The sequence below is a fragment of the Canis lupus genome, chromosome 1 (genome assembly GCF_048164855.1).
Source record: "Canis lupus baileyi chromosome 1, mCanLup2.hap1, whole genome shotgun sequence".
NCBI lineage: Eukaryota > Metazoa > Chordata > Mammalia > Carnivora > Canidae > Canis > Canis lupus.
The window spans coordinates 112,014,329-112,147,121 of NC_132838.1; the positions used below are offsets into that span (position 1 = coordinate 112,014,329).

Below are 132,793 nucleotides of genomic sequence, written 5' to 3' on the forward strand. Positions count from 1 at the left end.
TGTGTGTATCTCGTTTGGATGCATGCTTTGTGCCTTCTTTAGATCTTTGATCCACTCTCTCCTGGCCTCAGGCATAAGAGAACGGAGATTTTGTTCGTGTGTGTGTGTGGTGGCGGAGTAGCGGGGAGGAGCGTAACTTCAGAAATCCCGTGTAGAGGACCCCGTAGCGGTACGCTCCAGGGTCCCTGCAAAAAAAAATCACTCAGGTTTGGGTCTTCTAGTGTTCTAAAGGCTTCAATTTGGGCGGTGACTGCGTCGTCCAATGAGAAGGGCGAATTTCTTTTAGGAGCCAATCCCGGAGCCCGCTCCTGTTGCCAGGCGCCGAGAAAGCAGAGAGTGAACGTCACCGGGAGGCGGGGCTAGAGCGCGGTGAGGGCCTAGGAGAGGCGGGGCCTAGGGGGAAAGCCCGTTGCTAGGATACCAAGCGCCTCGCTCCGGAGAAGCGCGAACTGGGCTTGCGCGGCGGCGACGGGAGCGCCGGCGCGCCGCGGTTTGAAAGGCCCGAGCCCTGTGCGCTTGCGCACTCCAGCCCGCGCGGGGAGCGCTCCCCCCTCGACGCCCCCCAAGCTCGGACCTTCTTTTATCTCTGGCGCCAGGCGAAGCCCGAGACGTTGACATGCCGGAGATCCGTCTCCGCCATGTGGTGTCCTGCAGTAGCCAGGACTCGGTGAGGAACTGGCGTGGGGGGGAGGCTGGAAGACGTAAGGGAATCCGTGCGGGGGCGCTACAGGAACTTTGGGAGTGTGAAAGGGAACTTCACGGAAGTCCATGGCGGGTCGTGGGGGTTGGGGGGGGTTCCAGGAGGCTATCGGGGAATTCTGGGAGAGATAGGGGAGCTTCTGGACAGGAAAGGAGGAACTGGGGAGCATCCCGGGTGTTCCAGAGGACTCGAGGCAGGGTGTGGTGGGACTAACGGGGAATTTTAAATCTGGGGGAGCGCGGACGGCTCCGGAGGACTCAAAGGAATAACCGGAGAGCCGAGGACCGAGCTCGCTTCCCTGTACCCTTACTTTCCCTTTTCCACTCTTATCTCCAGACCCACTGTGCCGAAAACCTTCTCAAGGCGGACACTTACAGAAAATGGCGAGCAGCCAAGGCAGGCGAGAAGACCATCTCTGTGGTGCTCCAGGTGATCCTGCCCTCCCCCCGTCTGCTTCCTAAGGGGAGTCTGGAGACTCAGGGTCCAGTCACACTGCTCTTGAGCCAGCTGCCAGTGGGTTAGGACACTTTTCCCTTCTGGGCTTCAGCTTTCTTCCCTGGAGAATGGGCCGTGTGATGGCTATGCCCCTTAGCAGAGGACAAGGGTGGCCCAAGGACTAGGCCAGGATGACCTTAGGAATCAATGTATGAAAAAAAAAAAGGAATCAACGTATGGCCCCTGGGTAGGTTGCTTCTGAAGTCAGTGGGCACAGGGCTGGAAGGGGTCTCTTGGAAGATCATGGAAACCAATCAATCCCATTTTAAAGATGGGAAGACTGAAGCAGAGTGGAGTGCAGGGGTGAAGTGGCCAGTCTCCGTCCGTTCAGGAATGCTTGCCGGGTTCTTCTGAGTGCTCTCACCCAGTCTTATCCCAGCACTGTGAAGGTGGAGGGAGGCTGGGAGGAGAAGGTGGTTTGACCCCATATGGTATGGAATTCGACGGGCTGTTCCTGTCAGGGATAAGAAACGGGTGGGAGGAGAGAGCTAAGCTAAGCGTTTGAAGCATCTGCTCTGTGCTGGGTACTGGCCTGGGTGTTTCATCTTCATGATCTCTTTTCACAAGTGTGGTGTGACAGAGGGGCCCCTGTCACCGTCAGTCAATGGCTTGCAGGACTCAGACCCACATTGGTGCTGTGAACCACTTTGTCACACTGCTTTGTGTTCACACACTGGCTTTCTTGATCTTGGTTCTATTCCTTACTTCTGAACGGAGGGGTGTTTGGGGAGGGATGTTGCAGGGCAAGGCTCACATGATTGTGTCGAACACATTCTCAATCTCTCTCTTGCCCAGTGGTTCTGAAAAAATTTGGAGTCACAGAGCCCTTTTAGAATTGGAAGCTGAGGATTCTCTCCCCAGGAAAAATACACAGACCTATAAAACTTTCTGATTTTAGAAATTTGAACATCTCCTCAGTCCCTAACATAGTAATAATAACGAGAGCTGACATTGATTTAACGTTACAACTGCCAGTTACAGTTTGGAACACCTCATGTGGATCAACTCATTGAATCTATAAAAACCCATGACCTAAGTCTAATAGTACCTCCATTTTAGAGATGAGGAAACGGAGTCCCAGAGAGGTTATGCCACTTGTCCAAGAGCCAGTGTTTTAAACTGAGGGTGGTACAAAAAAAAATACACACACACACACACACACACACACACTGAAGGAGGTACAGGTTGTTCATGATTTAGTCTTGGGACCTGAATTCAAGTCCCCATCTCTCTGTCTTACTCATTCTGTGACCTCAGGCACATTTTTTCATTTCTTTAAACCTGTTTTTTCACCTGTCCATTGGGAATAATGAGATCTAAGCCAAGGGTTATTGTGAAAATGTGGTGACATAATGTCTGCAGAAGTGCTCTGTCAACACGTAGATGTTTGTGTAAAGGGAGGGATTCATGTGTTTATTACCAGGTGATGATTCTGCTGGGCTCTCTTAGGGATCAGGTGACCCCAGGAGGATCACATTCCATTCTCTACCCCAGTGGCAGTGAGAGCAGAGAGACCCGAGGCAGGAGAGACATGACACGGGGTTGAGGGAACCAGAGGGGCCAGAGCGAGCACAGGATTCTCTTGGCTGGGGAGACTGAGGGAGATATTGCAGCTGTCACTGAAATGGGAAACCCAGAGAAGGGGCAGCTTGAGAAGCTGACACCTTCAGTTGGGGTGTCCAGGTGTGCTGTGACTTTGGGACCTCTGAGGTCCACGTGGCAGTTAGGAATCAGAACCTGACCTGGATGGAGACAGACAAGTGGAAGTTGTCAGCACAAGGGCAGGACCGACAGAGTCTGGAGTGAATGGATTCTTAGGTTCCTTCATTCACTGAGTAATTATTTAGGAAGCACCTTCTCTAGGCCAGGCGCTGTTTCAGGTCCTGTGGACAGCACAAGACAAAAATACGTCAGTCCTGTGGAGCTTTCATGTTAGGAGGGAAAGACTGACAAACCAGTAAGTAAAGCACCAGATAGATGGTGAGTGCTGTGGAGGAAAATGAAACCATTAAGAGGAAAGGGGAATACTGCGGCTGGGGGAGGAGGCAGTAGCAAGAAGTTTTGCTTTTTTTTTTTTTTTTTTTTTTAAAGATTTTATTCATTCATTTGAGAGAGAGAGAGACTAAGACCACTAATGGAGGAGAAAGGCAGAGAGAGGGAGAAGCAGACTCCCCACTGAGCAGGGAGCCCGACACAAGGCTTGATCGCAGGACCCCGGGATCACGACCTGAGCCAAAGGCAGATGCTCAACTGACTGAGTCACCCAGGCGCCCTAAGGATTTGCCTTTAATATTGATCCAGGAAGGCCTCCCTGAGCGGGTGATGTTGAGCACAGGGAGCTTTGTAAATATCTGGGGAGGAAACAGACTGTGAGGCGCCTGCATGCTGGAGGAACAGCAGGGAGGCTGGTTTGGGTCCAGTGGAGTTATCCAGGGTGGGGAGAGGTAGGAGATGAGCTAATGGAACGGGGGCGTGGAAGGCCCCCAAAACACTGAAGGCCTGAAAGCCACTCTGACGACTTGCGCTTTTACTCTGGATGAGCTGGGAGCCCCTGAAGGGCTCCAAGCAAAGGAGGAACAGGTGTAGGCTTAGCTTCTCACAAAATCCTGCTTTCCTTATGGCAAATAAAGTGCAGGGAGCAAGCACAGAGGCAAGGCGACCTCATGGTGGCTGTTAATTTCTCCCATGTGAGAGACACTGGGGGCAGTCTGATTGCATTTGGCTATTGCCAGTGTGCAGGGTCCAGTTCCTGGTCCAGATCCACCAAATGCTAATTCTGATTCTTGTCAAGTGAGCAGAAAGGCAGACATTTCCAGATCCCAGTGCATGTGGATTAATCTGGGGGGTGTTCTCCTACCCTTCATTGTTTTCCTCCCAAGTATATTATGCAACATCTGGATTGCCACACAGGGTTCATCCCTCTGCTCTCGTGACAGCCACACACACCTTTTTTTGCTGGCAGTAGCTGATGGAGGCTCCATGGATAACCCATCGCTGTGCCAGGAAGAGTTCCAGCCCCTTGGCTAACCACTCCCGGGCTGGAGGGTGTGGCTGGGACACGATCCAGGTAGCTCTGGTGGCCGAGTGACGTGTGCCCTTTAGAAGAAATGCTTAAGCTTAACAGCAAGGTGGTGCACGTTTTGTGGTGGTTTCTCAGCAGTTCTGTAACCACTCAGTTTGCCCTCATGACATTTTAAATTGTCTTTCCCTTATTTGATGTGTAGCAGGTGTACAGCGGCCCCCCAGACCCCATGCACTCCTTCCTGCCACTGCCCCCCCCACCAGGTAACCACCGCTCTGATTTTCAGTAGCACAGATTTCGTTTTGCCTGGTTTTGAATTTTACGTAGACAGAAGCATCCGATATAGACATCCGTGTCTGGCTACTTTGCTCCATGTTGGTGGGTGTAGCTGGAGATGGTTCGTTCTCATTTCTGTAGAGTACTCCCCGGCTAAAGAACACCATTGCAGTTTTATTAGTTCTTTGAATGAGTATTGCATGTATATGGTGCAAAGTTTAAAAGGCACTAAAGGATTTATGCCTGCCTTTCCCACTTGCTTCCATAGGCAGCTACTGTTAGCAGTTTCTCACGTGGCCCTCCGGGGTCACTGAACACACATAACCATGTTTGTCCACCTCTTTTACCAAGTACACAGCATATGCACTATTCTGCTTGTTTTCTTTAAATTAAGCTAGATGGTGGAGATCTACTGGCACTGGGTAGAGTTTGACCTTATTCCTTTGAATGGTGCATAACCCTGCATTTCCTGGACATGGAACAAATTTTTTTTTTTTTTTTAACACAGAAGGTCTCTCAGGAACTTTGTGGGCCTTACCAGCCCCATTTGTTTTTCTTTCATGAGTTAGGTCTTCCTGAGAAAGGTGCACGTGAACCTGGCCACAGATGACCAGCATCTCGTGCTCAAGCCTGCCTCCTGTCTGCTGAAACTGAACACTCACTCTTTTTTTTTAAAAGTAGGCTCTATGTCCAGCCTGGAGCCCATTGGAGGGCTTGAACTCACGACCCTGAGCTCAAGACCTGAGCTTGAGCTCAAGACCTAAGCTCAAGACTTGGACGCTTCACTGACTGAGGCCAGTTGGGACCCCCCCTAATTTTTTTTTTTTTTTTTGAGAGAAAACTCACAGAACTTGAAATTCACCATTTCAGCCACTTAAAGTGTACAGTCCAGTGGGGTTTGGCATATTGATGGTGTTCTGCAGTCACTGCCATTAATCAAGCACATTTTCATTGCCCAAAAGAAACCCCACCACCATTCGACAGTCACTCCCTATTCCCCTCTCTCCTGCTCCCCAAGCTTCCCTAGCAGCCACTGATCCACTTTTTGTCCCTGTAGATTGGTCTCTTCTGGGCCTTTCACACAAACAGGATCATATACTGTGGCCTTTGTGTCTGGTTTCTCTCACCGAGCATACTTTCGAGGTTCCTACGTGTTGTGTGTGTTGGCACTTTCTGTTCCATCCTGTGGGGATGCCATACAATGTGGGTCCATTCATAAATTGATGGACGTTTGGGCCATTTCCATGTATGAACACTTTGGTCGGAAATTCTTTATCAAAAAGAAGAAATATAAGGGAATACATGTGCATGTTTGAAATAGAAGTAGTTAATATATGCAAAAAAAAAAAAAGATCATTCACTTAGGATACATACTGAGCCTTGTGCTTGTGGGAGAGGTAGAGATTGTTGAGTTTTACCTCAAGGGTTGGAATAAGGGAGTTGAAAAGGAGTGCTGGGCTATAGGCGGGCAACTGGGTCGGGTTTTTCTCCCAGGCATTAGCCGCATGTGTCATGAACTATTTCTTTAACCTGTCTGAGCTTGTTTCCCCATCTGTAACACCGGAGACTGACAGACTCTTCCTTCTAAGGTGGTTGTGAGGTGAGGATTCAGTGATGTCCGGCCCATGAAGAGCTTAGCCAACTGTGATAGACAGAATAATGGCCTCTAAAAGATATCCACATCCTGACCCCTAGAACCTGGGAATATGTCACTGTAAAGTGGCATAGGGGACTTTATGGATGTGATGAAGTTAAGGCTCTCGAAGGGGTGAGATTGTGGGTTATTTGGGGGACAAGAGGGAGCCCAGTGTCATCTCAAGGTCCTTATTTTTTTTTTTTTTTTTTTTTATCTCAAGGTCCTTATAAGTGAAAGGAGGGGGGCAGGAGAACCAGAGAAGTAGATGTGAAGATGGAAACAGAGGCCAGAGTGATACCCTCACTGGGTTTGGAGGCAGAGGAAGGGGCCACAGGCTGAGAAATGCATGTGGCTTCTAGAAGCTGGAAATGAGGCAAGGAAACAGATTGTCCCCTAGGACCTCCAGAAGGAATGCAGCCCCGCTAACCCCTGGATTGAAGCCTTGTGAGACCAAATTTCAGGCTTTTGACCTCCATTATCTATAAGAGGCATTGTTTTGAGGCAGAAGTTTCTGGTAATCTGTTACAGCAGCAGTAGGAAACAGATATACCAAGCCCCTGACACATAGTGAGAATCTGAAAGTGTTGGCCTTGATGATTCCTTTGTGACATATGGGGACACTGAGGCAAGTGGCTCACCAAAGCCACTTGATCAGGAAGGGCAGAGCTTGAGTTACAACTTAGGAGACGTTTGTTCCTTCAGCAAATGGTTACTAAGCACTTCCCATCCATCTGTCTGTCCATCCATCTGTCCATCACGAATGCATTGAAGGCCTTCTGTGGGAATAGTATCAGCTGACATTTATGGAGTGTTTGCTCTGGGGCAGGCACTATCCAAGGGGCTTCATATGTATCCCTTATTTGAATCTTCACAACGACTCAGTGAGTTAGAAGCTGTTACTGTGCCCATTTTATGGATTAGGAAACAGGCAGAAGGAGTGAAATGAAACTCTTTGCTCCAGCATCACAGACTAAGTATGCAGAGCTAGGAAGGATCAGACACCATGCTTGGTGTTTGGGACACAGTGGAAAATGACTTAGATATTGTCTCTGCCCTCATGGAGCTTAAAAGTCTGGTGGAGGAAACAGATGCTAGGCAAATGCAAATTAAAAGTGTAGTTACAAAAAAAAAAAAGTGTAGTTACATAACATTAAGTGGTGATACTGAAGAAAAATAAGAGTGGTCTAGGCAAGGGGAATGGCAGGTGCAAAGGCGCTGTGGTGGGCAGGAGCTGGCCTGTTCCTGGGACAGAAGGAAGGCTGAAGTGGCTGGAGGAGAGCCATCAAGTGTGGCAGGAGGCTGAGAAGTCATGCTAGGATTTCTTGTGTACCTGGGCAGCACCGCACACCACCCCAGGGCTCAGCCGTGGAGGCAGGGGAAGCACCAGGAGGCCAACTTGCCTGAGCTGTGGGAAGCCCCTTCCCTCAGCACCGCCTATTTCTCTAGCGTACGTGTGATGTGGTGGAGGAGCACGCGTGGACTCCAGCCAACCTGCCTGGGCTCTGGGCCCGACTCTGCCACTCACCAGCTGTGCGACCTTGGGGGAGTTACATAACCGCTTCCTGCCTCCGTTTGCTCATGTGTTAAGTGGAGATAATAATAGCCCCTGCATGGCAGAGCCGTTGTGAGGAGAGGAGATGCAAGTATTACATGTCTGGTGCAACGTGAGCACTTAGATGTTTGCTGCAAGTGTTATTGTGGTGATTTTATTCTGAGTCATCTCAGCGCCTCTCAGGAGGAGGGTTATTAGGACAGCCCACCCATTCCACGCAAAAGGGAACCATCGCTCAGAAGTTGCATGCCACCCAGGCTTGCACAGCTTGGAAATGGCAAGGCTGGACTTGAACCTCACCCCAAGTCCAGGCTCCTAACTCCCATGTAAGGATGTCCCTGTTTGTGGCGGTGTGTAGGCAAAATCTGGGCGACCTCTTGCCGTTGGAGGGTGATAGGCAGACTGGAGCTTCAGATGATCTGGGGAGTGGTGGACTAGGTACCTTTGAGTGTTGTAATAACTTATCCTTCTAGGAACCAAAGAGAAGAGACTCGGACTAACTGCCATTAGTTAACTAACATTCTTAATGAAGAAGCGTTCCTAACTGCCTTCTGCCCCCAGTTAAAGGCTTTCTGTGCCTTCAACTGTCAAGACGGGAATGGCAGGACCTTTGCAGGGAACCTTCCTCCAGAGAGATAGCTCTCTTCTTCCTTCAAAAAGTAATTATGGAGCATTGACTGACAATGCCTCCTGGCTGACAGGGGCACAGTGCCCTACTACATGCTGTACAGTGTGGCCATAGTATTCATGTGTATATTCCTGGACTTGGTGATTATCCCCATTTTACAGATAAGGATACCGAGGCTCCAAGAGATTGGCTGATAAGGCCATTTAGTTACTGCATTTTGCAGCTGGGATTCAAACCCAGAAATCAGTGATGAGCAAACCCACACCAGGCCCCTATCCTGAGGGAGCTTCCTCAGAGTCCTGTGTGATTAGAGGGTAGAGGCGACAGATGTGCCATTTGTGCACATGATTATTTGAATGAAGTTAGAACCCTGGCAGGTACTATCAGGGTGCACTCCATGGTGGCAGGTACCGTGCCAATCTGGCAGAGTCTGAAGGAGTTGGGGCTCCATAAGCTAGTGTGGGAGCTTAGGCATACATTCGGTGAAGATTTCTGAGCTCCATTCTGGGCCATGCCCTGTGCTACATGCAGGAGATACAGTGGCACCCCTCACCCTGGCTCCCACTGTCAGAGTTGACATTGCAAGGAGACATGGCAGCCCAGATGGGGGTCATCACTCTCCCGAGGTCCCACAGTGAGGCCAGGGACAGAGCAGGCACTTACAGTGGGCTTTCCTCCTCCCACAGTTGGAGAAGGAAGAACAGATCCACAGTGTGGACATCGGCAATGACGGCTCGGCCTTCGTGGAGGTGCTGGTGGGCAGCTCGGCCGGAGGGGCAGGGGAGCAAGACTATGAGGTAAGCAGGGCTTTGTGATGGGCCCCATACTGATCCCTACCCCAGGTGCCCCCATCACTGCTTCCTCCCTGGGGTCTCGGCTGGGGTGGAGGCAAGTCACACAACCCTGTGCCCTCTAGAGGTACAGACACAGGTGATAAACTGCATACCAGGGCAGAGACCCACATTTGCATGGGGGCCAGGGGCAGGGGCATGAATAACCAGATGCACTTGTTTGGTCTAAGAGGCCATCACTGCTTGAGAGCAAAACTGCTTGTCTCTGGTCCCAGGGGTTCTCACAGATGTCCTGGCAAATTGAGATTCTGCATTGTTTGGGATGCCTCTGCTAGTCACTTCATATGTGACAGATGCTTATAAGAGAAGGATTGCCTTTTGCTCCATTACAGACATTTTATTTATTTTTGTAAAGGTTTTATTTATTTGAGAGAGAGAGAGAGCAGGGGGAAGGGCAGAGAGGGAGGGAGAAGCAGGCTTCCCACTGAGCAGGGAGCCTGACTCAGGTTTGATCCCGGGTCCCTGGGATCATGACTTGAGCTGAAGGTAGACACTTAACTGATTGAGCCCCCCAGGCACCCCTATTTTATTTTATTTTATTTTTGAAGATTTATTTATTTGAGAAAGGGAGAGAGAAACAGTGTGAGCATGAAGGGTAGGGAACAGAGGGAAAGGGAGTATCTTCAGCAGATTCCCTGCTAAGTGTGGAGCCTGACTTGGGCTCGATCCCAGGACCCTGAAACTATGACCTGAACCAAAATCAAGAGTCAGCCACTTAACTGACTGAGCCACCCAAGCCCTAGGTGCCCCACTCTGTTACAAATATTTTAAAAGTTGGCACAATCCTTTTCTTATTAGTTGAATTCATTAGAACTGGGAGAGATCATAGTTAGCCAGCTGGCTAATCCACAAAATGTTTTGGGGTAGAAGTAAACCTACTTGAAAAAACAAGTTTACAATTTTAAATAGTAAACCAGTTTTCTACAAGATGAGTTTTTTTCCTTGCTGTGAGAAGTTGTTTTTAATTGAAGTATATTTTGCATACGATAAAATGCACAGATACTAATGTACAGCTCAAGGGCTTTTAACTACCGTAGGCACCTGTGTAACCGCCCCCCAGGTCAAGACATGGAGCATTGCCAGCATCCTCAGGAAGTCCCTCGCACCCCCATCCTCCGACCCTTGCCGGCTCTGGCAGCCTCTAGTCTCTCTGTCACTACAGACTAGCTTTGCCTATCTTAGAATTTCATATAAGTAGAATTTTACAGTAGGTACTCTTTTTTGTGTCTGGCTTTTCTCATTCACTGTCCTGGGTGGGTTTTGTGTGTGTGTGTGTGTGTGTGTGTGTGTGATGTCAGCCAAGTATCATTCACCTTAGGCAGAGACCACAATTTGTTTATCCATCCTCCATCTCATCTCCTAGATGGGCATCTAGGCTGTTGCCACTTTTTGACAATTACAAATAAAGCTACTGTGAACATTTTTGTACAGACCTCTGCACAGAGATCTCTTTTGGGTAAATACCTAAGAGTACATGTAGGGTAGATGTACGTTTTAATCTCATTAGACACTGGAAATTTTCCAAAGCGGTGCCATTTTACGTTCCTGTCAGCAGAAGCTGAGAGTTCTAGTTGCTTCGTATCCTTACCTATACCTGATGTTACCAGTCATTTTAATTTGTTAAATTTCAGCCATTCAGATGTGGTGGTATTATGACTAAGTTGTGTTTCCTGACAAGTAATGACATTGTGTAACCTTTCACATACTTACTAGCCATTCATTTTATCTTTTTTTATGAAGTGTCTCTTCAGGTATTTTGCTTGTTTTTTATTGGATTGTTTGTCTTTTTGTCATGGATGTTAATCATGGGTTTGTTTGTTTTTTTTTTTTTTTTTCAGATTCATGTGTTGCAGATTTTTCCCCTAGTCTATGACTTGCCTTTTGGCTATCTTTAAAAAAAATTTTTTTTAAATTAAAGTATAATTACCATACAGTGTTATACTAGTTACAGGTGTGCAATGTAATGATTCAGCACTTCCATACATCACTCAGTGCTCTTCACGGTCAATGTACTTACCTTTCCATTGTCTTAACAGTGCCTCATGATGAATTGATGAAGTCCAATCAGTCATGGTTTTAAGCTTCTTCCTTTCTTTCTCCTTCCCTTCCTCCCCACCCTCTCTCTCATTCTTTTCTTTTTTTTTTTTTTTGAGTGCCTTTTGCATCCTATGAGGTATATTTGCCTGTCTCAAAGTAATAGTATAATCCCTGTATTGATTTATTACAATTCTAGAGGTCAGAAGTCCAAAATCAGTGTCAGTGGGCTAAAATCTTAGTATTAGCAGGGCTAGGTTCCTTCTAGAGGCCCAAGGGGAGGATCCATTTCCCTACCTACTGCAACTTCTAGAGGCTGCCTGCATTTCTTGGCCTGTGGCCCCTTCCATCTTCGAAGGCAGTGATCACAGTACTCTAACATCTGCTTCCATCCTCGCTTCTCTTCTCTCCTGCCTCGCTCTTTCTATTAAAGACCCTTGTGATGACACTGGGCCCACCTGGATAACTCAGTGTTATATCCTCATCTCAAAATACCTGATCACATCTACAAAGTCCACAGGTGCACATGGACCTTTTTGGGGCACCATGATTCTGCCTACCTCCATCTTCTGTGTTTTCTTCTAGAAGCTTTATAATTTTAGATTTTACATTTATATCTGATTCATCTCAAATGAATTTTTGTATATTGAGTGAAGTAGAGGAAAAGGTCATTTTTTTTTTTTTTTTTTTTTGTTCTTATTGTTGCTGTTGTTGTTGAAAATTCTCTAAAAAAAGATTTCCCTGGGGTGCCTGGCTGGCTCTGTTGGTGGAGCATGCAATTCTTGATCTCAGGGTTATGAGTTTGGCCTTACACTGGGTGTAGAGATTACCTAAAAATAAAATCTTTAAAAAAATTTTTTTTTCTTTTTTCCAACTGAATTGTTTTGATTCTTTTATTGCAAATTAATTGAGCATATATGTGTAGGTTTATTTCTTTGCTTTCTATTCTGTTTCATCAACAGGTATGTTTATCTTTGTGCCAATACCATATTGTCTTAATAGGAAATATTGAGGGATGCCTGGGTGGCTCCATCTCATGATCCCAGGGTCCTAGGATTGAGTCCCACATTGGGCTCTTTGGTCAGTGGGGAGCCTGCTTCTCTCTCTGCTTGCCACTCTCCCTGACTGTGAATGCTCCCTCTCTTTCTGTCTCTGACAAATAAAATATTTTTGAAAAATAGTAAATATTGGGATCCCTGGGTGGCGCAGCAGTTTGGCGCCTGCCTTTGGCCCAGGGTGTGATCCTGGAGACCCGGGATCGAATCCCACGTCGGGCTCCCGGTGCATGGAGCCTGCTTCTCCCTCTGCCTGTGTCTCTGCCTCTCTCTCTCTCACTGTGTGCCTATCATAAATAAATAAAAAATTAAAAAAAATAGTAAATATTGGGATACCTGGGTGGCTCAGCGGTTGAGCGTCTTTGGCTCAGGGCATGATCCTGAGGTCCCGAAATCGAGTCCCACATCAGGCTTCCTCCATGGAGCCTGCTTCTCCCTCTGCCTATGTCTCTGCCTCTCTCTCTCTCTCTCTCTGTATTTCTCATGAATAAATAAATAATATCTTTAAAAAAATAGTAAATATTGAAATCAGATTGTGGTGGACTTCCAGCTTTGGTCTTCAAGAGAATCTATTCTAGATTCTTAGCATTTATTTCCATGTAAATTTTAAAACCAGCTTATGAATAACTTCATTTATTCCAGACTTAGGAAAAGTTGCAAAAGTAGTACAGAGGATTCCCTTATAATCTTTATGTACATCCCCCAAATGTTTGTTTGTTTTTACATCCCCCAAATGTTAACACAGGTGTACTTTTTTTTTTTTTACTGAACTGAAAGTAAATTGCATATGTGATTTTGTGTTATCTATTCCTGATAAATACAGTGGATATTTCCTAGAAAGAGAGATACTCTCTTACTTAACCTCAGTACAATTAATCAAAATTAGGAAATTAACCTTGATGTAGTACTGTGTCATCTGATCTCAGACATTATTCAGATTTTCTTCATTATTTCAATGATGTTCTTAATAGCAAAAGAAAATTCAGAATCAATGTATTGTGTTGATTTGTTGTGTCTGCTTGGTTTCCTTTTTCTGGGAACAATTCTTGTGACTTTCTTGGTATTTTATGCCATTGACATTTTAGAAGAGTAGAGGTCAGTGACTCTGTAAAATATCACTTATTGTACAAAATGTCTCATGTTTCCTGATAATTAAATTTAGGCCATACACCTTTGGCCAGAACACCACACAAGCGATGTTGTATTTTTCTCAGTACATTGGATCATGGAACACATGCTACTGACTCTATGACTGATGATGTTAACTTGGTTCATTTTGTAAAGGCAGTGCAGGCCAGATTCGTTCAATATAAAATTATTGTTTTGCCCCGTGTAATGAATAAGTATTGTGGGGAAATACTTGGAGACTATATAAATAACTCATCTATCCACAAACTTGTTTTAACATCTGTTATTGATTCTTGCCTAAATTTTAAATAAAATATTTTATTTACTTATTCATGAGATGCAGAGACCTAGGCAGCGGGTGAAGCAGGTTCCCCATGAGGAGCCCATTGTAGGCCTTGATCCCAAGACCTCAGGATCATGACCTGAGCCAAAGGCAGATGCTCTACTACTGAGCCACCCAGGTGCCCCAATTCTTGCCTAAATTATTGATGCTATTTGAATGATATATATATTTTTTAAAGATTTATTTATTTAAGGGGAGGGCAGAGGAAGAGGGAGAGAGAATCTCAAGTAGATCCACACCGAGCAGAGCCTGACACAGGGCTCGATCTCAGGACCCTGAGATCTTGAGCTGAACTAAAACCAAGAGTTAAATGCTTAACTAACTGCACGGGCACCCAGGTGCCCTTGAATGATGTTTTTGTTTTGTTTTGTTTTGTTTTGTTTTAATTTTTAAATTTTATTTCCCAGTTGTTGATAGCATGAAAAAAAATACAAGTGATAATTGTATATTGCCTTGTATCTTGTGACCTTGCTAAATTTAGTTATTCTTGTAGGAAAATGCCATGGGATTTGTGTAGATCCTTTGGAATATATTTTTTTAAGACTTTATTTATTTATTCATGATAGACAGAGAGAGAGAGAGGCAGAGACACAGGCAGAGAGAGATGCAGGCTCCATGCCGGGATCCCAACGCGGGACTCAATCCCGGGACTCCAGGATCGCGCCCTGGGCCAAAGGCAGGCGCCAAACCGCTGAGCCACCCAGGGATTCCCCCTTGGGCAGTTACATTGTATGTGAATAAAGACAGTTTTCTTTTTCTTTATAATCTTTATGCTTTTTTTTTTCTTTTTCTGGTTTTATCACACTGACTAGTATCTCTAGTGTTGTGTCAAACAGAGGTGATGAGAGCAGACATCCTTGTCTTGTTCCTGATCTTACTGGCAAAGCATTGAGTCTTCACCATGAAATACAATGTCAGCTGGAGATTTGTTTATAGATGTGTGTTGTCAGGTTGAGGATATTCTTCTCTAGATTACTTGATGGAGAGCTTTTTTTCGTGAATGTGTTTGGAACTTTATCAGTTGCTTTTTCTGATCTGTGAGACACATTTTCACAGATGAAGTTTTCCTTTGGCAAACATTCTAAAGGTTATATAAAGTGCAAAAACGTAAATCGAAGCACATGAAATTTTGAAGAGTTAATTTGAACAAACAATTCATATTGGGGGCCCACACTGAAAATGATTAGGGGTGCTCTGTGGGCAGACTAGGACAGAGCTTTTTATAGAGAAGATGCCAAAGGAAGCCAAAGACATGATTTAATTGGCTGGAGTTTAAACAGTTGCCTCATTTGGGAAGTCTAGTTATTTTGCTGTTAAGTTGTTCTTGAATTTCATTTTCTCAGACTTGAGAAATTTAGTTGGCTGTTTATGATTCATTGTGTTTGCATTTCATTTTCTGACTCTGGTGTAGATTTGGGTTTATTTACAGAGGCTCCCTAAGCACTAGAGTCACCTAGTCTAAACCCTGCTTGTTAGCTGTTTTAACAAAGTCAGCAGTCTTTGAGACTATTAAAAAAAGTTCTCTGTTCTTCTTGGCAAACAGATTTGGATTAAAATTCTATTTATAACGATGGAAACTGAGTAAGTGCCTTTTTAGTTAAAGTTTTATCATATCTCTGGGCACCTCAGTGGCTTGGTCAGTGAAGCATCTGCCTTCGGCACAAGTCATGATCTCAGAATCTCAGGATGGAGCCCCACATCAGGCTCACTGCTGAGCAGGGAGTCTGCCTCTCCTTGTGACCCTCATCCCTCTCCCTTTTTTTTTTTTTTAAGATTTTATTTATTTGTTCATGACAGACACACAGAGAGGGAGAGAAAGAGGCAGAGACACAGGCAGAGGGAGAAGCAGGCTCCACGCAAGGAGCCCGACGTGGGACTTGATCCTGGGTCTCCAGGATCCAGCTCTGGGCTGAAGGCGGCGCTAAACCACTGAGCCACCCAGGCTGCCCCCTCATCCCTCTCCTGCTCTTTTGTTTACTCTTTCTCAAATAAATAAAATCTTAAAAAAAAAAAGAATTAGCAACTAATATTGAACCCAAGAGGCAAGAAGACTAAGGTGTGGTGAAGAAGTAATGCAGGGAGCAGGTGCCACCCCAGGGGCTGGGGGAACAAAAGGACATGGAATTATTGAAATGTTTAGAAGCTTGGAAGCGGGGTTCTGCAGAGCTGAAACTCAAACCTGGAGAAGCTGGCGCTGGAATCCCTGAGAGGGGCCAGGTGAAACCAGCTCTGCAGATATTAAGACACTGAAACCAGATTCCTCTGCTGTCCTGGGGTGGGGCTCTGCAGGAGCCCAAACACACCAGGAGTGATGCTCCCAGAGCTGCAAGGAGATGGTGGGGCAACAGTCCTTCCTTTTGCCTCTCAGCCTCTCTGTAGCTCCTCCTACTGGCAGGGCCTGAAAAGGAGCAGCTGGAGAAGCTGACATGTCCCCAACCAGTGTCTCAGCGCTGAGCCCCAAGAGAATCACTTATAACAGGTGCAGCTCTCCTGGATCTCTGGATTCTGCTCTCTCCTTTCTGGCCTCTGATAATTCCTCTACTTTCCATGCGCTCAACCGTGCATTTGCAAAAGGTATTTGAGTATTATGCCAGTCGTCGTGACAATTCTCTGCTCGGAGAGTTCTTTAGGTTGTGTAGCTGGCTCTATGGCCAGATATAGAAGACCCTTTGAAAGAATTCAGAGACTGTTTGTTTAGACCCGGAAGTTGCAGGATCTTTCTGGGGCCTGTGTCAGGGAGAAGCTGACTGGAGGTGCAGAAGCAGGGGAAGAAAAAGGCGTTGGGGCAGGGCAGCCTGGGTGGCTCAGCGGTTTAGTGTTGTCTTCAGCCCAGGGCGTGATCCTGGAGACCCAGGATCGAGTCCCACGTCAAGCTCCCTACATGGAGCCTGCTTCCCCCTCTGCCTGTGTCTCTGCCTCTCTCTCTCTCTGTGTGCGTGTGTGTCTCTCATGAATAAATAAATGAAATCTTTAAAAGAAAAAAAAGAAAGAAAGAAAGAAGAAGGCGTTGGGGCAGGTGGAGGTGCAGTCTCGATCCGGTGACTCCCTAGACCCTAATAGGGCCCCTGCTTTTTTCCCGGCACCTAGCAAGTATCATTTCAATCAGCCAGCCCTGCTTCTTCTTCTGTGTTCCTTTTCCCAGGTGCTGCTGGTCACTTCATCTTTTATGTCCCCTTCTGAGAGCCGCAGTGGCTCCAACCCCAACCGTGTTCGCATTTTCGGGCCAGATAAGTTGGTCCGGGCAGCAGCTGAGAAGCGCTGGGACCGTGTCAAAATCGTTTGCAGCCAGCCCTATAGCAAGGTATCTGGGGCGGGAGCTGGGGGTGTAGAGTCCTCAGTTGGCATGGAGAGAGGTGAGGGGCCAGTGTTGAGTCCCAGAGGGCTGGGAGGACGGGGCAGCTGGTCCCCAGGGGGCTTGTGAGGAGGCTGGCTTCCAGAGGTCTCTGAAGTAGGATTGCAATCCTTCCTGTAGGTGACACTTCATTTTCTAGAGGATGTCTGGGAAAGGTGAACTGCAGGATCTCAGAGGGGAATGGGAGAAGGGGGCAGCTGACCTGGCAGAGGAATAGTCTAACAGTTACCACCATGGGATCTGGAATCAGACGCTGGGTCCCCCACTTCTTAGCTGTGTGACCTTGGGCAAGTGCCTTAACCTTTCTGGCCTCAGTTTCCCGATCCTTACAGGGTTGCTGTGAGGTAGGAATGCTAAGCTGTGGTAACGACAAGACTCAAGTATGTCATGATACTCCCACACAGTGGAGGTAGACTTCTTACCAGCAGACCTGTCTTGGGGAGTATTTGGCTGGTCATCCAGGGACCTAGGCTCCTCAAGATCATGGCTCTGCGTCCAGCCCAAAGAGTGGAAAAGAGTCTGGAGCATTTCTGTGTTCCAGAAGTGGCATATAGTGCTCCCTCCCATTCTGTAGTCAGGAATTCGGGCATGCAGGAGAGGATTCTCTTGGACACCCAGCAGCCTTGGCCATTTGCCATGAGGCTAACAGAGCTAGTGCACATAAAGGGCTTACAGCCGAGTCCAGCCCAGAGTTAGGGCTTGCTAGCGGCTAGATGTTATTGTTGTCATCAGTGTTCTCCGGGCACCTCCCTAGACATGTGTGTCCATTAGAGGGAAAGAGCTAGAAAGGGGTCTTCCCAAGTGAAAGGGGCTTGGAGCCAGGCTCTGTCCTTAGCCAGGCTTTATGACCCCCACCTCTCTTTCCCAGGATTCCCCCTATGGCCTGAGTTTTATACGGTTTCACAGCGCCCCAGACAAAGAGGAGGTAGAGGCCTCACCCCAGGTAAGCTCTACCCACCCACCCCCAGAGTCTTCTTCCTACTACTTCACCCCCACCTGCCAACAGCCACTCACTGTGCTGACCTTGTGAGACCTTAGAAAGTGACCAAGCTTGGCCAGTTCCGTGTGAAGGAGGAGGATGAGGGTGCCAACTCCCTGAGACCTGGGGCCCTCTTCTTCAGCCGGATCAATAAGACCTCCCCAGGTGAGTGTGGAAGCTTGGGTCGTCAGTCTAGGGTTGGAACCACAACGTGGGTCTGAGGAAGGAAGAGCCTAGGGACTCCCGGGTGGGAGGGAGGAGGCGGCTGGGGGTCTGGACCCCTGGATCACTCACTACTGGGCTTTGGGAACAACACTCTCTCCCATGGGTAGGAGCGAAGGGTCTCAGGGCCTAGATCACCCAGATCCGCTTTCTCCCTCTGTAGCTGCAGCCACTGACCCAGCAGGACCTAGCTATGCAGCTGCTACACTGCAGGCCTCTAGTGCCACCTCTTCACCCTCTGCAGCCTCCAGGGCAGTAGGCAGCACTTCCAAGGTGAGATTGTCACCTGGTTGGGTGGAAAGGGAGGAGAGAGTTGAGAGGCCTCAACTCATCCTAACCCCTCAGCCTCAAGAGTCCCCCAAAAGGAAGAGAAAGTTAGATTTGAACCAAGAAGAAAGGAAGACGCCCAGCAAACCATCAGCCCAGCCCTCACCACCTGCCATCAAGAGACCCAAACGTGAGCACTGGCTTCCTTGTTCTTGTAGGGGTCTGTGCTCTTATGTCCTGGGGAGGAGGCCCAGCTGGGGGCCTGGACTCCTGGGTCTGAGGGAGGAGGAGCTGGGGTTTAGTCCCACTAGCACTAAGTGAATCCACTCTTTGGCTTCCCCAGCGCCAGCTCCCACCCGCACCCCAGCCACCCCAGTCCCTGCCCCAGCACGAGGCACAGTGCCAGGGAAGACCCGAGAAGGCGCCGAGCCCAGGGGACCACGAGCTGGCCCGCAGGAGCTGGGGAAGATCCTTCAGGGTGTGGTGGTGGTGCTGAGTGGCTTCCAGAACCCCTTCCGCTCAGAGCTCCGGGACAAGGCCCTAGAGCTGGGGGCCAAGTATCGGCCAGACTGGACTCCAGACAGCACCCATCTCATGTAGGCTTGTGCCCTCCTCCCCATTGTGCCCCCTGGTGCTTCTCTGTCTCCCTCTGGCTCCTCCATCTTGCTCTCTCTCTCCCTGACTGCCTGTCTACCGTCTGTCTCTTTTTTTTTTTTTCTTAAGATTTTATTTATTCATGAGAAACACAGAGAGGGGGAGAGAGAGAGAGGCAGAGACACAGGCAGAGGGAGAAGCAGGCTCCATGCAGGGAGCCTGATGTGGGACTCTATCCCGGGTCTCCAGGATCACGCCCTGGGCCAAAGTCGGCGCTAAACCGCTGAGCCACCGTGGCTGCCCTGTCTCTATCTCTTTGGTCCTATCATCTGCTTCTTATTCTGATTCCTGCATCTTTCCCTTGGTCTCCTAACATCTTTTTCTGTTTCTCTCATATCCATCTCTTTCTCTCTCTCTCTCATTCTTCTCTCTTCCCCCATCCTCATCTCTTGTCCCTTGCGCCCCTCCCCCACCCACCACCGCAGACCACACCTGACTGACCACACCCTCCCTTCTGCTGCCCCACCAGCTGTGCCTTTGCCAACACCCCCAAGTACAGCCAGGTCCTAGGCCTTGGAGGCCGCATTGTGCGGAAAGAGTGGGTGCTGGACTGTCACCGAATGCGGCGACGACTGCCCTCCCGGAGGTGAGGCCTCACCACATTCATGCACTTCATACGGATATGTGTGTGCACCTGCTGACCCTGCTCCTTGTCCCCACACTGGGCAGCGCCGGGGATCTGGAGAGTGGTTAGACCAGGGCCTGCCAGTGGGGAACACAGGCGGGCTCCTCCAGCGTCAGCAGGCTTCTGAGAGGCAGGGCAGGGGCTGCACGGCTGCTGAGGAGGAGGGAGGACTTTCCCAGGGTCTCAGGGCTCTGTGAAGTCTGCTTAGGGAGACTGAGAAGCATGGCAGGCTGGAGAAATTGCTGCAAAAGGCGCATGTGCCTAGCATGTGGGAAATCCCATGTAAGCATCAGCTGTTCTTGTTGTGATAGAGCTAGGGACCCCTTCTCCTGGAGTGTCAGCCACTTAAGGTCCCATGCCATGAATATAGTGTCAAGGTCTTTAAAAACATATTTGCTTTTGAGGATTTTCCCTTGACTGATAGGTATTCTCCTAATGAGAAACTGCTTTTGATTCTCAAAGGGGAAAATTATTTCTGGGTTGTTGTTGTTTTTTTCCTTTCTGAAATGGGGCATTTCTTTCCCAAGAGGGCGGGGAAGCAAGCCAGTGAGGCCCATGTCTCTGCTGTGGGTGGCTGTGGTGACTGATGGGTTCAGTGGGGCCCTTCCAAACCTGGAAGCCAGGGCATCCTGAATGATTAGTAAATGCCATTTGCTGTGGCTTCCTGAGCACTGGCCCCCACGCCCACCCCATATCCTCTGGAGGACACGATATGCCGTTTGTCTGAGGCCTGATTCCTCCTCCTAGGTACCTCATGGCAGGACCAAGCTCCAGCAGTGAGGATGAGGGGGGCTCTCACAGCGGCAGCAGCGGGGATGAGGCCCCCAAGCTTCCCCAAAAGGTCCTATGCCCCCTGCCATGGTGGGGAAGGTGCAGTGGGAGGAAGACATGGGTCTGTTGTGGAACCCCAGACTCTCCATCCTTGTCTTCAGCAAGAACACATACTCATACCCATGCTGCCTTCCCTTCTCAGCGCCCCCAGACCAAAACTAAGCTGCCTCAGGCAGCAGGACCCAGCTCACCCCAGAGACCCAAAACCCCAGAAGAGACCAAACCAGCCTCACCAGGGCCCCAGGAAGATACGGACAGTGAGGGGGAGCAGTCAGGTCAGAACCTAAGGGAGGAGGGGTTGGGGGCCTGGACTCTTGGGTCTGAGGGAGGGAAGGGGTTTTAGGTCTTAAGCCTGAGAGAAGAGGGGGCTGGGGACCTGGACTGCTGGGTTCTTGGAGAAGAGAGGGATGAGATCCTTCAGATCTGAAGGGAGGAGAAGGGGCTGGGGCCTGGACTCCTGCATCTGAGGGAGAAGATGGCTGGAAACCCAGACTCCTGTATCTAAGGGAGGTAGGGCTGGATCCCAGACAGTGGACCTAGGGGAGGGGAGGCTGAAGTCCCAGATAACTGGATCTGGAGGGCAGTTGAGGTTGAGGCCTGGCATGCCTGCATCTGTGCTTGGGCGAGAGACCAAGAAGGAAGGTTACCAAACACGTGCCCTTCATTGACCAAGCTTCCACTTGCAGAAGAACAGGGCAATGGGGCAGAAGATTCTGGGGATACCGAGGATGAGCTGAGAAGGTAAGGTGGGGCTGGGGGTGTCGAGGTAGTCCCAGACTTGGGTGGAGGGGGATCTGGTCTGCATGCTCTTCCCCCACGCCCTGTTGTCTCTCCCAGGGTGGCTGAGCAGAGGGAACAGAAGCAGCCCCCTGACCAGGGGGAAAATGGTGAGGACCCGTATGCAGGATCCACAGACGAGAACACAGACCACGAGGGTCCCCCAGAGTCTCCTGACCTGCCAGTTCCCGAGCTCCCAGGTAGGAAATCCCTCCCTGCCTCCTTACATGGGATCTGCCTTTCTCAGTTCTCAGCTGTGACTCCCACCACCCAACCCTTGGATTGAGGCTGCTTCCCATGACTTGTGATTTGTCTCCCCACCTCCTTCCCCCATAATCCCTGCCTCTGCTACCTTTTTGTTGTCTTAGGAAGCAGACACCCTCTTATGACTTCCCTCTCTGTTCCCCCTCCTGACTTCCTGCTGTGACCGCCTCCATCACAGCCCAGGGCTGGGCATGACCCCCTCTGGCTTTCTACTCAAGTGCCAATGGTGCCTCCTTCACCTGCCTCTCGGGTTCAGGTCTGTCAGCATGGGAGGTCACCCAGGCACACAGGTGACATGGGCATGGGTCTCTTGGGGCCTCAGTGGTGATGGCATTGCTATTTGTCCTCCTAACATGAGTGCAGGGGGCATGGGACAGGCAGGGGTGAGAACCTTGGCCAACAGAGAATGGAGGGAGGAGCTAGGCAGCCAGGGTCTGCACAGAGGTGAGGGTCAGTGGCAACTGGAAGAGGCTATTTCTATACGGTTCCCTGTGGGTCTGATGGGCAGGAAAGTACTTTGATCCTCCAAAGCCCCAAAAGTGTCATCCGCAGATTGATGATTTGGAGAACTATGTTAAGATGGAACAAAGAACAGAGGTGTCCTGAAGGTCAGAGCCGGGGAAGGCACTGGCTGGTAGAGGACTGTGACAGCCAGGGTGAGCAAGTGACAGGCTCTAAGGCTGTGAACTGGGCCACATGAGCTAGGTGCCACCAGCCCATCTGTGATGTACCTCATGGAAGAAACACATAGCAGTAATAGTCATTTTGTCTCTCACCATGAAAGCAAAGCAAAACAAAACAAAACTCCAGTTCCCAGAAAAGTTCTATGGGCCTGGCTGAGAATCACCGTTTGTGACAAATGTCTCTGCCAGGGCATGAATGAACAGGCCTCCCAGCCACTATACTGGCCTCCTTCGGGTCTTGCCTTCAAGTGCTCTGTGGCTCCTGGCTGGTGCTTTGAAACTCCAGGCGCCTCACACTTGGCACCTCCACCATCTTTCCTGCAGACTTCTTCCAGGGCAAACACTTCTTCTTGTACGGAGAATTCCCTGGGGACGAGCGGCGGAAGCTCAGGCGATATGTCACAGCCTTCAATGGGTCAGTCTCCAGGGGTGGGGGCGAGGGCAGAGAGGGATTATGCTAAGTTGTGGGAAGGAAGGCGCTTGGGAAGATGGAGAAGGGGTACAGCCTGCTGGATGGGCACAGGCTCTGCTTGCTCTGCTGGGCCCCCCGGGATGTATAACTTTCCCTCTCTTCCTCTTCTCTACAATGAGGCCCCCTCTTCCCGCTCACCTTCTGAAAGGATTAGCAGTAGTGGGAGCCCTTGGTATTGTGGCTGTGGCAAGGCTGGCTCGGGGAGAGTGGGGGCCCACAGGGTAGCCCGTAGGGAATGGAGGTGAGGATGAAGGGAAGACAGCCTTGGAGAATGGTTGAGGAGTCGGATGTCAGGAGAAGAGACACTGACTCTCTGCCTCCTGCCAGGGAACTTGAGGACTATATGAGTGACCGGGTCCAGTTTGTGATCACTGCACAAGAGTGGGACCCCAGTTTTGAGGAGGTGAGCTCCAGAGGGGTGGGGAAAGGGACACCCAGCCCGCCCTTGTGTCACCTCCACCATCACCTCACTCACATGTTCCTGTATTCACCCCTCCCCACCCTGCAGGCCCTGATGGACAACCCCTCCTTGGTGTTTGTCCGGCCCCGATGGATCTACAGTTGCAACGAGAAGCAGAAGTTACTTCCCCACCAGCTTTATGGGGTGGTGCCCCAGGCCTAGAGTATGTGCTTGCATGCACTTGCACATGCTTGAGCGCGCGCGCACACACAAGATGAGCTCAATAAAGGTGATCTGGTTTGGAGTAGCTGCCCCTCTTACTCAGAAATCTCCTGAACCTCCTAGAGGGCCCCAGATTGTTGTCATAAGTTTGGTTTTTGCTTCCCTTCTGAGGGTCAGGTGTCTTGGCTGCCTTAAGACCCCTGCCCTGGGGTCCTAGAAAGAATGAGGGGCTCTCTTTCAGGGGTTAGATAGGGAAGGAGCTCTTTGTCACTTCTCCCTGGCAACTTACCCCTGTAGTGGCAGGTGGCCGGGAATTGGGATTCTAACCCATTGAGCCCATTCCTAGGTCTTGTTTGTCCCTTTCTGAGTCCTGGGCTGGAGGCCTAGATGCTCGTGAGGTGTGCTTCCCAGCTCCCCCGGGGCCAGGGATATCTCCCTTTTTTTCAGGGCTTTCAGAAGTGGTTGTGGAACTGTCCCCAGCATGGTAGAACAGGGGGAAGGGGCATTTGAGCCCCCTCAAGCCTCCACCACATTTAAGTTGGGAACTGGGCAAGTGTTAGAGAAGTGGACGGAAGGTAGGATGGAGTTCTAGGCAGGGGCCGGGGCATGGGCAAAGGCCTGGCTCCCTGGGGTCAGTTGCTTAAGAGGCTTTAGGGGCAGATCTGTCTGGAAGGATGGACATAGTCTTTGCAGCTTTGCTAACATGGTAGCCTGTGGACCTGGGTAACTATAAATGAACTGCAATGAAATGAAGGGGAAATTTTACTCTGTTGATGACACTGGCTACCCTGCAGGTGTTCTGTGGCTGCTGTAATAGAGAGCACAGATAGAGTACATTTGCTTCACTATAGAAGCAAAAGGACAGGGCTGTCCCGAAGGGCTGTGAACACCAGGTTGAGAAGCGTGGATGTTATCCTGGAGCTGGGAAGGTCAGGAAGGGGTTGGAACAGTCAGATCTCAATAACAAATGACCATAAACTTAGTGTCTTAAGCCCACGGAAACTTACAACTTTCCAGGTCTGGATGTCTCACATCCAAAATGGGTCTACGGGGCTAAAATTCAGGGTGTAGGCAGGGCTGTGTTCCTTTGGAGGCTCTGGGGGAAATCTGCTTTCTTGTCTTTTCCCCTTGTCTTCTGTATTCTTTTTTTTTTTTTTTTTTTAAAGATTTTTTTAATTGTTTATTTAAATACACAGAGAGGAGAGAGAGGCAGAGACACAGGCAGAGGGAGAAGCAGACTCCATGCAGGGAACCTGATGTGGGACTCGATCCCGGGTCTCCAGGATCACGCCCTGGACTGAAGGCGGTGCTAAACCGCTGAGCCACCTGGGCTGCCCCTCTTTTTTTTTTTTTTTTTTTTTTTAAATACTTTATTCATTTATTCATGAGAGAGAGAGGGAGAGAGGCAGGGACACAGGCAGAGGGAGAAGCAGGCTCTATGCAGGGAGCCGGACATGGGACTTGATCCTGGGTCTCCAGGATTATGCCCTGGGCTGAAGGCAGGCGCCAAACTGCTGAGCCACCCAGGAATCCCCCTGTCTTCTGTATTCTCTGAATATACTTCTGTATTCAAAGCCAACAGTGGCCAGTGGAGTCTTTCTCATACCAAAGCACTCGGACAGACTCTCTTGTCCTCTCCTTCCACTTGTAAAGATACTTGTGTTTACATTGAGCTCACCTGGATAATCTAGGATAATCTCCCTGTTTTTTAAAAAAAATTATTTTTTTAAAGATTTTATTTATTCATGAGAATACACAGAGAGGAGAGAGAGAGAGAGAGGCAGAGACACAGTCAGAGGGACAAGCAGGCTCCATGCAGGGAGCCCAACGCGGGACTCGATCCAGGGTCTCCAGGATCACGCCCTGGACTGAAGGTGGTACTAAGCCTCCGAGCCACCTGGGCTGCCCAATCTCCCCGTTTTAAAGTCAGATTAGTAACTTTGATTCCTTTGACCATAATTCTTTGCCACATAGCATGTTCACGGGTTCCAGGGATCAGCATGTGGACGTCTTTGGGAGGCCGTTATTCTGCCTATGGCGCCCACCATGTGTGAGACAGTGTAACTGCAGTGTGGAAAACACACACCCTACTCTCATGAGGCAGACATTCTGCCCAAGGGGGGGAAATCGAGTGTGTCCTGCAGCATTGAGCATTGATAAACACGTGAGAGCAGGTAACGCAGGGGCAGTGTTTACAGAGCATGGGATAGGGTGGCATGGTTCAGATGGGGTCAGCAGGGAACGTATCTCAGAGGACTGACTCCTCTGCAAGGACTTGGGAGAAGTAAGGGAGAGTCTGGGGAAGCCATTCCAGGCCAAGAAAAAGCAAGTGCAAAGGCCTTCATGCAGGAGCTGGCTTGACCCGGACAAGGCACAGCAGGAGGTTGGGTGTCAGAGACTCAGGATCCACCCTGACTCAGCACTGGCCTGAGGTTTGGGTGCAGGCAAATCCCGTCTTTCCTGGCCTATTTCCCTATCTGTACGACGACTGGACCAGATCGACATGTCTCAAAATGCATCGATGGTAGTGTAGTTGCTGCAGAGGAAATCTTCCAGGACAGCTCTGTATATAAACCTTGATAGAAGCTGCATTTCCAGGTATGGAGGGACTTCAGTCCTCACTCTCGCCCACCCGTTCCCCAAGGCCTTGCCCAGTGGACTGAGTCTAGCTACCAGCTGGTCTAGTGGCCTGCTAATTTGCATTTGCGTGCTCGGTTCCACCTCTGATGCTGGCTACTTCCACAAACCATTTTCATCCCATCCACACATTACTGATCTCAACTAAAACTCTACCTTCTCAAAAAGTTTTTTTCTAACCCTCTATATAACGTGTGCCGAGTATATACTCTTATTATAGCTCTTGTGATAGTTGTAACTTGATTTGTTTATGGTCAAATGTACCAGTCTTTTCCCCTATGATGTATATTTCTTGTGTCTTGAGGATTCTTTCTGTGCCTCTGAGGTTACCAAGGTATTCTCCTTTATTATTTTCATTTATTTTGTTTTTCAAATTTAGATCTTAAATCACCAGAAGCTTATTTTTGTGTGTGGTAGGAGATCAGGATCTATATGTTTTCCTATTGCTACTGTAACAGACTATCCCAAGCTTAGTGACCTTAAACAATACAAATTTATTTGCTTATAGTTCTGTGCATCAGTAGTCCAACATCAGTCTCAGTGGGCTAAAATCATGGTGTCTGCAAGGCTGTGTCCCTTCCAGGGGGATCCATTTTCTTACGTATTCCAGTCACTAAAGGCTGCCTGCATCCCTTGAATCATGGCCCTGATCCCTCCAGTGTCTGCTTCCATTGTCACATCTCCTCTGACTCTTCTGCTTCCCTGTCTCCAATATGAGAATCCTTGTGATTTTATCGGCCCCCTGGGATAATCAAGATAATCTCCCAGCTCAAGATAAGATCCTTAATCAAGAATCTGCAAAGTCCCTTCTGCCATGTGTAAACTAACATACTCCATCTCTGGGGATTAGGACTTGGACCTCTTGGGGGGGGGGGGGACCATTATTCTGCCTCCAAAGGGCCCCACTTAATGTTTTTTCCAGATCTCTCAGTTCATTCACAGATGAGCCTGTCCTTTCCCCATTGCCCTACAGCAGAGATTTGCAAACTACTTGCCAAAGGCAGAATCAAGATCACCTGCCATTTTTGTCATTTTACTGGACCAGAGCCGTACTCATTCATTTATGTATCATAATGTGTGTGGCTGCTTTTGTACTCCAGGAGCTGAGTTGGGTAGTTGTGGCAGACACTATGGCCTACAAAACCTAAATATGTATATACTATCAGGACCTTTCCAGAAAAAGTGTGTCAACCCCTGGTCTCATCAGGACCTCCTGTCGGGACCTCCTGTAAGCACAGGTCTGTTTCTGAGCTCTTTTTCTCTTCCACTTGCCTGTTTCCAAGCCAACACCAGAGATGTCATTACTATGACTTTGACAGAATTCTTGGTACCTGGGGGTAGGGGTGGAGGGCAAGGCTCCCTCTTCTACTTTGAACTTCAAGATTGACTTGGCTTCTTTACATTTTTTCTTTCTGCCACTACTTGATTAGCACCCACTTCCCTCGCTGGACCAGGCCTGTTTTGTTCGCTGTGTGCCTACCACCGAGGGCAGGGCCCAGCACACTGTAAGTGCTTAACACACGTCTGAAGAATAAAGAGCAGTCCAATGTTAGTTCAGGAGTAACCAGCCAGAGATGATGCTTGTGCCCTTACAACGGCCTTCTAGCATTCCCATGTTTTAGATAAGGCATCTGAGTCCAGAGAAGTGACAAAACTTGTTCAGGGTCCCCCCGCTCCTAAGTAGTGGGTCAGGGCTGGCTCCAAAGCTTGAGCTTTAAAAAAAATGTTTATGCTATTGGCAGTATGTGGGGCACCTGGGTGGCTCAGTCAGGTGTCTGCCTTCAGCTGAGATCATGATCCCAGGGTCCTGGGATCGAGTCCCACATCGGGCTCCCTGCTCACTGGGGAGCCTGCTTCTCCCCCTTTCTCTATGTATTCACTCTCTCAAATAAAATCTTTGTAAAAAACACAAAAATATTGGCAGTATGCCCTTTGTTCTTTTATCATTCAGTATATTTAGGGAAACATTCCACATCTGTACAAATACAGCTTTTTTTCCCCTATAGCAGTATAGTCCATTCTGTGGCTATGTTATAATTCATTAGCTGATCCCCTATTGACGGTCACTTGGGTTGTTTCTCAACATCCTTATGCCTTTCTCAGTGCTTGAGCTTATCTATAGGATAAGTTATTAGGTGTGGAATAGTTTAAACAAGGATGTGAGCATTTTAAATTTTTTATGGACAAGTGGCCAAAATGGAGGCACCAATTTAGCTTACAATAGGAGAGACCCTGTTTCCCCACATTCCTCAGCAACCAACGATACTAGCAGACTTTTGACTCTTGCCTTATAAGTAGGAGGGGAAAAGTAAGTTTGCTTTCAAGCCTCGGCTCAAAGCCCATGGTTTGAGCCCCAGCGCTCTCTATAGGTGACACCTTACCCTCCCCCTCAAACAGGTGAGCAGAGTTCCTCAGCCTTGTAAGTTGGAGCCCAGTGTAGATAGAGCCAGTCTCCCTGCCAGCTATCTGGAAGAGGCAAGTCCATACAGCCAGCTTAAAAATGCCACCTTTTTTTATTGACCCAAGCTGGCAGCAGAGGGGGCCATGAGCCAAGGGGAGGACTCACTCTCGCTCCCCCTGGCTTTCAGCCTGGTGGTGGCTGCGCTGGTGAAGGAGCAGGAGTCGTCTTTGGCCAAAGGCCTGGTCGCAGCTGGAGCAGCGATGCCGGGCTGTGGCCTGGCTGCCTGGTGCTGTCGGGGGATCATGACAGAGGCGGTGGGCGGCCAGTTTGGAGGGGAATGAAAAAGCCTTGGGGCAGTGAGGGCAAGGATAGGGGCGGGCTTCGGTGGCATGGTGCGTGTGGCGGTGGGCTGCAAGCTTGGAGGGGTAGCAGAAAGACTTGGGGCAGTCGGGGCATGGGTAGGGGCGGGCAGGTGCGTGGGTCCAGAGGTGGGCTGCCAGCTTGGAGCGGTGGCCAAAGGCCTTTGGGCAGTGTGGGCAGGGGTGTGGGCGGGCGCCACTGTGCGTGAGGCGGTGGGCTGCCAGCTTGGAGGGGTAGGAGAAGGCCTTGGGGCAGTCGGGGCACGGGTGGGGGCGGGCGCCGCCGTGGGCCAGCCGGTGCGTGGCCAGCTTGGACGGGTACGAGAAGGCCTTGTCACAGTCGGGGCAGCGGTGTGGGCGCTGGGGCGGGGGCCGCCGTCGGGGTCGGGAAGGCGCCGCCGCGGTCGTGGCAGGCCCCGGAACCGACTGGCTGGGCTTCTGCGGCGAGCCCTGGAGCGGAGCTACAAGACAGGAGGGCTGGTGGACTCCAGGCATCAGCCAACACCCTGAATCTAGGCCAGGCTTCCCTTCCTCCACCCCAAACTCCTCGGGGACTGGATCTGGACACCTCAAGAATCATGGGATTCCTCAAATGACAGGTCTCTATTCCCCACCTTCTGCCATGCATCATCCTAAAGGGTTCCAAAGGGTTACCTGGCTGGAACCCCAAAGCTACTATGGTGTCCATTTCTAGTATATTCCCAAGTGACCACTCTGAAATTCTGCATATCAAACGCCCTGACCCTTAAATTTCTGAGCCCTAAAATCACTGAAGTTCCCCAAAGCCAATAGTAGGATTCTCTATGTGTTGGTGGAGTATCCCTGAGATTGCCTCAAAATGTGATTTCTTTAGCCCCATTTCCTGTAGAATGCCCCCCCTACCCACAGGCGGGACCGCTCTCACCTCCTCCCTTGGTTACTGGTTCCTTGCCAGCGGGACTAGGATCGGTGTCCCCAGCCGCGGACTCTGCATCTCGTTCCAGCATCTTGCTTGCTGGCCCAGGAACCCAGAGGGAGGTGGGCGATGCCGGTGAGTACAAGGCTGATGGGGATAGGGCTGTAGGGCCGAAAATCGGGCCAGTTAGGGAGCAAGGTCTTTTTAAGTCTGGAAGCCAAAGGCGAAGGGCGGAGCCTAAGAGCACAGCGGGCGGGGTTTATGCAAACTGACCCTAAGCTCCTCAAACGCGGGGTGGGCGCCCTCGAGCGGAGTGGGCGGGGCCTCTACCACTTCAACTCTGGGGCCGCCCTGAGCCCCGAGCTCGCGTGGCCTCTCCCTGGAGTGGGCGGGACCTCCCCCACCGGACCCTCCCAGCCGCGGAAGGGAAGACGGGCAAGGGCGGGGCTATACACACAGGACTCAAAGCGACTCTGACCCAGGGGAGGGGCCTTCGAGCGGAGTGGGTGGGCCTTTTGCAACTCAGTCCCAGGGGAGGAGCCTGAGCTCAGTGGGCGGGACTTCACCTCGGAGAGGTAGCTTTACCCGAGTCTTGGTTTAGTCTCAGTCCATTGACGCCGCGTGAAGTGCTTCCTTCTTGTTGCTAAATTTCATCCCCAGCGTGGAGGGTAGAGGGAAGACCTAAAGGGAGATGCAGAAAGAACGTGGCGTGTCTTGCGATCCAGAGACACCCCCCCCCAATGGATTTCTCCCTCGGGGTCCCAAGCGTCCGGGCCTCAATGCACGCCTCCGAATCATGGCATTCGGGTACCAATGCACCCTACCAAGGCTCAGGCACCAATGCAACCCCTCCGGAACCTATGCATCAGGACGCCAATCGATTCTTTTCCGGGAGACCCTGGCGTCCAGCCCCCCCCAATCCACTTCCCGAAGACCCGAGGCGACGAGGCCTCGGACCCGTGCCCGCCTCACCTGCGGAAGGCCCCTCCCCGGGGGCGGGGCTCCGGGCCCCTCCCGCAGCGGCCGCTGCAGCTGCTGCTGCGCTGCCCTCCGACGCGGCAAAGCTGCACCGCCCGGCGCGTGCCCAGCGACGGGAGGGGAGGGAGCGCGCGCGAGCCGCTCGGCCAAGCCTCATTTCCAGCCCCTCCTCCCACGCGGGAGTCGGCGGGGGCGTCAGCGCGCATGCGCAGTCGCGGCCAGCAGAGGCTGCTGCGGGGGAGAAGGGATGGAGGAGCGGGGGGGTGCGCCAGGCAGGCGAGTTGGTGAGCAAGCGCGGAGCTACCAGAAGGGCCGTTGGAAAGTACACTGCGGCTGGCGGGGCCTACGGTGGCTGACTGGAGTCAAGCACGTACAGGACCTAACTCGGGGAAACTTAGAGATCACGGAGACAGCGCCCAGCATGCGCCCCGTCCTTGTCTGTGCCCCTGCTCCCTTTCGAGAATTCCTTCGGCAGCTTGAGTTCCCTCTCCGGAGCGAGTTTCAAGAGCTTGCTGCCCGTCACCCCTCAGAGCGTTTGCAGAGAAGTCAGGCCAGGTCTTGGGGAGAAGGCGGGCGGAACGCCAGGCTGAGAGCGAGCTGACGCCCAATAAAAAACATGCTATTTGCATAGCGCCCCGGCACCCTTCGCCATTGGCTGATTCGAGGATCCTAGCGCCTCCCACCCCGATGCTGCGGCTCCCGGGTGGAGACGCGAGGGGGGCGGCGGTTCCCGAAGGCTGCCTGCTGGGGTTCCTGGGAGGGCCGGAGCTCCTGGTACCTGGTCCAGGGTGGCACGCTTGGCACCCTGCCCCCGGGCTGTGACGCGTACTCTTCCGCCCAGCACGGGAGTGCCCGTGAAGTGCCCATAAAAATGCCCTGCATGGGTGGGTCTTCAGTCTGATAACCCACAAAGTCTGGCGAGTCCTGGGAGCCTTGGGAGTTAGACGGTGGGGTTATGGGAGCTCTGGAGCCAGACTGCCTGGTTGGCTCGGCCACTTTCTAGCTGTGTAATCTTGGTCAAGTCCCTTCACCTTCCTGGGTTGTTCGGATAAAATTCAATAATCTAAAGTTTAGAATAATGCCTACAGTGCTCAGTACAGATTCCCAATATTCTTGTTTTTATTGTGCATTTAACTAGGCCATGATGGGATCAAGGTTGTCCCAGAACAGCAAGTGCAGAGAGAGCTTAAGGTGGGAAGGAGCTTGCTGTGTGCAGGGGCTCTTTCCTACCTCGATCCTCCAAACTAACCTTCCTTCCAGTGCTGCTACATCCCATGGTCCATCCTACTACTTCAGGGATTTCCCTCTGTCTCCCCAAGGCCATTCCTCCATCAAATTGCTTGTCTGACTCCCCTGTGTGATCTCCTTTCAAATAGTAACACTGCAGATGGCCTCCCTGATTCACCCTGGCTCATGGAGCCCCATTCCCTCCATTCCTCTGTTGTCACATCTCCCTTGTATGCATGTAACACTGTGTACCTATCTTCTACAATGTACGCTCTGTTAAGGTGAACAGCCTATGTTGTATATCACTCTGTCCAGAACACAGCTTAGCACATGGCAGATGTCCAATAACTCTGTATCAAATACATGCTGGAAAGATTCAACAGCCAGAAGCTCTCTGTGATGGGAAGATAGAATGATGTAGAACTTGAGGCCAATGAGTTAGAGGCCTAGCTGAGTGGAAAACCAGAGGAGGGTTTTGAATAGGGGAAGTGACCTGGTGCCTGGGTGGCTCAGTGGGTTAAGCATCTGCTTTCAGCTCAGGTCATGATCCCAGGGTCCTGGGATTGAGCCCCATATTGGGCTCCCTACTCAATGGGGCTTCTGCTTTTCCCTCTCCCTCTGCCACTCCCCCGGCTTGTGTTCTCTTTGTCAAGTAAATTAAAAATAAAATAAATATGGGCAGTGATGAACTAATATAGGTTTTTTTAAAGATTTTATTTATTTCTTCATGAGAGATACACAGAGAAAGAGGCAGAGACATAGGCAGAGGAAGGAGAAGCAGGCTCCATGCAGGGATCCCGATGTGGGACTTGATCCTGGAACTCCGGGATCATGCCCTGAGCCAAAGGCAGAGGCTCAACCACTGAGCCACCAGTCCCTAGTTTAGGTGTTTATATACTTTTAAAAAAATATTTTATTTATTTATTCATGAGAGACACAAAGAGAGGCAGGGACATAGAGGGAGAAGCAGACTCCCTGTGGGTAGCTTGATGCAAGACTCAATCCCAGGACCCCGGGATCACGACCTGAGCCAAAGGCAGATGCTTAACCACTGAGCCAACAGGTGCCCCTCATATACTTAAAAAGAAATTTTTTTTTTAAGTTTTGGAAAATTTCAAACATAGCCAAAAGAAGAGGAAGGGAAAGAGCATAATCAACCCCCACAAGCCCATAACCGAGGTTCATCATGACCAATCTTGTTCCACCATCCCCTTGTCCCTTAAGGCCCTTGAAGCAAATCCCACACATTTCATCCAGAAACACTTAGTCTGTCTCTAAAAACTAAGGACTCTATTTTTTGTCTTGTAAACACAACCAAAACATCATCACCAAACTTTCAAACTTTATAGAGTAGTTTTTTCACGTTATTACATTTCTCCCATGATCCCACATATATCGTTTTCCCTTTCCAGGACAATGTTTTCTTTCAAACATACAAGTTAGAGGAAACAGAATTGTTCTCCGCATGAATAAAACAAGTGGCACCAGCATTAACAATTTTCTACTCATGGTCGATGTTTCATTTCTTCCACCCATGCCTCCTGGGTGATTTCAAAGCTATGTGCCAGACATCATATCCCATAAGTATCTTGTTATTACACTCAGTATGTCTGCATCATGATCTAAAGGAGAGCCACATGCTGTGTTTATTTTCTGTGATTCTTCAGTCTCTGTCATTGACATTTTAAAAGGTTCACTCTGGTTGCTGCATAAAATAGATCTTAGGGAGGCAGGATAGAAGCCAGAAGCCCAGTGAAGTAGATGGCTGGTATATATTAATTACCGTATTAATTACCAGCACTTATTTAGCACTTTTTATATACCTGAAACTGGCTTAAGGGCTTTGTAGACATTCTTTCATTTCATCCTGATAGCAACTTTTTAAAAAAATTTTTATTTATTTATGAGAGTCACACAGAGAGAGAGAGAGAGAGAGAGAGAGAGAGAGAGGCAGAAACATAGGCAGAGGGAGAAGCAGGCTCCATGCACCAGGAGCCCGACATGGGATTCGATCTGGGGTATCCAGGATCGCGCCCTGGGCCAAAGGCAGGCGCCAAACCGCTGCGCCACCCAGGGACCCCTGATAGCAACTTTTTAAGAGGAGGCACTACCATTATCCCCGCTGTACAGAAGAGGAAAATGAGGCATAAGGCGGAAGGTCACTTATTCAAGATCACACAGCTTGGAGGTAGCAGGGTCAGGGTTTGAACTCCTGCAGTCATGCAATTTGCATTCATGCTTTGCTGCCCCTTGACTGAGGCTGAGAGCCTGATGGTGGAGAAGTGCCCTGATTGGAGGGGTTCACTTAAATAGGGCCTAGTGAAGAAGTGAGAGGAGGAAGGAGTCGAGGCTGGTGAGGACACCAGCTCCTGTGGAGAGCTTGCTCTGCACCATGTGCTCTCTCAGACTCTTTACATGTCTGAACTTATTAGATCTTCACAATGAGGGAGGAGCTATTTTCAAGTTCATCTTACAGAGAAGTAAGCTAAAGCCCAGAAGAGGGTAAGTTTTGAGCCCAAGAGCTGGGAATGGTGGTGCTCAGGTTTCTACCTCTTAGGACATCTCACAGCTGACTCAGAAGGTGTGCCTGCTTTCAAGGGACTGGTAAACTGTCTAGCAGGTCTAGCAGTCCTGCCAAAACAAGAAGAATGGGCCTCAGGGGTGAGGAGGTCTCGTTTGGGGGACCTTCACAGTAAAGAATGCATGAAGATCCCTGTTTTCCTGTTTCCTCTTCCCCTGAGCTCCTGGCAATCCTTGAACCTCCCTTTATTTCAGCCCCAGTGTCTGCACTATTCTCCTCAACGAACCAGACAGGACTCACCTCTGGGTCCCCAGCCTCACCCAGCTTGGCCTGGGCACACAGGAGCCCTCACATGAGGAATAAATGAGCAAAATTTTCTCCTCGACTTTGAATTTCCTTTCTGCCTATTTCTCTCTTATCTGAGAGATTCTCTCCCTCTTTCTGCTCATTCCTCCTGGCTCTAATGTCCCACCATCTCTTCCCACCTTTCATACTTGTCTAGGATTTCCAAGTGTATCTTTCTGACCATATTTCTTTGATGGACAGCCCGTTTCAACTCTTTATCTCTCTGTGAATCTCGGAAAGTCTTTCCAGGTGTCTCTTCTTGGTATTTCGGGGTCCAATTTTCTCTCAAGTCTCTGAGCACCTCCCTGGTCTCTGAGTGCCTTTCTGGGTCTCTCTCCTGATAAAAACCACTAGGAATACACTAGAAGGCCGGCTATCGGTGCATTGGAGCCTCTTGCTGGGTTTTCATTTTTCTCCCTGTCTGTGCTTCTGCCAGCGTCTCTCCGTGGCCTTCTGAGCCTTGTGAGTGTCTCCCTGTCCGCCGGTTCCCGGGTCGCGCAGTCGTCTGGGTCTCTGTTCTCTCCGCAAGATCGCCTGGAGCCCCCAGCGCGCGCGGCCCCTTTAAGGCTGGCCCCGCCCCGCCCCGCCAGCAGCCCCGCCCCCGCCCCGCCCGGGTCAGCCCGGGGGCACCCGGCTTCGGGAGGCGCTCGGAACTCCGCTCAGTCCCCACCCGGCCGCGGGCGCGATGGCGGGGGCTACTCTGAGGGTCGCCGGGCGGCAGCTCAGCCAGCGCAGCGGCTCTGGAGTCCCCATCCTCCTACGGCAGGTGCGCCCACCGCGGGACCGCTGGGCGCCGGGCGTCGGGCAGCGACTGGGGCGGGACTCCCGGGTCCTTGAAAGGGGAGAGATCTGGGATCCCCTGGGCCTGGGGCAGGACTTCCCCTTACGGAAGAGGTTGCTGGAGATCCTGATTTGGGGGGGGTATGTGAAAGTGGGGACTGTTTCAGAGGGAGTAAGGTGCAGGGGCCGCAGACTCCTGACACAGGTGGGCAAAGAAGGGGCTGGGTTTTCTGCTTCTGGATCTTTACGTGGCTTGGGCTCTTGGGTCCCCCGTGAGCTGAAATCTGGTTCTGCCCTCTCACCTGTCCCACCTGCCTCCTCCCCAGATGTTTGAGCCCAAGAGCTGCACCTACACGTACCTCTTGGGTGACAGAGAGTCCCGTGAGGCCATCCTGATCGACCCGGTTCTGGAGACAGCGCCTCGGGATGCGCAGCTGGTCAAGGAACTGGGGCTGCGGCTGCTGTATGCTGGTCAGTGTGGAGGCCAAACCCCTGGGTCTGAGGGAGGAGGGGGCTGGGAAGCCTCCGTCCTCCCGGGGCCCTCCTGGACCTGGCCCTCCTCTCTCTCCCAGTGAATACCCACTGCCATGCGGACCACATTACGGGCTCAGGGCTGCTCCGGTCCCTACTTCCCGGCTGCCAGTCTGTCATCTCCCGCCTTAGTGGGGCCCAGGCTGACTTGCACATCGAGGATGGAGACTCCATCCACTTCGGGCGCTTCGTGAGTTGGATGGGGTCCCCCCAGAGGGTGGTGGCCTGGACTTCTTGGACTCAAGGGAAATGAGGGGCTTGGGGGCAGGGGGTGCGGGGGCCCTAAGCCCTGGGGTAGGAGGGAACTCTGGCCTGGGTTCCTGATCCCTGAGTTTGTGTCTGGGAGGAGGGCACCATAAACCCAGGTAGGGCACTGGAGCAAGAGGTTCTGGACAGGTGTGTCTCTGGCCAAGCCCCTTAAGTCAACAGCATTTGTAGTTTCCTACAGCCTTGGGGCAGCTCCTTTGGCCTGGGATCTCCATAAAAGTTGATTGAGGGCTAGAATTCTGAGGCCAGGGCTGAGGGAGTGACCCAGCTTTGTCTTCTAGAGCCACAGTTCGAGGAAGGAGCATCTCGTTGCCCAGGGCCAGGACTAGGGTGAGGTGAGCCAGGCGCCTAGGGCACAACGTTTAAGGAGGCGCTCACTCTCAGGGTCATGCAAGGGCAGGGTCAGCACCTTGGGGCCAGCGCCTCCTTAAATGTTCTCCCTTTAGTGCCCGCTTGCCTCACCCTCAGCCCTAGCTGTTGCCTCACACAGGAAGGTTCTGAAGGTTCCTATCTCCTCTCCTGTCTTTGTCACAGGCAAGGTCAGCAGGTTTCTAGCCAGGATTTCAACCCAGAGCAGTAGATTGGGGTGGAGAGGGCACTGGGGTGGAGTTGTCCTCAGAGGGAGGAGAAACAGGTAGCCAGGCTTTTTTTTTCTGATCGGACTTGCTAAAGCTACAGAGTCTGGCTGACTTGGGAACAGAATGGGCAAGTGACATAGGGTAAGACTTGACCTCTAGGTTAGGGGATTTGGGGACAGTTTATCTGAGTCAGAGCTTTTAGAGATGAGAGCTGTATGTGGGATCAGAGGGTTTGAACCACAATGGTTGCAGCCTCTTCATTTCAAGCTCTTTCCTGGAAGCCGGTAAAAAAGTGCATTGTACCCTTCTGTACACCGTGGGTAATTGTGAAGTGCTAGCAAGCATTTCTTGAGTTGAGAAGGCCTAGAAGAGTGAAGAATGATTGGGGTTTCCTGTCAAGATAAGTCCTTTGTTTAGATCAAATAAGTGATGTTTTGAAGGAATGAATGTCGAAGGGTTTAGTTGTAGTAGATTTAGCTTCAGTGTCTGTTTTTTTTTTCCAAACAACTTAAATGATATCATTTACAAGCCATCCGGTTCATCCATTTGGAGTGTACCATTCGGTGACTTATTATATTCAGAGTTGAGCCCATCCGTCCAACCCCACAATCATTTTTGGAATATTTTCGTTGCTTCCAAAAGAAACCCCACGCTCCTAGCTGACATCCTAGCCCCCTCCGCTCTCCCTCCAACAGCCTTAGGCCACAGCAAATCTACTTTCTGTCTCTACGGGTTTATTCTGGGCATTTAATAAAAATGGAATCATATATTATGTGGTGTTTTGTGACTGGCTTGTCCCTGATCATAAGAGTTCAAAATTCCTCCATGTTGTAGTGTGTGTCAGTGCTTCATGCCTTCCTATGGCTGAGTAATATTCTATTGTGTGAATATACCTTATTCATTCATGCATTCATCTATCGGTTGATAGACATTTCCATTGCTTCCATTTTTTGGCTATTATGAATAATGCCGCTATAAATATTCATGTACAAATTTTTGTGTGTCTGTTTGCATTTCTCTTATATATGTGTGTGGGGGTGGGTGGGTTGCTAGATCAATAATAATTCTATGTCTAGCAGTTAGAGGAACTGAGGTGCCTGGGTGGCTCAGTTGGTTAAGTGTCAGACTCTTGATTTCAGCTCAAGTCTTGATCTCAGGGTCATGAGTTCAAGCCCCATGTTGGGGTTCATGGTGGATGTGGAGCCTACTTAAAAAACAGTTGGAAGGAGGCTTCTGGATGGCTCAGTTGGTTAAGCATCTGCCTTTGGCCCAGGTCATGATCCCAGAGCCCTGTGGCCAAGCCCTGTGTGGGGCTCCTTCCTCAGCAGGAAGTCTGCTTCTCACTCCGCCCTTCCCCTTGCTCAGCTCTCTTTCAAGTAAATAAATAAAATCTTAAAAAAAAAAAAAAACAGTTGGAGGAATTGACCGACTGTTATCAAAAGTGGTTGCACCATTTTATGTTTCCAAGGGCAGCATATGAAAGTCCTAGTTTCTAGGCACCTGAGTGGCTCAGTAGGTTAAGTGGTGAACTCTTGATTTAGGCTTGAGTTGTGGTCTCAGAATCCTGGGATCTAGCCCTGCATCAGGCCCTGCGTTCAACCAGGAATTGTGTTCAGCAGGGAATTGGCTTCAGGATTTTCTCTCTCCCTCTGCCCCTCCCCCCTTAAAGTAAATAAATCTTTAAAAAAAAGTCCCAGTTTCTCCACATCCTTGCCAACATGTGTTAGCATCTGTCTTTATGATTATTCGGTATTCGTGTGGTTTTCATCTGAGTTCTTTTTTTTTTTTAAGATTTTATTTATTTATTCATGAGAGACACATACACACACACAAAGGCAGAGACAAAGGCAGAGGGAGAAGCAGGCCCCATGCAGGGAGCCCCATGTGTGACTAGATCCCCAGGATCACACCCTGGGCTGAAGGCGGTGCTAAACCACTGTGCCACCCGGGCTGCCCTCATCTGAGTTCTTTATAAGCCTTTAGAAATGGTCACATTTCTTCCCCCCCAGTTAAAAAATTTCCATTTTAACATGCATTTTATGTAATAGAAAGTGCACATATTGTACATGAGCAGCTAGGTAAATTTTTACCTATGTTTACACTTGAGTATTTGCCTCTGAGATCCAGATACAGAGCATACTCATCACCCGAAAAGGGCTTCCTTGTCCCTCTTCCTGACCATTGACAGCTCCATCAAGAAACTGTCTTCTGACATTTATTTTTTAAGTTTTCTTTTTTTCCCCTTATGATAAGAACTTTTAATATTTGCAATCTTAGCAACTTTTTTTTTTTTTAAAGTAGGTTCCATGCCCACTGTGGGGCTTGAACCCACAACCCTGGCATCAAGAGTCACATGCTCTACCGACTGAGCCAGCCAGGCGCCCCTCTTCTGACTTATTTAATCATAGATTAGTTCTATGTGTTCCGGACCTTATAAACAGGACTCATACAACATGTGCTCTTTTGTGTTCTGGCTTCTTTCTCTCCACATAATGTTGTATATAGTTGTAGTTCTTTCCTTCTGTTGCTATATAGCAGGGATTCTGTAAAGGACCAGACAGTAAATATTTTCACTTTTGCAGGCCATATGGTCTCTGTTGCAACTACTCAACTCTGTTGGTGTGAAAGCAGTTATAGACAATGCATAAATGAATAAGCATGGCTGTGCTCCAATAAAACTTTAGTTCTGGCCTCTGAAATTTTAATTTCAGTAATTCTCATGTGTTACCAAATACCATTCTCATTTGATTTTTTTTTTCAACCATTTTTGAAAAAGTGTAAAAATCATTCTTAGCCCTCAGGCCATACAAAAGCAGACGACAGACCAAATTTGATGTACCAGCCTTAGTTTGCCAACCCCTGATGCAGAGCATTTTATTGTGTGAATTTATGACACTTTGTCCATTCTCCTTGTGATAGTTGATTCCAGCTTGGGGCTATTCATGAATAATGCTGCTGTAAGAGCATTTGTTTATGTGAATTTATGAAAATTTATCCATTTGCCTTTTGATGGTTGATTCCAGTTTTGGGCTATTGTGAGCAATGCTGGTATGAAGGTTCTTATGCAAGTCTCCTCGTGGACATTACTCTCAATTCCAAGGAATGGACTTTCTGAGTCATAGGACTGACCTCTGCTTAACTTTAGTAGAAATTGCCAGTTTTTTTTAGCTGGTTGTGTTTTACATTCACAGTGGGCCAAATTTGGATGGTTTCATTGTAGAATGAATTTTCTGTTTTAATGAGCAATGAGATTTGAACGTTTTAGTTCCCATGAGGGATGGCAGATTCGGAAAGTTAGTCTTGCCTGTTGAATATGTTAATTTAAAGTGCTGCCAGATACTGAAACCCCAGATCCCACTTTAGAGATTCTGATTTAATTGTTTGGGGCATACACAGGGAATCAATCTATTTTAAAATCCCACAGGTGGGACCCTGGCTGGCTCAGTCAGTGGAGCATGTGGCTCTTGATCTCAAGGTTGTAAGTTCAAGCCCCACATTGGGTGTAGAGATTACTTAAAAGTGAAAATCTTCAAAAAATAAAATAAAAGCTCATAGATGATTCTCATGTGGTCTAGGTGGGAATTTCAGTGCTTCCTTCCATTTAGAACTCATTATTTTTTCCAAAAGGTTATTTGAAAGAGAGAGCATAGGGGGAGGGGCAGAGAGAGAGGGAGACAAGCAGACTCCCTGAGCAGGGAGTCTGATGGGGTGCGGGTGGGGCTGGATCCCAGGACCCTGATATCATGACCTGAGTGGAAATCAAGAGTCAGCTGCTTGGGGCGCCTGCATGGCTCAGTCGGTTGAGCGTCTACTGTCTGCCTTGGGCTCTGGTTGTGATCTGCTCTGCAGTGAGCCAGCTTCTCCCTCTCTCTCTGCCTGCCACTCCCCCTACTTGTGCTTACCCTCTCTCTCTGTCAAATAAAGAAATAAAATCTTAAAAAAAAGAGTCTGCTGCTTAACCAACTGAGCCACCCAGGTGCCCCTGGAACTAATTATTTGAAATGTGGAATAAATCTTCCCCCTTGCAACATTTTATCAAAAATCTCAAGCATACAGAAAAGTTGAAAAAGATTTTTTAAAATATTTAATTTATTTATTCATGAGAGACACACAGAGAGAGGCAGAGACATAGGCAGAGGGAGAAGGAGGGTCCCTGTGGGGACCCTGATGTGGGACTCGATCCCAGGACCCCAGGATCACTACCTGAGCCAAAGGCAGATGCTCAACCACTGAACCACCCAGGAGTCCCAAAAAGTTGAAAAAAATTGACAGCAAACATCATATCCATCTGTTACCTATCTTATTTTTTTGATGCCCCTTTGAATCATAGACATCAGTATACTGTCCCGTAAACGTTAGGACAACTAATGTTTTCTTTCACCAAAAGAAAGGAAGATTTGGCTGACAACGGAGGTTCAGAGTATTTAGCCTCAGTGGAAAAAAGACATTTGGGATTTTTGAGTATAAATTGCACAGAAACAGTGGCCCAGGGTTTTATACCAAGATTAGGTGCTTTTGAACTTGACCAAATGGAAAAGAAGGCCCCAGCCTGCTTGCCACCAGGGGGCAGTGTGGGCCGTGGGAACTGCAGGGCGGGGGAGCTTGCGCGGATCCCTTTGGGTGCAGGTGTGGCTGTGAGGTATTGAAGACGGCGTCGCTGCACCTGGAAACAGGTGAGGGGAGAGCTGTTGAGCAGTGTCACATATGTGAAGCACCACGAAGGGGAAAAGGAATTTGTTGGAAGAATGTGGGGCTAGGCAGGCTGCACAAAATCCCTGTAGAATATTCTGCTGCTGAGAAGATGATCCAACTAGTTTCAGGAATGATGGAGGCTGCCCGAGGTCCAGATGTTAGGTGCTCCCCCACAAGCTTTTATTAATATTCTAATACCTATAGTGAATTGAAATAATAGTACAGTTAGTACCCTTCGCCTAAAGTTCACCAGTTGGTGACACTGGTTTTTATTGGGTGTGTGTGTGTGTTAGATTTTATTTATTTATTCATGAGAGACATAGAGAGAGAGAGGGGCAGAGACACAGGCAGAGGGAGAAGCAGGCTCCATGCAGGGAGCCCGACGTGGGACTCGATCCCGGGACCCCAGGATCACACCCTGAGCCGAAGGCAGACGTCCAACCGCTGAGCCACCCAGGGATCCTGAGACTTTCTTTTTTAAAACACAAGAATATCCAAGTACTCTATCAGCTGTCAGAGCAATGACATCATCACCAGTCACGGGGCTTTCGGGAAAACACCCCTGAACTCTGACCTGACTGAAGAATGAGAGTAAGAAGGGGGGAAGGGCTCTTCCTACTATCATGAAAATAGATTTCACCTTGGAGGCCCTCAGGGTTCCTTCAACTGCACTTTGAGAACAATTCTTTTACAAAATCTCCATCACAGAAGATACATGATACTTCTGAAATAATTCTTAAATCCAGTCTGAGTTCAAATAGTGCCAGGTGCCCAGGAATCATTTTTATGGCGGTTAAGAGCCAGAACTCACTCGAGGTTCATGCATGCCATTCAGCTGTTCTATTTAGTCTCTAAATCAAGAATGGTTTCTTTTCTTTTTTTTTCTTTTTTTTTTTTAAGATTTATTTATTTATTCATTCAGAGAGAGGCAGAGACACAGGCAGAGGGAGAAGCAGGCTCCATGCAGGGAGCCCAACGTGGGACTCGATCCCAGGTCTCCAGGATCGCACCCCGGGCCGCAGGCGGCGCCAAACCGCTGCGCCACCGGGGCTGCCCAAGAATGGTTTCATACCCTTTCTGTGCCCTGACATTGACTTTTGAAGTTTCCACCCTGTTGTCTTGTAGAATGTTCCACTTCTGGGTGTGTCTGGTTGTTTCCTCATGGTGCCATTCAATGTATTCTTCTCTTTGCTATCAACAAGAAGTAAATTGTAAATATCAAATATCACTGCAGGCAGCAGGGAGTGGTGGGGCCTGTGGCAAATGTTAGGGTGCATGTTCTGTTTATAGGGGACACCCACTATACAATTATTTTTTTTTTCCCATTGCACAATTCAAGTTGATTAGTCATGTTTAGGAATGTAGTCTGGGGGATTCCTGGGTGGCTCAGCGATTTAGCGCCTGCCTTCGGCCCAGGGCGTGATCCTGGAGTCCTGGGATCGAGTTCTGCATTGGGGTCCCCACAGGGAACCAGCTTCTCCCTCTGCCTATTTCTCTGTCTCTCTCTGTGTCTCTCATGAATAAATAAATAAAATCCTTTTCTTTTTTTTTTTTTTTTAAGGAATGTAGTCTGTCGGGGTGCCTGGCTGGCTCAGTTGGAGGAGTGTGGGACTCTTGATCTTGGGGGTCATGGCTTGAGCCTCATGTTGGGTGTAGAGATTACTTAAATAAATAAGCTTTAAAAAAAAAAGGAATGTAGTCTGTCCCCTGCGAAGCCTTTTATTTTTTGAGAACCCAAATATCTTTTATTAAACAGATATTATAGAGATTTGCAAAAACATTAAAAGTGCTACTCTTTTTTACTACTTTTTGTTGCAGTTTTGGAAAAAAATATTTTTCACAAGAATGTTATTCACAGTGATGTATAGTGAATAAATGTGCTATTGGTTTTTTTTTTTACTGAAATAACTTATTTTTTATTTTTATTTTATTTTTTTAATAATAAATTTATTTTTTATTGGTGTTCAATTTGCCTGAAATAACTTATTTTTAAATTTAAATTCAGTTAATTAACACATTGTATTACTGGTTTTAGAGGTAGAGGTCAGTGATTCATCAGTCTTATATAACCCAGTGCTCATTACATCATGCTCCCTACTTAATGTCCATCACCCAGTTACTCCATTTCCCTATCCACCTCCCTTCCAGCAACCCTGTTGGTTTCCTATGATTAAGAGTCTCTGATGGTTTGTTTCCTCTGATTTCATCTTGTTTTATTTTTCCCTCTCTTCCCCTATGATCCTCTGTTTTGTTTCTTAAATTCCACATGAGTGAGATCATATGGTAATTGTCTTTCCCCGATTGACTTATTTCACTTAGCATATTAACCTCTAGTTGCATCCACGTTGTTGCAAATGGCAAGATTTCATTTGTATGATGACTGAGTAGTATTCTAGTGTGTGTGTGTGTGTGTGTGTGTGTGTGTATACACCATATCTTCTTTATCCATTCATCTATCGATGGATATCTGGGCTCTTTCCATAGTTTGGCCCATGTGGACACTGCTGCTATGAACATTGGGGTGCAGGTGTCCCATCATTTCACTACATCTGTATCTTTGGGGTAAATACCCAGTAGTGCAGTTGCTGGGTCATAGGGAAGCTCTATTTGTAACTTCTTGAGGAACCTCCACACTTTTCCAGAGTGGTTGTACCAGTTTCATTCCCACCAGAAGTGCAAGAGGGTTCCTCTTTCTCTGCATCCTCACCAACATCTGTTATTCCCTGACTTGTTAAACTTGTTCATTTTAGCCATTTTCACTGGTGTTGGGTAGTAACTCATTATAGTTTTAATTTGTATTTCCCTGATGTCAAGTGATGTGGAGCATTTTTTCATGTGTCTGTTGGCCATTTGTATGTCTTTGGAGAAATCTTCGTTCATGTCTTCTGCCCATTTCTTGATTGGATTATCTGTTCTTTGGGTGTTGAGTTTAATAAGTTCTTTATAGATCTTGGATACTAGCCCTTTATCTGATAGGTCATTTACAAATATCTTCTCCCATTCTGTTGGTTGTCTTTTGGTTTTGTTGACTGTTTGCTGTACAAAAGCTTCCTATCTTGATGAAGTCCCAATAGTTCATCTTTGCCTTTGGAGACGTGTCTAGTAAGAAGTTGCTGCGGCCAAGGTCACAAAGGTTGCAACCTATGTTCTCCTCTAGAATTTTGATGGATTCCTGTCTCACACTTAGGTCTTTCATTCATTTTGAGTCTAGTTTTTGTGTATCGTGTGAGGAAAAGGTCCAGTTTCGTTCTTCTGCATGTGGCTGTCCAATTTTCCCAACACTGCTTGTTGAAGAGACTGACTTTTTTCCATTGGATATTCTTTCTTGCTTTGTTGAAGGTTAGTTGACCATAGATTTGAGGGTCCATTTCTGTGTAGTCTATTCTGTTCCACTGATTTCTGTGTCTATTTTTGTGTCAGTACCATACTGTCTTGATGATCACAGCTGTGTAGTACAGCTTGAAGTCTGAAATTGTGATGCCTCCAGGTTTGATTTTCTTTTTCAACATTCTTTTGGCTATTTGAGGTCCTTTTTGGTTCCATACCAATTTTAGAATTATTTGCCCCAACTCTGTGAAATAAGTTCATGGTATTTTGATAGAGATTGCACTGAATGTATAGATTGGTCTAGGTAGCATAGACATTTTAACAATATCTGTTCTTCTAGTCCATGAGAATGGAATGTTTTCCATTTCTTTGTGTCTTCCTCAATTTCTTTCATGAGTGTTCCATAGTTTTCTGAGTACAGATCCTTTGCCTCTTTGGTTAGATTTATTCCAAAGTATCTTATGGTTCAGGGTGCAATTGCAAATGGGATTGACTCCTTACTTTCTCTTTCTTCAGTATCATTTATAGTGTATAGAGATGCAACTGATTTCTGTGCATTGACTTTATATCCTGTCACTTGGCTGAATACCTGTATGAGTTCTAGCAATTTGGGGGTAGAGTCTATTGGGTTTTCTATATACAGTATCATGTCATCTGCAAAGAGTGACAGTTTGACTTCTTCTTTGCCAATTTGGATGCCTTTTATTTCTTTTTGTTGTCTGATTGCTGAGGCTAGGAATTCTTGTACCGTGCTGAACAACAGTGATGGGAGCGGGCATCCCTGTCATGGACCGGACCTTAGGGGGAAAACTCTCAGTTTTTCCCCATTGAGAATAATATTTGCTGTGGGCTTTTTATAGATGGTTTTTATGATATTGAGGTATGTTCTCTCTATCCCTACACTGTGAAGAGTTTTAATCAAGAAAGGATGCTGTACTTTGTCAAATACTTTTTCTGCATCTTTGAGAGGATTGTATGGTTCTTATCCTTTCTTTTATTAATGTATGTATCCCACTGATTGATTTGTGAATGCTGAACCACGCTTGCAGCCCAGGAATAAATCCCACTTGGTCGTGGTGAATAATCCTTTTAATGCACTGTTGGGTCCTATTGGCTAGTATCTTGGTGAGAATTGTGGCATACATGTTCATCAGGGATATTGGTCTGTGATTATCTCATTTGATGGGATCTTTGCCTGGTTGTGGGATCCAGGTAATGCTGGCCTCATAGAACGAGTTTGGAAGTTTTCCTTCCATTTCTATTTTTTGAAACAACTTCAGAGGAATTCTTCTTTAAATATCTGGCGGAACTCCCCTGGGAAGCCATCCAGCCCTGGACTCTTTTTGTTGGGGGATTTTTTATTACTGCTTCAGTTTCCTTGCTGGTTATGGGTCTGGTCTGTTTAGGTTTTCTATTTCTTCCTGTTTCCGTTTTGGTAGTTTATACATCTCTAGGAATGCATCCATTTCTTCCAGATTGCCTAATTTGTTGGCATATAGTTGCTTATAATATGTCCTTACAATTGTTTGTATTTCTTCAGTGTTGATCGTGACCTTTCCTCTTTCATTCATGATTTTATATATTTGAGTCCTTTCTCTTTTCTTTTTAATAAGTCTGGCCATGGGTTTATCAATCTTATTAATTTTTTTGAAGAGCCAGCTCTTAGTTTCATTGATCTGTTCTATTGCTCTGTTGGTTTCTTTTTCATTGATTTCGGCTCTGATCATTATTGTTTCTCTTCTCCTGCTGGATTTAGGCTTTGTTTGCTATTCTTTCTCCAACTCCTTTAGGAGTAAGGTCAGGTTGTGTTTTTGTGATCCTTCTTGTTTCTTGAGAAAGGCTTGTATTGAAATGTACTTCCCTCTTAGGACCATCTTTGCTGCATCCCAAAGGTTTTAAACAGTTGTGTTTTCATTTTCCTTTGTATCCATGAATTTTTAAAAAATATTTTATTTATTTATTCATTAGAGACACACACAGAGAGAGAGAATGAGAGAGAGAGAGACAGAGACACAGGCAGAGGGAGAAGCAAGTTTCCATGAATTTTTAAATTCTTCCTTAGTTTTCTGGTTGACCAATTCATTCTTTAGTAGAATGCTCTTTAGCCTCCATGTATTTGAGTTCTTTCCAGATTTCCTCTTGTGACTGAGTTCCAGTTTCAAAGCATTGTAGTCCAAAAATATGCAGGGAATAATTTCAGTCTTTTGGTACCAGTTGAGACCTATTTGTGACCCAGTATGCGATCTATTCTAGAGAAGGCTCCATGTGCATTCGAGAAGAATATGTATTCTGTTGCTTTAGATGGAATGTTCTGAATATATTGGTGAAGTCCATCTGGTCCAGTGTGTCATTCAAAGCCCTTGTTTCCTTGTTGATCTTCTCCTTAAATTATCTGTCCATTGCAGTGAGTGGGTGTTAAAGTCCCCTACTATTATTGTATTATTATCAATGTATTTCTTTAATTTGGTTATTAACTGGCTTATATAAATGGCTGCTCCCATATTAGGGGCATAGATATTTAAAATTGTTAGATCTTCTTGTTGGATAGACCCCTTAATTATGATATTCTGTCCTTCCTCATCTCTTATTATAGTCTTTGGTTTTAAAATCCAATTTGTCTGATACAAGGATTGCCAACCTAGCTTTCTTTTGATGTCAATTAACATGATAAGTGGTTTCTCACCCCCTCACTTTAAATCTGGAGGTGTCTTTGGGTCTAAACTGAGTCTCCTCCAGATGGCATATGGTTGGATCTTGCTTTTTTATCTAATCTGATACCTTGTGTCTTCTGATTGAGGCAATTGGCCCATTTGCATTCTGAGTAACTATTAATAGATATGAATTTAGTGCCATTTTATTACCTGTAAAGTCACCATTACTGTACATTGTCTCTGTTGCTTTCTGGTCTATGCTACTTTTGGGCTCTCTCTTTGCTTTGAGGACCCCTTTTTAATATTTCTTGTAGGTCTGCTTTCAGTTTCTGTTTGTCCTGGAAGCTTTATTCTCTCTCCTTCTATTTTGAATGCCATCCTTACTGGATAAAGTATTCTTGGCTGCATATTTTTCTCACTTAGCACCTGAATATTTCTGGCCTGCCAGGTCTCTGTGGATAGGTTTGTGCCAGCCTAATGTATCCTTGCTGGATAAAGTATTCTTGGCTGCATATTTTTCTTACTTAGCACCCTGAATATTTCTGGCCTGCCAGGTCTCTGGGGATAGGTCAGTGCCAGCCTAATGTTTCCACTCTTGTAGGTAGGTTACCAAGAGGTTACCCCTTGTCCTGAGCTGCTTTCAGGATTTTCTCGTCTCTGAGATTTGCTAGTTTCATTATTCTATATTAGGGTGTTGACCTATTTTTATTGATTTTGAGCGAGATTTTATTGATTCTCTGTGCCTCCTAGACTTGGATGCCTGTTTCCTTCCACAGATTGGGGAAGTTCTCCACTATAATTTGCTCCGGTGTACTTGCTGCCTCTCTCTCTCTTTCCTCTTCTTCTGGAATCCCAATTATTCTAATATTGTTTTGCTTTACGGTATCACTTATCTCTCAAATTCTCCCCTTTTGATTAAGTAGTGTTTATCTCTCTTTTTCTCAGCTTCTTTATTCTCCATCATTTTGTCTTCTATATCACTAATTCTCTGTTCTGCCTCATTTATCCGAGCAGTTAGAGCCTCTGTTTTTGATTGCATCTCATTAATAGCCTTTTAGATTTTGACTTGATTAGATTTTAGTTCTTTTATTTCTCTAGAAAGGGATTCTCTAGTGTCTTCTATGTATGTTTCAAGCCCAGATAGTATCTTTATAATCATTATTCTGAACTATTGTTCTGGTATCTTAATTATGTCCATACTGATTATTAGGTCTCTAGCAGTCAGTACTGCCTCTTCTTCTCTTTTTTGAGGTTTTTCCATCTTGTCATTCTGTCCAGAGAAGAAGGGCTGAATGAGAAAACAAAATACTAAAATGGCAACAACAACCCCAGAGAAATACACACTAAACAAATCAGAAGAGATTTTCCCAAAACTGGAAAAATTTTTTTTTTAAAAGAGAATATAACCAGACAGATAAATAGAATAGAGCAATATACCGGATCCTGTGTCCATTTGTTAGAAAACTAGATTCCAAAATTATAACAAAAGAAAAACTTCGGATGCCTGGGTGGCAGTGGTTGAGCGTCTGCCTTTGGCTCAGGGTGTGATCCTGGAGTCCTGGGATCGAGTCCCACCATCAGGCTCCCTGTATGGAGCTTGCTTCTCCCTCTGCCTGTGTCTCTGCCTCTCTCTTTCTGTGTCTCTTATGAATAAATAAATAATATCTTAGAAAGAAAAAGAAAGAAAAAAAACTTATGTATGTACAAAGAATTAAATACAATGAAAGGATAGAGTTTAACTGTAAAAATGAAAACTAAAAGACAAAAAAAAAGGAATATAAATAGACAGGTGAACAGAACATAGCAATACACTATATCCTGAGTGTGTTTTGGTCAGCTTGTTAGAAGAAACTACATCTCAAAGTTCTAAGGAAAGGAAAACATACATGTACAAAGATAAAATTAAATACATTGAAAGGATAGAATGTAAAGGTGAAAATTTAAAAAGCCTTTAATAAAACAAAAAAAAAGAAAAAAAGAAAAGCAAATATGATCAGACAAATGAAGAGAACAGAGACACACACTAGATTCCAGGTGTATTTTGGTCTGTTAGAAGAAACTGCACCCCAAAATTGCAAAGAAAGAAAAACTTATACATATACAAAAATAAAACTAAATACAAAGAGACGATAGAATGTAACTATAAACATGGAAATTAGAAAAGTTTTTAAAAAGTTGCTAAAATAAGAAATTGGTTGAAAAAGGAAAGAGAAAAAACTTAAAAAGGAAGGGCTAAAGAATCGTGGAAGAAAAAAACTGAATTCTATATACTATATTGCCTAGCACTGGAGTTTTGCAGTTGTCAGTGATCAGAGACTTGGTCTTGGCTGGATGTGCCTGCCGATCTTCTGGAGGAGGGGTCTGCTGTGTTGATTCTCAAGTGTCCCCCACCTGAGGGGGGACAGCCCTTGCCAGGGGGCCAGGCTGGATTGCTCTATATGACTTTTGTTCCCTGAAGACTTTCACCTCCACTTTAGAGGATGAGAGTGACAATAGCAGCCTCCCAGTCTCCAGCCTGGGAGCCCAAAGTATGGGGCCCTACTCCTCATTGCACCCCCAGGGAGAAGCAGTCCATCGCTCCTGTCTCCCTGGTTCCCACTGCACTCCGAGCTCACTCAGCCTGTGTCCAAGCCTTTCTATCTCAGGTCTGGGACCCACGTTTGGAGTCCTCAAACCTTGCAGACTCCTCAGCTCTCATGCTTCTCCCTGTGGAGGAAGGAGGGGTCTCACTGGTTCTGGCCACTGCTCAGAGAATGATCACACTGCCTCAGCCCCGGTTTGGGGTTTATGGCCACTGGGAGCTGAATGCCCTCTCCTGGGCTCACTGATTGCAGCTGGTTTCCCTGCTCTGATGCCTAGGAACTCTGCTGCCCTCTGACTCCCCTGGTCTTCCTGTGACCCGAGGATCCTGAGACCACACTGGCTCACCTAGGATTCACCCCTGCTTCGTGGCCTAAACCCCTTTCAGGCAGGCAGGTCCCTCACCTGAGCAGACTTCTAAACGTTCTGATTTTGCACTCTGCTGCTCTATCCCTTTCTGGCAGCCAGCTGATGGAGGCTTCTCCTCCCCATGATTTATCTCCTCATGTATCACCTTGGATTCACTTCTCCACACCTCCTACCTTACAGAAAGTGCTCGCTTTTCTATTTGCAGCGTCACAGCTATTCTTTTCTTAGATCTCCTGAGTTCGCAGGTGCTCAGGATGATTTCATAGCTATCTAGCTGAGCTTCTGGGACCAGACGAAACTGAGGTCTCCTACTCCTCCACCATCTTGGACTCTCCCCTTTTCAAGCCTTTTTTTCTTTTTTAATAGAAGCTTCAAATACACATTTTTTAGAAATCTTCCACTTTTTAATGGTAGACTATAAATTCAGCTTTCTCATAAATCCCGGGTGGGCCAAACAAAACATTTCTCTGGCTGAGTCTGCCCCTGGGGCCTCCACTGTGTCTTCTCTGACAAACAGATCTCATTAAACTTTCATAACCACATAGTGGAATCAGAAATATTTTTCCAAAAAAAATAAATATTTTTCCCATTTTACAAAGAAGGAGGTATAGAGGGATCCCTGGGTGGCGCAGCGGGTTAGCGCCTGCCTTTGGCCCAGGGCGGGATCCTGGAGACCCGGGATCGAATCCCACATCGGGCTCTCGGTGCATGGAGCCTGCTTCTCCCTCTGCCTGTGTCTCTGCCTCTCTCTCTCTCTCTCTCTCTGTGACTATCATAAATAAATAAAAATTAAAAAAAATAAAAATAAAAATAAAAAAAAAAAGAAGGAGGTATAGAGAGGAAAAGTGACTTGTCCGGAAATGACACTGAAAGAGTGGCCCAGTTGGAATTTTTTTAAAAGATGTATTTGTTTATTTGAGAGAGAGAGAGAGAGAGAAAGAATTGGGGGGTGGGGCAGAGGGAGAAGGAGAGAAAGTTCTAAGCAGACTCTGAGTGGAGCCCTACAACGGGCTCCATCCCATGACCCATGAGATCATGACCTGAGCCAAAACCAAGAGTTGAATACCTACTGACTATGCCACCCAAGTGCCCCTCTGAGTGTGGATTTTAACCCAGGAAGCCTTGTGGTTCCACTAGATCAGTGTTTTTTTTTTTTTTATAAACTTCAAAACATCATTATTATGTTACTTTGATTATATAGTGATTATTGTGTGCCAGGCATTTTTTAAGCTTTACATATACAAAGCAACTTAATGTTTATAATAGTCCTACGAGGTGGGGACAGTTATTATCCTCATTTTACAAGGGAGCAGAGAAGCTCAGAGACAGAGAGGTGAAGTGACTTGTCCAGAGCCACACAACTAGTAATAAATAGCAGAGCCAAATTTAGAACCCATGTCACCTGGCTCCAGAGGCTGTTTTTTTTTTTTTTTTTGGACTTTATTTATTTATTCGTGAGAGACATAGGCCGAGGGAGAAGCAGGCTCCCTGTAGGGAGTCTGACATGGGACTTGATCCCAAGACCGCAGCCTCGACCTGAGCCAAAGGCGGCGAGTCAACCCCTGAGCTCCCCCGCCCCAGGCACTCCCCTGAGGCTGTTCTTAATTACTAGTCCATGCACTCTCACCAAGAGATAGATATCTTACACCTGGATTCATAACTGAAAGCTCCACTTCATGAAATACCACTTCCCCTTACTGGGTACTAGGCACCCTGAGATTTCCCACTTCATTGCATTTCTCTCCACACCACTCCATTCTGTTCCATCCCACACTTCTCTGCTCTTCTGTGTCTAGCATGCTTTATTTTACTTTTGTTTTATCTGTGACATCCATCCATATTTTCACATATAGTTTGCTCACTCTTATTCTCATGCTGTGCTTCAGTTTCTTCATCTGTGGAATGGTACCTACCCCATAATGATGTGCGAGGACTGGATGAGTTCAGTCATGTCGAGACTTAGAAGAGAGCCTGGCACAGGAGAAAGGGTCAGTCAATGTCAGGGCTCTTGGGAAGGAGTAGGCCTGACTGACGAGAGAGGGTAGGGTTGTACCTAGCAGAGAGAATTGCTTGGGCCAAAAGGTATGGAAAAACCTGATGCTTTCTGGTAGTGACCCTGAGTTTCAGAGTAGCTTGGTGTGTTGAGGAAAGGAAAGAAGATGTTATTAGACATTGGGCTGGGAAGATACCAGAACAGCAGCATTTCAGAAGTCAAGTTGAGAGCCAGAACTCTGCCCTGGGGACAGCAGGAGCCAAGGATGGGTCTTGAGCAGAGAGGAGCAAGTTTGAATCTGGGCAGTAGAAACCCGCCTCAGGGCCATGTGGGAGATGGATGGAGGCTGGAAGGCCAGGGGGGGAGGCTGGTGGTTGGTCCTAGCCGGAGAAGATGAGGCCCAATATGGGCAGGACTGTGGGAGGTACATAGCAGGGGATAGAGTCTAGATATTCCAGAGAAGGGAAAGGTCATATAAACAGATCCTCAGCAAAGCCACTTGCCACACAGACTCAGTCACCAAGGGCCTAGGGAATCTTGATCCATGTGGCAAGCAGGATATTGTTCAATTGATATTAAAATTTGGTCCAATATAGGGTGCCTGGGTGGCTCAGTCAGTAAAGCATCTGCCTTCAGCTCAAGTCATGATCCGAGGGCCCTGGGATGGAGTCCCATGTCAGGTTCCCTGCTTACTGGGGAGTCTGCTTCTCCCCTCTCCTTTCTCTCACACTCTCTATCTCAAACAAACAAACAAACAAATAATCTTTAAATTTTTGTCTAATTTATACACATACACAATTACATATACCATATGTATACTTTAACTGTACCATATATGCCATATATATACTGTCTAACTGTACTGGTTGTTTATAGCTGATGTTTTTCTGATTGGTCAATACCCATCGCTACAACTGTGATTAACTATTTTGAATTTGACTCTTGAATATCCATCCACAATGTTTAGTTCAAAAGACACCTATGCTTTTTTGCTTAAAAAAATTCAGAGAATATGAAAACAGACAAAATAATGAAAGATCATCCCTCTACCACCAAAAGGTTATGTTGATTTGGGTAGGTAGGGTTGTGATTTTTCCCAGATTTTGCAAGATCTGTGATTTTGCTTTGCATTTGTTTTGCATTGCCCATATATCCTATTGTGTATGAGTTAAAGGTGTCTGACTGAAAGCAACTAAAAAAATCCATATAGTGGCTTAAATAATTGGAAGTTCAATTTTTTCTTGTAACAGGGACTCTGGAGGAAGGCAGTCCTTCTCTTTGATTTGGCAGCATTTTCATTTGGGGGATTCTTTTTCATGGTTGCAAGGTGGTTGCTGCAGCTGCGGCCATCACACCTTTGTCTAGAACCAGATAAAGTGGGAAGGGGAGGTGCACACTGATGCCCTGAACCAAACTGGAGACCCATGAGTGAGGAAGAGCAGAATGGATGCTGGGTGTGGACACAGGATCTGCACCTGGTGTCCTTCTATAATCAGCAGATGACTGACCTGGACCAGGATGCTAGTTAGTGGGAGGAGTGCTGTGTGAGTGGGAACTAATCTTATAAGTGGTTGTTAGAGCTGAGGATAACAATTTTTTTTTTTTTCCTGACAATTGCTTGCCTAAACTGAGTGTAGGGATTTAGATAATGAGGATTTCCTGGATAGGCATTTTTGCCCATGTGTCAGAAGTTCTTAACTACAGAATGTTAGCAGAAGTTTTGAGGGGTCAGAAAGAGTCTGCATTTGGGTTCTTGGTAAACCCTGCAAACTTGCCCCCTACAATGGGTACACTGAATCTTACCCACATCCCAGGAAATGTAAGGGCTTGCATCAAACACACTGAGCAACTCTGACAGCTGCCAATCGGATAGGTGAAAAATAAGGGTTTTAAATTTAAATCTCTCTCTTTTTATCCCTAAAAAGGAGAGCAGGGGATCCCTGGGTGGCGCAGCGGTTTGGCGCCTGCCTTTGGCCCAGGGCGCGATCCTGGAGACCCGGGATCGAATCCCACATCGGGCTCCCGGTGCATGGAGCCTGCTTCTCCCTCGGCCTATATCTCTGCCTCTCTCTCTCTCTCTCTCTGTGACTATCATAAATAAATAAAAATTGAAAAAAAATATTTTTTTTAAATTTTATTTTATTTTTTATTTATTTATGATAGTCACACAGAATGAGAGAGAGAGAGAGTCAGAGACACAGGCAGAGGGAGAAGCAGGCTCCATGCACCGGGAGCCCGACGTGGGATTCGATCCCGGGTCTCCAGGATCGCGCCCTGGGCCAAAGGCAGGCGCTAAACCGCTGCGCCACCCAGGGATCCCGAAAAAAAAAATATTTAAAAAAAAGGAGAGCAGACGTTTCAGATGGTTTTTTGACTATTTACTTCCTCTTCCTGGTTTTTTTCTTTCGTGCATTTTTCTTTTGGGAGTTCTTATTGATGCTTAGGAGCTGTTTATATATGATGGTTTTTCATACTTTATAATACTTTCTTATACGTGCTAATACTGTCTCTGAGTTTTTTGTCCTTTTTTAAAGATTTTATTTATTTATTTGAGAGAGAGTGCATGAGAGAGCACAAGCAGGGGAGAGGGGCATAGGGAGAGAGAGAAGCGACTCCTCCCTGAGCAAGGAGCCCAGCTAGAGGCTTAATCCCTGGACATCTAGGACCTGAGCTGAATGAGCTTCCCAGGTGCCCCTGAGTTTTGTTTTTTTTTTTTTTTCTTTTAACTCTTGTTTTGTTCTTTTCTATAATAAAGTTAAACTATGTGGTCATCTCTGCCACTGCTTTTCCTTATGTCTTCTGAATTTAATATCATGCTTATAAAAACCTTTCCTACTTCAAGATTATATATATATATATATATATATATATATATATATATATATATAAAGATTATATACATATATTTCCTTATACATGTATAAGATTATATTCTTATATGTTTTTATCTTATATAAAGGTTTTATCTTATCTTTTTCTTATTGATTTGAAGATCTGTTTGTATATGAAGTATAGTGACTACCATGTGGTGTATATGTTATAAATATATTTTGCTGGCTTGTTGGTTCCCTTTCAATTTTGTTTCTGGTGTTGTTGTGTTCAGAAACTTCAGATTTATTTAAAGTCAAACCACTGATCTTTTTTGTAATGATTTGCAACTTTCGGGATCACATTTGAATGTTCTTCCCTAACCAGAGATCATATATTCATTTGTATTTTTGTTGTTGTCACAGTTTTATGGTTTTATTTTCTTGCTTTAAATGTTTAATTTACTGGGAGTTTATCCTGGTGTGTGGTTTGAGTCTGGGAATCGAACTTAATTTTTTAACAATAACAACAAAAAAACTATGTTAGCTAGATGTGATCCTGGGGTAGGATGGGGACTTCTGGGGACAGTTTCACTGTGAGGCCAGAGCCCCTGGCTTATTGGTAATTGTCTGTATTCTCCTTCCCCACCAGGCCTTGGAGACCCGGGCCAGCCCCGGCCACACCCCAGGCTGTGTCACCTTTGTTCTGAATGATCACAGCATGGCCTTCACTGGAGATGCCCTGCTCATCCGAGGGTGTGGGCGGACGGACTTCCAGCAAGGTTACAGGCCCATTCCCCTAACCTGAGATCTTAGTACAGTTATGTGTGTGCCAGGGTTTTAAGTATCTGTTGCAAGAATGAATGAATGGACATTAGATTTTTAGGGAGTTAGGATTAGATGGAAGAAGTTCAGCTGCTGGAGTGAAGGAGAGTTAGATTCAAGGGTTAGCTATTGCCAGACAGATTCAGCAGTTTACCTTGTCAGGGGACAGTTAGATGCAAGGGTGGATTAGTTATCTATGGCTCTGAAACAAATCACCCCAGAACTTAATGACTTAAGACAATGATTAACATTATCTCACATAGTTTCTGACAGTCAGGACTCTGGGAGCAGCCTAGCTGGGAGGTTCTGGCTTAGCGTCTCTCATGGGGGTGTAGTCACATTAAAGCCTGGGCTGTGGTCATCTGAAGGTTTGACTGGGGTCTGAGGGTCTGCTTCCAAGGCCCCTCACTCACATAGCTGGCAAGCTGGCTCTGATTGTTGGTAAGAGGCTTCAGTTCCTCACCACATGGACTCCCCATGAGGCTATTTTGTCTTCATGACATGGCAGCTGGGTTCTCCCAGAGGGAATGTTCAGAACAACACAGACAAGACTAATTTTTTTTTAATGACCTAGTCTAGAAGCCAAATGCTGTCATTCCTTTTTTTAAAAACAATTATTTATTCATGAGAGACACAGAGAGAGAAGCAGAGACACAATCAGAGGGAGAACCAGGTTCCCTGCAGGGAGCCCAATGTGGAACTCGATCCCAGAACCCCAGGATCACGACCTGAGCCAAAGGCAGACGCTCAACCACTGAGCCATCTAGGTGCCCCAAAACTCTTGTCATTTCTGCAATATCCTATTTATTAGTTGCAAGCCACTTAGTCCAGACCACTGTCAGGAGGAGAGGTGTCACATTTTCAACAGAAAAATGTCAGTGAATTTGTAGGCATATATTTTTTAAATTTTATTAAAATTTTATTTTCATGTGGAATTCTTCATGAATTTGCATGTCATCCTTGTGCAGGGGCCATGCTAATCTCTGTATCATTCTAATTTTAGTATAGGTTTTTATTTTTATTTTTTAAAAGCTATTATTTTTTAAAGACTATATTTTTCATTTTTATTTTTTAAGAGATTTTATTTATTCATGAGAGACACAGAGAGAGGCAGAGACATAGGCAGAGGGAGAACCAGGCTCCCTGTGGGGAGCCCGATGTGGGACTCGATCCCAGGACCCGAGATCGCGCCGGAGCTGAAAGCAGATGCTCAACCCCTGAGCCACTCAAGTGTCCCCCAAGATTATATATATATATATATATGTAAAATTTTATTTATTTATGATAGTCACACACACAGAGAGAGAGGCAGAGAGAGAAGCAGGCTCCATGCACCGGGAGCCCGATGTGGGATTCGATCCCGGGTCTCCAGGATCCTGCCCTAGGCCAAAGGCAGGCGCTAAACCGCTGCGCCACCCAGGGATCCCAGATTATATATTTTTTAAAGTAACCTCTACACCCATTGTGGGACTCTAACTTATGACCCTGAGATCAGAGGTGTGTGTGCCACCAACTGAGCCAGCTGGGTACCCCTATGGATATTTTTTTAAAAAGATTTCCCTCTGTGGCCTCAGGTCTTCAGTTTCTTACCTTCTAGTCCAGCCTCCCTGCCCAGAACCCTTTCTTGGCATCCCCAGGCTTAGGGCACAACTCCTTGGTACTTCAGGATCTCATCCCAGCCTTATTTACTGCTATAGTGAATTTCTTACCATTCCCCAATTCTTTACATATGCTGTTCCATCAGCTCAGAACGCCCCTTCCCTCTCTTTCTGTGCCTAGACAAAGGGGTACTGGCTGAAGATGAGGGAGAGACTCTAGCTACTGTGATTTCATCCTCCCACCCTTTTCTTGAGGGAAGGGTCTAGAAAGCTTCTGTCTTGTTGATTGACTCACCACTGAGTTTTCCCTCCCCAGGCTGTGCTAAGACTTTGTACCACTCGGTCCATGAAAAGATCTTCACGCTTCCAGGAGACTGTCTGATCTACCCTGCTCATGATTACCGCGGTGAGGGCTTCCTTGAGGAGGTGTGGGACGTACATAACTTCACATTTGAAGGGGAGGGAGTACCAAACTGCTGTAGTCTTTGTGGGCATGGGGGCTACAATTCCCAGAAATTTCACTGGCCGAAAAGATCAAGTGTTTAGGTATGCTGAGTGTGGATGGAGAAACAAGACTAGAATTCCCAAGGGTATGTGTATTCCAGGGACTTCCTTACAGAGCTTAGGGATGTGGGAAACTACATTTCCCAGAGTGCCAATGGAGGCGAGCCAGCGATCTCCACGACATTCTGGGAAGAGCCTGTGAGTCCCAGCCCCGAGATGCACCCTAAGCCTTCTGGGAAATGTAGTCCTAGGAGGCCCCAGGCACTTGCCGGGTTGACGTCCCTCCCCTCCCTTGGCCACTAGGGCTCACAGTGTCCACTGTAGAGGAGGAGCGGACTTTGAACCCGCGGCTCACCCTCAGCTGTGAGGAGTTTGTCAAGGTCATGGACAACCTGAACTTGCCAAAGCCTCAGCAGATAGGTAAGCAGTTGGGGGCCCGGAACTCCTGGGTCTGAGGGAGGAGGGGGCTTAGGGCCAGAACTCTAGTTTCCCAAAGAAGAAAGGCTCCTAAGATTTGTGGGTCTTCAGTGGGACATCAGGGGGTGTGCTGGGGACCCTTTAGTTTCAACTTTTTTTTTTTCCTTTCAGACTTTGCTGTTCCAGCTAACATGCTCTGTGGGATCCAGACTCCCCCTTCCTGACCTGGCTTTGTCAGGTGCCTGTTTCCATTAAGAATGCACTAGGTGGGGTACAGAGAGAGGTGCCATCGCCAAGCCTCTCTTCTTCCCCTCCCTCACCAGCTCCTGAGCTTCATAAATAAATAAATAAAAATTATTTTTTGCTCTTAATCTTACTTCCATCTGTGTGGGGGTGGAGGGAGCAGTTGGTTTTCTGGTCTGAGGTGTATGGTCTGAAGAGGCCAGGGAGGAAAGCAGGGTGAAGATTCAGGGTGCTGGGAAGGAGGAAAGGTTCCAACTCACAAGACCAGAAACAAACATATCTGGGGCAGAGGTTCTCACATCCTTGGATTAGAATACCATCTTGAGGGGTGCCTGGGTGGCTTAGTGGTTGAGTGTCTGCCTTTGGCTGGGGGTGTGACCCTGGGGTCCTGGGATTGAATCCTGCACTGAGCTTCCCACAGGGAGCCTGCTTCTCCCTCTGCCTCTGTCTCTGCGTCTCTAATGAATAAATAAATAAAATCTTAAAAAACAAAACACCATCTTGAGTTTGTGCCACTTGCACCCGTATGACCCAGGATAAGGTGCTCCAAGTCTCAGTTCCCTCACCTGTGCAATGGCAATAATACTAATAACAGGGTGTTGTGATGATCCAATGAGTCCACATGTATGAGGTGCCTGGCACACTGCCTGCGTGACAGGCGTCATATCAGTGGTGACTATTACTGTTACTATCATTTGCAGTGATCTTCCAGGCACTTCCCGGCTGCATCAGAGTGACAGTATGCCCAGTTGTCAAGAACATGGACTTTCTAGAGAACAAATCTAGCCTTAAGATGAATAACATGTTCAGGCTTCCAGGCACATTTATCCCCCTAAGCCTCAGTTTCCCCAACTGTAAAATAAAGCTGATAGTACCTTTCTCATTAGGCTACTGTAAGGATAAAATTAACGTGTATACAGTGTTGAGCACAGCTCCTGATATCCAATGACCCCTTCTCACATGCCAGTTATTTTCCTGTTTTTGCCCAGAGAGGAAAGGGTCTGGTTGAGACCTTTAACTTCTGCCCTCCACCCCATAGCAGGGTGGGGCGGGGGTCACACTTCCCCTGTCTCTGGGCGGGTCTCTGACTCAGTTCAGGGCACCCCCTCCCCTTGCCCAGCTCCCCAAACCGGTCAGAGCCCTTCTAAAGGGCTCATTAGAGGGGAGAGGTCCCTATCTCCGTTCCCCCTTCCTTTCATGATTCCCGGGGTCTGGGCATTAGGGAGGCGCTTATACATAGGTGACCAAGACACCTAGCCCTCCAGGGGGCATGAACGGGGCGGGGGGGGTGGTGCTGGAGGGAGAGTGGAGGGTCGCGATGCTGGGTTTTCCGAGGGTGGGGCTGGTGGGGCTGGTGGGGCCGGGATGGCCGGATGCCGCGGCCGCGGGCGGGGCAAACTGGTCGCTCCCTCCTCCCTCGGGAGCAGTTGGACCTGTTGTCCCCCCCTCCACTTCCGGGCTGCTGGGGAGGGGGACAGAGCAGCTTCTCTCTCCTGCCTCTTCCCCAGCCACCTGTCCCGTAGACAGAACAGGCTGCGCCCCGAGCGCAGAGGGAAACACGCCGAATCCTGAGCAGGTGAGGGGGCCGGGGCTGCGGGGAAGGAGGGGGCTGGAGACGGCCTTCTGGGCTCCCTCGGGGAGAAGGGAGGCTGGAGTTTGGGAATCTAGCCCCCGGGAGGAGCAGAGGACGCAGACTCTTGGTTAGTTCGGGGAGAGAAAGTAGGAGCCCAGACTCCTGGATCTCTGAGTGCGACGGCGTGGGCGCTGATCCCCCCGCAGTGGAGTCGGGGCCAAGTCTACCAGGCTCGGGAAAGGAGGGTGCGGGATCCCGGACGCCGGAGTCCGGGAGGGAGGAGATGCGATCGCTCTGGAGTGCTCCAAGGGATTCGCTGGGGGTTGCTGGGAGGGTACAGGGCTGGACACCTGGGTGGGAGGGGAAAGGCCAGTAGGGGGCGTGCTAAGACCCCGACTCAAATTCCGATCCGGCCTTCGGGGGTGTGGCGCCCTGGGAACCACCGAACCCCGCCCCTAGAAACTCCAGGCCACGCCCCCGGGGCGCTCAGTTGCAGCCTTTGATCTCTTAGGCCCCGCCTCCTAGAGCTCTTTCCCAGCGCTGGCGGATCGGGAGTTGCTCGGGCCTCGTGGGCCGCACCCCCACGCTGCCAGGCCACGCCCCCGGAAACTCGGGGGCCCGCCCACTCCGCCGGAGCGCCCAGCGGCCATGGGGACGCCGAGCGGCCCGGAGGAGGGGGGCCAGCCGCCTCCGGTCTCGGAGGGCGACGCGGAGGCCCGGCCCCAAGGGGCTGCACAGCCTCACGTGCACCCCGAGGACCCCCACGAGCCGGAGGCGCCCGCGGCCCCGGAGGAGCCCCAGCCAGTGAAGGAGCTTCCGAGCGGCCGAGGAGCTGAGCAGCAGGCTGAGGAAGAGGAAGAAGTGGGAGAAGGCAGCAGCACGGAGAGCAGCCGCGACGCGGTGAGGGAGCTGGAGGGCGAAGGAGGGGTCACGGGCCCAGAGGGAAAGGCAGGGGCCAGCCGTGACAGACACAGAGGGACAGGTATAGAGAGCCGGGAGAGACACCTGGACACAGGGAGACCGAGAGACAAGGACCCAAGAGAGACAGAGACACAGAGAGATGGGGATAGGGACACAGACAGGGACCCAGAAACAAAGGACAGAGATGCTCGAAGGGAAATACTCTGAAAGGGAGAGACCTGGAGACTCGGAGACAGATACGGAGTCGGAGAGACAAAACCCAGAGAAACGGGGGGAAGACTCAGAGCGACCTGGGGAGACAGGGAGAGAGACCCAGGTCCACCGGGACGCGATGTCAAGAGAATGGGACCTGGGTAGCGAAAACGGGATCTTCCTGGAGTCGGCTGCGTACCCCGTCCCGAACTGCAGGCCCCTGGGTCTCCTCTCGGCCGGGTGGGGGGCTCCCGCGCCTGCACCCTCCCCCACTCGAGTAAACGGGCGTGGCGGCCGACTGGGGCTGACCAGACCCCCAGCCCCGGAGTGCTGGGGGAACCGACCTGCCTCGCGACGGCAGAGACCGGGCCTCTCCTCTTGACCACGCCCCCTCCACCCTCAGGGGGAGGCTCCGCCCCCGGCACGGACCCCGGCCACGCCCCCCGCATCCTCCCCGCCCGGGGAGGGGGTGCGGGGGGCCGCACGGCGGCTTCGAGAGCAGCAGCTCGAGGCGCTGACCCGCGTGGCCCTGATGGAGCAGCGAGTGAAGGAGCTGCAGCGCCAGAGGAAGGAGCTGAGGATCGAGGTGAGCCTGCGGACCTCGTGGGCAGTCTGGCCCCGGCTCAAGGGGAGCCCTCAAGGCCGAGCTCCCGACCCCGCCCTGCCTCCCGCGGAATCCGACCCTTAGGCCTCCAGCCCTATCCTCCCTCGGAATCCGGGAGCTCAGACCCCCAGGCACACCCCACGTGGACCCAGGAGTCTGAGTCCCCAGCCTCCTCCTTCCTCGGACCCAGGCCTCTGGGCCTCAGCGCCTACATCCTCCCCACAGATGGAGGTGGAAGTGGCCCTTCTGCGGGGCGAGCTGGCTGGGGAGCGGGTGGCTGCCCGGCGCGAGGAGGAGCAGCTCCGGGAGCTGCTGGGACAGCAGGTGGACACGGAGCAGGGCAGCCACGAGCAGCGGGAACAGGTCAGTGTGTCCTGCCGGATCTTCACCATCAGTGTCCTTCCTTGTCCGACGGATATTCCTGGTGGTGCCCTTGGGACTTGAGCCCCATTCCCCAAAGGGATACTGGGGCTGGGGGTGGGGGGTGGGTAGATGCTCCTTGTTTTCCTCCTCCCTCCCGGACCATGATTCTGAGGCCTGACACATTGGGGTCTCTTCCTTTGCCCCCTCTCTGTGCTCTTTGAATGTCATATTGTGAAAAATGTCAAACCCACAGAGTAGTCAGGTGGGTGGCCATGTGGTATGCTCGCCAGCTTCAGCGGTAATTGATCTTCCATTCTTGTTTCATGTCCCTCCATTTGCTTCCCCATCCCCAGTTTTGTTTTGTTTTAAGATTTTATTTATTTATCTATTTATTTGACAGAGCCATGAGTGGGAGAGGGAGAAGCAGGCTCCCCATTGAGCAGGGAGCCCCACGCTGGGCTCTATCCCAGGACCCCGAGATCCTGACCTGAGCTGAGGGCAGACACTCAGCCAACGGAGACACCCAGGCGCCCCCTGCCCCCCAACCCCAGTTTTAAAAGCCAATCTGAGACCTGGTATTGTCTGTAAATTCTTTGAGAATCAATTCATTCATAAGGTGTGATAATGATATGGTGATAGTGTTTTTAAAAACAGGCGCACAGCTCTGGACACCTCCCTCTTTCCAGCCCCAAACCTGCTGTCAGATAACATGCCCAGTTCTTTCAGCTCCCTGACTCTCTCTCTAGTCCTGTTGCCCCAGGATAAGGGCTCCTCAGCCTGGTTGGCCAAACCAGACAGGAGCTCACCGTCCCTGCCTTTCCACTGTCACCTCCTCCCTCTGTGCTCCTCGTGGCTACCGCCCCACCACATCTTCCTCTCTGACCAGGCTTTACCCCTGAAACTTCCTATGCTTTTCAACTACTATGCATCTGTGCTGCACTGTGCCCTCAGCCTCAAGTGCCCTTCCAGCTCCTTCTCTCTCCCCAGGTCTAATTGTTCCCTGATTTTTGAGGCTTATCTTAAAATCCTCACCTCCAGGAAGCCTTGGATCATCCCGGTACACATTGCTCCTCACTTTTGGTTTCCGTAGTCTCTGTTTTCTTTTCTTTTCTTTAAGATTTTTATGTATGTATGTGTGTATGTATTTATTTATTTGAGACACACAGAGAGAGGCAGAGACATAGGCAGAGGGAAAAGCAGGCTCTCTCTGGGGAGCCCAGTGCAGGATTCGATCCCAGGATCCCAGGGTCATGACCTGAGCCAACGGCAGATGCTCAACCACTGAGTCACCCAGGTGCCCCAGTCAGTGTTTCACTGTCCTGATTGTCCCAGCCTGTACAAGAGTGAACTAGATGGGGGCGCCTGGAAGGCTCAGTGGTTGAGTGTCTGCCTTTGGCTCAGGTCATGATCCCAGGGTCCTGGGATTGAACCCTGCATTGGGATCCCTGCTCGGTGGGATATCCCTGTCCCTCTTCCCCCTGCACTTGTAGTCTCTCACTCCCTCCCTCTCTCAAATAAGTAAAATCTTAAAAAAATAAAAATAAAATCTTAAAAAGAAAAAAAGAGTGAACCAGACAGACAGACAGGGAGTCCCTGTACTCTTGGAGCGCTCACCCAGGCTGGGTCTCACGATCCGGGTAGCCTGGCCCATGCCGGCCTCTGTTCTCTTCCTGTGTCCAGACTGAGGCTGGGAACCTGGGTGTCCTTTCAGGAGCAGAGGCAGCTGATCCAGGAGCGGGATCGTGTGGAGGGTCTTCGGCAGAGACTCCAGGAGGCCCAGGGGCAGCTTGACTCACAGCCGGAGGACCAGCGTGAGCGGCTTCTGCAGGGAGTGCAGGAGGTGAGGGCCCTCCGCATCCTCTCAGGGACCTGGTAACCAGGCCCCTCTTCCCTCCTTGACCAGGACTCCTGGTCCTGGCCCACCTACCTGCCCTGGGTCCCGGGGGGCGGTCCAGACCTCTCCAGGTCCTGCAATCCCACCCACAGATGAGGGAACAGCTGGATGCGGCCCAGCGTGCATATGAGGACCTGGAGTTCCAGCAGTTGGAGCAGGAGAGCCGGCGGGAGGAGGAGGACCAGGACAGCCCTGGGGCCCGGGCAGGAGACCCCAAGGTCCGGGAGCTCCAGGCCAGTGTGGCACAGCACAGGGTGAGTCAGGCTGGGCCACCCCTTCCTCCCTCGCCTCTGCCCTCTGACTCCTCCATTCCAGGTCTGGCCCTTGCCCTGCCCTCATTTCCCACCTGCGTCACGGTCTTCAGAAGAGTTTATGACAGTCATGGACATTTATGGAGCGTTTACAATGTGCTGGGCATGGTCCTAAATGTTTCATGAGTCTTTACTCATCGAGTCCTTACGAGAATCAGAGGGGGCCAATCTGACTCTCCCCCCCCAGACTTTATGAATAAAGAAACTGAAGGTCAAGATGCTCAAGTAACCTTTCCCAGGGCCACTCAGTTTGTAGAGGATAGAGCTGGGATCTGAACCCCTCGATTGGGACGAGTGGCTCCTTTTCCCACCCCCATTTCTGGACTTTCTCTTTGTCACTCTTTTTTTTTTTTGTCACTCTCTCTTCTCCCTCTGTCTGTCTTGTCTGTGCCTTGTCTCCTCTCTTACCTCTTCTTCTGGGGGGCGGTCTTGGTCCTTTGTTTTTGTCTCTATTCTGATTGGACTCTCTGTCCTCCACAACTCTCTCTGGGTCTTCTCTGCCTCTCTCCATCTCTGTCTGAGCATCAGATCCTCCATCCCCTCCAACTCACCCCAGGTTTCTCCTGGATCCCCAAAAGGGAAGAAAGGTGCCAGGAGAACATAACTCTGAGCCCCCAACCCCCACTCCTGCCTGGGCACCCAGGTCCCCGGGTCTCTGTTATGGGGTCCAGCATACCCCAGGCTCTCGAGGAGGACTTGGCTCTAGGGGAGCCAACTGGAAACCCGGGGGCTGCTGAGTAACCAGGGCCCCGGGCTGTGCCCTGCAGCGCCGGATCCAGGTCTTAGAGGAGCAGCTCAAGTCTCTGGGGGAGCAGATGGCAGCTGAGAGCAGGGGGCTGAGCCAGAAGAAGGAGGAGGCCCTTCAGGCCCTGACACAGGTACGTGCTCCAAGGAGACCTGTCCAACTGTCCCTCTGGGGCCTCTCATCACCACTCAGCACCCCAGGATGTCTCCTGGCATCAGAGAAGGCGGCTGGGATGGCCCATTCCGATGCTGCAAGGTGCCAGCCAGTGATAACTTGCTCCTCTATTAGGAGCGGAACCGACTGCTCGAGCTTAATTGCCTTCAGAGAACCCCGGGCAGGAACTTTTCTGAGTCCAGCCAGGCCCTCACTAAGGTATGGGGATTTCCTGTGCCTCTCAGCCCCTCCTCCTCAGACCCAGGAGACCATCCCCCAAACTCTTCTTCCTCCCTCAGGAGTCCGGGCCCCCAGACCCCTTCTCCCTTGGGGTTCACAATTCCCTACCCTTAAACCCTTTTATCTTTGGGTCCCAGGAATTCAGGCCCCCAGTCCCTCCTCCTCAGGGAACCTGTAGTCTCTCCCACGGTCCTTGCTTCCTAAGATCCCAGGCCAGCTCTCTTGTGACCTTGAGCCTTTGTTTTTCCATCTGAGGAGTAGGTTGACACTGGAGACAAGGGCCAGATCTTCTGGGAACTGGTGGGTCCTCTGGGATCATTCCAGCTCCCATTAACCTTCAACCCCTCTCCCAAAGCTCCTGATCACCCAGAAGACAGACCGCCAGTTGCTGGTGTACCAGGACCCCACCGCCCACACTGCCTCCACCACTTCCTCCTGCCTCTTCTCTGTTCACAGCTCCCTGCAGGTACCTTCCCCCACTGCCTCTGGTCCCCCATGTGACTTTCTCTCTGTCACTGCATCTCCAGAACTTTCCCTGTGGCTTTCTCCACCATGGGAGACTGGGGGAGAGGAAAGGATGAACGAGGGGTATTTTGATTTTTTGTTAGGCTCAGGCTTTACTTACTGATTCTCTTTCTTCTTCCTGACACCCCACCACTTCCCTGACAGAATGGGACTGGGTACATCCAGGAGTAAATTTCAAAAGCAGCCAAATAGGGCGTGTTGATAAGAAGGCACCCTCTTTCCACCCCACTGGCCCACAGCCCCATCCCCAGCAATGCTTTCTTGGGTACCCCTCCTTCTAGATCTCCTTAAAACCGGGGCTCCCCATTTATTAACGGCATACGACATTCATTGTTACTAACTCTTTCAAATGAAACCGAGTAGAGAGCATCAGAGTGCTGTGCAGGAGGCAGAGGCTGAATGCTAGGTGAAGAGTTTTGTTTTAGTTGTGTGGACGCACAACTAAGCACTTAGAAATTGGTAGTTGGTAGCTTTTTTTTTTTAAGATTTTATTTATTTGAGAGAGAGAGAGATAGCGACAGAGATAGAGAGAACACGAGCTGGGAGGAGAGGGAGAAGCAGGCTCCCCACTGAGCAGAGAGTCTGATGTGGGGCTTGATCCCAGGTCCCTGAGATCATGACCTAAGGCAAAGGCAGATGCTAACCAACTGAGCCACCTAGGGGCCCCCAAATTGGTAGCTCTTATGCAAACTTTTCTTCAAAAATGCCTGTATAAGCTACTTGTTGGCTTTGATTTTTCTAACCTAACACTCGATCGTGGAGACTGTCTTCTACTGATATATTTAGAGCTGCCTCGTCATTTTTAATGACTCTCAAGATAACACTATAAACAGGAATAACGATGACAGCTGACATTTGTTGAGTCTTGAGCGTGTGCCAGGCACTGTTTTAAGTGCCTCGCACATATTCACCCATTTGTCTTTGCAACGGTACCATCAGCTAGCTTCTTGCCTGCATCTTATAGGTAAAGAAACAGAGGCAGAGCATAGAATTGATATTATTTGGACATGGGAAGGGGTCATTTTTGGCAGCCGGGTGTGGTTCAACTTAATATGTGTATTGTGAGATCTATCAATCTACAAAATGTGAAAATATTTCATTCTTTGCTCAGAACAACCCCCCAAAGTAGGTCTCCATTATTATCTGGGTAAAGGGCTTGCAGATTTTCTGCCTGGGGAAATTAACTTTCCAGCTGGTTCCCCTGGCAGCCTGATAAAGGTGAAGCATCAGCTGCGTTCCTGGGCAACATGACTTATGGTAAATATGACCCTTAAAAGTAAATTGCCTATGTATAAATACTTGCTGGGAAGCCAGGTCCATTCCTATGGAGTTGTGACCTGGGTTATTGGCTGCCACAGACCGTGTGCCCATGGGTGTGGATCCCATGCCCACCTTGCACCTGGGTGCCACCTGGGGAGGCCGTCCCAGGCACTCTCCTGTGTGCTTTGCATGAGGTCCCTCATTTAATCTTTGCATCAACTACAGCAGGGTGGTGGGACATTGCCCACTTTACAGAGGGGGACTCAAACCTCAGAAGACAGGACTTGCCAAAGTCACAGCCCCCGGAAGTGGCCGAGCTGGGTTTGAGCCCAGTCTGCCTGCTTCCCACAACCAGTGCCTTCCAGGAGGCAAGGGTGTCTCTGGAGTCCCTCGGAATGCAGGAGGGCATCGTGGCTAGCGTTGGCTCAGGGGGACACGGCTGGGGACCGCAGGGCACACAAAGAGCCCAGGGAGTATTTACTTACCTGGCCAGGTAAACATACACAAGTGGATGAATGAGTGTGTGAATTAACAAAGGACTCCTCACTCCTTCCTCTTGGTCCCTCCAAGTCCCGTAAGTCTCAGATTTTACCCTTCTTTCCAGGATCACGTGTTGTGCCAGGGTACTGACGCTGCTTGGGTTCAAACACCTGTTCTGCTGCTTTTTAAGATTTTACTTATTTATTCACTAGAGATGCAGAGAGAGAGACAGAGACACAGGCAGAGGGAGAAGCAGGCTCCATGCAGGGAGCCCAATGAGGGACTCGATCCTGGGACCCAGGATCACGATCTGAGCTGAAGGTAGACGCTCCACCGCTGAGCCACCCAGGTTCCCCCAAGACACATCTTTTTGCCTCAGTTTACTTAGCTGACACATGTGAACAACAACAGCACCCACTGGTTGATGGCTAAAGTGCTTAGCATGGTGCCTGGCACGTAGTTGGTGTTTAGTGCTGCTGTCACTCTGATGATCATTACAATTATTAGTATTATCGTAATTATTAGCACCCTTCTTCCACCCACTCTCACCCTCATCTCTGATTTTGTGACCCTAAACCAGCCTCTTCACTATGTCTTCATCTTACTTTTTGTCTCTCAACAATCTCTTCCCCACACAACAGCCAGTGATCTCGACCCCTCCTTCAGTCCTCCCCCACCTAGAGCTGTCAGCAGCCTCCTGAGCCTCCCCACCTGAGCCTGTGGGTCCCTTGCATGATCTGGCCTCTGCCGCCTCTCACCACTGTCCCCCACATACACTCTGCTGTAGCTGCAGGAGCCCTGACCTGCCAACATTCCCTATTTGCTCCTGCCCCAGGGCCTTTGCATTTGCTGCTCCTTCTACCTGGAACACTGTTCTCCTCAGTCTTCCCCACCAACTCTCATTCTTTGGGCCTTAGGGTCAAGTGTCCAGAAGGCTATCCCTGGTCTCCCAGTTAGAAGCTGATCCTCTATTATGACACTTTATTCTCTCTGCTCACAGCAATTTCTAATGATACAGTTATTTGTATGATAGTTTATTCAGTTCCTACAACATAAGTGCCATGCAGACAAAGCTTGGGTCCCCCTCACCCCCCCCTTGTTGCCTCAGTGCCAGATATCTCAGGTCTCAGTGAGGAAGTGCTGGGAATAGTGATTGAAGCGAGGAAAGAGTGAAGAGGCACAGGGGCTCAGGACTCAGGGTCCTCCCTGCGAAGGGGAGCAAAACTTTCCCAGCTCCCTGGGCTTTTTAGAAACTTCGGTGGCTCTACAAGGTGCCAGGTATGCCGTTAGGCATGGAATGAGCACTTGATAAATACTTGCTGTTGCTATTTTGTCAAACTTTTTTTTTTTTTTATTAAAGATAACATGAGTATAGAAAATCACATGGAACACACACCCAGCTTAATTATTATATGGGAACACCCTGGAACTGCCAGCTGTATCAGGAGGCAAAACTGGCAGCCACTCCGGAAACACACCACATGCCTCCTGGAGAATGGCTGCTGGTCTGACGTTTATAGTAGTATCTTATATTTCTTTAAAGTTCAGGGGCGCATGGGTGGCTCAGTCAGTTAAGTGTCTGCCGTCTGTTTGGGTCATGATCTCTCAGGGTCCAGCGATCAAGCCCTGCATCAGGCTGGCGCCCTGCTCATCAGGGAGTCTGCGTCCCCCTCTCCCTCTGTCCTTCAACCCCTGCTCATGCTCTCTCTCAAATAAATAAGCAAAATCTTTAAGAAAAAAATATGAAGTTCAACCAGTTAAGTGTCTGTCCCTAAATACTATAGTTTACTCTTCTTTTCTTTTTCTTTCTTTTTTTTTTTTTTTTAGTGGCTATATATTTTAAGTCTTTATAGCATTCCCCTCCGTTTCTTTTTCTGTCCCTCTTGTAATTTATTTGGTGAAGACACCAGATGGCTGTTTTGTAGAGTTTCCCAGGCAGGGTCTGCTGATTGCATCATGTAAAGTTGGCTGCAGGGTGCCCGAGCAGGTGCAAGGTCAGCATTGTGCAAGTCTTGCTGGGGGCCATTTGCCTGTTTCTCTTTCTCTGGCATCGGCGCCTTATCTCCTTATCCGAGGGATCTAAAGTACTCCACTTCCAACCTGATATTCCTCCTCATTTATTCATTAAAATACTTCTGTAGAGGCTTGTCTTCCTTTACTTTTTTTTTTTTTTAATGAGAGACACAGAGAGAGGCAGAGACACAGGCAGAGGGAGAAGCAGGCTCCCTGCGGAGAGCCCAATGTGGGACTCGATCCCAGGACTCCAGGATCATGCCCTGGGCTGAAGGCAGGCGCTCAACCGCTGAGCCACCCAGGCATCCCGCCTTTCTTTACTATTTGGTTACCCGGGGGCATGGTTTTTGTAGAAAATGCAGGAAAGATGCTCATGCTTGCTGATTTCACTTTACTCACCAGTCTTCAAAATAAAGACTTGGTTCTGTTGCATCCTTCCCAAGGTAACCAATTTGATTTTTCCTTTGCTATTATTATCTCACAAATCAAATATATTTGAAGCCTTGTGACGAATGGCAGTGAGTATCCTTATTGGTACTCACTTTATGCAATGTATTATTTTTGTTATTCTTTTTTAAAATAATTTAATTTTTTAAAAAAGATTTTATTTATTTATTAGAGACACACAGGGGGAGAGAGAGAGACACAGAGAGAGACAGGCAGAGGGAGAAGCAGGCTCCACGCAGGGAGCCTTACGTGGGACTTGATCCCAGGTCTCCAGGATCACACCCTGGGCTGAAGGCAGCACTAAACCGCTGCGCCACTGGGGCTGCCCTAATTTTATTTTTAAGTAATCTCTATACCCAGTGTGGGACTTGAACTCACAATCCAAATATCAGGAGTCCTACGCTCTTCCTACTGAGCCAGCCAAGAGCCCCATTTGTATTCTTTATTATCCACTCAGAGTTGTTTTTTCTTTTTAAAATGCTTTGCGTTTTATTTCTTCATTACTCTCAATTAAGTTTATTTTCATTTTTTGGTAACTTTTTATTTTGAAATAATGTAAGACAAGAAAAATTACAGAAACAGTAGAAAGAATACCTATATACTGGGCCTTCAGGTTCTGTAATGAACATTTTACCACATTGGACATTTGCTTTGTTTTTCTTTCTCACTGTTCTCTCTCTCTCTCTCTCTCTCTCTCTCTCTCTCTCTTCCACACACACATTGTGTGCATGTGCACGGACACTTTATTATTCTTTTCTGCAGCATGATTTCCCCTTACCCTAAAATACTTCTACATTTATTACCTAAGGTCAAGGCCACTCTTACATAACCACACTGCAGTGATCAAATTCAGGAAACTAATGTTGAGATAATATTATTGAAATAACCAGATCTTATTTATATTTTGTCAGCTGTCCCCCTATTGTTTTACTAGCAAAAACAAAATGAAACAAAACCCCAGTTTTTTTTTTTTCTGGTCTGAGAGCACAGGCTACATTTGGCTGTCATGTTTATTTTTTTAGAAAGCCAACATTCCCCTCATTCAAAGTTTGGAGGGTATGGCAGGATATTTAGAGAGATGGCTCTCCCACCATTGTCTCCATCCATTGCATTCACCTCCTGGGGACAGCCCCAGGTTGCCAGTTTCTTGAGTCTTCCTGGAGATATTCTGTATTTCTATAGCCTGTCATAAATGTACTTTTGCCATCCTTTTTTTTTTTTTTAAAGATTGTATTTATTTATTCATGAGAGACACAAAGAGAGGCAGAGACACAGGCAGAGGGAGAAGCAGGCTCTATGCAGGGAGCCCGAAGTGGGACTCGATCCTGGGTCTCCAGGATCACGCCCGGGACTGAAGGCAGCGCTAAACCTCTGAGCCACCGGGGCTGCCCTTTTTGCCATCTTTTTATGCATACTAGTACATTCTTTGCACGGTTCTGCATTTGCTTTTGTCTTAGAGATTATTTCCTCTCTGGATAGAAAGAAAAGAGCATCCTCCTCCTTTTATATGTGGGAGCATTTTCTGGGGTGTGGATGGTGGCTGGTTTATTTACTTCATCTCCTTCTGATGGGGTAGCTCCTAGGCATTTGCAGGGAACAATCTGAAACTCAAGTCATTTTGCACATGTTAGGAGTGTGTCCATAGTATAGAGGCCTAGAAGTGGAATTGAGACCCAAATGTTTATGCAATTTCCATTTTAAAAATAAAAAGAGCCAGGGCACCTGGCTGGCTCAGTCAGTTAAGTGTCTGCCTTTGGCTCAGGTCATGATCTCAGGATCCTGTCAGGCTCTCTGCTCAGCGGGGAGCCTGCTACTTTCTCTGTCTTTGCCTCTCCCCTGGCTTGTGCTCTTGCACTCTCTCGCTTGCTCACTATCTCAAATTAAAAAAATAAAAAATTTAAAAATTAAAAAAATCTAAAATAAATAAAAATAAGAAGACCCAAATTGGCCTCTATAAAGGTTATTCCAATAGAACCCAACCCCCACCCCCAGCATTGTGAGAGAGCTTATGGGTTTCCCACATCCACACCAACGTGATGGGCTTTTTTTTTTTTTTTTTTTTACAGTCTTATGGGATATAATTTACATATGCTACAATTCACCCATTTAAAGTGTACAATTCAGTGGTTTTCTTTGTATATTCACAGAATGTGCAGCCATCCCCACACTCCATTTTAGAGTATGTTCATCATGCCCAGAAGAAACCCTGAATCCTCTAGCTCTCACCCCTCAATTCCCCCCCACCCCACAAGGCCTGGCAACCACTAATCTACTTCCTGTCTCTAGATCTGCCCCTTCTGCACGTTGCGCCGTGTGGTCCTGTGTGACTAGCTGCTTTCACCCAGCATCGTGTTCACAGTAGCTTTCTGATCTGAGCCAAGGAGCTACTGCTTTTCCTTGGCAGTCCTCCGACCTACAGTTGAGACTGAGCCTCTTTTCCTGTATGCATGGGTCTTGTGTGTTTCCAGGGCTCCATTGGCCTCCAGAGGACTGGAAGCCTGCCCCGGAAGAGGGGAGAGAGAGCCAGCCAGAGGGGATCCCCCCGACCTCTGTCCCTCCATTGTACTGGTGAGGGTCCCCCCCATTCCCACGTACCTCCTCCCTTCCTGCAGCAAGGATGGAGGAGCCTGGATGTCTGGGAGTAGAGGTGGAAGGGCTCAAACAGGGAGAATCCTGGCCCCCTACCCCCCCGCCCTTCTCTCCCAGTACCCCTGGGGGCCTCGGCCCTCCCACCAGCATCAGGAGACTCTGGGAGACACCCGCTCTATCAGCTGCTGAACTGTGGCCCTGGGAACAGGTGAGACATCAGGGAGAAGGTGGGGAGATGGGAAGAGGCTAGGGCACTGTAACTTGCTCCGTCTCTGTTCTGTCCTCCCAGCTGTGGGTCCCTCCACCCAGACATCGCCCGAATGGAGCAGCTCCTACAGCAGGCTGTGGCAGAGAGGGAGCGACTGCTCAAGGCCCGGGTGAGACCCCACCCCTCCTCTTTAGCGTCAGGAGATCCTATTCCAGCCCCCTCCTCCCTCAGACCCAGGAGTCTAGGTCCCCAGTACCCTCCTCCCTCAGACCCAGGAGTCTAGGCCTCTAGCCCCCTCCTCCCTCAGACCCAGGAGTCTAGGTCCCCAGTACCCTCCTCCCTCAGACACAGGAGTCTAGGCCTCTAGCCCCCTCCTCCCTCAGACCCAGGAGGGAGTCTAGGTCTCCAGTCCCTCGTCCCTCAGACCCAGGAGTCCAGTACTTTTTTCCCTTGCTTCTTATTGGTTAGCATCCTCATTGACTCCTTCATCCTCAACCCACAGGAAGGACTGAGAAGAAGCAAAGAAGGTTCCTCAGGCCCTGCTGTACCTGCCCTCATGGTCAGTAGCCCCCTGCCCTCAGCCCCACCTCCCTGCTCTGTTTCTGCCCTGGCCTCGGCTTTTTCTTCTCTCAGCTTCTCCTCTCTTCCAAAAGAAAAGTGTCCGGGGCTTGGCAAGGGGAGGGGAACTAAGAAGGCCTGGTTTCTGTTCCTATCATGGTTATCTATGTCCATGGCATGTCCTCGGGTTACATGCTTTACTTCTGTGCCTCAGTTTCCTCTTCTATAAGTGGGTGACAATGTCAGTACTTACTGTAGAATGAGGGCAACTATATGCTGGGGCTTTTCAAAAACACTTAGAACATTTAAAAATTTGTTTCATTCTTTAAAAAATCTGTCTTATCCAAATAGTCATATGTAGAATAGATTAATAAGTTCCTGTGTACTCACCAGGAAGCTCCAGTGATTATCAGTCTTTTTTTCTTTCTTTAAAGATTTTTATTTATTTTTAGTAATCTCTATACACACCATATGTGGGCTTGAACTCATGACCCCAAGATCAGGAGTCATACACTCTATCAACTGAGTCAGCTAAGCTCCCTGGTGGTTATCAGTCTTGAATCTTGTTTTATTTGCCAGCTTTGTTTTATTGATCCCTCACCTACTCTCCACCCTGCAATGGAATATTTTAAAGCAAATTCCAGATATTGTATCATTTTGTCCATACCCCACTGTGTATCTCCAAATTTAAAACAAACAGTTAAAAAGAGTTTTCTTTTTAACATAACAAAAATGCCACTGTCATACTTTATGGGATGATTAATAATTCTCTAACATCATCATATGTGATCCATATTCTCATCTCCTGACTTGCCTCAGAAATGTCTTCTTATGGTTGGTTATTTGAATCTGGATCCAAACAAAGTAGATACAATGCACTTAAAATGTCTCCAAAGTGTCTGAGATTAAGAATCCTCCCTCTTTACTTTAAAAAAAAAAAAAAAAATGCTGTTTCTTTGTGGAAAAAAATTGAGTCATTCATCCTGCAGAATTTTACACATTCTGGATTTAGCTGACAGCTCCTTACTAAAATTATATTTTTACCCATGCTAATAGCAGGAATACATTTTTATCATAATAAATGTTATTGAATTTGGGGAAGTGAGGGTCTCTCCATGGTATCTCTGGAGGCGCAAGTATTTCCTCTTGTTGAGAAGCCTTCAAATCTTTTTTTTTTTTTTTCAAGATGTTATCTATTTATTTGAGACAGAGCGTGAGAAGAGAGCTGAGGGGGGTGAGCCACAGAGGGAGAGGGAGAAGCAGGCTCCCCACTGAGCAGGGAGCTGAACCAGGGCCCAATACTAGGACCCCCAGATCATGACCCCGCAGAAGGCAGACACTTAACCGACTGAGCCACTGAGGTGCCCCCTTTGAATTTTTTTTTTTTTTAAGATTTTATTTATTTATTCATGAGAGACAGAGAGAAAGAGGCAGAGACACAGGCCGAGGGAGAAGCAGGCTCCATGCAGGGAGCCCCATGCTGAACCGATCCCATGCCGCCCTGGGCTGAAGGTGGTGCTCAACCACTGAGCCCCCCATCCCCACCCCCCACCCCCCGCCGTGGCCCTCAAATCTTTTTTACTTTTCTGCATACACTGATCAAACCATATTTTGTGAATTTATTTTTCCCATAAGTGAGCACATTATTCCCCATCTGCTTTTTGTTTTCTTAACCATTTGTCCTTTCCTTATTTTTTTAAAAATAAACTTCCTTTATATTTATTGAGTGCCTACTGCGTGGTAGGCTGGGGGTCACAGCAGTGACCCAAATGACAATCCCTGCCCTGGAGGAAACTAGCATTTAGAAAGAAAAAGCAGCTTCAATAAGTGAAATAAGTAGCATGTCAGGTGCTGATAAGAGCCAGAGAGAGTCAAATAAAGCAGGCGTGGCAGTGGAGCCTTCTGGGCTGTCAGGGATAAACTGTAGCTCATTAAAAATGAAGCATTCCTGCTTTGGAGCATCATCATTTATTAAACAGCCCCCTGCTTTGTGCATTGTCTTACCTCACCCTCACCCCGGTTCCCCTCTGGCTGTCTTGTGTGCATGCGCAAGTGTGTCTCTCGCATCTCACCTCGAAACATTGTCACGGGATTGGAGAGCCTGACCTCGCGCTCGTCCTGGAATCGGCTCTAAGGGGAAGGCACTGGTGATAGCCCTTGAATTTCAGCATGGGAAACTGAGGCCCCAAGAGGGGCAGGCATGGGTGCACTGTGGGGGTGACACAGTGGACAGCGGTGGAGTTGAGAGTCCCGAGCCCAGGGGCAGCCCCGGTGGCGCAGTGGTTTAGCACTGCCTTCAGCCCAGGGCCTGATCCTGGAGACCTGGGGTCGAGTCCCACCTCGGGCTCCCTGCGTGGAGCCTGCTTCTCCCTCTGCCTGTGTCTCTGCCTCTCTCTCTCTCTCTGTCTCTCATGAATAAAGAAATAAAATGTTAAAAAAAAAAAAAAGTCCCCAGCCCAACAGCTCTCCTGGATTGGGGTCCCCGTCAGCCACATCCTTGCTGGTGACCTTCATGAGTAACGTCCTCTCTAGAAGCCTCAGTTGCCTCATCTGGCAAATGGGGACAATAGAAGGGTTTTTTTGGTTTTGTTTCTTTTTTGAGAGGAAACAAAGCGATCAGTGTGATCGCTTGGCACAGTGCTCAACACGAGTATGACCTTTCGTACACATTGGTGAACATTAGTGTAACTGGATTGGCAGCCAGACCCATAGAAGGTTCCAGGCCCCAGTAGCTGCATTTTTAACTGCCACCTGCTCCTTCCCCTCCTGTGCATCCCGCTCCCACCTCTGTATCTCCCCTCTGTCTGCCTTCCTCTATCCAGGGAGTCTCATCTCTATTTCTCATCCCTTCTTGCTCTGCCGTCACCTGTCTTCTCAGCTCATTTTCTCAGCCCTCAATACCCAAGGTGTGGTCCTTGGACCAACAGCATTGGCACCTGGGGAGCTTGTTGCATGCACAGAACCTCACTCCCACCCCTAACCGAACACAAGGCTGTATTCTAACAAAATCTGTAGGGGGTCAGCCTGCCTGCTCAAGTCTGAGGCACACTGCCCTGAACCTCAGTGTGACTGTGGGGATCATTACCATTCTTTGCAGAGATCCTTTGGGAAGAACAAGTGTGATCAGGCTGGGCCTCGTACACACTAGACACTTTCATTGCCCTGATTCTCCCCTTCCTGGCCGCCTGAGATAGCCACTCTGCCTGGCGAGTCCTGGTTCCATCAGCTCCAGCTGTGTGACTTGGGCCTAGTGACTTAACCTCTCTGAGTCTTGGTTTCCACACATCTGTAAAAATGAGGTAATGGTGTACTTACCTCCCTACCCCCCCCAAATAAAATTCCCTTACCTCCCAAGAAAGTCTGAAGGTGGCAGAGGGATTATACCCATAAAGTTCTTAGCACAGGTAGTAATCGCTGATTGCATCACAATAACAACAGTAGTGGAAACTGCTCTCATGTATGGATCACTTATTTGGTCCGTATTTCGCAGTATATGAGGGTCCCACTGAGCTCCCTCGCTTCTGTGGAATACCTCTTGTGTTTTAGAGTGAGCTCTGGGGGTGAGACCTGGGTTTGTGTTTCAGCTCTACCACCTAGAAGCTCTGTGTGACCTCGGTTGGATCATTTTACCTTTTTGCATCTCAGTTTGCTTGGGGCTCCTAGTAGCCCTGTCCCAAGGGCAGTCATGGGAAGTCAAGTTGTTGCTGCAAGGAAGCCCCCCCCCGGGGAAGGGTGTCCTAGTTACTGAGTGCAGCTGCCAGAATCATTCTCATGATGAGCATTGTTGAAACGGTTGGTTAGGGACTCCTGGGTGGCTCAGCGGTTGAGTGAGCATCTGCCTTCTGCTCAGGGTGTGATCCCAGGGTCCTGGGATCGAGTCCTGCATTGGGCTCCCCCCGGGAGAGCCTGCTTCTCTCTCTGCCTATGTCTCTGCCCCTGTCTCTGTGTCTCTACTGAATAAATAAAACTTTGAAAAAAGGAAGAAAGAAAGAAAGAAAGAAAGAAAGAAAGAAAGAAAGAAAGAAAGAAAGAAAGAAAGAAAGAAAGAAAGAAAAGAGCTGCTTAAAGGGCCTTGCAGGTGAGCTGATCGGGTGAGCAGGATGGCCAGGACCGCTGGCTGCAGGACACCCCCTCCCTGACCCTCTGATGTCAGCTGCGCCCCCTTCTCTTCCCTCCCCAGGCCCCGCCCTCGCCCCCACCCCGCCCCCCAGGCCCTCGAGTCTTGGATCTCCGCCAGCACCTAGAACGTTGGGGCCACAGTCCCGAAAGCTGCCCGCATGTGAGGGTGTCGGGAGGCTGCTGCCGTGGATCCCTGGTGAAGATGGGCGGCCGCATTAAGACCTGGAAGAAGCGGTGGTTCTGCTTCGACCGCCAGGCCCGGCGTCTGGCCTACTATGCTGGTAAGCCCAGGCCAGCCCCCTGGGACCTTGGGGCCCAGAGACCCTGGAAGTGGCCATTCCTGAGGCCTTCCGCAACAGACACCCAAGAGCCCTGGCCTCCTGCCCCCTTCTCTCTTAGCCGCCAGGAGTCTGGATCCCCAGCCCTGTTAGCCACCCAGAATCCAACCCCCCCGCCCAGCCCTCCTCAGTAATGTGGGTACAGTTCTATACAATTCTGTCTCCCCAGACCCTATTTTCCTAGGACACAGGGAGGAATCCAAACCCACATTGTCAGGCCCTCCCCCCACCCTCAACACCCAGGAAGGAGTCCAGGCCCCTCCTCACCATTCCTTTCCAGGCGAGTCAGTGATTCTGAGGCTCTCCAGAGTCTCTCTTCTTCTCCAGGACCAAGGCACTCAGAGACCTAGGATTGCAGCCCCCCAGACCCCATTTCCAATCTTATCCAGTCTCCCTTCTGATCTCAACATTCACTCACCTCCCAACCAGGGTATCTTAGGGACCTCAAACTCTGCCACCATTCCGTCACCCCAATGTAAGTTTCAGGAATTGGCTCTAGTTACCCCTGCTCCAAAGCGTACACACACACCTCTCACTGGCTTTTCTCTCCCTCACCTCCTCCCTCCATCAGACAAGGAAGAGACCAAGCTCAAAGGAGTCATCTATTTCCAGGCCATTGAGGAAGTCTATTACGACCACTTACGCTGTGCCTTCAAGGTGAAGCCCCCATGTGGTGCCCTTTGCCCTCCTGGTCAGAGCCCCTGCTGGCAGGCTTTAGCTTGCCCCTGGGTACACCACACCATCAGGGTCCTCTATCCAACACAGGAGCGCACCAGGTCATTTCCCTGCAGCAACCAAAAATTAAGAGCTCAGTCTCTGGCTCCCAGCCACTATTACTTTTCTTGGAGCCAAAGATCTAAAGCAAAAATTTGAAAAGCTCTGATGCCAAACTGGGAATAAATGGATGAGGACGAAGACAGCCTCTTAGCATCTAGGGGAGGCGATGGTTTCTCAGCCTCTGCCTATAGTTGCCAAATGGGAATGGACCGCACCTTGTCATTTCATATTTTCTTGCCCTAGGGGACTCAGATATTCGAAATTTGTAGAAGTGCAGTGCCAGAAATCTAAATGTTGGCGACTGGTGTGGTATTTAGAAAACTCTGGGAAGCAACCGACTATGGCCTTTTAGAGCTTAGGCTGGAATCCCAGCTGTGAGACGTCTGGAAAGTGACTTCCCTTAGCCAGCCTTCATTTTCTCACCTGCAAAATGGACACGGCGTAATCCATTTCTTCAGACTTGAGAAGGTTAACAGCAGGTAGTGGATAGGTGTGAAGTATTTACTCAGTTCAGGATTGGCAACTAGTTACTTAATAAATGGGGTGTAGATATTAGCTTTTTCCAGTTACAAGCTAGAAAAACCTAGATTTTGAGGGGGGATGTGAATGCGTATATTTCTAATACAGAAGGTAGGCTAGAAAGGGGACACGAGTCTTCCTTCTAAATCCCTCCTGCTCCCCAAATCCTAAGCTCCAGAAATATTAATTCGCTTAATCTTCATAACCCAGTGAGGTAGGTAGCATCATTTAGGAAGACAGATGGGGAAACTGATTCAGAGAGTCTAAGTGACTTGTCCAATGCCACACAGCACGGAAGGAGCGAGGCTGGGGTTCCCTTAACCATCTTCACTCTGCTGCTTGCCGCAGAGCCCCAACCCTCGCCTGACGTTCTGCGTGAAAACCTACGAGCGCCTGTTCTACATGGTGGCGCCCAGCCCCGAGGCCATGCGCATCTGGATGGACGTCGTGGTGACCGCGGCCGATGAGAACCACGCCCCTTGAGGCCCCACCCTCGGGGACGTCCCGCGAGGCCCCGCCCCCGCGCCCCGCCCGCGGTCGGGAGGCCTGGGCCCGCCCCTTTGGAACTCGGGGAATCCCGCAGGTGCTGCGGCTCGGCGGGCCTGAGCCGCAGTGTCTTGGGCTGCAGGTGCCTTCCCGCTACGGGAAGCCAGCCCTTGGGGCCCTGCCCCGGGAAGGAGGAGGATTGCAGGGGCGGGAAGGAACTATTTATTGGTGCTCCTGTGATACCGAATTAAACACGGAGGGAAACAGTGGTTGCCGCAGTGTATTTCCAGCTCAGGCGTCCAGGGCCCCTTGGCCCCTAGGCGGGACATCTGAGTTATAGGTACCTCTGGGAGCCAAGCGTCCCACAGCCGGTTCTCCACTCTATAGGAATGGTGGCCTTCAACATTAGGGTCAAGGCTGGGAGAGGGAGGTGGGGAGGCGTGAGTCCTTAATCTTTGGCAATTTTGTGTTATTAGTTTGTGGGGTCCCCTGCTTCCACCCTTTCTGACTTGACTGGCCTATTGGCAACTTCAAAGAACTTCTAGGCTCCTGTCCTCCGGACCTTGTCACATAATTATTCCCTCAGCCCTGCCCTTAACCAGCTAGCAACTCAGGTTTTCTTTGGGGTGTCCCTTCTTTCAGGAAGCCATTCTTGGGGCCCCCTAGATGGGTCAAATACCCCATTTTGAGCTCCCCTGTCTCATCCCTGAACACTCTAGGTCATCACTGGTGATGGATCTGTGTCCCGTATCGACCCGGAATCCCATGAGGTCATAGCCAGTGGCGTCCTGGTTACTGCCCTGTCCTCAGCACCATAGGGCACATTTCATTCCATAGAAGTGGAAAAAATGCTTCCCTTTCATCTTTTGGTCTTTGTACATACTGTTCCTTATGCTGAGGCACCTTTCCTCACTCCACCCTACTACTCATCATAGCTCAGATGTTTCCTTCTCCAGGGAGCCTTCCCTGATTCTCCTGGCTGAGCTAGGTGCTTCCTCTGGGCTTCCTGGGCCAGCCAGCCCTGACACTGTGCCAGTGCTTCCCCCCTACATCACAGCCTTGGGGACTTTGGGTCATCAGTCGATGAGCATGTCTCTTGTGCTGGTTGGGAGCCCCAGGAGGCAGGGATCAGGGCTCTTTGGGTCACTACTGAGTCCATGGCACACAGCAGAAGGCCCAAATGCAAATTAGGTGTTGAAGGAACATCTGCTGGCTCAATTAACTGATGAGAAAGAGCTGCTGAGGATCGAGGACAGCAGAGAATAAGCAAAGGGCTCTTCATTCTTTAGGTGTTATTCAAGGTGTCCCCTCCTTCAGGAAGCTCTCCTTGATCCCTGGGCTGGACTTGCCTATTCTGGGCTTCCACAGCCCCCTGGGATTGCTCAGTGCAGTCCTGACCACTTTAGGCCCTCACTGTGTAGAGACAGGTCTTTGCCCACTGGAAAAACCTCTCTGGAACTAGGCCCTCAGTCTGGTTCCCATTTCCTCAGGGCCTGGGTGTCCTGTTGCAAGATTTCTTTTTTTTTTTTTTAATATTTTATTTATTTATTCATGAGAGACAGAGAGAGAGAGAGGCAGAGACACAGGCAGAGGGAGAAGCAGGCTCCATGCAGGGAGCCTGATGTGGGACTCGATCCCAGGACTCCGAGATCACGCCCTGGGCCAAAGGCAGACGCTCAACCGCTGAGCCACCCAGGCGTCCCTGTTGCAAGATTTCTTAAGGATCCAGATGTGCTCCTGAGTCCTGGTGATACAAACGCCTCCAACCCCGGGCCCTCGGGGGACCCCTGTGTCCCTTGGCCTCCACCTCCAGGTGCCAGACATCTGGATTCTTGGATCAGTTCACCCCAAGCCCTCTGCAAACTGAGTGCTGACAGCAGCAGGGGGTGGAGTGGGGTGGGGCAACTTCTCAGACAGGTGATCAGTGTAGTTGACAGGTCCTTGTGCCAAGAAGCCCTTTCCGATTTGATGCTCCGTAGCTGCCACCTGGAAATTCTTAATTTTCTTTTTTGAATGTGTATTTTGTAAGAAGTCTAAAGGGATGTCAGGCATGCACTGGAGGGGATTGGAGCTCACACAAGTATTCACCTCCTGCCACCTTCCCCGTCCTGGAGACAGGCTTTATCTGCCTTTCCCTCCCGGCCCCTGCCCTGTGACCACTGTCACCCTCCAGCTTCAGCAGGGCCAAGGGACACCCAGAAAGAACAGGGTCATGCACCTGTCCCACGTGGCATCTTGGGTTGGGGCATGGCAGTGGACAGCTGCCCACTGGAAAGGGAGTCTAGCAACCCAGTTGCTCTGGGTGTGGGACAGGGTCTGTAGATACCTCTGAAGGTCTGTGCTCTCAAGCATCAAGATGTTTGCCTTTGGGAATATGATATTAAATGCCAGGATGGGCGGAGAAAGATGGCAGAAGAAAGGGAAAATGCACTTCTATTTTAATATCTTTAATGGCACTCTTTCATGCTTTTTTTTTAATTATTTATGATAGTCACACAGAGAGAGAGAGAGGCAGAGACATAGGCAGAGGGAGAAGCAGGCTCCATGCACCAGGAGCCCGACGTGGGATTTGATCCCGGGTCTCCAGGATCGCGCCCTGGGCCAAAGGCAGGCGCCAAACCGCTGCGCCACCCAGGGATCCCTCTTTCATGCTTTTTGAACCAGGTCCTCATATTTACGTTTTGCACCAAGCCCCACAAATTATGTAGCCAGCCCTGCCCCTAACTCCACCCCTTCCCTGATACATCCCAGATTGTACGTCCCAGAGGGAATGGGTCTGAGATAGGCTGGGAATGTCACTGGGCTCAGGGCCTGCCTTGGCCCGGGGGACAGGAAACTGTGGTGGACAGACAACCCAAGGTTGTATAAGGCCCTGCCATGACCTCCAGAGCTGGAGACTGCCTCCACACTGGCCTCTCTGTTCACCTATCTGGGGAACCAAATACTAAATCATTTTGCAGTGATCTCTGTGAATAGGAGCAGGGAAGAATCAGAGCAGGTGTAAGTAAAGGCGCTGCATTCAACCCTCCCTCTGCTCTCTGGGCCTGGGCCAGGTGGGGGTCAGCATCGAGGATCCAGGCAGGCCTGAGCAAGAGGAGACTCCCCACCCTGGGTACCACTCCCTCCCAAAATGCTAGTTCTTCTGGTCTGGCTAGTTGGGGTTCCTCCCTGAAACTCTCCCACGCAGCTGGGGACTGCAGGGCCTCCTACTCCTGAACACACAATAGTTATGGTATTATTAACCTGACTCGCTCCATCCCTCAGGAGATAGGGGTTTTCAGATCCATTTGGCAAAAGAGGCAGCTGAAGGTCAGAGAGGGAGTCCCAGTTGCTTGAGGTCACACAGCAAGAGGATGGCACAGGCAAGATTAAAATTTCATTCTGTCTAGTGTTTATACTTTACCCACTGCCTCGCTCCACTATGAAAGACACTCCTTAAAAAAAAAAAAAAAAGACACTCCTTACAAAACAGATATCTCAGAGGCTCAGAGAGGTGAAGACACTTCCCCAGGGTCACACAGCAAGCCATAAGTGGGCATAAGTGGGGCTGGGATTTCAAGGCTGCAAGGCTGAAAGGCAGGGAGGCAGGGGTCAGTGCTGGATGACTTCACAAGTAGTCATTCACTTTCTCCCTGCGAGCCTCAGCAGGAAGCCAAGTGACGTCACCTGTATGAGTGAGGTGCTAGTCATTATTGGGAATAGGGGTGCCCAGCGGGGTCTGGGGAATAGCTGATATCTTAATGAACACAGCCGCTATTTTTCCCTGGTATAGATAAATCTTACCTATGAGTGGGGAGAAACAAAGAAAGGTTAGAGATGTGACTTATATAATGATATAATATAGTATAATGATATAAATATTATGTAATAAACATAATCTATATAAATACTATAACATAACATAAGGAGACACTTATATGAGCCTGGACATGGGATGATTAGTCATTTTGCAGCTTGCACAATGTTCTTGTTTCTGAACCTACACACAGTAATGCAGTGGTCCTGGTCGTGTCTCCCTCTACCAGGTCACGGTGTGCTCCTGTCCAGTGTGGGTGTTCTGTGTTGGTGTTGGTGTGTAACAGAACACCATGGCCTCACTGTGGGTGCCTGGCCAACTCCCTGATGTCAGGGGCTGCTTTTCTTCCTTACCTGGAAGACAGCCCAGCTCCCTCACTGGTCTCCTGGTTTTCTCTCTCCCTCCAGAATCATCATCATCATCATCATCTTCTTTTTTTTTTTAAGATTTTATTTATTTATTCATGACAGACACAGAGAGGCAGAGACAGGCAGAGGCAGAAGCATGCTCCCTGTGGGGAGTCCGATGCAGGATCCCAGGACCCCAGGATCGTGACCTGAGCCGAAGGCAGACACGCAACCACTGAGCCACTGAGGCGCCCCTTCTCCTTTTTTTACACAGAGGCCACAGTGATATCCTTTATCTTTTTTCTTCCTTTTTAAAAAGTATAATGTACACTCAGTGGAGTATATAAGTTATAGCTGGGTAATTCTTTACAGATTTGTACACATGTGTAACTACCACCTAGATGAAGATAGCAGAGGCTCAGCACCAGTGCTCCATTGGGAAAATGAATCCCTGTTCTGTTCTAGAAGTTCATGTACATGGAATTCTATGGTACGCTTTATGTGTGTAAGGCTTCTTGAGCTCTCCATAAAGTTTTCGAGATTCATCCATGTGGCTGCAGACACCAGTAGTTGGCTTGTTTTTACTGCTGTGTAATATAATCCATGGGGTTCGGGACCCACTCATTTTTTCTCCATTCCCTTTTGATGGATATTTACATTTGTTCCCAGATTTTGATAACATTAAAAAACAAGTCTGGGAGTGCCTGGGTAGTTCAGTCAGTTAAGCATCTGCCTTTGGCTCAGGTCATGATCTCAGGGTCCTGGGATGAAGCCCCGCATCAGGCTTCCTACTCCACAGGGAGTCTGCTTCTCCCTCACCCCCTGCCTGTGCACTCTCTCTCTGCCAAATAAATAAATAAATAAATAAATAAATAAATAAATAAAATCCTTCAAAAAGAGAGGGAGAAAGAAACACTTAAAAAAAAAAAAAAAGCACATCTGGGGATCCCTGGGTAGTTCAGTGGTTTAGCACCTGTCTTGGGCCCAGGGCCTGATCCTGGAGATCCAGGATCGAGTCCCACATCAGCCTCCCTGCGTGGAGCCTGCTTCTCCCTCTGCCTGTGTCTCTGCCTCTCCCACTCTCTGTGTCTCTCATGAATGAATAAATAAAACCTTTAAAAAAATGCTAAATTTTTTTTTTAAAATGCTAAAGAAAATTAGAAAATATTTTTTAAAAAGTAAGTCTGGGGGGAATCCCTGGGTGGCTCAGCAGTTTGGCACCTGTCTTCAGCCCAGGGTGTGATCCTGGAGACCCGGGATCGAGTCCCACGTCGGGCTCCCTGCATGGATCCTGCTTCTTCCTCTGCCTGTGTCTTTGCCTCTCTCTCTCTCTCTCTCTCTCCCCCCCTTTCTGTGTCTCTCATGAATAAATAAATAAAATCTTAAAAAAAAAAAGTAAGTCTGACTGTGTGCCCTCCCACCCCCACTGATTTACACCCTCTAAAAGTTTATTCACCTTTCTCAGAATTAATTGAAATTTCTTCACAGGGCCTCTAATGTCCCTGCCTGGCTCCTCCACCTCTAACATCCACCTTCCTCCTTTGTCCTCTGAGCTCCAAGCCCACTGCTCTACTCCCTGAGTGGTCCATGCTCTAGTCTTTGCACAAGCTGCTTCCTTTGCTTTGTAATCTGCTCTGCCCCCAAGTCTTTGAGACCACATCTTGAAGGGCAGACACCTTGGAGCAAGCTTCACTGGCCAACCAGCCCCCCACCCCCAGACTCCATAACTCCTTGGAGCTTCCTACACTTCTTCTGTCATTATTCTAGTTGTACATAACAGTTTGTGTGATTACTTAATTAGTATCTGTCTCCCCCATCAGACAGTGTGCTCTGTGAGGACAGGCACTGGTTCTATCTTCACCTCCAACAGTGGCGCAAACCAAAGCTTGCACACCGTACGTACTCATTAAATATTTCCGGGGGGCTGGGTGTCCAGCTGACCCCTTACCCATTCTGAGCCTCAGTACTTTCCCCTCTACACCCCCCGGCCCCAAACACACAGACTTTCTCCTGGGAATTGTCAGAGAACCTTGACTCCCACCCTTTCCCTCCTCGGCAGCTGTGGGGTGACGCACGCAGGGGCGGGTGCTCCGCCCCACGGCGGACGCTGATTTGGCCTGGTTGGGCAAGGCCAGGGTTGCCTGGGGGGAGCTTACTCATCCTGGGCTCAGGTAAGAGGGCCCAGGTTGGGAAGCGGCACACCCAGGGGGGACATCGAGGGAGCAGGACCGAGCCATGGCCCCTGCCAGAAAAGCAGGCACCCAGGCAGTGATCTGGACTCCAGGCTGGCAGCTGCTGCTGCTGCTGCTGCCGCCGCTCCTTCTTGGAGGTGGGTCTGCTGCCAGGAGAGGATAGAGGGGGTAGAGTAAGGGTTCTAGAAGGAGCTGTCTCCTACAGGAAGAGCTGTGGAGACCTGGGAAGGATCATCGGCTCTGCTCAAGGAGGCTGTGGGAGGGATCCCCCACCCTGGGCAGAGAGACTGTCCGGAGGATTCCTGCCCTGGGGGACCGTGGGAAAAGTTTTTCCATCCTGAACGGATGGGGGCTGTGGCAAGGATCCCCCGCCCTGGTCAGAAGGGGCAGTGAGGACGGATCTCTCCTCGAGCTGACCGGACTGTGGAGGAGTTGTCCCATCAGAAGGGTGAACTGTGGGAGAGTGTCTCTCCCATCCATAGCAGGGATCCCTCGTCTTGGATATAAGGGGCTGTGGGAAGGATGCTCCCACTGCAGGCATAGGGGGCTTGAAGCAGAGGGGCACCAGATTTGTGGGGAGGTTTTCCTTACTTCTGTCCTGGAAAGCGGTGGGCAATCGTGTCGTCCCATCCCGGGGAGAGAGGGCACGAGAAGGACTGTTCCTCCTTTCCGGAAGGAGGTTCCAGGAGCAATACCTCATTTCTACTCGGCCCTGCATCCCCAGGAACGCAGGCCCTGGAATGCTACAGCTGCGTGCAGAGAGCAGATGACGGATGCTCTCCGCAAAAGACCAAGATCGTGAAGTGCGCGCCGGGCGTGGACGTCTGCACAGAGTCCGTGGGGGCGGTGGAGACCAGTGAGTGGGGCCCTCTGGTCCATTCGTGCCCCTTCATGCTTCTCCAGCCAAGCTCCGCCTCCTTTTGTCCCGCCCCTTCTTCCGAATTTGTCCCCCACCCATTCAACGCCCTCCACGCTTCCTTTTCAGCCTGACTGGGGCCCTTCAACAGCATCACGCCGTTAGGGCTTAGAGGGGTGGAGCTGAGAAGTGCTACCGGAGTTGGGGCAACTGGGAGAGCCCGGATTTGGGACCTGGTCCCCTTCAAGGGCACAATCTATCCATTTCCGCCCCACCCCTGAGACCTCGCTACCCACCCTGTCCCTTCCAGAATCCTCTATCCAGGTAGGCTCGCTGTGATGCTGACCGCTCTAGGGGTCTCCTAGGTTCCCTAGACGGAGGCTCCACCCCACCGGCCCACGCCCGGGGGAATCTTGCCCCTGGCTGAGGCTAGGCTCCGGGGAGGCCCCACCTCTCTGCCCCTGTGCCCTGTCAGTCTCCCAGGTCCTCCTTAGGATGCTTCCGGCGGTTGCGCCCCTCTGTCGCCCGGCCCCGTCCTACTCCACTCTTGGCCCTCCCCGCCTCTTTTTTGTCCAGAGTCTGTCAGCCTGTCCCCTCGGATCCCCTCGGACTCAGCGCTTTGCGGTTCTGCCCCTCTGTCTGTGGCTCTTTCGCCTGCGACCCGCTCTCTTCTGGTGGGGGGGGGTCCACTCGAGGTCCCGCCGCCGCTCACCCCGCTCCTCCCCCTCCCGCAGTCCACGGGCAGTTCTCGGTGGCAGTGCGGGGCTGCGGCTCGGGTCTCCCGGGCAAGAATGACCGCGGCCTGGACCTTCACGGAATTCTGGCCTTCATCCAGCTGCAGCAATGCTCCCAGGACCGCTGCAACTCCAAACTCAACCTCACGTCGCGAGCGCTCAACCCCGCAGGTGGGTGGGGGCGGGGCCCTAGGCTCGGGGGGCGGAGCCACACCGCGGCCGAGCCACTGGGGTGATCCCAAGCCGGAGGCGGGAGAACGAGGCCCGGGCTGGGGGCGGGGCCACGCGGCGGCAGGCGGGGCTTCGTCGAGGCCGACCTCGTGGGGCGGGACGCCAGGGGCGGAGCTACGGGAGGTGGGCGGGGCCTGCGTGGGGGCGGGGCTAGGGGCTGAGCCGAGAGTCCGTCCAGGGACTTTGGGCTGACCTGTGCTTCCTGAACCTTCTGGACCGTTTCCCTCCTACCTGCTCCCCTCGCAGGCAATGAGAGTGCGTACCAGCCCAACGGTGCCGAGTGCTACAGCTGCGTGGGGCTGAGCCGCGAGGCGTGCCACGGCACGGCGCCGCCCGTCGTGAGCTGCTACAACGCCAGCGACCACGTCTACAAGGGCTGCTTCGACGGTAACGTCACCCTGACTGCAGGTGAGCGAGTCGAGAGCACGGGGCCGACAGGAGTTGTGGTAGCCTCTCTGAGGCCTCATGGGCGGTGGGTAGCCCTTTACACAAAGACTTCCCCCCCCCAACGCCTTCTGGAAACTGTAGGCCTAAGTTCTTGTCTTATCCTAGAGCATCCTGAATAATGCAGCCCTATCCCCAAATAGCATGGGGCTAAGGTTGCTTTTGTCCTAGAGTTTTTTTTTGGGGGGGAAATGCATTTCCATAGAGGCCTGGTAGGTGCAGAATGGGACAATATGCCATAGGAAATGTAAGCCTCCAAGCTTCTAGATGGCAGGGGTCTACTTCGATTCCTTAAAACTCAAGGAGTTAGGGCCCCCCACCTAACCACTTAGGAGAGAGGTAGTGCATGGGCCTGGCCTCTGCCTCAGGGGGGATGTTGAACTGGGGGATGTTCTTCAAACTCCTCTTCAGGTGTATTATGGGAGATGTAGTTCTGAACTCTCAAGACTAAATTTTGGCAGGGGAGGGGGTGGAAGAGAGAGAGAGAGAGATGGAAAAAATGAGTGGGATGTAGGGAAAGTTTGTTGGCTCTTTGGTCCTGTGAGAGGTGTCTCCCTGTCCACACTTCCCTTGCAAGGCATTGTGGGACTTGTAGTTCATCCCACACACCTTTCCTCTCAAGAGTGGGAAATGCGGCTCACTATGTGTCAGAGACAGTGGGACAGCGTTTCTTAAAGTGGGGCCTGAATTGAGACTTTTGGGTGAACGGAGGCAGAGCCCTCCTGTCCCTCATTTTGGGGGTTCTTGCCCTTGTCTCGCCCCTGTTTCATTCTGGCTCGGCAAGCCTCCAACCACCGACCTACTGTGTCTCCCTCCTGCAGCGAATGTGACTGTATCCTTGCCCGTGCGGGGCTGTGTCCAGGACGAGTTCTGCACCCGGGATGTGGTGACAGGCCCAGGGTTCACACTCAGTGGCTCCTGCTGCCAGGGGTCCCGCTGTAACTCGGACCTCCACAACAAGACCTTTTTCTCCCCGCGAATCCCACCCCTTGTCCTGCTGCCCGCCCCTAAGCCCACCACTCTGGCCCCAACCACCTCTGTCACCACTTCCACCCCAGCCCCAACCACGCGTGTCTCTACCACCAAAGCCACCTCAGCCCCAACCAGCCAGACTTCTCCCCAGGAAGTACATCCTGAGACCTCCGGGAAAGAGGAATCTAGCTTTGCTGGAGGTGCCACTGGCCACCAGGACCGTAGAAATATGGCAGGGATCCCTACCAAAGATGTGGCCCATGGTAAAGCCTCTGCAACTCCCTTCACTGGGTTGACAGCCTTTCTGTTGGCTGTGGCTGCTCGCACCTTATTATGAGTTTTTCCATCTAGAAACTTCCGTCTTGCCCTGTTCCCTGGCCCTGGGTACCTCTCTCTTCCCATTACTTTCCTTTCCCTGACTGGACTGGACTGGGCTGGCCCAGCCTCTGTTCTTCCCATTGTCCCCACTATCCCCGGCTTCTGCTGCACTGGTTTGCGGCTTTGGGAAATAAAGTTACCATTGTTTGTATATATCCTGCCAGGGTGTTAATAGCTTTCTGAAGGCAGCAAATGTATCTCCCTCATCTTTGTCTCTCCCTCCCCTCCTCATGGTGCCTAGGACAGAGAAAAGCCAGGGCTGTCCCAGGGAAGATGGGGGAAACAATGATAAACTTCCTCTTCGCTTTTTTATAGCCAACCTTGAATATGGGGGCAGAACCAACCTGGAATGTAGGGGTTGGAGCAACCTGGAATATAGGGGGGTGGAGCCAACCTGGAATATAGAGGGTGGAGCCAACCTGGTATATAGGGGGCAGAGCCAACCTGGAATATCAGGGGCCAAGGCGGATAGTGGTGCCCTCCTATGCTGGCTGCTGCCCCTGCCCTACCCCCCCCCACCCCCACCCCCGCCATCTCTGTGGCAATTGTTTTGGCATCTGAGTTCCTTACTAGACTGTGAGCTCCTCAAGGGCAGGGACCGTGCCTTATGCCCCTGTGTAGTCAGCTTCTGGCACATAAAGGTCTCAATAAAAGTTCAATTCCTTTGTACAGTGTTTTGAAGGACTCATTTCTTACCCTAACCTCTGAGGGTGACCACTTAGCTGAACTAAGATGGGACTGCCAAGATCTTTAACAGAGAATCTGAGATCTAGAACCACAGCCCAGGGGGAAGTTGGGGTTTAGCCAGTTTGTGGGCGATCCCACTGGTGAAGGGTTACCCCATGAAACCACTAAGAAGTGAGAAGGGTGAATGGGGCTTTTAGTAATGTTTGGGAGCAGAGGGGAGCTTTGTTTTCTTGTTTTGTTTTTTAGGATTTTATTTATTTATTCATGAGAGACAGAGAGAGAGAGGCAGAGACATAGGCAGAGGGAGAAGCAGGCTCCCTGCAGGAAGCCGGATGTGGGACTCAATCCCAGGACCCTGGAATCAAGACCTGAGCCAAAGGCAGATGCTCAACCACTGAGCCACCCAGGTGCTCTAGAGGAGCTTTGTTTAATGGATCATACACCATCCTTGGCCCCCCACCCCCCGACCTTGTCATCTGTTGGCTTCTTAAAAATTGTTCTGTGGGCCTAGCCTCTGCATCCTACTCATCGGGAGATCTCAGTGGTGCTGTTGACCTCTGCTTCATGTTGGGGACTTGGGGCCTAAGTTCCATTTCCATTTCGTCCAAGGTGTAGAGGCACCAGGATGGAAAAGCCTGGCTTGGGACTGAGGTCTTGGCAGGCTTGGGATGGCTTGATGGAGGGGGGACCAGATGCGGTCAATAACAAGATCATAATAGTAATATTTCCAGTATCCATATTAATGAGGAAGAGTATGGTGACACAATAGTAAATAATGATTATAGGAACAAAATAGGAAATTAATAAGAAAGTAAGCAACAGTTAATAGTAACTGTAGTTACGGAATGTTAATCATTTTAAAAGTCTTACCACATGCCAGGCCTGTACTGAGGGTGTTTGCATCTGGAGTCTCATTTAGTTTTCTGCATACATTCTCAGATGGAAAGTTTGGGGAAACTGAGGCTCAGAACAGTAAAATAATTTACCTACAGCAATTAATCCACATATCAGGTACTGTTTTAAGTGCTATACTTGGATTGACATACCTGATTTATATAACCATCCTATGAGGTAAGTATTCATCATCTGCATTTTACAAGATGAAGAAACCAGACCCAGAGAGGTTGAGAAACTTGCCCCAGGTCACCCAGCTTTAATAAGCACTGGAACCCAGATTTGAACCCAAGCAGACTGGCTTTACAGGGCTGGACCAAGAGGGCTGTAACTTTTCCTTCAGCTTGACTAAACTTTTGATAGGCTTCTCTCCACTTTTAAACTCCTGACCTCCCTCTCACCCCAGCCCTTCCAGAATCCAGATGGCCTAACCACAGAAGCCCCAGACCTCGCTTTTCTTAGAGCACTCACTTTAGAAAACTTGTCATTATAAATTCTTTCTCTATGCCTTTGAGATCTATGTAAATGTCTTTAAAAGCCTCCTGCCAGTTTTATAGCCCAGAAACACGTCTTTCTCTAGGCCCTGGGAACCATCTCTTTGAAATGTAAACTTCAAAGGAGGTAGCACCCCTGTCTGTCTTACAGTCTTCCTAGAGGAGGTGGTGAAAGCCTCACTTCTGTGGGCACCTTCTTCCAAGTTGTAAAACTACCTCCTGTCGCACAGATTTCTTTTCCTTTGGGGAAAGCCAACTAGCAAACACAGATGACCTAAGATGTCCCCCTCACCCCACCTCTTAAAAACCCAACTGCTCTTTGTTTTAGCAGATTTGAGTTCAGACTGAGTGCTGGCCTCTTTACCCTCCCGCAATACCCCCTGAATAAAGTCCTTCTTGCCTGTTTAACGTTGGCAGGTGCAATTTTGTTGGGGTTCCGTTGTTTACCAGGCAGATATCACTTACATCTGAAGTTATTTGCATTTTACCAGAGAACAAGTTTTCAGTCTATCAATCTTCTTACCATTTATGAAAATAATTTGCAAAGCTGAGTCTAAACCTTATAAAGTGTGGGCCCTAGTCAGTGATATATAGTAGGGCATACAAAGCTACATTCCCCCTGAGAACCAGAGAATCCTTGAGTGGTTCTAGAAGTTAGACAGTGCTCCAGTAAGATGTTTTAGAAATATATGTCGTTTTGCTTTTGTCTTATTTATGAAGTAAAATTTTCTTTTGATTAAGTAGACTCCATGCCCTGCATGGGGCTTGAATTCATGACACCCAGATCAAGAGTTGCATGCTCTACCAACTGAGCTAGTCAGGTGCTCCTGGTCTTATTTATAAATTTCATTCATTCATTTATTTATCACATATGTATTTTTTAAGAGATTTTATTTATTTATTTGAGAGAATGAGAGAGGGAGAGAGAGAACAGAGGGAGAGGGAGAAGTGGGCCTCCTATTGAGCAAAGAGCCCCACATGGCTCAGTCCCAGGACCCTATAGCACCTGGGTGGCTCAGTTGGTTAAGCGGCTGCCTTCTGCTCAAGTCATGATCTCAAGGGTCCTGGGATCCAGCCAGCAGGCTCCTTGCTCAGCAGGGAGCCTGCTTCTCCCTCTCCCTGCCTGCTTGTGCTCTTTCTCAAATAAGTAAACAAAAAATTTAAAAATTATATGGAACTTCACAAATTTGCATGTGATCCTTGCATAGGGGCCATCCTAATCTTCTCTGTATCATTCCAATTTTAGTGTATGTGCTGCCAAAGTGAGCACTTACTTAAAAATTTTAGATCTGCTTTGCCCAACAGAAATATATCACAAGACACATTTAAATTACATACATAATTCAAAATTTTCTAGTATCCACATTAAAAAAGTAAAAAGATGTGGTTAATTTTAATCATATATTCTAACCTTATATGCACAGACATCATTTGAATACATAATCCATATAAAACCATTATCAATGAGATATTTTATGGGTTTTTTGTACTCAGTCTCTGGAATGCTTTGTGTATTTTATGCTTCTATTACATTTCAGTTTGCACTAGCTACATTTCAAGTGCTCGGTATCTAAAGCCTTAGAACTTTGCATAAATAGAAGTATTCAGTATATACTCATTTGTGTAAGGCTTCTTTCACTCCACATAAAGTGGCATATCATGATTTATTTTTTTAATAAAGATTTTATTTATTTATTCATGAGAGACACACAGAGAGAGGCAGAGACATAGGCAGAGCGAGTAGCAGGCTCTCTCTGGGGAGCCTAGTGTAGGATTCGATCCCAGGATCCCGGGATCACGACTTGAACCAAAGGCAGATGCTCAACCACTGAGCCACCCAGGTGCCCCTATTTATTCTTTTATTGACGAACACTCATACTGTTTCCAATTTGGGGCTATTATGAATAAAGCTGCTATGAATATTCTTGTACACTTACCTTTATGGACATAAATTTTCATTGCTCATATGTAAATTCTTGGCAGTAGAACTGCTGTGTCAGAGGACTGGCATGTGTTTGGCTTACTAAGAAACTACCAGACCTCTTCAAAATCAGTTGTACTGTTTTACAGTCCTGCTAGTGAGTAAGGATTCTTGTAGCTCCACTTTCTCATCAATATAAGGTGTCATCAGTAGGTCTTTTAAATGTTATCCTTTGTGTAGGTGTGTTGTAGTATCTCATTGTGTTTTTTGCAAGCATATCCCTGAAGACCGATCACGTTGAGTAGTTCCTCCATTGTTTGATGTCCATGGAGGGTAATGGGAGTTGCTTTGTGGGAAGCTGAGAAAGTATTGGAGCGCAGGCAAGGGAATGGATGTGACCATGTAGGCTGATTTCTAGGCAGAATTAAGAGCCCAGTGGAAGTTATGAATCATGAATTTAAAGTAAGACTTTCCAGCAGAGTTGTGTGATTTTTCTCCAGCTTTGGTCACTTACGTGAGTATGGAAACTGAGCGGTAGAAAGTGGGATATTGCCAGATTGCATTATCAAGAGGACAAAGCCAGAGACTTGAGAGTATATGCACAAGTGAGACTATCATAGTTAAGAGTGGATTTAAGGAAGGAAAGAAGGGAAATTAGGATCTGAGGGATATGACAGATGGATTATTCATTCATTCCTTTATTCGTTTCATACGTTTTTTTAAAGATTTTATTTATTTATTCATGATAGACATAGAGAGGAGAGAGAGGCAGAGACACAGGCAGAGGGAAAAGCAGGCTCCACGACAGGAGCCTGATGCGGGACTCGATCCTGGGACTCGATCCTGGGACTCCAGGATCACGCCCCGGGCCAAAGGCAGGCGCTAAACCACTGAGCCACCCAGGGATCCACCATTTCATACGTTTTTTAAAATTAAGTAGACTCTACCCCCAATGTGGGGCTTGAACTCATGACCTTGAGATCAAGAGTCACACGCTCCTCCAACTAAGCCAGCCAGGTACCCCAGATTTCATAAGAAATCTTTTCTTTCAAAAAGATTTATTTACATGAGAGAGACAGAGAGAGTGTACAGGCAGGCAGACGGGGGAGGGGCAGAGAGCAAGACCAGCAGACTCCTCACTGAGTGGGGAGCCTGACAATGCAGGGCTCGATCCCAGGGCCCCGAGATCGTGACCTGAGCTGAAATCAAGAGCCAGATACTTAAACCAATTGAGCCACTCAGGCGACCCTTCATACATCTTTATTTAACAGGTACTGTGGGTCAAGCATCATGCTGAGTGGAGGGGATATGGCTGTGAACAAGAAGTCATGGTTTTGGTTTGGGTTAAGACACTCCATGGTTGAGTTTCTACGAGCTTGTATTCTGGGACCGCCAGTGCTTGCATTCAGATCTTGGTCCTGTGGCTACAATACGTAAAGGTGGCAAGTTATTCAATTCCCCTGTGCCTCAGTGTCTTCATCTTTAAAACAGAGGCGACCTACGAAGTAAGAACATAGTCAAAGAACGATGGGTGTGTGTTAAAAGGACACATCTGAAAGAAACTCTCTACGACTGAATCTGGGGCAAATTGAGCACCAAATTAAATAATGATAGTGAAAGGTTATAACCCATTGAAGAAAGAGGAATCCATGACTATATAGCGATATTAAGGGTGTGAGTAAGTCAGGGATGGCTGGATGGACTGGATGGCTCAGTCAGTTAAGCGCTGAATTCTTGATTTTGGCCCAGATAATGATCTCAGGGTCGTGAGATCGAGCCCCACTTCATGCTCTGCTCGGCAAGGAGTGTGCTTCCTCTTTTTTCCCTCTGCTCCTCACCACCCACCCACCCTCAGCACTCACTCTTGTATGCCTTCTCTCTCTCTTTCTCTCAAAATAAATAAGAATCTTTTAAAGAAGGGTGTAAGTCAATAAATGAGAGAAGAGAAAGCTCTTTCTTAGAGTCACAAGTCAACTAATGAATGTAGAGGAATGATGGAATCAGAACATTACCATTTGGGAATCTTCATTAAGAATAATTGATTCAGGGATCCCTGGATGGCGCAGCGGTTTAGCACCTGCCTTTGGCCCAGGGCGCGATCCTGGAGACCCGGGATCGAGTCCCATGTCGGGCTCCCGGGGCATGGAACCTGCTTCTCCCTCTGCCTGAGTCTCTGCCTCTCTCTCTCTCTCTCTGTGACTATCATAAAAAAAAAAAAAAAAAAAAGAATAATTGATTCAGGGCAGCCCCGATGGCTCAGCGGTTTAGTGCCGCCTTCGGACAGGGCGACGTCCTGGAGACTCGGGATCGAGTCTGGCGTTGGGCTCCCTGCATGGATCCTGCTTTTCCTTCTGCCTGTGTGTCCAGCTATCTCTCTCTCTCTGTGTCTTTCATGAATAAATATGGGTGGCTCAACGGTTGGGCGGCTGCCTTCATCTCAGGTTGTGATCCCGGAATCCGGGATCGAGTCCTGCATCTGGGCTCCTAAGAGGAGCCTGCTTCTCCCTATGTCTCTGCCTCTCTCTCTGCAACCCCCCCCCCCTCTCTCATGAATAAATAAATCTTAAAGAATAGTTGATTCAGGGATGTCTGGGTGGCTCAGGAGTTTGAGCGTCTGCCTTTGGCTTAGGTCATGATCCCTGCATTGGACTCCCTATTCAGGGGAGAGCCTGCTTCTCCCTCACCCTCTGCTGCTTCTCCTGCTAGTGTGTGTGTGTGTGTGTGTGTGTGTGTGTGTGTGTGCACAAGCTCTCGGGCTCTGTCAAATAAATAAAATCTTGAAAAAAAAAAAAAAAAGAATAGGGGATCCCTGGGTGGCTCAGCGGTTGAGCATCTGCCTTTGGCTCGGGGCAAGTCCCCCGTCGGGCTCCCTGCATGGAGCCTGCTTCTGTCTCTGCCTGTATCTCTGCCTCTCTCTCTCTCTCTCTCTCAATCTCTCTGTGTCTTTCATGGATAAATAAATAAATAATCTTAAAAAAACAACAACTGTTCTTTAAAAAAAAAGAATAATTGATTCAGGCAAGAGCTGATAATAGATGCTGTGATATTTGATTTATAATAAGAAATATATGTTTGGTCTTTGACCTGGTTTCTCCAAGAGTTCCTAAAACCTACAGAATTTCCTGAATGATGACAGCAATAAAAGCGTCTTCATAACAAACCCCTTTCCTGGCTCACCTGAGTTCATGTTAATGAGGCGACTTTTGGAAAGCACTAAAGGATTGGGGGCTGGTTGCCTGGGGAACCAGTCAGGTGATTAGAGGGTTGGAACTCTGATTCCTACCAGTCTGACCTCCTGGGAGGGGAGATGGGGTGGGGAATGTAATCAGTCCCCAGTGGCCAATGATTTAATCAATCTTGCAGTGAAAGTCCTGCATAAAAACCCGAAAGGATGGAGTTTGGAGAGCTTCCAGGTCAGTGATTTCCTGGAGATATGGGGGGTAGTGGTGGACTCAGAGAGCATGGAGGCTCCCCCATCCCCCTGTGCTCCCCCTATGCATCTCTTCCATCTGTCTGTTCAAGTTATATCTTTATAATAAACTGGTGTTGTAGTAAGTAAAGTGTTTCTCTGAGTCCTGCGAGCTGCTCCAGCAAATTAATTGAACCCAAGGAAAAGGTTGTGGGAATCTCCATCTAGAGCCACACTATAGATGCTGAAATTAGTGGGCTTAAGTTTGAGGAGTAACAGGATATTTATATGGTGACAAATGATCTCCCCCTGAGATACTTAATTTCACAGGAAGGAATATTGACATTAAAAAGAACCTCCCTCTTGGATGGAACTGGAGGGTATTATGCTGAGTGAAATAAGTCAGTCGGAGAAAGACAAACATTATATGGTCTCATTCATTTGGGGAATATAAAAAATAGTGAAAGGGAATAAAGGGGAAAGGAGAAAAAATAAGTGGGAAATATCAGAAAGGGAGACAGAACATGAAAGACTCCTAACTCTGGGAAACGAACTAAGGGTGGTGGAAGGGGAGGTGGGTGGGGGGTGGGGGTGACTGGGTGGCGGGCATGAGGTGGGCACTTGACGGGATGAGCACTGGGTGTTATTCTGTATGTTGACAAATTGAACACCAATAAAAAATAAATTTATTAAAATAAAAAAATATATTGAATCTAACAATAAACTAATTACAACTTGTAAAATAAAAATAATAATAATAAAAAATAAATAAAAATAAAAAGAACCCCCCTCTGCCCCCTGCCCCCAGGGCGCCTGGCTGGCTTAGTCCAAGGGGCATATGACCCTTGATCTAAGAGTCCTGAGTTCAAGCCTCATGTTGGGCATAGACATTACTTATAAATCAAATCGTCTAAAAAGATAAAAAAAGAAAGAAAACACCTGGAAGCACCATTTAACTGAGTGATCAAAGTTAACATCACTAGTAATGGGACAGACACATTTTGGGCCTCCTGATATGATGCCCCAAGAAAGGACACAGCGTCACTTCAATGGTATTGGGCAAAACGTCCTGAATCTAACCGTGCGGAGACATCAGACAAGCTCAAAGTGAGAGACATTCTACAAAGCAACTGACCTCTGCTCCTCAAAAATATCTATGTCATGAAACAAAGGATGCCAGAAGAAAGAGGAATAAAGAGACAGACCACAGAATGCAGTGCATGAGCCCAGAATTTTCTTTTGCTGCAAGAGACATTATTTAAGCAAAAAATAAATAAATAAAATAAAATAAAATAAAATAAAATAAAATAAAATAAATAAAAATCTTGAGGCTCCTGGGTGGCTCAGTGGTTGAGCATCTGCCTTCAACTCAGGTCATGATCCTGGGGTCCTGGGATAGAGTCCCACATGGGGCTCCCAGCATGGAGCCTGCTTCTCCCTCTGCCTGTGTCTCTGCCTCTCTCTGTGTGTGTCTCTCATGAATAAATAAAATCTTAAAAAAAAACTCAAGAAACCCCACAAATTAGATCATTTATATCCAATGTTTTTTTTAATATCCAATGTTAATTGCCTGTTATAGATAAATATGACATGCTTATGTAAGAGAAAGTCCTTGTTTTTAGGAAATACACATTGGTGTCTATTTAGAGGTAAAAGGGCAACATGTCTGCTGTTTACTCTCAGACTCTTCAGGAAAAAAATATTTACACAGAAGTAGAGAAAGTGATAAACATGGTAAAATGTTAACTTGGGGGAATGTGGTTGATGGGTGCTGTAGGGATTCTTTTTTTTTTAATATTTTACTTATTTATTTGAGAGTGAGAGCAAGAGCAGGAGAAGGGGCAGAGAGAGAGGGAGAAGCAGACTCCCCACTGAGCAGGGAGCCCATTGCGGGGCTAGATCCCAGGACCCTGAGATCATGATTTGAGCCAAAGAAAGGCAGGTGCTTAACCCACCGAGATGCCCTGGTATATAGGAATTCTTTGTGTCATTTTTATAGTTTTTCTCTAAGTCTGAAATTAAAAATAAAAATTATTTATTTATTTTTAAGATTTTATTTATTTATTCATGAGAGACACAGAGAAAGAGAGAGAAAGAGAGAGGCAGAGACACAGGCAGAGGGAGAAGCAAGCTCCATGCAGGGAGCCCGACGTGGGACTTGATCCCAGGTCTCCAGAATCATGCCCTGGGCCGAAGGTGGTGCTAACCGCTGAGCCACCTGGGCTGCCCATTATTTTTATTTAAAAAATAAAAAAATTAAGAGGCAACAATATTACTTTCCTAAAGTAAATGATAATAACCTCCCTGCCTCAGAGGGCTGTAGGGATTAAAGTTAAGTTAATACATATAAAGGGTTATGACAGTACCTGGCATCTAGAAGGTGCTCAGTACGTGTTATTTGTCTATGTCTCTGGCACATGACAGAGAGGAGGCGTTTGCCAGGTAAATGCTTGCTCAACTTCTTAAGGCTTCCATTGTTTCTAGGTGCCAGGCACTGAGGTAAGCACTTTACTAGCACCACTGAATGCCCAGAGCAGAATAGAACGAGCATTGGGTTTTCCAACTTTTATTTAAAAATAAAATCGGAGCATGTGGATGGCTCAGCGGTTGAGTAGCTGCCTTCAGTTCAGGTTGTGATCCCAGGGTCCTGGGATCGAGTTCCGCATCGGGCTTCCCACAGGGAACCTACTTCTCCCTCTACCTATGTCTCTGCCTCTCTCTGTGTCTCTCATGAATAAATAAATAAAATCTTAGGAAAAAAAATCTCACCCAGACAAGTTGGAAAGATCATGCAATGCACATTTATTTGCTCTGCACTTAGATTCAATAACTTCCAACACTTTTTCAGGGCCACTTAAGGATGCTCCATTTTACAGATGCAAACACTGAGGTACCTTCAAGATTATGTCACTTCCTCAAGGTTTCCCAGAGCCGGGATTTGGACCCGGGAGTCTGACCCCAGAGAGTGCCTCTAGAACAACTAGTTCACCCATTGCACATTGGGGGATACATCTGGGGATGCCCTGCTCTTATGAGGTACTGTTCAATATGGCAGACACTAGCCATGTGTGGGGTATACATTTGAGTCTAAATTCATTAACACAAAATAAAATTTAAAATTCAGTTACTCAGTCCTCTTTCAAGTGCTCAAATTAGCCACATGTGGCCGCTGGATGGAGGGTACAGGTCTCAAAATTTCTGTTATTACTGCACTGGACTCTAGTGGGTGAGATAGAAAAGATCTATGATTTCAACCCACATGGCGGTGGTGATGGCAGAGAGCATTGGGGCCTGGTTAGAGAGTACAGCGACAGACTGAAGTTTAGCCAGCTGGGCATTTCCTCCCCTCACTCGGAAATCTTTTTTTTTTCTTCTTTTTTTTTATTATAAATTTATTTTTTATTGGTGTTCAATTTGCCAACATATAGAATAACACCCAGTGCTCATCCTGTCAAGTGCCCCCCTCAGTGCCTGTCACCCAGTCACCCCCACCCCCGCCCACCTCCCCTTCCACCACCCCTTGTTCGTTTCCCAGAGTTAGGAGTCTCTCATGTTCTGTCTCCCTCTCTGATATTTCCCACTCATTTTATCTCCTTTCCCCTTTATTCCCTTTCACTATTTTTTATATTCCCCAATTGAATGAGACCATATAATGTTTGTCCTTCTCCGATTGACTTTTAAACCTTTCACCTGCCCTCCTGTGCCTGGCTTCCTCTCCACCCTGCCTCTGACCTATCATTAGCGTGAATTAGTTGTTAGTGTACTGTAATCCTATTTGCTTTGACAATTGTCTGCATGAGCTTTCCAGTGCTTTTATGCTGGAACCAGTGTCTCTCCTGGGCTTGCTTTAGATTAGGTAAATCCATTCACAGGAAGAAGCCGGATGTGAAGTTTGAGATGGGACTGATTCAAGTTCATATTCCTTTATTTATGACCCGTGTGAATCTGGGCAGTGACTTCACTTTGTGAGCCACCGTGTCTGGTTTGTAAAAATGGGTGTAATCCTGTGTGCTTCCCAGGGGTAGTGTGAGAATGATGAAGACTAGGTCTGTAAACAGCCCTTGCTGGGAAGAGTGATTGGTAGCTGCTATTATTGGCAGACCCTTTGTTTTCTGTTTTCTCCACTTTTATTTATTCGAGGCCATATGTACCTTCCGTGATGCAGAATGCCAAATACTTCAAAGTAAGATCTGGGGTTTTGACTCAGTGGATTAGAAGTCTACAAGGTGAGACTTTAGAGGTACCATCAGGTGTCACAGCCATGACTGTATCATGACCATGTTATGACCATGGATTGAAACCCACTTGGGGTTTGTGGGCCAACAGGCTCCTTTTCCTGACTTAGACCTTTATGTGAAAAATGTGGCATTGCCTCTTTAGTGAAAAACGAAATGCGGTTGTTACCAACAGTCTGTTTAGGGGGTGCTCTTGCATTTGTCATTTAATTAAAAACTATCTGGAATATTCTAGTCCCCCCTTTGAAAATAATAATTGTTGAGCCCTTGCAAAGCAGTCTCTAGTTTCCACCCTGTCTAATAGGACTTCTGATGATGATGGAGATGTCCTGTAGTCTAAGCTGTGCAGCGCGGTAACCATAAGCACATGCTGAAAAGTGGTGAGGGGTGCCTGGCTGGCTCAGTTGGTTAGAGTGTGTGACTCTTGATCTCGGGCTTGTGAATCTGAGCTGCATGTTGGGTGTAGAGATTACTTTTAAAATAATAATAACGTTGGGGCACCTGGGTTGCTCAGTGGTTGGGCATCTGTCTTTGGCTAAGGTCGTGATCCCAGGGTCTTGGGATCAAGTCCCGCATCAGCTTCCCTATGGGGTGCCTGCTTCTCCCTCTGCCTATGTCTCTGCCTCTCTGTGTCTCTCATGAATAAATACCTAAAATCTTTTAAAAAATTCTTAAACATAAAAGTGGCAAATGTGAGACACCACAGTTTTAATTTTAATTAATTTGAATGAAACAGCCACATACGGCTAGTGGCTACCATATTGGTTGGCAAAACTCTAGATTGACAGCCCAAGATTCCTGATTCAGGGTTTACTGTTGACATTAGGTCTCCCTGGCTGTGCCAGTCTGTACTTGGGGACAAGTCTGGGCTTTTCAAAATCAGCATGACTGTGAATTAGCGATTTAGTTTCTCTGAAACTTGGTTGCCCAATCTGTCGAATGGGGGATGATGATGTCCATTCTACAGGGTGTTGTGAGATCTGGCTAAAATTCTAAGCCAGCTCCACCTTTTCCTAGTTGTGTGACCTTGGGCAAATTAGTTTACCTTTCTCCAGCCTCAGATTCATCAACTTTAAATTGGGAACTAAGATTACCTTCCTCATAAGATTGCTGCAAGGATTAAGCAGTATCTGCAGAATCCTTAGAGCAGCACCCAGGGCGTGCTACAACCTATATATATGTTTGTCATTATGACGCACTTGCAAAAAGACTGGACAAAAATTCTAGGTCATGAAGGCAATTTAATCTCCAGCAGTGTTCTGGGGTTTGTTTTTTTACTGTTTCTCTTGGAAGTTATTCTCCTGGGTTATACTAACAATTTATAAAACCGTATTTGATATTCTCTTTTGAAGCAAGGTTATGTTTCGTTTGGTGACATTTTTATTGCAATTTTGCAAATATGTTTCACGTCGACGTTGATGCCAGATGTATTCCTCACCCCCAGTGTACTCAAACAAGTTTTAAAAGCACTGTTTTAATATTATTTAATTGGCAAGATCTCAAGATTACAGAGAAGTTACAGGTACAACTTGGTACAAAGAAATTGCTTTTCCTAAATCATCCAAGAGTGAGTTGCTAGTATTATCCCCCATCACCTATGGATGTTCACTGTGTGTTTCCTACAAACAAGGACCTTCTCCTGTATAACCAGGTTACAGCCTCACGAATGAATAATATTAGCATCAATAAATCACTGCCACCCAATTCTCAGACTCCATTCAGTTTCACTGGCTGTCCCAGTCATGGCTTCCGTAGCAAAGGCTCCAATCTGGACTCTGGCATTGCATAACCTTGCATGTCTCCGTGTCTTCCTTTAGTCTGGAAACATTCTTCATTCTTTCCTTGAACGTGCAAACATGACAGGCCGGTTTGGGGGTAGATATCCATAAATGTGCATTCATCCTGTATCTTCTTATAATCAGAGTCTGGCTAAGCGTCTTTGGCTGGAGTGTCACAGAAGTAATTTCAGGTCCTCCCCCTCAGGATATTTGCTGTGATACTTCAGTAAGGGGGTGTCTTCCAGACTTTTCTACTGTAAAATTACTCTTTTTCTCCCCCTTTGTTAATCATGTGTTTTCTGAGGAGATGTTTTGGAGATAAATACCCTATTCCTCATCTAAACTTTTAAAAATGTTTAAAAAGATTTTATTTACTCATGAGAGAGGCAGAGACACAGGCAGAGGAAGAAGTAGGCTCCCTCAGGGAGTCCTATGTGGGACTCAATCCTGGATCCTGGGATCACGACCTAAGCCAAAGGCAGGCGCTCGACCGCTGAGCCTTATCAGGATCAGACGTCCTGATAATCTATTGTAACCATTGTTTACTATGATGTTCAAATTGTCCTCAGTTTGACCTGAGAGAGCCCCTTTAAGCTGACTCCCATATCCTTTTGACCTGACCCCCTCATTTTCTGGGCATTTTTTTGCTTCCTGGCACAGTGAGATGTGCCAGACTCATCTTGTACTTTCCTCAATCCAGTCCTGAAAGTAGCCTTCACCCCAAGAAGAAACCCTGCCACATTTCAGGGGAATGAAATTTAGAAATCAAGATTTGGCTGCTCCATGTGGTCACGGACTGGCTCTTGCTGGATGGAGATTGGGAATATGCACATATACACCTACATATATATGCACATGGACTTAGATCTACATTCATTTCTGGATCTCTTTTTACATATTGAAAATCATGAATTTCCCCTGGTATCTTCAATTCCAACCCAACTCTGCATAGTCCATTCTAGTTTTCACTGTTTGCATAATTATAGCTCATTTCTCCATCAGTGAGAAATCTTTATTTGTTTACTTCTTTGCTCAATCCCCTCAAATGTCAACCAGTCTCTTGGGGTTGCCACCTGCCCAGACCCCCTGCCCCTGGTACGGATGCCACCCTGACCCTACTTGGCTCTGACACCCGATTCTGAGCCCTGTGTACCTCCCCCTACCCCCCTCCCTGATCTATCCCCTCTTCCAGACACCATCTACTTGCTTGTGTTCAGGAAGGGAAGGGAAAGGAAAGAGAGACATTAATGTATTTAAAATAGAATAGATTATTATTTTGCTTTTCCAGTTTCTACTTCTAAACTCCTAGCACTGCTCTTCCTTTCTTCCTTTCTTGTGAAAATGCCAGATTTTGCATAACTTAAGTGTTCTCTCATTGAACTGGACAGACCTGAGAGACATTTTCAGTACAGTGCTCACCGAAACAGAAGTTGAGGAGAGAAGAGGGAGGAGAAGAAAGAACTATGGGAAGAGCAGAAGAATCTAATTCAGATGAAAAAAACCACAGAGGGAAAATTACATCATCTCATCCCTGCATTTTTCCCAAGGTCACTGAGGTCCGTGTTTGTGCTTGAGAAATGGATTTCACTATCAGGTAGGACTTGTTGGGGACAAGGTAGATGTGACAGGGGACAGGGTGGGAGGCTCAGTCTGAACTGGCCCTTCTGGTTTCTCTCCTTTCCAGGTTTGAGTTTTTAATGAAGGGCTTATTTAATTTTAATTACATAAGTAGTACGTGAATACCTTCTCACTGTAAAACATTTAAACAACACAGAGAGAGCGAAAAGCCCTTTTTAGAGATGGGTAGTCAACCAGTGGTGGAGGTGGGAATCTGGAGTGCAGTGTGGACATGTTTTTCAAAATAATAAATGCACATCACAGGCAGCCCTGGTGGCCCAGCAGTTTAGTGCCACCTTCAGCCCGGGGTGTGATCCTGGAGACCCAGGATCGAGGCCCATGTCGGGCTCCCTGCATGGAGCCTGCTTCTCACTCTGCCTGTGTCTCTGCCTCTCTCTCTCTCTCTGTGTGTGTCTGTCATGAATAAATAAATAAAATCTTTAAAAAAAATGCTCATCACTTTGACTTATCCTCCAGGGGACTTATCTTATGGGCATGGCCTCCTAGGGCTGGCAGGAGGTTTCCCCAAGTGATACTAATTTCAGTAGTGTTTCTAATGGAAGAAAATGGGGAATAACCTAAACGTTCCTTATGAGGGGACTGGTTAAGTTAATTATGCTACATTCAGATAGTTTGAGGTCTATGGGCATTCTTAAAAAAAAAAACAAGGCACATCCATATGTATTAATCTGGAGAGATCATTAAGATGATATTGTTTTTTTAAAAAATATTTTATTTATTCATGAGAGACAGAGAGAGAGAGAGAGAGAGAGAGAGAGAGAGAGGCAGAGACACAGGCAGAGGGAGAAGCAGGCTCCATGCAGGGAGCCTGATGTGGGACTCAATCCTGGGACTCCAGGATCATGCCCTGAGCCGAAGGCAGACACTATAACCACCGAGCTACCTAGGCGTCCCTGAAGATGATATTGTTAAGTGGAAAATAAAAGGAAGATGCAGAATAGTGTGCCACTTCTGTGTAAAAAAAAAAATGATCAGGGGATATCTGTGTGGCTCAGTCATTTGAGCATCTGACTCTTAGTTTCAGCTCAGGTCATGATCTTGAGGTCATGGGATCCAGTCCCGTCTTGGGCTCCACACTCAGCGAGGAATCTGCTTCACGTTCTCTCTCCCTACTGCCGTCCCCTCAAATAAATAAATAAATAAAATCTTTTGAAAAAACGATTTGGCTATGAATGCTCGTATAGCCTAAAATATTTCAGGAAATACCTGCAAGCAGTTGGTACCCTTGCCTCTGGAAGGGGAATTGGATGGCCATGGGATGAGGGTTGGGAAGTGTGTTTTTTTGTCCTTCCTGATACATCCTTTCTGTTCTTCCCATGTGATCTTGGACAAGTCATGGGACTTCTCTGAGCCTCAGTTTTCCCATTCGGAAAGGAAGGGTGATTGCATGAGAGATTGGGGTTCTCAGTGCAGAGCTAGGTACCAGATGGACCATTGAAGAAGGCCTGGCCACCCCAACCCTCCTGGGTCTGGGCCTTCACAGGGACTCAGCTCCAGCTTTCTGCTCCATCCCACTGGAGCCAGTAGCATTACAGTCCACAGCCTGCAGCCAGATGCTCCGGGGGATTTTCCGGCCTTGGCAGTCTGTGGCAAGTGAGAGGCAGATGATCCAATCCTTTCCCATGCCTCTGGATTCCCACCCACACCCTCCTGCTTGGGTCTGGCGCAAGGTTCTTCAGCATTCTCCAGAATCATCCTTATCCTCTGCGGAGACCTCTGGTGAGCGTGGGAGAAGCCCCCATGGGCACTCTCTCACCCAGCCTCATATTGACCTGTGCAGCAGCCCATCTTGATTCCACATGCAAGGAGCTGCATTTTCTGGGTCCACAGCCCAGTTCCTCCCCCAGTTTGTGACTTGGGGCAAGTCTCTTCATTTTTCTGTGCCTCAGTTTCATCTATAAAACAGAAGCAGTACCTGCTTTATAGGACTGTTGTGAAGATGTAGTAATTAGCTAGTATGTCTAGATCTTCACTGTGCAATAAAGAAGCCACATGTGGCTACTGAGCCCTTGAAATGTGGCTGGTCTGGATGGAGATGCACTGTGAACATAAATGACATGCTGCACTTGAAGACTTGGCAGAAAAAATAAAGGAATGTAAAATACTTCATTAATAATGTTTATATGGGTCCCATTCTACAATGATAATATTTTGGACATATTGGATTGAAATGTGATTAATCTTTTTTTAAAGATTTTATTTATTTATTCATGAGAGACACAGAAAGGCAGAGACGTAGGCATAGGGAGAAGCAGGCTCCCCATGGGGAGCCCCATGTGGGACTCGATCCCAGGACCCCAGGATCACGACCTGAGGTGAAGGCAGATGCTCAACCACTGAGCCACCCAGGTACCCTGAAATGTGATTAATCTGATCTGTTTCTTTGCTTTTTCTAATGTGGTTAGTAGAAAATTTAGAAGGATACACACGGTTTGCGTTATATTTTTCTCCATGGATGCTTATGTAGACACGTGCTGGGCGCACTAATGAATTTTTGCTCCTATTCTAAGCAGCACTAAAGAGCCCATTTTTGATCTAACAGCCACCTGATTGGTTTTCCCAGGTTTATTTAGGTATAATTGATGACTAAACCTTGTATGTATTTAGGGTGCACAAAATGATGATTTGACACGTATGTTATGTGAAATGTACCACATTCCAGCTAATTAACACATCCTCACATAGTTAACCATTTTTAATATGTGTAGTGGGAATACTTAAGATTTACGCTCTTTGTGAGGCACACGGTGGCTCAGTTGGTTAAGTGTCTGACTTTTTAATTTCAGGTCAGGTCATGATCTCAGGGTCATTGGATCAAGCCTGGTATAGAGCCCCATGCCCAGTGGGGAGTCTGAGTCTCTTCCTCCCCCTCTGCCCCTTCCCTTGTGTTCATCCATTCTCTCTCTCACTCTCTCTGTAACATAAATAAATAAATCTTTAGATTTATAAAATCTTTATAATGGAAGATTTATTCTCTTTGGCAAACAAAAACAGGCTCCTAAATACAGAGAACAAACTGGTGGTTTCCAGAGGGGAGGTTGGTGGGGGGATGGGTGAAATAGGAGATGAGGATGAAGGAGAGCACTTGTCCACATGAGCACTAAGTGTGTATAGAAGTGTTGAATCACTATATTGTACACCTGAAACTAATACAACACTTTATGCCAATTATACTTCAATTAAAAAAAAAGAAAAGAGAGGCACCTGGCTGGTTCATTCAGAAGAGCGTATGACTCTTGATGTTGAGGCTGTGAATTTAAGATCCACATTGCATGTAGAGATTAATTAAATAAATAAAACTTTAAAAAAGGAAAAAGGGATTTTCTCTCTTGGCAGCTTTCAAGTATTCAATACGACATTTAAAAAAAATATTTGAGAAAGAGAGAGAAAGCATGGGCTGGGGGAGGAGGGGCAGAGGGAGAAGGAGAAGCAGACTCCCCACTGAGCAAGGAGCCCAACATGGGGCTGGATCCCAGGACCCTGAGATCATGACCTGAGCCAAAAGCAGACACTTAACCGACTAAGCCACCCAGGTGCCCCACAATATGACATTTTTCACTATAGTCACTGTATTGCACATTGGATTCCAGAACTTATTTATTTTAGACTGGAAGTTTGTAGCCTTTGACCAACATCTCCCCATTCTCCTGATTGTTAGTCTGATTATTTTTGTGTGTTGGCTGGTTTTCTAGAATAAGAATTTGGGACAGATTGCCAGCAGATACAGAATTCTATGTGATTCCTGAATGTCCCTCAGATCTTCACATCCTTCATTTCTGCCATCTGAGTCCAGGCTGCTTCATTTCTTACCTGTTCCCTGTTCTTGATGCTTCCATGCCCATGTCCTATGGTGGCCATTGCTCCTGGTCATCAGTGGCCAGTCTTTCTCTATTTCTGGGCATGTGGGAGGATCACCCTTTCCCATGCCTCAAGTAATGTGTGGTTAGTGACTTGGGGTGGCCAAAGAAGCGGTGAGAGGTACTTCTGGGTGGAAGCATTTGAGCGGGTGTATGTGGATCTCCACATTCTCTGCTTTGTCGCTGTCCCCACCAACCTTTCAAATAGCAGAGCTTTGGTCAGCCAGGGCTATTGAGTGAAGATGATATGGAACAGGGTCCTTAGAGATCCATGACACATGTCACATAAGCAAGGAATAAACCTTGTCTGTTTTGAGCCACTGAATCCCGGGGGCTTGTTTGTTACTGCAGCATAACTTAGCTAGTTCCTGACTAATGTTCCCTCCGCCCTTCACTTGTTCACACTTCTGTTTAAGTGTGAACTTGTCCATAATACTCCATGTATTATGGAGTCCACTCCCACTGTCCATAATACTGCCATGACTCCTGAGCACTGTCAGAATGGGGTCTACATGCTTTACGGTGGTGTAGGAGGCCATACCTGCCCTTTTGCATCATGCTGATGGCTTCCTGCTTACTTCAGCCTCTCCCCTTCTTTACATTTGTACTCCGGTTAAACCGAACTTGCATTCACTGTGAGCATCATGCTCTTCTGCTCCACCTCCTGCCTTTCCTTGTGCCACTCCTTCTGCCCAGGATGCTTTTCCCTTGTCCTCCCCTCTCTCTACTTGGCTGACACCTAGTCCCTCAAGACTTAGCTCAGATGTCCTCTCTAGCAGGAAGCCCTCTCTGACCTCCAGGGGCTCCCATGACCCCTGAGCTTCCCTCATAAATGTTCTGATCACTCTAGATGGTCTCTATCAGAAGAACGAATCTGGCTCTGCCCCTGGACTCTGAGTTCCCTGAGGGCGGGGCCAGGCTGTGTTTTTGGCACTGCCCAGCTCAGGGTCAGGCACAGAGAGGAAGGTTTCAATAAACGTTTGTTGATCAACTAATAAATGAGCTCAGATGTTAGGCAGTTCTCAGGATGTGATGACAGGATTCCTGAAAAGCAGGAGCACTGTCTTTGCTTCTTTCTTCTTTTCACTTTTCTGCCACTAGGCTTCCTCAGGAGCTGAGGCTTGACAGCTGGCAAAATTCATTCCTGAAGGCTGCAGGGAAAGGGGCTGTGGTTTCTGTGGAAAGTCCTAGAGAAATTACTTTTCTTGGCTGCTCTAACCAATTCCATCCAAATTTCTTTGCTGACTCAACACCCTTCCCAGCATTCTTTTTTAAGTGGGCTTCACGCTTAGCATGGAGCCCAATGGGGGGCTGGAACTCACAACCCCAAGATCAAGACCTGAGCTGAGCTCAAAAGTCAGAAGCTGAACTGACTCGGTCACCCCGGTGCCCCCTATCCAAGCTTGCTTTCTTTCTTTCTTTTCTTTCTTTCTTTCTTTATTTCCTTTCTTTCCTTTCTTTCCTTCCTCTTTCTTTCGGTTTTATTTGTTTATTCATGACCCAGAGAGAGAGAGAGAGAGAGAAAGAGGCAGAGGGACAGGGAGAGGGGAGGGAGAGGGAGAAGCAGGCTCCATGTAGGGAGCCCGACCTGGGACTCGATCGATCCCATATCTCCAGGATCACACACTCTGGGCTGAAGGCGGTGCTAAACTGCTGGGCCACTGGGGCTACCCTATTTATTTATTTTTTGAAAAATATTTTATTTAGGGGCACTTGGGTGGTTCAGTGGTTGAGCATCTGCCTTTGGCTCAGGTCATGATCCTAGGGTCCTGGAACTGAGTCCCACATCAAGCTTTCTGCACGGAGCCTGCTTCTCCCTCTGCCTATGTCTTTACCTCTCTTTCTGTGCCTCTCATGAATAAATAATATTTAAAAAATACAAATATTTTATTTATTTATTTGAGAGAGAGCACATGAGCAGGGGGAGAAAGAGAAGCAGACTCTGAGCCACTCAGGTGCCCCTCTTAAACATTTTTTAAAAAATAGTATTTTATTTATTTATTTTTAAAAGATTTTATTTATTTATTCATGACAGACAGAGAGGCAGAGGGAGAAGCAGGCTCCCTGCCAGGAGCCTGATGCAAGACTCGATTCCAGGACTCCGGTATCATGACCTGAGCCAAATGCAGACACTCAACCACTGAGCCACCCAGGCATCCATCCCAAAGAATTTTAATGAAAAATTTGAAGCATACAGAGAAGTTGTGGCCACATCACTTAGATTCCACGGTTAACATTTTACTCTGCTCACTGTAACACATCCACCCACCCTTCCATCCCTCTCTATATCCATCACTCCTCCTTTCTGGTCTGGGGGTGCTGTGCCACCTCGAGCTTTCCCTACTCACCTGCCTCTGCCCTTGTGATAATCGTCTCTTTATTAAGCTCTCCCCAATCACTCAATTTGAGTTTGCTGTTTCCTGTCGGGAAACAACAGCTTTAGTGATGCAGTAGCCAGCATGTACTGAGATACTGAGAACCTCCTCTTTGACACTGTTGCAGGTGCTTTATAGGAAGCCATCTGTTTCATCCCCCTGATGGCACTGTATAGGGACAGGGGCCTGGACAGGTGATGCCACTGGCTCAGTTTCAGGATCGGTGGCCCGCCTAGGATTTGAACCCAGTAAGCATCTTCCCTGATAACTCTAAGAACACCTGGGAGGCACTGGTGGTGGTGGTTGAGGGGGCGGTGTTTGGGTGGAAACCAAGCGGGTTGGTTGGCGTTTTTAGAGCGCCCTCTGGCGGCTGCGAGGAGCACTGTCCGCTCCTGGCTTGCGTCTCTGGCTGGCGCAGGGACCACATTTAACAAGATTCTGCTCTGCAGAGACGTTCTCCGGTGGACTCTGCGGAGGTGCCAGCAGGTCTTACGGGAAGAGGTGACGTTGGAGCAGAGTCTTCAACCATAAGTAGCAAAGGCGCGAGAGAACCCGCCTTGTTTTGGGAAGACGGTGCAGCTTTGCGTGGGAGGGAGTCAGCAGATGAGGCTGTGGGGGGAAATAGGTCGTGGCCCATTTGGGAAAAAACCTTGGCCTTGGAATTTTTTTTTAAAGATTTTATTTATTTATTCATGAGAGACACAGAAAGAGAGAGAGTCAGAGCCACAGGCAGAGGGAGAAGCAGGCTCCATGCAGGGATCCCAGTGTGGGACTCGATCCTGGGACTCCAGGATCATGCCCTGGGTCGAAGGCAGATGCTCAACTGCTGAGCCACCCAGGTGTCCCATGTTTTGTCTTGTTTTAAAGATCGTATTTATTTATTCACGAGAGAGACAGAGACATAGGCAGAGGGAGAAGCAGGCTCCATACAGGGAGCCTGATGTGGGACTTGATCCTGGTCTCCAGGGTCACGCCCTGGGCCGAAGGCAGGCGCTAAACCGCTGAGCCACCCAGGTGTCCCTGGCCTTGGAATTTTGTTCTGTAACCCAGTTTGGCTCTTAGGAACCAGCAGATTTTCTTTTTATTTTTTTAATCTTAAAAGATTTTTATTTATTTATTCACAAGAGATGCAGTGAGAGAGAGGCAGAGACATAGGCAGAAGGAGAAGCAGGCTCCCTACCGGGGACTCGATTCCAGGACCTTGAGATCATGGCCTGAACTGAAGGCAGACGCTTAACTGACTGAGCCACCCAGGCACTCTTGGCATTATTTTTTTAATCTCATAAGTAATACATGGACCCAGTCTTGCTGTAGAAATTCAAATACCAACTTAGAGTCAAAAGCGAGTTTCCCTTGTCAAGATACCCCTCCCACCCCCACCCCCACCCCCACCCCCACCTCTTTCTTCTTAGTTCCAGGAAGGGGCAATCATCCCCTGGGGATTTTTCTCTTGGGGCCCTGGAATGGAGAAACACTGCATTTTGTGGGTAAAAGTGCCAACAGTAAAGTGAAAGCTGACACCTCCTGGACGCTCACCATGACCCAGGCACTGTCCTGAGCGCGTTCCACATATTAACTCATTTAATTATCACAATGATAATGTGCACTCTCCTTGTTCCTCATGATCCCATTGCTGCCTGCTGCTTGGACACCACTATGCTGCCACCCTGCTTCCTGCCTGCTTCACTCAAGCCTTCTTCCATTCTTCATGCACACTGATGGCAAGCCTGCCTCCTGGCCTTTGCACTGGCTGTGCCCTGTGCTGGAGGGCTCTCCCCCTCCAGCCTTTATAACTCTCTCTCTTCTTTCTGTGTCTGCTGGCATGTCACCTCCTCTGAGTGGACTTCCCTGACCACCTTATCAAAAGCAGCCTCTCCTCTCTGCACTCCCAGTCCTCCATCCCTTCACACTGCCTTACTGGTCTTCACAGCTATTCTCTCCACCCGACATTCTGTCAGAGATCTCCTTGGTTTTTAAAGATTTATTTATTTATTTATTTATTTATTTATTTATTTATGATAGACAGAGAGAGAGAGAGAGAGAGGAAAAGACACAGGCAGAGGGAGAAGCAGGCTCCATGCCGGGAGCCCGACACGGGACTCGATCCCGGGACCCCAGGATTGCGCCCTGGGCCCAAGGCAGGCACCAAACCGCTGAGCCACCCAGGGATCCCCAATCAGCTTGGTTTTTAAGCATTTGCTTTGCACCACTTGAGCCTGAGTTCTGTGAGGGCATTGTGTCCTGCTTCTCACAGGAGCAGTAGGAACACCGTAAACATTCAGCTCCTGAGTGATAAAGTAGTCCTGTTGGGTTAGAGTCACTACCATCCCATTTTACAGATGAATCTTTTTTTTTTTTTTTAAGATTTTACTTATTTATTTGACAGAGAATGAGAGAGTGAGCACAAGCAGGTGGAGCGGCAGGCAGAGGGAGAGGGAGAAGTAGACTCCTCACTGAGCAGAAAGCCTGATGCAGGGCTCGATTCCAGGACCCCAGGATCATGACCTGAGCCAAAGGCAGACACTTAACCAACTGAGCCACCCAGGCAACCCTGCAGATGAATCTTAAAGTCAACTCAGCTGGCAAATGGTGGAAATGGGACCCACATCCAAGCGGCCTGGCTTCAAGATTTTGGCCAGACCAGGGGTCTGCAGGTTTCCCTCAGCAGGCTCTTCTGCTACAATAATGCTGTGTAACAAGCCATCCCCATGCTCTGTAGCTTTTATTTAAGCTCATGACTTCCCAGGCGGGTAGTTTCAGCAGGGCTGGCTGGTTGGGTCTCCTGGGCTTGACTGTGTTTGCTCGTCTGTCTGGGGTCAGTTGTTTACTGAGAGCTTGGTCTCTCCTGGGGTGGCTGGGAGGCTTGGTTTTGCTCCAAGTGTCTGTCATCTTCCAATAGGCTAGCCCGGGCTCATCCTCTGGAGGTGCAGCGGTACAAGTAGAAACATGCGAGGCCCCTCAAAGGAGACCCAGGCTTGAAACTGGCACTGTTACTTCCACCTCATTCTGTTGGTGGAAGCAAGTCTCACGGCCATGCCAGTCATGTGACTGCGGCCTTACAGGGTGAAGACTGGGGCCAGCAGTGCAATCTGTATGGTTCCCATCAGCTCCGAGTTCTTGGGTTCTGCTCCTGGGCAGGAGAGGTGGGAGACCCTTTGAGAGAGGACCCTGGGGAGCTCCCATGCATGCTGGGCTTCTCTGAAGGGAACTGTCAGGGTCACAGTGGATGGGATTTGTGTGGTGAAAGGGAACAGCAGGAGAAGGAGGCTCAGCAGAGAAGCTGTTGTGTTGGCATATCTCATTTGGGTGTGGTTGTCTACAGGAGGCTGGAAGGAAGCTTTGATAGCATCCAGGTTTTCTGGTTGATGAGCCAATGCCTTGACATTATTTAATTGTAATTAGTCACTGCATTGCCTGTTTTTTTTTTTAATTAAAAAAAATTTTTTTAAGATTGTGTTTTTTTAAGTCATCTCTGCACCCAACGCGGGGCTCAAACTCACAACCCTGAGATCAAGAGTCACATGCTCTTCTGACTCCTGCAGTGGGGTTTTTATTTTTTATTTTTTTATTTTATTTTATTTTTTTTTGCACTGGGGTTTTTAAATCTAGATTAGTTCACTTGGATCTATCAAATATCATTAAACTAGGTTTTTCTAAATTTTTGCCTTTAGCTCAGTGAAGAATTGGTTTGTAAATAAAGGTGCAGTCAAGGGTTTTATGCATCCCAAGATCTTTTTTTTTTAAGATTTTATTTGTTTATTCATGAGAGACACACACACACACACAGAGATAGAGGCAGAGACACAGGCAGAGGGAGAAGCAGGCTCCATGCAGGGAACCCAACGTGGGACTCAATCCCAGGACTCCAGGGTCACACCCTGGGCCGAAGGCAGGTGCTAAACCGCTGAGCCACCCAGGGATCCCCTTTTTTTTTCTTTTTTTTTTTTTGAGTCATCTCTATACCTAACATGGGGCTCAAACCCACAACCCCGAGATCAAGTGTTGCATGCTCCATGACTGAGCCAGGCAGCTCCCCACCCCAAGATCTTTTGAGTTAATTTCAACATCTTTCCTCCTAGTTCTTTTTTTTTTTTTAAGATTTTATTTATTTATTCATGAGAGACACACACACACACAGAGGCAGAGACACAGACTGAGGGAGAAGTAGGCTTCACGCAGGGAGCCTGATGTGGGACTTGATACTGGGATTCCAGGATCACGCCCTGAGCCAAAGGCCGATGCTCAACCGCTGAGCCACTCAGACGTCCCTCTGCTAGTTCTTATGTAAACTTTAGGCCTCGCAGACCTGTATCCCTTCCTGATTCTTGCATGTGACAAGAGGAGACCACTTAATTGTCACAGCCAGAATGATGACTGTCTCCAGTTTACAAGTGAGGGAAATTTAGTGGTTTGCACCAGCCAGTTTCCCAGAACTTTTGCTGCTTGGAAAAATAATTGGACCCAGACAGTTCTTGGACTTCCCCGGGCAGTGAGGCTGGCTGGGCTGTCACCAGCAGATTGGAGGCAGCTGTCCTGGCACAGGGGTCTGTGGCCAGCCTGTCTCTGTAGTATGCAAAATGGAGCTGACACTGTTACAGCAGCTTTGCATGTATGGGTGGTTCCTGGTTCCTGGACTCCTGGAGTGGCCTCCCCAACCTCAGGGTTCCCAGCCTTTGAGAGGCCCAGGCCTGTGATAACCATGAAGCTTTTATAGCTGATCTGGTAAACCCAAACCCAGTCTTCCCCCTTTGGAAGGTATATCATTCCTCATGATGCATTTGGAGTGTTCCTTAATTTCCCTGTGTTTGACCAATCTGTACTCAAGTTCTCTGGTCCTTGGTCTGTGAACAGAGGGGAACAACCAGCACGTTCTGGCCACTCAGGGATGATATTCTGGCCTGGAGCCTGATTCAAGTGTTGGGCTTTTGCAATATTGAAGAATATTGAGTATCCTAACTGCCCCCCACCTCCTCCGCCGCACCCTTCACTGTGTCCCTAAGGGCTTCCCCAGCTCTGTTCATCAGACCAGAAACAAATGTCCTGGCACCCAGCTTGGAGCTGGAAAGGACATGATCAGCCCCACACTCTGGCACCTCAGCCTGTGGTGCCAATCTCCGGGGAAGGCCAGCCCAGGGGTTAGGAAGCGCTTCCAGACAGGGTCTTGAGGAAAGCTGGCCTCTTGTTTCATATTTCCCAGCTGTGAGGGGACAAGCTTGCCGTTCCCTGGCTACATCCACGTGTGACTGTCCACGTCTCCTACTCCCATAGTAGAGGCAGACTGCTTGAGTTCAAATGCTCATTCTGCAAGAGGAAACATGCCTTGGCATCTTATATAGATGTCCTGTGCCTCAGTATCTCCATCTGTAAAACAGATAATAAAAGCACTGGCCTTTTAGTGTTGCTGTGAGGATGAGATCGGTTGACTCATGGAAAGTGCTTCAACCCCCCTGTGCTCGCAGGCATCCTGAATACAGACCGCACTTACTGGGTGGGTGGGGGGGGCCCGGTCAGAGTCTTCCAGGCCTCCTCCCTGCTGTGAGCACAGAGAAGGGCAGATTCAGAGCCCCAGGGAGCTGTGTAGGAAGTGATGAGTGTATTTATTTATCTGTTCTGCTGCTGACAGGCATTTGGGTCACCTCCAGTTTTGGGCAATGACAAGTGGTGTTGCTGGGAACATTCTTGTAGATAGAGGTCCTTCGGTGGACACACCGTGTACGCAGCCAGAACTGGCAGTGCAGGGTCTGAGGGAATGCACACGTTCAGCTAAAGTGGTTGTGTGTACTTAGCGAATGTTGAACCAGGAGATTGTCTGTCCAAATAAGGACAAGCACAAGCAGGGGTGGGGGATAGGGGCAGAGGGAGAGGGAGAAGCAAGCTCCTCACTTAGCAGGGAGCCCGAAGTGGGGCTCGATCCCAGGACCTGAGATCATGACCTGAGCCAAAGGCAGACGCTTAACCAACTGAGCCACCCAGGCGCCTGCATGTCCTGTTTAAACAATGATGGAAGTTAGGATGTACAACTGATGTGAGAAACAAAAGCAGAAGGAAATGCAGATAAAATTAAATGTCCTAAGGACTCGGGTGGCTCAGCAGTTGAGCGTCTGTTTTGGCTCAGGTAGTGATCCCAGGGTCTTGGGATCGAGTCCTGCATCGGCCTCCCTGCATGGGACCTGCTTCTCCCTCTGACTGTATCTCTGCCTCTCTGTCTCTCTGTGTCTCTCATGAATAAATAAATAAATAAAATCTTTAAAAAAAATTAAATGTCCTGATAACCTGCAGCCCGTTGACAAATACTTGAGACAAGTGGAGTATAATGTTCCTCCCTGGGGAGCGGGGGTGGAATCTCTCAAACTGACTTCACGTTAATGTTTTGCCAGAGGGAAAAACAACCTTAGTTTGACAATAGGCAGGCTTCTGAGATTCTGTGATTCTTCTTTAGCCTATGAAAGTCCTTCTGGACTGTCCCTTTGTCTTTACCTCCCCCAACTCAGGAGTGTATAATCAGTTGCTCCTCACAGTCCTGACACAGCAGCTCTTTTAGCCCACAGGTCCTGTCCCTGGGCTGAAAAAAAACATCTTTTGGCACCAAAGACATCTCAAGAATTCTTTCTTGGCTGTTGGCTCTAGGCCCCAACAACGCTGCTCCAAAATCATATCGCAGCTGCAGACCCCACCACATTGCCCAGACATTGTGTGGAGTTGCATGTATTAGATCCCAGCTCCTCCTGTAACAAGTGAGCACACATTTAGCGGCTTAAACCAACACACGCTTCTAACCTTACAGTCCCTGGAGGTCAGTAATGTGAAATAGGTCTTATAGGGTAACATCAAAGGCCATGTTTTGTTGGGGAACAAGAATTCCTGTCCCAGGACGCTTGGGTGGCTCAGTGGTTGAGCGTCTGCCTTGGGCTCAGGTCGTGATCCCAGGATCTTGGGATCGAGTCCTGCATTGTGCTCCCTGCAGGGAGCCTGCTTCTCCCTCTGCCTATGTCTCTGCCTCTCTCATGAATAAATAAATAGAATCTTAAAAACATTTCCCCCCTTTCAAGGTCCTTCTAGCTGAGCTAAGAATCAAATTGATATGAGACAGGTTCACCGGAGGAACTCGAATTTAACAGGTGTACATACGGGGAATCCACACTGACATAGAAATTCCAGACACTTGGGCAAAATGAGGTCTGTGTGTCCTTCTGGACAAAGGAGAAGCAGGTAGGCAGCTGGGATTCAGGGGAAAGGAATACAGTTTACACAAAGATGAAAAACAAATGTTTGCCGGACCCCTCAGAAACAAGGGGACAAAGAGTGCCCACTTTGATCCAAGTGGCCTTGCTAGGTTCCTCCTTGTGCACCGTACATAGTTCATATCATACTGTAGTTAGTTATCTATGGTGATAGCTCTCTTCTTGGGCCAGGTCTCCTATCTAAATTATTATTATTATTATTATTTTATGATAGTCACACACAGAGAGAGAGAGAGAGGCAGAGACATAGGCAGAGGGAGAAGCAGGCTCCATGCACCGGGAGCCCGACATGGGATTCGATCCCGGGTCTCCAGGATCGCGCCCTGGGCCAAAGGCAGGTGCTAAACCGCTGCGCCACCCAGGGATCCCCTAAATTATTTTTAAGTCCATTGAGTTGGGGAGGTGGTTCCAGAGCTTTCCCTGAATCTGCTGCGTTTTGATTCCTTTTTTTTTTTTAGATTTTATTTATTTATTTGAGAATGTGCATGCATGTGTGCGAGCAGGGGGAGGGGCAGAAGAAGAGGGAAAGAGATTCTCAAGCAGTCTCTGTGCTCTTTTTAAAGATTTATTTAGTTGACAGAGAATGAGAGAGAGAAAGCGAGCAAAAGCAGGTGGAGCGGCAGGCAGAGGCAGAGGGAGAAGCAGGCTCCCCTCAGAGCAGGGAGCCTCCTTGCCCTCTCTGGTCCTTGGAGAGCCTCCCGCAGGGCTCCATCCCACAACCCTGAGACCATGACCTGAGCTGAAATCAAGAGTTGGGTGCTCAACTAACTGAGGCACCCAGGTGCTTCTCAGTTGCTTTCTTTTTTTTTTTTAATAAATATTTTATTTATTTATTCATGAGAGACACACAGAGAGAGGTAGAGACATAGGCAGAGGGAGAAGCAGGCTCCTCAGGCCTCAATCCCAGGACCATGCTCATGACCTGAGCCAAAAGCAGATGCTCAACCACTGAGCCACCCAGGTGACCACCCCCTTGATTGCTTTTTAACTCAAAATGCCTTCATGCCAAAAAAAAAAAAAGGCCTTTATGCCAGAGTGATGCACTTGGGGTGGCCTGCAGTGGGCCCCTACAGTTCTTACAGATGGCTCTAGGGAAGAATCTGCCCCTTGAGTTTCCAGCATCCAGGGGCTGCCTGCATTCCTTGGCTCCTTGGTCATTACTCTGACTTTTGCTTCGGTTCTCATTTCTGCTTCTGTGACTCTGATCCTCCTGCCTCCCTCCTGTAAGGATCCAGGTGATTCCCTTGGATCTGTCCTGGCAATCCAGGATAACTGCCCCCATCTCAAGGTACTTAACGATACATGCAAGGTCACTTTTGCTGTGGAAGGTAATATTCACAGGTCTGGGGGACGAGGCTGTAGAAATCTTTGAAGTTGGGGGGTACCATTATTCTGTCTCCCTCATTGAGGTACAGAGCTCTGAAAGCCACAGAAAGACTGGCGAAACCCTCTGGGCCAAGATCTGGGCCAGCACTAGCTGTGGTCGCTGTGAATAGGTCATCACGTTCTAGAAAAGAACATAGAAGCCAGAGCAGGCTCTTTTCATGCCCAGCTCAGTCAGCTTCCAAAACCTACTTGGCCTCCAGAAGAAGTGAGATGCCAGGTGTTCCCCTTTTGGTTACTGACATCTCCTCTTTTATTAGTAACTTAGATAATGACATTGAGTTCTTCTTCTGTGCCCAGATGTTCTGAGAGTTTCCTGAGGGTGAGCTCCTTTCATGCTCACAGCAACAGCATCATTACCACCAACCCCACCACAAAGGATATACTATTATTTCCACTGTACAGATGTGGAAACTGAGGCAAAGAGAAGTTCAGGAATATTCCCAAGGTCACACCGTGAGGAAATGGCAGAACTGGGATTCAAGTCTTTGCCTTAAAAAGGCCACACTCTTCTATGTGAGGCCGGCTCATTACATAGCGTTTTTGACTCAGGGTCTTCGGCTGTCCCTTCCCAGAGCACACAATCCTCCTCTTCCTGGCCCATTTCCTGAGTTTTTCCCAGAGGACTGAGAAAACTTGAGAGAGAGAGGAGAGAGCCACCTAGTGGCGAGAGGGAAACTGAGAACCTGGCCCCATTCTCCACGTGTACACTCCTGGGCCCACCCTGCATTCTGTATTTCAGGTCTTGGAAGTACTGACACATTAGTCATTTATTCTACTTTATTTAAGGATTTAAAAAATTTTAACTTTCTTGTTGGGATATAACTTAGAGCACAAAACTTAAGTGTACAGCTCAATGAATTTATATATATTTATATACACATATATATATACACATATATGTGTGAACTTACACACACATATATATGAACCTATATATATATATATATATGTATGTATGTATATGTAACAATCACCTAGGTCAAGATATAGAATATTCCAATGTTCTAAAAGATTCCCTAGGGCCCCTTCTAGTAACACCATCCAGAGCTAACCACTTCCTGATTTCTCTTACCACGAGTTAGGTTTGCCTCTTCCTCATACTTATATCAAAGGAATCATACAATTATGTACTCTTCTATCTCTGGCTTCTTTCACTCAGCATTATGTTGTGAGAATCCACTATGTTGCTGTATGCAGCAATATTTTTATGTTTTTTTTTTAAGATTTTATTTATTCATGAGAGACACGGAGTGAGACAGAGACAGAGGCAGACAGAGAAGCAGGCTCCCTGCAGGGAGCCTGACACAGGACTCGATCCCAGGACCTGGGAAAATGACCTGAGCCAAAGGCAGACGCTCAACCACTGAGCCACCCAGGCATTCTCTGTCCCATACTATATTGAAGCAAATCGCAGTCTTACTTGCATTAATATGTAAATCCTCAGAGGGCACCTGGGTAGCTCATGACTTGCCTTTGGCTCAAGTCATGATCTCAGGGTGGACCCATGTGGGGCTCCCTGCTCAGTGAGGAATCTGTTACTCCCTCTCTCTCTTCCTCTCCTCCCTGCTCATGCTCTCTTTCATAAATAAATAAATAAAATCTTAAAAATATGTAAATCCTTCAGTATATTTCTTCTAGGAGATAAATCTCCTCTTTCCTTAATAAACATGACATAAAAATTATTATACCTGTTAACAGTTGACTCTCTCACAAAGACCACCAGAATCTCAGTGGTGCCACAAAAGGGAAAATTAAGCAAGGCTATTTGAAGCAGGCTCTTCATACCAAGAAATCAGCCAGGATTAGGCAAGGATTGTGACACATAGTTTAGGACTGGTGAACACAACAAAATGAGGGTCTTGAAACAGACTCGATAAGCAACATGTTGCCTGGTACGTGAGCTTTTACAGATTTTTGTTTCTAGGCAAGATTTTCTTGCAACAAACCATTGTCATGTTGAAACACATAGTTTCAGTTCCTATGTTAAATAGAATTTCAAATACCTAACAGTTAAATAGCCAATTTTTAAAGAGATTTTATTTATTCATTAAAATGGGGGGGCAGAGACATAGGCAGAGGGAGAAGCAGGCTCCATGCAGGCAGCCTGATGTGGGACTCGATTCCAGGACTCCAAGATCACACCCTGAGCCAAAGGCAGATGCTTAATGGCTGAGCCACCCAGATGTCCCAATAGCCAGTCAATTAATAGAGTTCCTTTCCTGTCTCATAAAAATATTTTTCCTGGTTTTCAAGTCAAGCTCCAAGTGAGGTCCACACATTGCACTTGGTTTTATGTGTTTAAGTCTCTTTTAAGTTATAGCTTCTCTCTCTCTCTCTCTTTCTCTCTCTCTCTTTTTTTGTCTAAACATAATTTTTGACAAAGCCAGGTCATTGTCTTACAGAGTTCCCACAGTTTGTGTTGTGCTGATTGTATACATGTGGTGTCATTTAACATGTTCCTTTGCCCCATGAATTCCCTTTCACTTGGTAGTTAGAACTGTTGATCTAAGCTTTAAAAAATGATAAACAGTGGGAAGATGAAAGAATAGGAAGCATCAGGAATCTGTCTCTCCGTCTAGACTACTGTTGCATCGGCATAATCTGTCTGATACAACTATTGTGGAACTCTGGAGTCTGTTGAAGGCTTTCAATTTCCAGAGGAAGGCTTGGATGGTAAATTGTAGTAAATTTTGTTTTTTAGCATAGTAGCAGCTACCAATCCACTACCCCCCCCCAACCACATGACAGGATATCATACATGTGTCCCTGGAGCAACTTGCATGCAGCTGTGGGAGCTAGTGTGGGCAATAAGGACTCTGTTCTCCAACTACTGGGGATCTGTGTTCTGATTGCTGCGTCTGATCACAGAGGTGCAAAGAGGTGATCAGTCATAGTTATTGCACCTCCCCCTTTTGTTGCAAGACCCTTTCTCTCCAGCTGAAGTGACTTCCAGGAGATGTGAAGGGCTGGCACCTTTTCTCCTCCCTTCACTTTTACTTTTTCCTCTTTGGGAGGTAGATTTTAAAGACTAGGATATTAAAAAAACTACATATATGAAGAATATTAGAAAGTGGGCTGTGCATGCCCAAGGAAAGAAAAGATCTCTAAGAAGACCTAAAATTTGGGCTCCTGGGTGACTCAGTCAGTTAAGTGTCCAACTCTTGATCTCAGCTCAGGTCTTGATCTCAGGACTGTGAGTTCAAGCCCCATGTGGGACTCCACACTGGGTGTGGAGCCTACCAAAAGACAAAGAAGATGACCTTAAGTATATACCTCAGGCTGATCCTCAGCACAGAGACGGTCTACAACAATAAAATGTATAAAAAATAAAAACAATAATAACAGGGATGATTGGGTGGCTTAGTGGTTGAGCATCTACCTTTGGCTCAGGGTGTGATCCTGGGATCTGAGATTGAGTCTCACATTGGGCTCCCTGGGGAGCCTGCTTCTCTCTCTGCCTATGTCTCTGCCTCTCTCACTCTGTGTCTCTCATGAATAAATAAATAAATCTTAAAAAACCCACAATAATAACAATGAACTTTAGGAAAGGGGAGAATCTGATGTCCAGAGTTACCATTTATTAGATTCAAATGTCCAGTATCGAACAAAAAAAAAAATCACAAAATGTACCAAGAAACAGGAAAATGTAGCACTCAAAGAAGAAAAAAATAACGGCAGCCTGGGTGGCTCAGCGGTTTAGTGCTGCCTTCAGCCCAGGGCGTGATCCTGGAGACCGGGGATCAAGGCCCACATTGGGCTCCCTGCATGGAGCCTGCTTATCCCTCTGCCTATGTCTCTGCCTCTGTGTGTGTGTGTGTGTGTGTGTGTGTGGGTGGGTCTCATGAATAAATTAATAAAATCTTGGGCAGCCTGAGTAGCTCAGTGGTTTAGCACCACCTTCAGCCCAGGGTGTGATCCTGGAGACCCGAGATTGAGGCCCATGTTGGGCTCCCTGCATGGAGCCTGCTTCTCCCTCTGCCTGTGTCTCTGCCTCTCTCCCTCTCTCTCTGTGTCTTTCATGAATAAATAAATAAAATCTTTAAAAAAAGAAGAAAAACAAATAAATCAACAGAAACTGTCTTCAAAAAAAGACCTAATGCAGATATGTTAAACAAAGACTTTAAAATAACTATCTTAAAGATGCTCAAGGAATTAAAGGAAGATGTGAAGGAAGTCAAGAACACAGTGTGTGGGCAAAATGGAAATATCGGCAAAGAGATAGAAAACCCTGAAAAGAAGCCAAAAAGAAATTCTGTAGCTGAAAAGTACAATAACTGAAATGAAAAATTCAGTAGAGGGATTTAAAGACAGATTTGAGCAGGCAGGAGAAAGAATCAGTGAACTTGAGTGTAGGACAATGGAAAATTTCAAGTCTGAGACAGGGAAAATAAAGGTTGAAGAAAAGCAAACAGAACCTAAGAGACCTGTGGGATACCATCAAGTGAATTTATACTCATGTTATTGGAATCCCAAAAGAAGGAGAGACAGAAAAAGGAGCAGTGAGAATATTTGGAGAAATATTGATGGACATTTGTTTTTTTCCAAGTTGTGGCTGAAAACTTCCCAAATTTGATGGAAGACATGCATATAAATATCCAAGAAGCTCAACAAACTCTAAGTGGACTGAAGGAGAGCCACACTAAGACACATTAAAACCAAACTTTCTGAAACCAAAGACAAAGAGAAAATCTGACAGCAGCAAGAGAAGCAAATCATCACATACAAAGGATCCTCAATTAGATTACCAGCATATTCTCATCAGAAACTTTGGAGACCAGAAGACAGAGGGCCAATATATTCAAGGTGTTAAAATAAAGAAACTGTCTACCAAGAATCCTATATCCAGAAAATCTATTCTTCAGAAATGAGGGAGAAATTAAGACATTCCCAGATAAACAAAAGCTGAGGGGGTTTGTCACCACCAGACTTGCTATACAAGAAATGCTTGAGGGAGTTTTACAAGGTGAAATGAAAGGACGCTAGACAGTAACTCAAAATCATATGAAGAAATAAAGATCTCAATAAAGGTAAACACATGAGCAATTATTGTCTTTTTTTAAGATTTTATTTACTTATCTTTAAAAAAAGATAGAGAGAGAGCATACATGAGCAGGGGTAGTGGCAGAGGTCGGGGAGAGGGACAAACAGACTCAGTGCTGGTCAGGAAGCCTGATGCGGGGCTCAGTCTCATGACCATGAGATCATGACCTGAGCCAAAATCAAGAGTCAGTCACTTAACTGACTGAGCCACCCAGGTTCCCCATTATATATGAGCAATTATGAAAGCTATTGTTATTGTAACAGTAGTTTATAACTGCACATTTTACTTTCTACATGATTTAAGAGATTAATAATACATTAAAAACAGTTATTAATGTAAAAGTTAGTATTACTGTAACTTTGGTTTGTAATTCCAAATCTTGATTCTACCTAATTTAAGAGATTAATTTATTTAAGAAATTATTAGTTTATTTTGGGGGGCACACAATGAATAATGATGTAATTTTGTGATATCAACAACCTAAAAGGGTGGGGATGGAGCTGTAAAGGAACCAAGCTTTTGTATGTTATTGAAATTAAGCTGGTATAAATTTAAATCAGAGTGTTAATAGTATGTTAAATGTATTCCCCATGGTAACCATAAAGAAAATAGCTATAGAATATCTACAGAAGGAAATGAGAAAGAAATTCAAACATTTCACTACAAAAATATCAGCTGAATGCAAAAGAAAGGATGGTAATTCAGGAAATGAGAGTAAAAAAGTATAATGTATGTAGAAAATAGCACAGTGACAGAAATATGTCCCTCCTTATCAGTAATTACTTTAAATGTAAATGCTTAAACTCTCCAAGCAAAAGATAGAGACTGGTAGAATGGGTAAAAACATTTGATCCAATTATATGCTATCTATAAGAGATTTACTTGAGATCCAAAGTCACAGCAGGTTAGAAATGAAAGCATAAAAAGGGGTACTCCATACAAATAATAACCAAGAGAGAGTGAGGATGGCTATATTAACATCAGACAAAGTAGACATTAAATCAGAAGTTTACAAGAGACAAAGGATGATGTTATTATTAATAAAAGGTTCAATATGGCAAGAAAACATAAATTATGGCATACTTTGCTTTATTGTGCTTTGGTTTACTGCACTTCCTAAATGCAGCATTTTTTTTTAACAGATTGAAGGTTTGTGACAACCTTGCATCAAGCAGGTTTATCAGTGTCATACTTCCAACAGCATTTGCTTACTTCCTGTCTCCTTGTCACATTTTGGTAATTCTCACAGTATTTCAGACTTTTTCATTATTATTATATTTGTCATGCGGTTCTGTGATCAGTAATTGCAACTTGCTGAAAGCTCAGATGATGATTAGCAGTTTTTAGCAATAAATTTTTATTTTATTTTAAATGTTTTTTAAAAGATTTATTTATTTATCTGAGATGAGAGAGAGAGAGCACAAGCAGTTGGGGAGTCTGCTTGAGGGCAGACTCCCCAACAAGTGGGGAGCCCAATGTGAGGCTTGATCCCAGGATCCTGAGATGATGACCTGAGCCAAAGTCAGATGCTTAACAAACTCAGCCACTGATGCACCCAGCAATAAATAAATTTTAAATTAATGTATTTACATTGATTTTTAAAAGACATGTATTTGGATAACTGCTTTTTGACAAAGATGCAAATAAGTTTAGAGAAAAGGTGATCTTTTCAACAATTAGTGTTGGAACAATTAAAGATAGATTTATTTATTTATTTATTTATTTATTTATTTATTTATTTATTTATGATAGAGAGAGAGAGAGAGAGAGAGGCAGAGACACAGGAGGAGGGAGAAGCAGGCTCCATGCCGGGAGCCCGACGTGGGACTCGATCCCGGGACTCCAGGACCACGCCCTGGGCCAAAGGCAGGTGCTAAACTGTTGAGCCACCAGGGCTGCCCACCATTCCAGCTTTCTTATAACGAATAGTAGCATGGACATTGTGAGTTTTACCTTGTTTGGTGCTGAATATTTTTGTCTATCTAGAAGTCTTCTTGAGTCTTGTTCTAGAATTCAGTTTAGCTACTCTGAAACAGTGCAATGCTTTTGGGTCTTGCTTTTATGACTTGTTAGGCAAGTCTGGAACAGTGCTTGCCTGGGGCTGATTATTTCCACTCCTGAGTCAAGACCTTCCTGAGTCCAGTGGCCTATGAGTTATGAATATTTCAGTTCTGGCTGATGGGAACAGTCATTATTCCATGCCCTATGTGAGTGCCAGGACTTATGTCTAACCCCTTCAGGTTGTTTTTACCCTAGTCCTGGTAGGTTCCTCACACACATGTGATGATCAGCACTTAGCTGCATGATCAAGGAGGGCCCTCTGCAATTCTCTCTCTCTGCTCTTCTGTCCTCTATGATATTCTGTTCAACCATCTCTAGCTGCCTTGATTTTCTCAGATTCTGAGGTCTGGATTATCCTCAGCTCAGACAGTATGCTAGGCATCGAGTTCTCTCTATCATGGCCTGAAAACTCTCTCAAGATAGAAAGTTGGTGTAATCAATGGGGTTGGCCTTGTTTCCTTTCCCACCTCTCAAGGATCACTGTCCTTCATTACTTGAAGATGATTATTTCATGTATTTTCTCTGATTTTTTTTGTTATTTTATATAGGAGGATAAATCCAGTGTCTGTTACTCCATTTGAGGTAGAAGTGGAAGTGTATCCCTTTGCTTCTATCCTATCTGTATCATTGTATTTTCTGTGAGTTTCTTGTAGACAGTATATACTTGGTTCATGTTTTTAATCTATTCTGATTACTGATCTTTTATTAATTGGTCTCTTACATTAACTTGCTGGTCTCTTATAATAGTTGATCTTTAATAATTGGTCTTCTGTGATTTTCCTAATGGTTGCTTAAGGGAGTATAATATCCATATTTAACCTTTCACAATCTCTTTAGAATAAAAATTTTGCCTCTTTAAATGGAATGTAGAAATTTTATCACCATATAGGTTCATTTACCCTCTTCCTTTATGTTATAGCTATTAAATATGAGAGGCATTTATTTTTTAAAGATTTTATTTCATGAGAGACAGAGAGAGAGAGAGAGAGAGAGAGGCAGAGACATAGGCAGAGGGAGAAGCAGGTGCAGGGAGCCTGATGCAGGACTTGATCCCAAGACCCTGGATCATGTCCTGAGCCAAAGGCAGACATTCAGCCACTGAGCCAGCCAGGTGCCCCAATGTGAGAAGGATTTAATTGTGATTTCAAGGTTGGTGCAATATTTACAATGGCATTGTGACAATGAGGAGGAGGACAGAAAGAAAAAGCCATTTTAAGGGATGGTGACCCAGGTACTGGATAGTAACAGAAAGAGTGGAGAGGAAAGCAGTGGACAAGTATGAAATTATAAATTGATGAAGGGACTTTTTATTTTTTATTCTTATTTATTTATTTTTTTGATGAAGGGACTTTTAAAAAAGGATTTTATTTATTTATTTGAGAGAGAGAGAGCAAGCACAAGTGGGTGGCAGAGGGAGAAGCAGCCTTTCCACTGAGTGGGGAACCCGATACGGGGCTTGATCCCAGGACCCCAGGATAATGACCTGAGCCAAAGGTAGATGCTTAATTCAGGCACCCTGATGAAGGGACTTTGGAAGGGGATTGGTTGATGCTGACAACAAGGAAAAGCAGCATGTGATGGTCTGATTCTGAAGCATGGAGGTTGAATGAGGGTTGGAGGGTAGTGATATTTGATTAGGACCAGAGACTCTGCTTTCTTAGCCCAAAAACACATACTGAGATTATGGTTTTGGTTTAGGATATGGGAGAACATAGAAGACCTTCAATTCTGGGATAACATCAATAAATGTCTAGATATTACAAAGTGTTCCACATATTCAATGGAAAGTTAAGGAGAAATGGATACAAGAAAGCCCTGCTGATTACCACAGAAGGGAACCCTTCATAAGTGATAAGCAAAACTGGTAGCTTCCTGAGGCAGATGCTGGCTCTGAGAGCAGAGAAGTGGAGAAAAATATCTGTCACAGACTGGAAATGTTACTGTGTCAAGAAGAAGCAAGTTGATTTACTGGTGACAGTAGGAACAAACAAGATGGATTGGAACCTGGAAGACCACCAAACACAGAGTTAATTTTCTTGGTATAATAATTCTCTCTTCCATCGCTACTCTTAACTTGTCTACTCTAAATTTTTTTAAAAACATTTTATTTATTTGAGAGAGAGAGAGAGCAAGTGAGCGAGAGAGAGCACAAGTGGGGTGAGGGGCAGAGGAAGAAGCAGACTCCCTGCCAAGCAGGGAGCCCAATGTGGGGCTCCCTCCCAGGACTCTGGAATTATGACCTGAGCTGAAGGCAACACTTAACTGACTGAGCCACCTAGGCACCCTTGTCTACTCTAACTTGTCAAGTCCTAGAGTAGGACTGAAAAACAGTTGAACTATTACAGTATTACTGTTTGTCCTTTTTTTTACAGCTTTATTGAAGTATGATTGAAATATAGCACACTGCATATATTTAAAGGCTGCAACTTGGTGATTTTTGACATATATATATATATGTCAAAAATCACAAATATATGATATATATATACAATTTAATATATATATATACAATTAAATATAAAAAGTCCCTTCATATATATATGATATATATATACAAATCAATATATGTATATATATATACATATATATATGTGTATATATATATATATATATATATATATATATATATATATATATACCTGAGAAGCTTTGCTATCACCAAAGTCAAGACTACAAACATATCTACCACTCCAAAAGTTTTTTATACTCTTTTATTGTCCATTCCTCCCCAGTTCCATTCCAGATAACCACAGATCTGCTGTGTCACTGTAGCTTTAGTTTTCATCCTCTAAAGTTGTATGTGAACCATACAGTACATACTCCCTTTCTTCCCTATCTTCTTTCATTCTGGATAATCATTTTGAGATTCATCGACGTTGCGTATGTATCAATGGTCTTTTCCTTTTTCTTCACTGAGTAGTATTCCATTATAAAGATATATTATAATTATTTTTTCACTGTTGATGGGCATTTGAGTTGTCAGTTTGGGGCTCTTAAAAATAAGGCTGTTATTAACATTTGTATAAAAATCTTTGTGGGATCCCTGGGTGGCACAGCGGTTTGGTGCCTGCCTTTGGCCCAGGGCGTGATCCTGGAGACCTGGGATCGAATCCCACATCGGGCTCCCGGTGCATGGAGCCTGCTTCTCCCTCTGCCTGTGTCTCTGCCTCTTTTTCTCTCTGTGACTATAATAAATAAATAAATAAATAAATAAATAAATAAATAAATAAATAAAAATATCATCTCCCAATTCATGATCAACTTGATACCCTTTAAAAAAAAAATCTTTGTATAGGGGATGCCTGGGTGGCTCAGTGGTGGAGCGTCTGCCTTCAGCTCAGGGTGTGGATCCTGGAGTTCTGGAATTGTGTCCCACATCAGGCTCCCTGCAAGGGGCCTGCTTCTCCCTCTGCCTGTGTCTCTGCCTCTCTCTCTGTGTCTCTCATGAATAAATAAATAAAGTCTTAAAAAAATCTTTGTATAGACATACACTTTTGGGGTTTTCTTTGAGGGGAGAAGTGGTAGTACTTTGGAAAGAAAAGGCTGAATCTTATGATAAGTGTATGTTCAATTCTTAAAGAAACTTCCAAAATTGGGAACAAAGCAAAATGTTTCTCTCGCTACTTTTATTCATCATACTAGAAATTCTAACCAGTGCAATCAGGAAAGGAAAAGAAATAAAAGGCCTACATATTGGAAAGGAAAAAAAATAAAACTGTCCCTATTTGCAAATGACATGATTGTCTAGCAAAGTTCCATGGAATCTGAAAAAATTCCATGGAATCTACAAAAAAAAAAAATAAAGCTGCTAGAACTAATAAATGAATTTAGCAAGGTTGTAGGATATAGATCAACATGCAAAAATCAATTGCATTTATTCTGTATACTACCAATGAAAAATTGAAAACTGAAATTGTAGGAGTACTATTTATAATAGTTCCAAAAAATAAAATGAATATGAATCTAATAACATATATACAATATCTATATTCTGGAAACTATGAAACTAGGATTCTCATACATTGCTGATGATAATAAAAAATATATACAAGCACTCTGGAAAACAGTTTCTCCATTTCTTGTAAAGTTAAACAAACTCTTGTCTTATGACCCAGCAATCCCACTTCTAAGTATTTATCATGGAGATAAAATTCTATGTTTATAAAAAAATCTATACACAAATGTTTATAGCAGTTTAATTCATTGCTGCCCCAAACTAAAAACAACCCAAACATCTTCAGTGGATTAATGGATAAACTGGAGTATGTCCATACATACAATGGGGTGATATTTGTCACTAAAAAGGAAAAACTGTCAATTACACACACAATATGGATGAATCCGGTAGCCTGGGTGGCTCAGCAGTTTAGCGCCTGTCTTTGGCTCAGGGTGTGATCCTAGGGACCCGGGATTGAGTCCCGCCTCAGGTTCCCTGCATGGAGCCTGCTTCTCCCTCTCTGCCTGTGTCTCTGCCTCTCTCTGTGTCTCTCATGAATAAAGACTAATAAAGTCTTTAAAAAAAATGGATGAATCTCAGAGGCATGAATAGTGAGTGAAAGTAGCTGGTCTCAAAGGTTCCATACTATGTGGTTCCATTTCTATGCCATTTTCAAAAAGGCAAATGTATAGTGATGGAGAACAGATCCAGTCCTGGTTGTCCAGGCCTGGAATGAGGGGATGATGGGGTCACAAAGGAATAGAATGAGGGAGTTTTGGGTGAATGAACTTTTGTATTTTGTTTGTGGTATTAACTTATACAAGTAATTTTGTTGCAAAAGAATTTTCTTACCTTTTTTTTAAAAAAGTTTTTATTTATTTATTCATGAGACAGAGAGAGAGAGACAGAGGCAGAGACACAGGCAGAGGGAGAAGCGGGCTCCATGCAAGGAGCCCGACGTGGGACTTGATCCTGGGTCTCTAGGATCAGGCCCTGGGCTGAAGGCAGCACTAAACCGCTGAACCACCCCGGGCTGCCCTTCTTACTTTTTTTTTTTTCTTTAAACATAGTGCTGTAGTTTAATAAGGTTGCACATCCAAAGAATATGTATGCCATTTTGCTTATCCATTCTCTTAGTCATGGATATCTAAGTTGCTTCCAACCCTTCACCAGAAATATATAGTGGTACTATACAAATTGTATCCCTAAAGTTCTGCCTATAGAGGAAGAAACAGATTTAGTGCCCAATAAATTATTACTTTAATTAACATTAAATAATAATAAAACAACCTAAACAACTAGTTTCCTAGCTTCTGATCAAAACTGACCTCCCACTCTGACATCACTGCCCCAAACCTGGATGTGTTCACCTGGCCACTATAACACCATTAAGGAAATAGGGAGAGGAATCTTCAAATTCTTACCTTTTTTTCAGTGTCCATCCTTCCTAAGCTTCTGCCTCTCTTCTTCTCTATCCTATAGGACCCACTGCTTTTTTCCCCTCCATATTAGCATCAAGCTTGAGGTAATTGGCTACAGTTTGTGGTGGTCAGTTTAGTTTTTGGAGAGGAGTGTGTATGT

General features: G+C 47.4%; 5 protein-coding genes, 1 long non-coding RNA gene and 2 other non-coding genes across 17 annotated transcripts; 4 read left to right on the forward strand and 4 right to left on the reverse strand.

Moving 5' to 3' along the window:
- The first annotated feature begins 453 nt into the window (after positions 1 to 453).
- On the forward strand, positions 454 to 23,553 carry XRCC1 (X-ray repair cross complementing 1). 5 transcript variants are annotated; one of them, XM_072775633.1, is made up of 17 exons: positions 454 to 667; positions 1,037 to 1,129; positions 8,996 to 9,106; positions 16,863 to 17,021; positions 17,941 to 18,015; positions 18,111 to 18,216; positions 18,437 to 18,546; positions 18,619 to 18,730; positions 18,884 to 19,136; positions 19,664 to 19,780; positions 20,567 to 20,660; positions 20,793 to 20,925; positions 21,337 to 21,391; positions 21,488 to 21,627; positions 22,699 to 22,789; positions 23,174 to 23,249; positions 23,355 to 23,553. In XM_072775633.1, exons 1-17 carry the CDS (start codon positions 617 to 619, stop codon positions 23,466 to 23,468), a joined length of 1,890 nt encoding a protein of 629 aa, XP_072631734.1. In that variant the 5' UTR covers positions 454 to 616; the 3' UTR covers positions 23,469 to 23,553. The 5 variants fall into 5 exon arrangements, 2 of the variants coding, with proteins under 2 accessions (XP_072631734.1, XP_072631743.1); XR_012007247.1 differs by lacking the exon at positions 23,355 to 23,553 and having other exon boundaries at positions 21,796 to 22,789; positions 23,174 to 23,232; XR_012007253.1 differs by lacking the exon at positions 23,355 to 23,553 and having other exon boundaries at positions 21,870 to 22,789; positions 23,174 to 23,232.
- A 5,046-nt stretch (positions 23,554 to 28,599) lies between these two features.
- ZNF575 (zinc finger protein 575) lies at positions 28,600 to 31,308 on the reverse strand. Of its 5 annotated transcripts, none has more exons than XM_072775684.1 (4): positions 31,113 to 31,308; positions 30,327 to 30,441; positions 29,770 to 29,922; positions 28,600 to 29,326 (listed from the first exon to the last, which is right to left on the reverse strand). In XM_072775684.1, the coding sequence occupies exons 3-4, from the start codon at positions 29,849 to 29,851 to the stop codon at positions 28,668 to 28,670; spliced, it is 741 nt and encodes a 246-aa protein (XP_072631785.1). In that variant the 5' UTR covers positions 29,852 to 29,922; positions 30,327 to 30,441; positions 31,113 to 31,308; the 3' UTR covers positions 28,600 to 28,667. The 5 variants fall into 5 exon arrangements, with proteins under 5 accessions (XP_072631785.1, XP_072631782.1, XP_072631776.1 ...); XM_072775681.1 differs by having other exon boundaries at positions 30,346 to 30,441; positions 31,113 to 31,307; XM_072775675.1 differs by lacking the exon at positions 31,113 to 31,308 and adding an exon at positions 30,733 to 30,901.
- A 4,120-nt stretch (positions 31,309 to 35,428) lies between these two features.
- ETHE1 (ETHE1 persulfide dioxygenase) lies at positions 35,429 to 59,121 on the forward strand. Its single transcript, XM_072775697.1, has 7 exons — positions 35,429 to 35,597; positions 35,938 to 36,082; positions 36,184 to 36,332; positions 56,059 to 56,188; positions 58,146 to 58,235; positions 58,637 to 58,753; positions 58,922 to 59,121. The coding sequence occupies exons 1-7, from the start codon at positions 35,517 to 35,519 to the stop codon at positions 58,972 to 58,974; spliced, it is 765 nt and encodes a 254-aa protein (XP_072631798.1). The 5' UTR covers positions 35,429 to 35,516; the 3' UTR covers positions 58,975 to 59,121.
- LOC140604368 (uncharacterized) lies at positions 48,794 to 62,140 on the reverse strand. The gene is made up of 3 exons (XR_012007288.1): positions 62,024 to 62,140; positions 52,520 to 52,577; positions 48,794 to 48,927 (listed from the first exon to the last, which is right to left on the reverse strand). It is a non-coding gene; the product is annotated as an uncharacterized lncRNA (long non-coding RNA).
- Positions 57,155 to 57,264, reverse strand: LOC140608863 (U6 spliceosomal RNA). Its single transcript, XR_012010855.1, has one exon. It is a non-coding gene; the product is annotated as a U6 spliceosomal RNA (small nuclear RNA).
- On the forward strand, positions 61,082 to 80,577 carry PHLDB3 (pleckstrin homology like domain family B member 3). Of its 2 annotated transcripts, XM_072775692.1 has the most exons (15): positions 61,084 to 61,466; positions 62,083 to 62,265; positions 62,509 to 62,646; positions 64,358 to 64,486; positions 64,633 to 64,794; positions 65,619 to 65,729; positions 65,885 to 65,968; positions 66,345 to 66,455; positions 73,183 to 73,282; positions 73,421 to 73,511; positions 73,593 to 73,680; positions 74,014 to 74,070; positions 78,250 to 78,469; positions 79,098 to 79,183; positions 80,171 to 80,577. In XM_072775692.1, exons 1-15 carry the CDS (start codon positions 61,215 to 61,217, stop codon positions 80,303 to 80,305), a joined length of 1,947 nt encoding a protein of 648 aa, XP_072631793.1. In that variant the 5' UTR covers positions 61,084 to 61,214; the 3' UTR covers positions 80,306 to 80,577. The 2 variants fall into 2 exon arrangements, with proteins under 2 accessions (XP_072631794.1, XP_072631793.1); XM_072775693.1 differs by lacking the exon at positions 79,098 to 79,183 and having other exon boundaries at positions 61,082 to 61,466.
- A 6,012-nt stretch (positions 80,578 to 86,589) lies between these two features.
- On the forward strand, positions 86,590 to 90,927 carry LYPD3 (LY6/PLAUR domain containing 3). The gene is made up of 5 exons (XM_072775699.1): positions 86,590 to 86,780; positions 87,368 to 87,499; positions 88,234 to 88,404; positions 88,711 to 88,872; positions 89,730 to 90,927. The coding sequence occupies exons 1-5, from the start codon at positions 86,687 to 86,689 to the stop codon at positions 90,215 to 90,217; spliced, it is 1,047 nt and encodes a 348-aa protein (XP_072631800.1). The 5' UTR covers positions 86,590 to 86,686; the 3' UTR covers positions 90,218 to 90,927.
- A 2,569-nt stretch (positions 90,928 to 93,496) lies between these two features.
- Positions 93,497 to 93,603, reverse strand: LOC140608729 (U6 spliceosomal RNA). The gene has a single exon (XR_012010705.1). It is a non-coding gene; the product is annotated as a U6 spliceosomal RNA (small nuclear RNA).
- Positions 93,604 to 132,793: the final 39,190 nt, after the last annotated feature.

What these genes read in the sequence shown, in the direction of transcription:
- XRCC1 (XM_072775633.1), top strand. Translation starts at nt 617, where the DNA reads ATGCCGGAGATCCGTCTCCGCCATGTGGTGTCCTGCAGTAGCCAGGAC. An exon ending in CAGGGGAGCAAGACTATGAG is followed by an intron (nt 9,107 to 16,862) that starts GTAAGCAGGGCT and finishes TCCTTTTCCCAG; the next exon opens with GTGCTGCTGGTCACTTCATC. An exon ending in GCCAGTTCCCGAGCTCCCAG is followed by an intron (nt 21,628 to 22,698) that starts GTAGGAAATCCC and finishes TCTTTCCTGCAG; the next exon opens with ACTTCTTCCAGGGCAAACAC.
- ZNF575 (XM_072775684.1), bottom strand. Translation starts at nt 29,851, where the DNA reads ATGCTGGAACGAGATGCAGAGTCCGCGGCTGGGGACACCGATCCTAGT. An exon ending in ACCAGTAACCAAGGGAGGAG is followed by an intron (nt 29,327 to 29,769) that starts GTGAGAGCGGTC and finishes CCTGTCTTGTAG; the next exon opens with CTCCGCTCCAGGGCTCGCCG.
- ETHE1 (XM_072775697.1), top strand. Translation starts at nt 35,517, where the DNA reads ATGGCGGGGGCTACTCTGAGGGTCGCCGGGCGGCAGCTCAGCCAGCGC. An exon ending in CCATCCACTTCGGGCGCTTC is followed by an intron (nt 36,333 to 56,058) that starts GTGAGTTGGATG and finishes CTTCCCCACCAG; the next exon opens with GCCTTGGAGACCCGGGCCAG. An exon ending in GCCAAAGCCTCAGCAGATAG is followed by an intron (nt 58,754 to 58,921) that starts GTAAGCAGTTGG and finishes TTTTCCTTTCAG; the next exon opens with ACTTTGCTGTTCCAGCTAAC.
- PHLDB3 (XM_072775692.1), top strand. Translation starts at nt 61,215, where the DNA reads ATGGGGACGCCGAGCGGCCCGGAGGAGGGGGGCCAGCCGCCTCCGGTC. An exon ending in CGGAGAGCAGCCGCGACGCG is followed by an intron (nt 61,467 to 62,082) that starts GTGAGGGAGCTG and finishes CTCCACCCTCAG; the next exon opens with GGGGAGGCTCCGCCCCCGGC. An exon ending in GGAAGGAGCTGAGGATCGAG is followed by an intron (nt 62,266 to 62,508) that starts GTGAGCCTGCGG and finishes TCCTCCCCACAG; the next exon opens with ATGGAGGTGGAAGTGGCCCT.
- LYPD3 (XM_072775699.1), top strand. Translation starts at nt 86,687, where the DNA reads ATGGCCCCTGCCAGAAAAGCAGGCACCCAGGCAGTGATCTGGACTCCA. An exon ending in GCCGCCGCTCCTTCTTGGAG is followed by an intron (nt 86,781 to 87,367) that starts GTGGGTCTGCTG and finishes CTGCATCCCCAG; the next exon opens with GAACGCAGGCCCTGGAATGC. An exon ending in CGTGGGGGCGGTGGAGACCA is followed by an intron (nt 87,500 to 88,233) that starts GTGAGTGGGGCC and finishes CCCCTCCCGCAG; the next exon opens with TCCACGGGCAGTTCTCGGTG.